Here is a 144179-nt window from a genome sequence, read left to right as displayed (position 1 = left end):
GACTTGAGAAGCCAGCCTTCTCTCATATCTTTTACTTACTTACCTCCAAACCCAGCTTTGGGTCCTATTTTCTCTCCTTATCCATCTGCCTCATGGTGGAGAGGTACATGCATCTGTTCTGAGTCGCCTGTCAATTTCTCGATGAGGCAGATGGTCTATTTCTGATTCCAGACTTTGCCAGACCCCCTGAGTTTTTCATCCTCTGTCCCTGGGGATTTATTGCCAGAGTGGCAACGGTTACCATGTGGCAGATGAGACTACAGAATAAGTCTCAGCAGATGAATTCTCCCGGGAACCATCCAGCACATTAGCTGCTGCCCTTTTCAAAAGGCATCACACTCTCGTAGATTGGCATGGTGAAGAAGGCCACTACAATTCAGACCTGCTCTGAGGTAAATTATGTTTGGCGCTTTTTCTTTGAGTTAGCCATCCTTGGTTTTCTTCTCCTGGGAAGATGTCTGTATGAGGTTCTTCATTGTGAATGGGCCAAAGCAAAAGAAAGTTAATGTTGTGACTGTCTATGAAATTGAATCTACTATAGTCTCCTTTAATTTTATACATAGCTGGATCAAATCATACACATCACCACCAAATGTTCTAGTACATGTTCCCAACAAGAACCAGGGAAGTCTAAGACTTCTTCTTTTATTTGATTCATCAAGATCCTTTGTCTTCTCTTGAATATATCTGCATTATTAACTCTCCAGACTGTGTTTTACTAAGACTATAAGTTTAATATCTAGACCATACTTTCTAATTCTGTAAGGCAGACATCAACAAAATATCTGTATCTGTAATTGATAAATTATGTAGTCATTAACCAAAGGACCCAACCAAAACTGGACAAATCCACATAAATTCATTGTTCCTCGGTGTGTAGAAATATGGAATGTCCAGGAGTATTCTAGGTACAAAAGACTAAGAGTTATAAGTATAATTTATTATACTACATATATTCTCCACCTGCAGGCAGAGACATGGTTTGATAACTATGCATAATATGAACTTTTACTATAGACTTCCACATCACCAGTCACTATATATCACTTAATTAGGATTGTTCAATCATGGTCTAATGCACTGAACTCCCCAGGATATGACTGGATATGTTTCTTTCCAGCTAGAGCTGGAGTCTTGCTGTGTCTACAGGAGTTTCAGGGCTTGTAGCCAAGTATTTTGAATAAATAATTCTCTATAATTTTAACTGACTACTCCAAACTTTGATTTTTTTCCTTGTTGTGGATTCAGGTGAACAATGGATATAAGAAAGGGGATGGGAAACAAAGAAAGGAGAACAAAGGGGAGGAATATTATATATAGACATAAAGTCTATTTAGAGTTGGGAACCAAGAATATAATCACTGGAAAAAGATGAGTTTTTCTTTCATTTTTAAAGCTTCATATTGTTCCTATTTTGAGGGTTCAATAAGACCACAGTTTTCTCAAGCTTTTGAGATGGATACTTCAAACATAGCACCAAGAACTATACATTCTTCTCAAATATAATAATTTTTTTAAATTCAAGATACATTTTTATTTGAAGATAATGCTCAAACATCAAAAAAATAAATGGGCCTAGAGCCTTTTCCATGACACTTCTTAATGTATATTCAATACCATATTTCACCTTTTCTCTTTATACTCTTTGTGATAGAACACATTCTGATTTTAATCTTTAAAATAAAAAAATTAAAATAGTGTTAGAGTTCTAGAATCTGCAAACACACATTCCCATTTGCACACATTCCTCTTTATGTTCATGACCTAGGGGAGTGTAACCTCAAGACTTAATCCCCTTTCAGAATATGAACTTCACTGAGAAAGACAAGGAGAGACAGAATGTACAGGAAGAGAATTGAAAGCAACAGTTGAAGACAGGAACTGTGAACACTCCAGCCAACACATACATGGGGATGGTGTCTTGCATGAAAATGCTATTCATGCCAATGCTCATTTTTTGGTCATCCAAATTTTTGGCAAAATGGTTTCATTGACATATTTCTAAATCTTCGATCATTTTTCAAGCATGTATGAATGCCCAGACAAGACCTCTCAAGAGAATGAAATGAGAACTTTGCTTTCCAGAATTGGAGAAATTTATCTCAGTTCTGCCAAACTCTACTGGTGTATATGACTTCAACTGGAGTGTCTGAGGCATGGGTTCTGGTAAAAATATATATATATAATTTAAGTCTTGTTTACAGGTTTTCTTTGTTTTATCTCTGAGTATGCATGAAAGCAGCTCATACTTTAAAGTCCCAGAAAAGATAAAATTGTGGGAGGAGGGTGAAGCTGATGCACATGATCATCTTTCATTAGATGCCAGTATGAAATTCTCAAGAAAAAATGAAAAAATTAAAAGCCATAAGTGCAGTCTAGGTTGAAACCAGAAAAACTACTTCCCCCCCTCCCCCCAAAAAAGGTACTTTTAATTTAACTTCAACAATCACTGGCAGAGGGCTTACAGGAAAAGAAGATAGGAAGAGCCACTGTTAGCTGAATTTTAAAACTTGGGGCCCTATGTGTCTTTCATTCTGCCATATGTAATAGACCACTTAGCCCTGTAGAGTAGTTGACTAACACACAAGTATTGAATTCTAGAATATTCTGCTACCAAAAAGTATCACAAACAGAGATCAGATGCCCTTGCTCTTGTTATAGTACATTTTTAGAACTAAGCAGCTGATTTTATTTTCTGATGAAATAAATCTGTAAGTTTTAATTGTACTGTGAGAGAGTGAAAAAAAAATCCCATTTGCAATTGAATCCAATTACGACTCATTTGTAATTAAGATTTGGTCTTTAATATTGATGGATTTGTATTGTTTTCTTGTTGTTCTCGATGGAGAATTCAATATGAGCAATATATTGAACAAAGAGTACACAAATGACCATTGTTTCTTTACACTATAAATATTGGACGGGATTCATATTGTAACTACAAAAAGAGTCGTTTGTTGAGTAGTTTAAATAAAAACATGAATATGCATAAATAAAGAGCACCAGAGCTTCTTCTGCCTAATGGAATTCCATAGAAAAGACATTACCCAGCATTTACATAGAGATTGCAAGTGAGAAACAGTTGCCTACCTTCTCCAGTTTCCAAACATTCTCTGGACAAAGCACATGGAGAGACAGTACTTCTTATGTGGTTTGTTGAAAGATTTACTCTTAATAGCTATTTGGTTTAAGATCTAAATAGTTTATAGCCATTCAACTTTATTATTAACAAATAAAATTTCTTTCTCCAATCCATCCTGCCTTATTTTATTCCAAGTTAATTAATTCACAAAATGGGAGAATGTAACTTTTATTTTAGAATTACCATTTAGTGTTTGTAAGAGAGAGAGAAAATAAAATATCGCGCGCGCACACACACACACACACACACACACACACAGTAAGCAACACAAGGAGGTAAAGAAATAATAGTCCAGAAACATAGATCATTAAATATATTCTGTATCCAAAGCACACTTTAAGGCAGGTGTTCTCAACCTTCCTAATGTTGTGATCTTTCACTACAATTCCTCATGTAAGGGTAAGCCTCAAACAGATAACTGTTTTCATTGATACTTCACAGCTATAATTTTGCTACTGTTATGAATTGTAATAGAAACATCTGTGTTTTCCAATGATGTTTGGCAGCCACTGTGACAGGATCATTCGACTCTGCACAGCGGGTCACAACCCACAGGTTTAGAACGACTGCTTTAAAGGCATGGAGGGGACATCTACATTACATTTCAAAGTGACAAGAAAGCTTGCTATGATCCTTAATAGCTTAGGAAACAAATAACTTAAGGAGGTATAGACAAAAATAAAAGAGAAATGACTAAAGGAAGTATATACCAAAATTAACAATGATTTTTCTAGCTTGAGAATTATAATTTTCTTCTTTATACTTTTGAAATTTCAATGTCTGTATAGTGAGTTGGCATTACTTTATGAACTGGGCATGTTCAGTGTTCTTCTGGTAACACAGTGTTTCTCCTGTATAAAGCAAGGTGATTCCCATCCCAAGGGGCAAAACATAGCTGCTGGGACTCATTTATTATAAACTGTTTCCCTGAAAATTGAGAAGCCAAAGACAGGGAATCAGGAATGGAGGTCATTTTAATTGCTTCAACAAAACTGGAGCTATCAGTACTGTTAGCCAAGGCGCATTCCTTAACAATTGCTTCACTGTACTTAAAAGTTCTCAGACAATCCCTAGTGTCATGATTCAGCTGATAGACATGGTCTTCCAATATTCCCATACTTTCTTCCCAGAAAAGTCAACCACTTAGGCTTTCAAATCAAATCTATCACCCATGGGAACAATCATCCCATAATATTTTGGCATTTTAAGACATACTCAAAGGAGTAGATTTTGTAAACCACATTTTTCTTGAACTCCTAACAATGAGCCTTGCTGAGTACATTGCTCAAAATAAGATGACAGATCTTCACACCTCATAAAACGTTTAACTCTGTTGACAAATGCTGGTGCAGCGATACTTTTGTGACTGTTTCTTAGACCAAGACTGGTAACTGAGTTCTCACCAAAGTGGTACAGAAGACATTAAATTGGGTGATAAAATACTATAGCCTTTTAAATGCAAGAGAAAAGCATATTCCTGAGGATTGTATGGAGAAACTAATTTTTTATATTGAACAACTTGAAAGAAGTATTAACAGAAATGAAGCTAGAAACTGAGCTGAAGGTGATACTTATATCATGGGAAAATATTTCCTGTAAAAGATGCTATACTAAAGACTCATTACTTGATCACAATTTCAAATAACATCTAGTATTTAGGATTTTATTTATGAATGAGCAACTATAGGGACAAAGAGTGGAATAGAGACTGCCCCATCTGGGGATACATCCCACATGCAGACCCTATTATGGATGTCAAGAAATGCTTGCTGACAAGAGCCTGATATAGCTGTCTCCTGAGAGGCTCTGCCAGATCCTGACCAATACAAATGCAGATAACCTTTGGACTGAGCACTGGGACACCAATAGAGGAGTTAGGGGAAGGACTGAAGGAGCTGAAGGGACCTTATCTGGCCATCAATGGGAGGGGAGGCCCTTGGTCCTGTGAAGACTTCATGCCCCAGTGTAGAGGAATTCTAGGGCAGTGAGGCAGGAGTTGGTAGGTGTGTGGAGGAGCACCCTCATAGAAGGAGGGTAAAGGGAGTGGGATAGGGGATTTGTAGAGGGGAAACCAGGAAAGGGAATAACATTTGAAATGTGAACAAATAAAATAGCCCATTAAAAAAAATAAATATTCACATTTTTATCTAGCCATTTTAGCACTACTTGAGTATCCTACCCATAATATTATGTCTCAAGAATGGCATCACAAGCATAAGGAGCTATTTTGCTTGATAAGCATTAACTCATTGCTTTCCATACCCTTTTGTAGTTCAGAGTCACCGAACTGCTACATAAGATGACTAATATTCATTTAAAACAAATAAAGCACTGTTTGCTTTTAATGCTGTTTACCTGAAATCCAAAAACCAACATTTTCAGTGAAACTAAAATTAATGGTCTCCTATTAATTTATTCAGTGTTAACTCATTTTTGAACCCTTTACAAGTATAACAGTATTAAGCAGAGCAAAGGGTTATAAATGAAAGCACGCATTTCCTTTCTTTTAAGGAACTTCAATATTTACACGGTAAGTATGTTATTAATGTTATTAGTATTGGTTAAATTAGTTCCTTTAGCTATAATACCCCCCATGATCCTATCATCGTTCCTTTCTTCCACGTTTCTGGATAAAGGATACCTCTTCATCTACATCAGCAAGGTACCTATGTATCATAGGAAACATATAGAAGACAGACAGGACATTCCTAGCTTCTGTGTCATTGTGGAACCCCCACTTGTTCCTTATAAAATACAAAGGAGAACTTTCTGACTCTTCTTAAGGTAAGATAAACCGCTTACCTCTGTTGAATATTTAATATATGCCCAACCCTGTGCTTGGTACTTGGTGTACACTGGAAAAGGTAATACCATGAGTTCTTACAATAGGACATTTTCATCTACAAGTTGCCAACAAACCAGGCTGCCATCTAAAGGTACTGTTTACAAGGTGTTTGGATCAGAAAGCCACTGTCTCAAGACTAAGGAATAAATCTTTGAATTCTCTCTGAGCCTAATGGAGAAACACCTTCTGGCTAGGAGCTAAATCTTTAGAAACAATTGAAAATAGATTCATTATCATTAGGATAAAACTAACCTGTGCACACATATTAAAGCATAAGAGCACCTTCCCAAGCACACACACACACACACACACACACACACACAAATATGAATAATTGGTCCCTAATTGATGAGACTGTTTGGTAAGGATTTGGAGATGTGGCCTTGTTAGAGGAAGGGTGCCTCTATGGAGGGATTTGAGGTTTCAAAAGTCCAGGCCATCTCTAGTTCTCATTCTTTCTCTCTCTGTCTCTCTGTCTCTCTGTCTCTCTGTCTCTCTGTCTCTCTGTCTCTCTGTCTCTCTCTGTCTCTCTCTGTCTCTCTCTCTCTCTCTCTCTCTCTCTCTCTCTCTCTCTCTCTCTCTCTCCTGCCTTCTATTTGCATATAAGTGTATTAGATTCCTGTCCTCTTTTTTGGTCTCTTTTCTTTCCATTTCTTGTTTGTTTGTTTATTTGTTTGCTCTTCTTCTATTCCTATGTGTTAGTTTTTGTTGTATCTTAATTTATATTTCCTATATTATATTATTTTTAATCTCTAAATCATATTTAGTTTCTAATCAGAAACAGAAATAGTGTCGATCCAGGTTTATGTGGAGGTATGGAGGAACTGGTAGGGGTAGAGAAAGGAAAAACTATAATCAGGATATATTATATTTTAAAAAATTCTATTTTCAACAAAAGGAAAATCCAAATAAATAAAACACTTAAACTTAGCTATTTCTTCAGCACCATGACTGCCTGCCATGCTGCCTGCCTGCCATGCTGCCTGCCTACCTGCCTGCCTGCCTGCCTGCCTGTCATGCTCCCTGACAGGATGGTCACGGACTCAACCTTTGAAACTGTTTAGACCAATAAACTTTATTTTATAAGTTGCTTTGGTCATGTGTTTTTGTCTTAGCAACTAAAAAAATAACTAAAGTGGTATCCATAACCCCAGTGATTCTAGAACTAACATTTCCTGATGCTCACTATGTTTCTTTGGATTAGTAAAAAGTGGTAATGACTATACTTAGCTCTTAGACCAATGTGACATATGAACCATGCTAAACAACTGTTTACAAAGTTTAAGTAGACATAAGAAAATAGCCTTCTGGACCTTGTAGAACATTCTCAGGAGACAGTTCCCTGTATTGACTCTAGACAGGGAATGTGATTCTCTTTGTCAATAGCCCCAACATTACCACAGCAGTTAATTTAAATTGCTTCTCTTTCATTTAAATTTCCTGAAGTTAAAATTCTAGGGCAGATTCTGACATCAAATTCAGTTTTTGAAAAAGGGAAATACCTTTAAAATTAAATGACATTGTACTTATAATATAGATGAGACAAAAATCACAAAATTAACATGCCAATAAATTAGTATTTAAAAATAAATAAATAAAGACTGGAATATTCCAATTCTTTGTTTGGCAAATAATGTGTTTTAGAGCCATTGTTCGCTGCTGTGAATAGATACATTGTGTTTTAATTCATTTGCTTTGTGAAATCATAAGACTCTGGGCATGTTTGAATTCACTATAAAACAGAGAGCCAATTCCCCAAGCCATTACATTTAGAGACTGTTATTTGATCTATTAAGCTCTATAGCTTTCATCCCTTCTACATTGATCTGTGTGGAAGAGCCCGAAGCTTTTGTCTTCCAAAGCAGATTGTAGTTTGCATTGTTTCCATTAGATGGCGCAGGAGATATTTTTAAGCACTCAACAAACAGGAACCTGTGAGATCTCTGTACTTGATCAACTATTATGTAAACACCAGCAATTCAAGCACCTTTGTAGAAGGAGTCTGATTCAAAGTGTTTCCAGGGAGTAGTTATTTTATGACTTGTGAACCATCCTTCTAAAATGCACCAATAAGGTGACGCCACATCGCTGGCAATTGAACTGAGTTGTCTCTTGGTTTACATCCTGATTTCTTTTCAAACCTGGAGAAAATAAACAGTTATAGTAAGTGTTCCAAAACATGTGGGAGGGGCACGTTTACAATGAGGAACCGGGCTCGAAGCTAAAGCCCAAACTATATTAATCACACAGTTCTAAAATCTTCCCAGCTGTGCGTAATCACCAGCACTTGTTTGCAGTCCATACGTAGCTAATTTTGGCATTGCTTTCCCAGTCTTTCTACTCACACCGACACTTTTTTCTTTGACTAATTGAGGGTAATATGTTTTTTAATACTTCGACACAATGTAAACCTTGTCATGTCTAACTGGCATTGTTCCAAGTGTCCATCCTTCTGATCATCACATGTATGCATGCTTGCTTTTAGGACTCCCTGCGAGAATTGAATAGCTTTGGGCCTGTTCTGCTATTGTTAACCTTAAGTGTCTAATTTCTGTTTTCCTCTTCTGTAGTAACCTAAACATTGATGACTTCAGTCCAAGCCCCACTTGAAAAACTGTACCTGAGGTAAGCATCAAGCCATGTGACTTTGCTCACAAGCAGATTTCTTCAAGTATTTCTCCAGCAAATGATGCCATAAGTGAAATGAAATAAGAGGGGCTGGATTGTGAGTCCTGTCTGTCTCCTTTAATGTAATCTATCAGTGATGAAGAGTGAGAGTGGAACTGTTATTTATATGCCACCCCATTACAACAAAAGCGGGATGTTTCTAGCATGAATCCAGAACTCGAGGTAAAACACCTTGAAGAACTGTCCTGTGAACAGAGTCATCCTTCAGAGAAGGTCATGGATACGGAACCGGGCAGAAGTGGTGAATACCTGTAATCCCAGCACTTGGGAGGCAGAGGCAGGCAGATTTCTGAGTTCGAGACCAGCCTGATCTACAAAGTGAGTTCCAGGACAGCCAGGGCTACACAGAGAAACCCTGTCTCGAAAAACAAAAACAAAAAAAAAAAGAAAGAAAGAAAGAAAAGAAAAGAAAGAAAAGGAAAGGAAAGGAAAGGAAAGGAAAGGAAAGAAAAGAAAAGAAAAGAAAAGAAAAGAAAAGAAAAGAAAAGAAAAGAAAAGAAAAGAAAAGAAAAGAAAAGAAAAGAAAAGAAAAGAAAAAAAGAAAAAAAAAAGAAATGAGAGTTTTGGTGGTTGTTTATGGATAGATCCCTGGGTGCAGCAGTCTCTGGATGGTCCTTCCTTCAGTCTCAGCTCCAAACTTTGTCTCTGTAACTCCCTACATGAGCATTTTGTTCCCTCTTCTAAGGAGGAACAAAGTATCCACACTTTGGTTTTCCTTCTTCTTGAGTTTCATGTGTTTTGCAAATTGTATCTTGGGTATTCTAAGTTTCTGGACTAATATCCACTTATCAGTGAGTGCAAATCATGTGAGTTCTTTTGTGATTGGGTTACCTCACTCAGGATGATATCCTCCAGATCCATTCATTTGCCTAAGAATTTCATAAATTTATTGTTTTTAATATCTGAGTAGTACTCCATTGTGTAATTATACCACATTTTCAGTATCCATTCCTCTGTTGAGGGACATCTGGGGTTTTTTCCAGCAGACATGTTGCATATGCCAGCAAGATTTTGCTGACAGGACCCTGATATAGATATCTCTTGTAAGGCTATGCCAGTGCCTGGCAAATACAGAAGTGGATGCTCACAGTAATCTATTGGATGGAACATAGGGCCCAAATAGAGGAGCTAGAGAAAGTACCCAAGGAGCTAAAGGGGTCTGCAATCCTATAGGAGGAACAAAACATGAACTAACCAGTACCCCCAGAGCTTGTGTCTCTAGCTGCATATGTAGCAGAGGATGGCCTAGTTGGCTATCATTGGGAAGATAGGCCCTTGGTCTTGTAAAGATTATATGCCCCAGTACAGGGGAATGCCATGGACAGGAAGAAGGAGTGGGTAGGTTGGGAAGCAACCTAGGAGTGGGTAGCAGGGAAGGGGGATTGTATAGGGGACTTTTGGGAACTTGAAAAAGTGGCCTTTTTCTCTTATTGACAGTGTCTTTTGCCTTACAGAAACTTTGCAGTTTCATGAGGTTCCATTTGTCAATTCTTGATCTTACAGCACAAGCCATTGCTATTCTATTCAGGAATTTTTCCCCTGTGCCAATATCTTTGAGGCTTTACCCACTTTCTCCTCTACAAGTTTCAGTGTCTCTGGTTTTATGTGGAGCTCCTTGATCCACTTAGATTTGACCTTAGTACAAGGAGATAGGAATGGATCAATTCGCATTCTTCTACACGATAACCACCAGTTGTGCCAGCACCATTTGTTGAAAATGCTGTCTTTTTTCCACTGGATGGTTTTAGCTCTCTTGTCAAAGATCAAGGGACCGACCATAGGTGAGTGGGTTCATTTCTGGGTCTTCATTCTATTCCATTGGTCTACTTTTCTGTCGTTATACCAGTACCATGCTGTTTTTATCACAATTGCTCTGTAGTACAGCTTTAGGTCAGGCATGGTGATTCCAACAGAGGTTCTTTTATCCTTTAGGAGAGTTTTTGCTATCCTAGGTTTTTTGTTGTTCCAGATGAATTTGCAGATTGCTCTTTCTAATTCATTGAAGAATTGAGTTGGAATTTTGATGGGGATTGCATTGAATCTGTAGATAACTTTTGGCAAGATAGCCATTTTTACAATGTTGATCCTGCCAATCCATGAGCATGGGAGATCTTCCCATCTTCTGAGATCTTCTTTAATTTCTTTATTCAGAGAATTGAAGTTCTCATCATACAGATCTTTCACTTCCTTAGTTAAAGTCACGCCAAGGTATTTTATAATATTTGGGACTATTGAGAAGGGTGTTGTTTCCCTAATTTCTTTCTCAGCTTGTTTATTCTTTGTGTAGAGAAAGGCCATTGACTTGTTTGAGTTAATTTTATATCCAGCTACTTCACCAAAGCTGTTTATCATGTTTAGGAGTTCTCTGGTGGAATTTTTAGGGTAATTTATATATACTATCATATCATCTGCAAAAAGTGATATTTTGACTTCTTCCTTTCCAATTTGTATCCCCTTGATCTCCTTTTTTTGCCGAATTGCTCTGGCTAGGACTTCTAGTACAATGTTGAATAGGTAGGGAGAAAGAGGGCAGCCTTGACTAGTCCCTGAATTTAGTGGGATTGCTTCCAGCTTCTCACCATTTACTTTGATGTTGGCTACTGGTTTGCTATAGATTGCTTTTATCATGTTTAGATATGGGCCTTGAATTCCTGATCTTTCCAAGACCTTTATCATGAATGGGTGTTGCATTTTGTCAAATGCTTTCTCGACATCTAACGAGATGATTATGTGGTTTTTGTCTTTGAGTTTGTTTATATAATGGATTACATTGTTGGATTTCCATATATTAAACCATCCCTGGAATAAAACCTATTTGGTCAGGATGTTTGATTGCTTTAACGTGTTCGTGGATTCGGTTAGCGAGAATTTTATTGAGTATTTTTGCATCGATATTCATAAGGGAAATTGGTCTGAAGTTCTCTATCTTTATTGAATCTTTCTGTGGTTTAGGTATCAGAGTAATTGTGGCTTCATAGAATGAGTTGGGTAGAGTACCTTCTACTTCTATTTTGTGGAATAGTTTGTGCAGAACTGGAATTAGATTTTCTTTGAAGGTCTGATAGAACTCTGCACTAAACCCATCTAGTCCTGGGCTTTTTTTGGTTGGGAGACCATTAATGATTGCTTCTATTTCTTTAGGGGACATGGGACTGTGTAGATCATTAACTTGATCCTGGTTTAACTTTGGTACCTGATAACGGTCTAGAAATTTGTCCATTTTGTCCAGGTTTTCCAGTTTTGTTGAGTATAGCCTTTTGTAGAAGGATCTGATGGTGTTTTGGATTTCTTCAGGGTCTGTTGTTATGTCTCCCTTTTCATTTCTGATTTTGTTAATTAGGATGTTGTCCCTGTGCCCTCTAGTGAGTCTGGCTAAGGGTTTATCTATCTTGTTGATTTTCTCAAAGAACCAGCTCCTCATTTGGTTGATTTTTTGAATAGTTCTTCTTGTTTCCACTTGGTTTATTTCGCCCCTGAGGTTGATTATTTCCTGCCTACTACTCCTCTTGGGTGAATTTGCTTCCTTTTTTCTAGAGATTTTAGGTGTGTTGTCAAGCTGCTAGTGTGTGCTCTCTCTAGTTTCTTTATGGAGGCACTCAGAGCTATGAGATTCCCTCTTAGAAATGCTTTCATTGTGTCCCATAGGTTTGGGTATGTTGTGGCTTCATTTTCATTAAACTCTAAAAAGTCTTTAATTTCTTTCTTTATTCCTTCCTTGACCAAGGTATCATTGAAGAGAGTGTTGTTCAGTTTCCACATGAATGTTGGCTTTTCATCATTTATGTTGTTGTTGAAGATCAGCCTTAGTCCATGGTGATCTGATAGGATGCATGGGACGATTTCAATATTTTTGTACATGTTGAGACCTGTTTTGTCACCAATTATATGGTCAATTTTGGAGAAGGTACCATGAGGTGCTGAGGACAAGGTATATCCTTTTGTTTTAGAATAAAATGCTCTGTAGATATCTGTTAAGTCCATTTGTTTCATCACTTCTGTTAGTTTCACTGTGTCCCTGTTTACTTTCTGTTTCCACGATCTGTCCATTGATGAATGTGGTGTGTTGAAGTCACCTACTATTATTATGTGAGGTGCAATATGTGCTTTGGGCTTTACTAAAGTTTCTTTAATGAATGTGGGTGTCCTTGCATTTAGAGCATAGATAGTCAGAATTGAGAGTTCCTCTTGGAGGATTTTACCTTGATGAGTATGAAGTGCCCCTCTTTGTCTTTTTTGATAACTTTGGGTTGCAAGTCGATTTTATTCGATATTAGAATGGCTACTCCAGCTTGTTTCTTCACACCATTTGCTTCAAAAATTGTTTTCCAGCCTTTCACTCTGAGGTAGTGTCTGTCTTTTTCCCTGAGATGATTTTCCTGCAAGCAGCAGAATTTTGGGTCATGTTTGTGTAGCCAGTCTGTTAGTCTATGTCTTTTTATTGGGGAATTTAGTCCATTGATATTAAGAGATATTAAGGAAAAGTAATTGTTGCTCCATATTATTTTTGTTTTTAGAGTTGGCATTCTGTTTTTGTGGCTGTCTTCTTCTTGGTTTGTTGAGGGATTACTTTCTTGCTTTTTCTAGGGCATGGTTTCAGTCCTTGTATTGTTTTTTTTTTTTTTTCTGTTATTATCCTTTGAAGGGTTGGATTCATGGAATGATAATGTGTTAATTTGGTTTTGTCATGGAAAACTTTTTTCTCTCTATCTATGGTAATTGAGAGTTTGGCTGGGTATAGTAGCCTGGGCTGGCATTTGTGTTCTCTTAGGGTCTGTATAACATCTGTCCAGGATCTTCTGGCTTTCCTGGTCTCTGGTGAAAAGTCTGGGGTAATTCTGATAGGCCCCCCTTTATATGTTACTTGTCCTTTTTCCCTTACTGCTTTTAATATTCTCTTTATTTAGTGCATTTGTTGTTCTGATTATTATGTGTCGGGAGGAATTTCTTTTCTGGACTAGTCTATTTGGAGTTCTGTAGGCTTCTTGTATGTTCATGGGCATGTCTTTCTTTAGGTTTGGGAAGTTTTCTTCTACAATTTTGTTGAAGATATTTGCTGGCCCTTTAAGTTGAAAATCTTCATCCTCATCAACTCCTATTATCTGTAGGTTTGGTCTTCTCATTGTGTCCTGGATTTCCTGGATGTTTTGAGTTAGGATCTTTTTGGATTTTGTATTTTCTTTGATTGGTGTGTTGATGTCCTCTATGGAATCTTCTGCACCTGAGATTCTCTCTTTCATCTCTTGTATTCTGTTGCTGATGCTTGCATCTATGGTTCCAGATTTCTTTCCTAGGGTTTCTATCTTTGGGTTTTCTTTATTGTGTCTACTTCCCTCTTTAGGTCTTGGATGGTTTTATTCAATTCCATAAGCTGTTTGGTCGTGTTTTCTTGCAATTCTTTAAGGGATTTTTGTGTTTCCTCTTTAAGATCTTCTACCTATTTAGCAGTGTTCTCCTGTATTTCTTTAAGTGAGTTATTAAAGTCCTTCTTGATGTCCTCTACCATCATCATGAAATATGCTTTTAAATCTCGGCCTAACTTTTCGGCTGTGTTGGGGTGCCCAGGACTGGGTGGGGTGGGAGTGCTGCTTTCTGATGATGGTGAGTGGTCTTGGTTTCTGTTAGTAAAATTCTTATGTTTGCCTTTCGCCATCTGGTATTCTCTGGAATTAGTTGTTGTATTTGTCTCTGGTTAGATCTTGTTCCTCAGGTGTTTATGTTAGCCTCTATCAGCAGACCTGGTAGGCTAGCTCTCTCCTGAGTTTCAGTGTTCAGAGTACTCTCTGCAGGTAAGCTCTCTTCTTGCCGGGAAGGTGCCCAGATATCTGGTGTTCGAACCTGCCTGCTGGCAGAAGTTGTGATCCACTCACAGAAGTCTTAAGATCCCGTGGAGGGTCCTGTGTATACCTTGCGGGTGTCAGCAGACTCCGCGCCCAAGCTATCCCAGTGCTGGCAGGACCGGAAGGGACTTGTGCCCCTAATTAGTCCGGGTTTTCTGCTTCCCTAATTAATGCAGTTTCAGACTCTGTGCCCAAACTACCCAGGTGCTGGTGGGGACCGGAAGGGTCTAGCATTTGAATTATAAATTAAGAAGATATCTAATAAAACAAAGAAAGAAACAAGGGGATTGAAAGGTCAACTTAGGTGGCTTGATAAACTTGCTAAGGAATTGGAAAAGCATGAGCAGTAAACTCCATGAGGTTTTTATTAAGTGTAAACCTGTGTCTATCAGAAGTCTTTCATGGTAATCCCAATGACAGATTTCAGTTCGCACAACTAACATGGCTTATCAGCTCGAAGAGAGCCAACTGCAACACAAAAAGAAGCAAAACTAGCATAAAGAAGGCATTGTAAAATGTGAGGTTGACTGTGCTGTGATGGTTTCATACAGGACTCATGATGGCTTTGGCATGGAACAGCTGAGTCATCATGTTTGAACTCACATGTAAACCATGGTAGAAATCAGGTACACTGCAAGAACAAAGTTAATTCTTCTATATATGACCCAAGGAACGAATCTGGGAGTCAATCACAATGCTGTGTTTTGCCTTTTATATTAAAGTATTTAATGAATACTTGTGTCATTTGAGTTGTAAATTGATGTTCTAGAAGAAAAAGAATGACTCTATGAGTTTAGGATCCCTGGATATCGTGTTTTAAAGCATGACAATGTATACCACATAGAAAAGGGAAAAACAGAAAACAAAACAACAACATTTACTCCAAAAGAATTCTGGTTTCAGAATTTTTCCAGTCTTTAATTGTCTGCAATGATACTTGAGCATGTTTGGGACTTGTTGGCTTAAAGGCCTGCAGGGCAAGAGGTTAAAATGGTTAGACTGAATGCTACTGATTTATACAAGGATTTCCAATCCAGAAACATAAACAGGTTCTGAGGAAAAGTCTCCTTTCTCTAGAAGACTTCTAATTCTACCTGATATAATCCCTGTGATAGCAAATAGCAGTTGTAATGAGTAGCCAGCCCATTGACCTGGTCTTCTTATGTCCCTGACAAGTGATTTCAATTGGAAAACATCTCACAGTTCCCATTCAAGACTATAGACTATAGGATGAGGAGAGGCATATTAGGGAAACAAAGATGTTTTTAATTTCTAAAGTAAGCATTTCCTTTTATTTTTGTATTTCTTTCTGTGAGTCAACAATAGTTTATACACATTATCAGGTCTATCAAAGACAAGCTTTAGTTGTCCTTGAACTTCATGGCAGAGTCGTCTTCTTTGAGTTACCTTACTCGTAGACATTTGTACATTACTGTTTCTACCAACTATTGAAAAGTAAGGAATCTCTGGGCTAAAGGACTTTTAGCCTAGCATTGAAAAGTAGAAGAATCATCAGATAGAAAATCCTAACATACACAACTGTACTATCAGTCAGAATGATTAACATAATGTTAGGCCACATCTTACTCCCTCCTAATAATTTATAATTTCAAAGAAATGAATGAGAGCTATGATCAGGGTGTACTTGAATGGACTGGGTACAATGTATATGTGTAAATATTTGCATTCTTATAAAATGAGTGAAAAAGATTTTGTATAAAAATGTGTCATTTAGTAAAAACAAAAAAGCAAACCTTGCTTTGAAATATGCATGTGCCCACATGCACTTTCATATAGTATCCACTATTGGTTCACAGTCTGTGTCACACAAGTATGACATAGATGGATTCTGTTTAGGGACGAAATGACATTTTTAGAGTCAAATCTTCCTACAAATGTGGACTCTGAACAGACTAACTTCTTACAGTTGTTATAAGCAGATTACCAAATCCTTGATACAATCCTCCCCCTTCATCTTGGAGCTGACATTAAAAAAAAATAACTTTGAAGGAACCTCGAGGGAACTTTGGATCAGTATGAAACTGTTTATCTTTGAAGCTTGCTATTTTGCCTAGGACCTGTAGACTTCAGAATGAGAAGGTCCCCTATATGTTCCAATGTTCAAATGCTTGGTCTCCATTTGGTGACAATGTTTGAGAAGTCTTAGGAGGTGTGTTCTTTTTGAAGAAGTGTGTCACTGGCAATAAGTCAGTTTGAGATTTAAAGACTCCCACTATTTGAGTTCCCTCTCTTTGCTTCCTGCTTGTGTTTGAGAGCGAGCTATGCCCTGCTGCCAGATTCCCTGCCATAATAGACTTTAAATTCTAAGACTGATAGAAGCTTCTATATGTTGCTTTGTTCATGATGTACAGCAATAGAAACTCAAAATTAATACCACACAAGTGGAAGGAACAAGGTGGGTGAATTTTACCACCATGTAAGTTTTACTTTGCCCACTCATGAAATCAACTGTGCAGTTCTTGAAAGTTCATATCCTGGTGAATAACATCCTAATACCTACCAATATATGTAAATACAATGCAAATTATGAAAAGATGAAAGATGCTGATAGTTTTCATTTGTTCTGATTTCAGTTCCTAAAACCTCTGTTCTGCAGACTAGGAATCAGTAATAAGGACAACTTTAAAGAGTCTGCCTGCATTTATCTTGTGTTTCTTTTTTGTCAGACAGTACAAAGAAAATTAAGGTTTTTTTCCCCCCTCACTATACATATAATACTCAGAAGTGAAAGCTTAATTAACTTGTCAGGATTATGCCAACTCCTTTCTTGAACTGCTGTATCCACCTTCCCAAATGGTTTGAAAAAAGAAGAATAAGCCTTCCCAGAACATTAACTATATAAACTGCACATCCATTGCAATCTTGCCCTCTAATATTTCCTCCTGTCATTGCTCATGGTTTTCATCCTTCTGAGTGAGCACATGCCTTAACCATTTGTCAAATTTCTAAAGTACAGAGCCTCAATTGTTCTGTAAGGTGTGGCCCATCAGGTTGCAAAGAGGAAGCAGTTCCAAGCAGCTAATTACCGTGTACCAAAATCATCTTTTTCAAGAAGACAAAAAAAAAAAAAAAAAAAAAAGAAAAGAAAAAACTTAAAAGTAAAGGAGTTGACAATTCCAGTGTTCCTGCCAGTTAATTTTCACTTTCTTGCTGTTCACTTTTTAGTATTCCACTGTCTCAGAAAGTGATGTTCCCAGAAGCATCTCAAATATTGGAGCAGATCCTCTCAATACATAAGCTTTCCCTTGGGTCTAAATTATTTACCTTTGAAAGCTGCATAAACTCCTTCCAGAAGCTAAGAGACTGAGTGTGCTTTGCAAATTGCTTCTTTAGCTTACAAAGTATAATTCTAGGGATTTAAGGTGCTTCTGTCTGCTAGAAAAGATTGACAACCACTTCTCAGTCTTCTGTATCCACTCATTTTAGCTTTTCCTGACTAAGTCTTATTCTCTGATATAATCTTTTACTTCCTTGATAACTCCAGAGCTCTGGGATCGCAGAGACTTTATTTCCAAGTATTAACATGTGAGTGCTACTAAAGTCTTTATAGTTTCCTTTATGTTACCCTGTGCTGGTGTATTTGTGTCTTTACAAAAGAACAACACTATACAAAAGAAGGCAATCGTGCTTATTTTTTCACTAGTTAGCTAGAATCAATTTATGTAATTGATTTGGTCATAATTTTATTATTTGTGAAAATAAAAGATACAATCAATTTATGAGTTCTGAGGTTCTCAAAAAAAAGTGGGATAACTAAAGAGAAATGCCATCCTTATTATGAATTCCTATCCTTGGGTGTCTTCTGATGTGAGATACTCCTCTGACCTTGCTTGCCTTCTTCTTTATCCACATAGACTACTGACCAACACTATTAAGCAATTTTTATCATTTATTTTGTGGACTTTTAAACCAATTCACAATCTGTCCCACAACCTAAATTCTCATGTAAAATGCCTTATTTGCTTGTCTGCCCTTGAACTACATGAAGCCTATGGTTTATCCAGTTTTAAAGATACCTCTTTGAAAAGAATAAATATTTCCTAATGTCTATGTTTTATTATCGATGTTTCTAGAGGCTAAAGCACTGATAGACAAAATGATGAGCAAAGATGCATGCCTCAGCAGAAATGAAATATTCCATAATTTACCATTGTTTTGCATGTATAATTCCACTATGAATAAAAAAAATCCATTACCTTTAAAAGAACTATAAATAGCTTAAGCTCTTGAAAGACTATCTATGAGTTCCTGTGCTGATAAGTCCAAAGAGTGATTATACACTGGGCATAGCATACCATCTGTTGGTAGAGTGTAGAGTTAACACTGTTTTTCTTTAGAATATTGCATTTCAATTTTCTTTGTATATTTTTAAGTGAAAGTTTCATAACAAGAGGAGTTTCTGTATCATGATTGAAAGTGTCAACATAAACATTTGCTAACTTCATCATTTCTCTTTGTCTCAAGGTTGGATGTGAGCAAACACAGACCTTACAACAGTAGCATCATTCAATATTGCTTGGGAAATCAGCTGTTTGAACTGAAATCTTCCTATGTGGTCAGAGCTTGAACATTGTAACCTCTGATATAACCTGTTGGCCAAAGTAAACCTCAGAGACCAGTTGCAGGCTTATATATTGAGAGCTGTATATAAAGAGCAAGGGAAAATGTTGTGGTCATTTGTCCAATCACTTTTCAATAATAACCATATGAATAGTAACCTCAAAGACATTTCCTTCAATACAGCAAGTGAGTAAATAATATTTAATTCTAAGTAACAATCTGTCATAACTACAATAAAAATGAAAACACAGCTGAGCAGTGGTGGTGCACACCTTTCTGAGTTCGAGGCCAGCCTGGTCTACAGAGTAAGTTCCAGGACAGCCAGGGCTATACAGAGAAACCCTGTCTCAAAAAACAAACAAACAAACAAACAAACAAAACAAAACAAAAAAGAAGAAGAAGAAAACACATCTTTGGTGCAAACCCTTATTCTGTTTTTTCTATTTGCCAAATATAAATAAATTTCAAGATTAATTCAATTTGACCAAATAAAATGCCATAGTTTTTATTCAAAATTAAGTCTTTCTGCACTTCATTTATTTATATCTTGATTGTTTTATGAGATTTTTTTATGCTAGGACCAAATCCTGATCCTCATACATGGTAGGTAGGCACTCCAACACTAAGCTAAATCTCCAACTCTCTCTCCATCTCTTATTGAGTTTTGAAACTAATATAGTACTATGTGAAATTAGACAAAATAAGAAAAATGTATTTTTATTAGAAATTTTCTTTATTCACATTTCAAATGTTATCCCCTTACCTAGTTTCCCCTCAGAAAATCCCCTATCCCCTCCCCCTCCCTCTGCTCCCCAACCCACCCACTCCTATTCCCAGTCCTGGCATTCCCCTATACTTGGGCATAGAACCGTCACAGGACCTAGGGCTTCTCCTCCCACTGATGACTGACTAGGCCATCCTCTGCTACATAGACTGCTAGAACCACAAGTTCCACCATGTGTTTTCTTTGACTGGTGGTTTAGTTCCAAGAAGTTCTGGGGGTTACTGGTTAGTTCATATTGATATTCCTCCTATGGGGCTTCAGACCCCTTCAGCTCCTTGGGTACTTTCTCTAGCTCCTTCATTGGGACCTTGTGCTCTGTCCAATGGATGATTGTGAGCATCCACTTCTGTATTTGCCAGGCACTGGCAGAGACCATCAGGAGACAGATATATCAGGCTCCTGTCAACAGGCTCTTGTTGGCATCTGCATAGTGTCTGGGTTTGGTGGTTGTTTATGGGATGGATCCCCAAGTGGTGTAGTCTCTGGGTGATCATTCCTTCAGTCTCTGCCCTGAACTTCGTCTCTATAACTCCTTCCATGGGTATTTTGTTCCCTTAAGTGATACTATATGCACCCACTCATGTGCATGCATATCAATTAGAGCACGCCAAGCATAGGGATAGCTAAAACTTAGCTTGGCTTTGATGAGCTCTGAGAAACTACATGGTCTATCTGCAAATAAATCCCAGGGAAACTATCTAACTGCAGATACACAGATCCAGAGTCCTTGTATCCTACTGGGGAATTCTTTCCTCCATTCTCATTATTAAAAGTGCTAAAAAATCTTAAATTACTGAGTTTCACATTTATTTCTACACATGTACCTAATTAGATTTAGCACATCATTTTTTAATGCATTAAACCAGATCAGTGTGTTGAATGTATTTTATTTCAGACCTGCTATTATTAAATGTGAATATTTGTGACCAAGATAGTTTTGAAAAGGCATCTTTTCAAATTAGATTAACAAAACTAATCTTTTGTTATTAGTAAACATGTTTACTCCAAAAAAGAAAACCTTTCAAAGGATGAAAAGTTGAGCACACTTCTTCATTATAATTGAGAAACATACCATCAGCGAGTCTCTTGGTAATATATGACAGAGTTACTTAAGAAAGAAGTGTTGCCATTAAAGTGTCCACGTGATGCCCCATGGGCTTCTATGGACCACTGCTCTTGTAAACAAGAATGAAATGTGAGCTATCCACACTGGGTGTGTTTCTTAAGAATAGTGTTTCATCCCAGGCTCCCAATAAAATGTTCCTTTAAAGAAATGATTGGTAACAGAAAATGCCTTTCATTACAATATAGCATAGTAAAGATAATCTTGCTTGTAGCAAGCCAATAGTTATACTGGCTAGACAATGAGTCTAACTGAGGGAGAATTTGGGGTTCCCTGGGTGGTCTTCTCCTTGGAGTCTCCTCATTTTTCACTCTTACGACATATATGTGAAAGAAAGGCATGTGAGAGATCCCCTACATTAGTAGAATCTAGTTAGGAAGGGTGATAAAGTTTCTCTAAACTCGCTAGAGTAAATGAAAATACCAGCAGTGACCAGAAGAGATGAAAAGTTTTCCCCTATTGCACTTATTACCATGGTGATGCATATCACAAGATAGACCATTGGCCTGTTAGAGGAAGCATAGACACAGGCCATGCCCTTCAATGACGGGCTTTGAGACTTTAGCAAATAATTTGACAACCTCTGTTTAGGAATCTCTGAAAAGACACAAGTAGGCCTCCGTACCTACATGAAAGACTACTGAACACATAGCAAAACGACTCAAGGTTGAGTGTACTAAAAGTGCTATAAAATTATAAAGTCACTACCTTCATTAGACAGAACAACGAGGTCATGATCAGCTTCTGAAGCTCCCTCCACAAACTCCAAAGGAGTTGCTGTTTTATTTGCATAGCTATCACATGGTAAGAACTAGTTTTCTACAACCAATAATGACCTTAAGTGTGCATGGATGTGTGGGATTCAGAAATGTGGGTAGGAGGACCGGCTCTTAGGAACCGCAAGGCAGTGTTCAGCATCCTTGTTCTTTGTAATGAATCAGCTCTTTGTACTCTTTACCTCCTTACATATTGACAAAAAAAATGCAGTCTCCGAAATCCTTAATATGTTTTCTTGTGCCAATCATCCCATCCTAACTAGCATTCTCATATTTTATTTTATTTTATTTTATTTTATTTTATTTTATTTTATTTTTTTGACTGGCCACTCTGAATGTATTTTTCATTGCATTTTACATAGTTGCATGATGCTCCAGATTTGTCCTGTGGTGCGAGATGTTGAAGAATTAGGGGACATTTCTACCCTTCAATAACTAGAAACGATTTTTTTCCTTTTCCTCTCTGTGTTTATTTTATTTTTTGAGACAGGGTCTCTCTACATATCTTTAGCTGTTTTAGAACTCACTATGCAGAACAGGCTGGCCTCATACTCACAGAAACCTGCCTGTCTCTGCCTCACACGTGCTAGCATTTATATTTTATATTCTACTTTAAATAAACATTCTCTCCTTTTGATTGTCTTTAAACATATTTTAAAGAGAACAATTTATGCTTTCATTTAAGATTTCACTACTTTTTATTCATTCCTCATTTTGTTCCAGCTACTGCATTGTGAACGCTGCTCTTGGTGATGTCATCATTTGTTTAAGTTTGGGTAGGATTTCTGGCCCAGTTTGACATGAAGAACAAGCCTGGAAATCCAAGGTGTTTATGAAGCTTGAATTCATGTATAATCATTCAGAACAAAAGACCAAACTCTACCCCTAGATAAAAACAACAAATTCCTTTACCAAAATTTTACCTTGGCTTCTGTATGTAGAAGTAAGGACAACTTTGATTTTCTCTAGATAAATATGTGATTTTCAAATATTTACCAAATAATATTTTTGTGTTTCTTTTCACAAAACTACAATCTAAAGAATAAAAAATTATTTTAAAACCATCTTTTAACAAAATGGTTTCACTTTGATCATAGTTTTCTCTCCTTCCTGATATAAATCCATCACAAATTTAAGAGTGTAGTAAAATTATTACACTCTTATAATAAAGACAAAGAAAATGGAGAGACAAAAGAAAGCAATGAAGTGTTCAAGAAAGAAAGGAGAAAGATACAGAAGTAGAAAAGAGGGAAATTGATTTTTAACTTTACCTGCAGAGACACTGCCTCCATTATTGACAGATGAATTGACAGACCCAGAAGCCTGCAGTGTGGAAAGGGGACTAGTTAGTCTTATGTTTGTGGCAATTTGTGTAATGATCATATTCTAAGTAGAGGCAAAATTTTAGAAAGTCTATAGTGTAATCCAGATGCTAACTAAAAGTCTAGGCTACTAAATGCAAAGCATAGAAAAATAACCATAGCTAGTACAGAGCAGCCAAGCCACAGCTGTTCAGATCCAGAATAGTTAAATTGTCATAGATAATACCTATACAAAGTTAGAAGTTCATGAGTAGTCAGGACAATAGAATAGAAACAGATGACACAGACAGAGGTAATGAGTCTAGAGAAAGTCTCAGGATTCATAGTGAGTAATTACATGACCTATCTTCTGAGAAGACAAGAAGGATGAGAAGAAAGGTCCTCAACTGATTCTCTTAGTTAGAGATTCATATTCTCAGCAGTCAATTAAATACTGATTAGCAAACAGAAATTGTGAGATACCCGGGCAGTGGGGTCACATGCTTTTAATCCCAGTATTTGGGAGACAGAGGCAGGCAGATTTCTGAGACTGAGGCCAGCCAGGGCTACACAGAGAAACCCTGACTCGAAAAAAACAAAAAGAAGGAACAAAAAGAAGAAGAAAAGAAAAGAAATTGCGAGGTAAAAGTTTCCAAGTCTACCTTCCCTCCTAATGATATGCCCATTCGTTTAATCTCCGTGTCCACTGAAAGGATCAACCTCCACAATCTATGTCGATGTCCCAGTGAGAAACTTTAATCATCCTTATACCTAGCCTTCTGGCATCACTGTGGTCTGTGTGTTGTGGGATACATTGCTGCATTGAATTGCAGACTGAAAAGCACTTAATGTAGTGTCAGGACAATGTAGGTATTTCAGTACATATTAGTTGTCTCTCTTCGGTCTCAACATCTTACCCTTTCACCTCCACATTCCTGCAATACTCTTTTATTCTTTTAGGAAATGTCCCCTGATTGAATTTTACACTTATACCAAAGAGACAACTCAACTGACATCATATCTTTTGCTAACTGTTCTAATATCTCACCATATATATCTAGTATAAAAGTTTTTTATTGATTCGCAGATGTGTGTGTGTGTGTGTGTGTGTGTGTGTTTCTATCCATTACACCATGCTAAACATGCTGTATAGCCATCTCCATCTTTGTGTAGAAGCTATTTCTTCAAGCAACTCTAGCCTGGTACTACATGTGAGAGTCAATAATTCACAAATTCAAATTTGTAGCTAGACTTCCCTGTGACTTTAAGCCTTCCCCAAAACCCCTTGTGTGTTTGTAATGTATATGGATAATCCCAGAAATAACATTCATCAGGCAACTTTAATCTTAATTCATCTCCTTGACCCATGTGACTCCTGAGGACTATCCAATTGTATATAGGGACATTGTGTCTACAGTGCACTGATTCAACCCAGAAATGCCATTTAGAGAAATACTGTGCTCCTTTCTGATTTGTTGAATTAGACATATGTTGTCTTTGTCCATAACTTTGGCTATTTGCAGGGCAGGAAGATAGAAGAAGCCCTTCTGTATCCCAGAAACAATTGCTTATAGTCACCCCAAATTAGTAATCAGACTTCTTTATTCTGCACTAATCAGAAATGTTTCAGGAATAAGTATACAACCAATAGCAAGTCAATCATAACTTACTATAAAGGTATTTTAAGATCAAAGGTAGTGTTTCTGGGCCTAGCCACAATCTAAATCACCACATGGGAACAATATGCTATTAAAGAAAAAATACACAGATCACCAGCTCTTGGAGAATGAACAAGAGCCCATAAAACTTGATGGGCAAGTTAATTAACTTCCCCCATGGTTTAACTTAAAATAAAATTCATATCACTTGTAGCTGCAAGAATCTTAATAACTTCTAGTACAATTTTAGAATAGGACCCAAACTTTTAAAAATTCTTCTCTCATAAGTTATAACCCAATCACAGTTTCTCCTCCCTCCTCTCTTCTCAGTGTCTCCCACTACCCACCTTCTCTCTCCTCCAGATCCAACCCGCTTCAATTTTCCCTCACAAAAGGTCAGGTTCCCCAGAGATATCAAACAAACACGCCATATCAAATTGCAAAAAGACTAGGCACATTTCCCCATTTATAGGCTGACCAAGGCAACCCAATAGGAGGAAACGTGTGTCAAAAGGATGCAAAAGAGTCAGAGATGGCTCTGCTCTCTGTGTTGGAAGTTCCACAAGAACACCAAGCTACAAAACCACAGTGTACATAACAAGGACCTAAGTCAGACCCATGCAGTCTTCCCGACTGTGGGTTCAGTCTCTGGGAGAGGCTGGAAATTCTGATGAGACCCTGAGACCCAGGTGGTTGATTCTGTGGTAGGTTTTTGGTGTATGTGTGTGTGTGTGTGTGTGTGTGTGTGTGTGTGTGTGTGTGTGTGTGTGTGTGTGTTGTCCTTGACCCATCCCTCTTCTGCAGGATTCTCAGAGCTATGCCTAATTTTGCCTGTGTGCCTTGAATCTGTTCCAATCAGTTGATGGATTCACCCTCTCTTATGATGATTATGCTAGTCTCCAATCTATAAAAAATATATCAGACTATTGCTAGGAATCATTTCATTGACATTTTCCCCTGGTCATTTGGTTTTATTCTAGGTCTAGCCTCTGGATCCTGTCTGTCCAGGCAGGGTTGGGGTGACCTTCTTCAAGTAGCATGGCTCTCCATCTCAACTGTCCAGACTGCTTTTCCTTGGGTAAATCCCATGTATGCATTATTAAAAGCTGACCCTCTTCACCTCACTCCTTTCACTGCAAGATCTAGTTGTTTCTTTCCCATTTGTTCTTTGCTAGAGAACCCCATTAACGGGTCTTTGAGCCCTACCTCACTGGCATGCACTACAGTCCTGTGCTCTAGAGTTGGATTTTGTCTTTCAGAACCTTCAAAATGAGTGAAAATTTCAACTTCCTTTCTCATTCTTCTTGCAGAAGAAAGAGGTTTAGAAAACATTCATATCAATGGCAATATAATAAATTCTTTATTATGTAGATCACAGCTCTCTGTGTTGCTCCTTAACTTCACTAGAATTGGTATTGACAGCAGCCAGGCATCCATCACTATGATACAAAATAATTTACTTACAAACAGAGAAATTTCAATTCTGTATGTTTCATGTACCACAAATTACTATTTCTTAAGACTTCTTTAACTCTAAAGTTCCAAAACGTTCTTAACTCACAGGCCTTGAATAAACTACAGGTTTTTTTTTCACAACTTGTTTTTACAAAACTATTTGTAGACTTTCTCTAGCTCACAGTCCCCAGTCCTCTTCCCCAAACATAGCCAACTTGCCCCATCAGAATTCAGAAAATAAACTGTAATTATGTATCTTAAATGTATCTCTCAAATTCATAACTCATGTTTCATCCATACAAACAGTCATACAAGGTTTTTTGAATAATTGAAAAATTAAACAGTGAAAAAAATGAAAACTACTAGAGAAAAAGAAAGAAGAGACCTGATTATTGAACAAAGCAATTTTACAGATTCCCAAATTCCCAAGGTGTGTTTATTCTTTGTTTTTAGTAAAAATTTTTTAGGGAAAGTCTTGGACTATTTCCTTTTGGGAGAAAACTCAAGCCTGCTATCTCCGTGAGGGTAGCCTTTCCCAGTCAACCAATATGAAGAACCAAAGGTGGATGCTAAATGAAAACACTGGACCTTTGAACTTAGAATGTGAATCCTGAGTTCTCACTCCAGTAAGTTCTAAGCTGGCAGCACATTCATGGTTGAATGAGATCAGACACAAGACCCAAAAATGACTAATTTATCATTTTCAATTAATCTAAATTTTCTGATAGGCAAACATTATCATAATTACCAAGTCAATTTCCCTATGGAGTTTAAGCATTCATGTAGGAAATGAAGTAATTTCTCATATTTAAGTTCAAATATCTTGTCTTACACGGTAATAAAGATAAAATGATAGTATTCTGTGGCCATGAAAGGGAAAAGACTTTACAGATTGTATCCCAAACTCTCAATCTCTATCTGTCCTTGTCAGTGTGATGCACTTATTAGAATTCCCATTACAGGGGCAAACATCTGTCTGTAGGTACAGGCAAAACTCAACTGATATTTGATTTGGTGAGCTATTATAGCTCTGAGAACCTGAGAAACCACATCTGGCACCCAAAAGTGATAATTTTGAACTGGCAATATTAACAAAGGAGGAAATTTTCTATTTTCGGTTTGTGTAAAGACTGTCAAAGGTTCCCATGCACATGGCCCCAAGCACTTTTTTATTCCGCCCCAAAGATGTTCCCTTTCATAACCTCCTTCTTTTGCTTTGTTCTTCCTTTTACATCTCCTGATGGTTTGCTTAGTCTCCCATCAAAGATTAAAACTTGCATGAACAGTGAGCATGTTTTCATGAACTCTGCTACTAAATATTACTCCTGTGAATATATTGAGTCACCAACAAAAGGAATTTGGCAGATGTATTTAAGATATTCAGTAAACCTCAAGTGGGGAAATTATATAGGATATACATGTTGACCCAGTGTAATCATCTAACTCTTAAAACCAAGAATTGAAGCAAAGTGGAAAGCAGGAATAATTCAAAATTTGAGAGGGATTTCAATACTGAAGGTTGGAAAATGGAGATATGTGAGAAGGAATGCAGATGGCCTTTATGTCTAGGATAATAGTACAAGGCATCTTGAAATATAGACATCATCCCCATAAATGCAATGAACTAATTTGTACAAGGTTTAGAATCTGGATACAGGTTCCTCCATGGATACTTCATATAAAAATCCAACATGGTCGAATGTGGTGCAATGGGCTATACACAAATGGCCTAGTCTCCAGTTGAACTGAGGTCTGAACCACGGTAGAACCTGGTGGTGATAATTCACCTACATGAGATGGTAGGCGTTCCCTCATGTCTCCTGGAACCCTGGCTCCTGTCGAAGTTACCGCCGCCACATCCCCCACAGGAGAAGCATGTGGCTTGTAGTCAATTAGACAATGTCCCAAGCTTCTTACCTTTAGGCTAGACTCCTCCCAGTTACCTAGAAACACCAAGATAACAGCTCACTATAAGAGGGGCTGTTTGGCTCCACCTCACTCTCTCCTCATTCTCTCTTACTCTCTCTCCTCTCTCTCTCTCTCTCTCTCTCTCTCTCTCTCTCTCTCTCTCTCTCTCTCTCTCTCTCTCTCTCTCTCTCTCTTACCTTTTCTCTTTCCCCCTGCCTTTTTTACAATAAAGCTCTAAAACCATAGACTGTCTCTGTTCATCAAGGTGTGCTGTGCATGGACGATGGGATAGGCTTTTCTCCTAATGAGCTGTTTCTAATCTCCCAATGGAAGGCCTTCCTGTGTTCCAGCCATGGACCAGACTAAGGTCTCTCACCTGCGTGGGAACCTCTCTCCCTCTGCCCTCTCTCCCATAACTCCAGGGCCAAGGGTGTCACCCAGGGGGGCCCTAGTATCAGGGGCTGCCCCTTGTCCACCCCCTATCAAGTGGCATCCAGTGGCTTAGATGCCCACCCAGGGCCAAGTGGAAAGTGTCTGGCAGCCCTCCTGTGCCTGCCTGCCCAGAACACAGGAACTCTGGCCAGACATGGGCTCTCTCCCTCCCCCTCTTTCCCCACTGCCCTGACAGCCCATAGTCAAACAGCAAAGTCCATCATGAAAATCAGCAGTGCTGTTCAGACATCTAATTCACAGATAGCTGTAAGCTCCTGTGTAGTGTGTTAAGTCACCACATTGTTGGCTAACTGTTACTCAGTGACAGAGAACTCTATACAGGAAACAGCAGAGAGTTACATGAAGCAAGAACTTTGCTGACAGGATGCTTATATTCTGTCAATAAAAATTGTTAGGAAACATTTTATTGGTAGAAAGCAGTATCACATGTTAAAATCTGGTATGAACTATTAAAGAAGAGGTGTACTGGAAAAGGCTAATGCAGTAAAATGTAAAGAATAGACCTGATATTAGGAAATGCAGGAGTCAGTGCATTATTTGATTGACAAGACAGAACTGCAATAAGTTAAAAAGGTACTCAGGACCTTGTTGAAAAAGTAGTGTTTGGGTGAAGAGCTTAAAAGAGACAAAAAATGCTAGCGCTAAGCAGTATTCGTGGGAAAAAACACACAGTAAACAACACAGGTAAGACATCATAGTCCAAGGTACTAATAGCTGGGTTCTTGGAAGAACAAGGGGGCAACTCTGTAGGGCATGCTAGTCATGGCAAGATCAGAAGGATAGATGACAGGAGGCCAGATCACAGGGACCTGAAGAACAGATATCACAGTTTTCAGTTGCAGAGAAAGGGTGAGGCATTGAGGATTATGAATGTACTGCTTGAAGAATACTCATAATAAAGATTATAAACTATTAGCAAGCTAATAAGAAAGTCTAGATTGTAGACTGGGATGATGACTCAGTTAGTAAAGGACTCTATAATAAGGACCCGAATTCTGATTCCCAAAACTCATAGAAAAGCCAGGTGTGAGTGTCATATATGATAATCCCATTGATATATAATGGGGATAGAGACAACTTGATCACAAGCTTCATTGTCTACCCACCCAAGCCCAGTAAATGTGCTCCAGGTCCAGGGAGAACAGGTACCCCCCACTCCCCACAAAACAAGGTGGAAAGCATTTGAGGAAGAAACTTGATGTTGACCTGCATGTATGTGCATATAAAAACATTGTACATATAAATCATATACACACATACACACACACACACACACACCTCACAAGTCCAGATGGGCAAAGATGGTGATGTGACATAGATGGCAAAAATCACATTGGTGAAAACTCTGTATGTTCATTAAATAGAGACTGAAAAAGATTTCACATCAGACCAATTGTATAGTTATGAAAGAACATATTTTGTTACTTCAGCACTTTTGGATTGAGTACCTCCAAGAATGACTTGCCATTAACCACATGATAAATGGAGAGGAGCATATGCAGAAAAAGAGAAGTTCAGATATAGGCATGCTAAAGCTAGTTTGCTATTGGGCCATCTGCAGCTCAGAAGCATCTACACCAAGGACCTAATTGGAGAGCCACAATATTCTTTTTGGCACATCTTTAAAGATAGCATGATCTTGAAGACACTGGCATTGATTCATCATGACTGGAGCTGATTTTAAAGAAACTCATGGAATGGAAGGATGATATATTAACATTAAGAGGTCTGTAAGCAGAAGAACAGTTTGCTACTGTACATAGACCGAACTATAATGAGGTCATCAGCCTCATGCCTACTCACAAAGTCCTGGCATAAATTCCTCCTTTTAGCCTCACTCCCCACTAACACACCCATTCCTACAGTGAACAGCAAAAGTCAGAAAGCCAGCCTAGCTGCTTGACAAAGACCGAATGATGAGCCGCAAAGCTGAGCCTCATGATGTAATCTCTGTTGTGATGCAATCACTGTCATAATACAATCACTGTCATGAGGTATTTCACTTTTGGTCTTAATCTCCAAGTGTTGAATGTGTTTTGGCGTGGGGGGATTTCAATAGTTGTCCAATTTGTGGATACTGGATTGATGGCAAATTTCTTATGAATCATTTGTGCCTTCTCCCAGGTGTACTGCTTCTATGTTTCACCAGGAAAATCCTGAGTATACTACCCATCCTGCTTTTAGGGACATAAACTTACCTGGCCTAGTGGAATGTCTTCCTTATGCCCTGGAGGTTGTGATTCACAAAAAGATGCCAGAGATCTCCTTGTGAGGCTCTGGTTCCAAGACACTCTTGGAACATCTGTCCCTATACTTACTCAGAAACAAGATAATCCGAACAAAGCAAACTGAAAAAGGTAAACAAGACTTGGTAGACTAGGTGATCAGATTAAAAGCCTCTTCCTACTATGCTTTCAGGCAATTATGTGGCCACATATAGTATGTTTGTCCCCTGAGGAAAAGATGCGTCCACAAAGATAGATTGGCAGGACTTACCACTACCCTACACAGAGGCTTATATTGATGGAAAAAGAATGTTGTGGGAAAAAATGTTAAGAGAGTGAAGAATTAAGATTTTTCTTAAAAGTTAGCTCATGCAGGGCTCCTGTGATATTGTATGACCAAGGGACAAAATAATATCAAAATGAGAGATGAAAATAAATTTCTACAAATACATTAAATATAAACAACATATTATGCCAGAAATTGAATAATAACTGCAGCAGTTTTGACTTGAATTTTTTTCTTGGACCTAATGACAATTAAAAATCTGACCATTAAAAGCTGATTATACACTGCTTGTACACATAACAAGTTGCCCAGGCTGGCTTGGAAATCCACCCCCCCCCTCTGTGTCTGTGTGTGTGTGTGTGTGTGTGTGTGAGAGAGAGAGAGAGAGAGAGAGAGAGAGAGAGAGAGAGAGAGAGAGAGCACTACTGATTTATAATCAGGGTTTGCATCTTATTTAGCACACTTTCCATTTTGTTAGAATGTTCAAACATTCAGAGAATAGTCACATAATCTTATATATCAGAAAAAATATCACAGTCATTCCAGCCAAATTATTAAATCTTTTGAATTAATTGTTTCTTAACACTTGGGATTAAACAAAGATTTCTTTCTAGTTTGTCTTGTTTTGCTTTCCTCTGGGAAGAAGGTATAACTGGAATTTAGTCTCCCTCAGGATCTGACCTTATAGCAAGAAATAAGTGTAAGGAACTGATCAGAGTTTATCCTAGAAAGAAGAGAGGGAAGTGTAAGGCAAAAGGGAGAAAGAAACAGATAGATGGTAGAGTATGGTAACTGGCATTCAATCCTACTAAGGAACTCTAGGAGACAGTGAAGAACATGTCCCCAAAATGACCAACAGAAGAAAGGCACTGTGTTGTTTATCCGCAAATATACCCCATCATTTGACAAAAGACATTGATTTACCCTCACATATCACTTGCTCTGTGTCTTGATTGAGGTAAAATCCTTTCTTGAAGGAAATAGCATATGCTATGAGATCTTACTAGAATGTTCTTGGAAGACAAGATGCTAGTCTGATTCCCAGGCACATCAGTTCCAGAGGAACTGTGCTCTTTTTAATCAATCATTACACAATCTTATCTGCCCAGCATTCTTTTCATCTGGAACAGATGGAGCTTGAAGTCCCTTCCTTTTGAACAAACCCTGTTCCAGTGTGGCCACCAAAGCAACAAGAGTGAGCTAACATATTGAATAAAACATGCTTCCATCATAGATGTACAACTCAGTGGAGACTAGTCAAAGTCTTTAGATATAAATGTACATGCTCATTTCTGGATATAAAGTTAGTACAACCATTACAAAATCAGTATAGGGTTTTGATGGTTTACAAAAAAATACCAGGAATTCTCTACCTTCTGTGTTGTGGGCTTCAAGTTCGATTTCATAGGAGTTTGTCATCTTCATAGGAGTCATGCACCAATGGACATCTGTTGATTTCCAGGTTGGATTGTAGTTCATAGGGTAATATCAATGCCTTATCTTTACCAGCAGCATAAGAAGCACTTTTTACTGTGCTTTAGGCATAGTTAAAATGAATCAGCCAAGAGGAAGCTTCCAGGTTAATTCCAACTTGACTTCTCTATATTTTGCAATGATAGTAGGTAGTGTTTTCAGCAATTGTGTCTTGTCATCTAACTCTGGTGGGCAACCAAAAAGAATGGCAAGAGCCTATTTGTTTTATCTCTGGTGCCTTCATCTTATAAGGAGGTTCTTCACATGTGACAACATGAATTTCTTTTGATAACCAGGATATCCTAGGAGTAGACTTATTCAGCCACGCAGGATATCTCCTTCTAACTAATTTTTTCTTACTTACAAATTCTGTTTGACTTATGAAGTTGTAGTTGTCTATACGACTTTCCTATTAAGGAACTAACTACTGTTCACTAGCTAAGTTGACAAGGCATCAAACTTCAGTTTAAGTGTTAGTGTTTACACCCACAGACAAATGCTACACTCATCCTTAAGCTTTCCTTTGCAGAAGCTTTCCTTTGCAGCTCAATGAAAGCATAAACTCATGACTTCTAAACATGCTTAAAATATGGGATGGTTGGGTATGGAGACCTAGCAGAACATGTATACTAACCCTTCTATAGCTTAGGCCAACAGCCCAAAAAATAGAAAGAGAAAGCCAGAGATAATGAGGGAGGAGCTGCAAAAGGTTGTATTGAGAGAGTGGTAAAGCCACTTCAAATATGATCCCAGAACAGCTGTGGTTGTATGCACTGAGTTTCCATAACATTGAACCTTAGAACAGCCAGTCACGGATCATAGAGACTCATAGGGTGTTACAACTTCCTGCTAAACTATTTGCTACTGATGGACTCTGAAGTTATGACAGTCATTGTTTCAGTTGTGTAACCAAGGGTGAACCTGCTAGGCTCCAGTAGATATTTCTAAGCTTGCAGAAAAGTAGATGGTCCTTGTTAAAAATCAGAAGAGCACACACACACACACACAACTCAAAAGGACATGAATGTGGTAAAAGAACTTTTAGAGAGACAGGAAGGTAATGACAGAGGAAGGAGGTAGAGAAGAGAAAGAATAGGGAACAAGAGCAAATACTATAAATACTATATACATGTATGTATAATTTATAAAAATTAAAAAAGCACAAAATTTCTCAAGAAACTAGTTAGAACCACCACATGACTTACTCTACCACTATTAAGTGTAGACCCTAAGGAATAAAAATTAGCACAAAATAGAGAAAACTATACATCTATGTTTATTGTTGTACAATTTATGATAGTCAAGTTCTGAAACTAGACTAGGTGACTGTCAAACAATGATATACAAAGAAGTATGGCCTATGTATACTCTGGAGTATTATCCAGCTATAATTAAAGCCAGCCCCAGAAAGACAAGTATTGCTTTTTTATTTTGCATATGAAATCTGGGATGAGGAAAAACCTGAATGTAGCAAGGGGAAGAGGTATATGAGGAAAGTGTATGGGGGACAAAGACACTGTATGGGAAATGGGCTGCTGGCCCATAATAAGAACAGATAGGAACCAAGTGCATCATAAGTATGTATTAACATGTCATGGGCTCTTTTTGTGTCATGGACTGTTTATGTTGTTGTTGTTGATTTTTGGAGGTTTTTTTGGTGGTTGTTATTGTTGTTGTTTTAACAATTAATGCACATTGAAAGAAAATGGATAGGGAAAGAAGATAAATTTAAGAAAATAGGGGGAAAATGGTCACCCTAAAGAAAAAAAAGGCTTCTACAATGATCATTTGCTGAAAGTGTTAGGTAAGAGTGGTGCTTCTTATGGCTTCTCTGTCATCATTTGATGAAAAAAAAAAAACAAAACTGCTTTACTATCAAGCCAAGAGTAAAGGAGGAGTTGGGGGGAGACAAACAAAGCCTTGGTGTACTTGATACATTTTTGTAGCCATGGTAAACTAAGATAGCCAATAAAGAAACTAAAACTATCTAAGTGAGGATATCTTTAGCTTCATGGTGAATAAAAAGGAAGAAACATGTTAATAAACATTGATGGGGTAGACACTCAATGGCATGTCTGCAAATGAATGAAGATTTTAAGAAGAAAAAAAATGGAAAAGATCTCACTAAATAGATACCAACTAAGTGGTTTTTAGCAAGAAATGTGGCAAGATGTGAAGTTATTGCTGGCACATAAGATTTCAATAAAATAAAATAGGAAACCTGTAAAAGGTCAACAGATTTGTCTAAGAACAATATTGACAGTGTTTTCTCAACTTGACTCTCTGGCATACCACATTTTGCACAACCACAGGATACCTGCACTGCCATCTAATTAATAATGCATTTCAAAAAAGCTATCATTCAGTTCACTTGCTTTTGTTAAATTAAGTGATGGTGTCTGTAAAATCATGACTAAACTTTTCAAGAAACCATTAACGATCACTTCAGCTTATCTCACATGCTAGTTATGTGAGTAAAATAGAGCCCTCAAAGCCAGTATTATCTGATCTTTGTTCTTTAATTCTGACCTTTAGGATCTGTGCCTGTCTGAAGATTCATTTTCTCATTTACAACATTAAGGGTGATTACTGGTGTTGCACATGTGACTCACACTAAAAACATTCCTTCTTTAAGCAACCACTCTGCTCTTCCAGCAGGATGCTGAAACAGACTTTGATTTTGAAGAACCAGAAAGGATGTGAAGAGAGCTCACCAAGGAAACCGGTGAGACGCTCTTCTTTAGAGAAGCAGAAAAGGATGCAGTGTCACAGAGAACGTTGGGAGAAATGCAAGATTTGAAGAGGACACATAGATACCAGCTGACTACAAGGATCAAGTGCAGCTCAGGTTCTTATTGAGCAAAGCTTCTGCGTAATCTACACCATCTCGTGACATTTCAGAATCCACTTATGCTGCAAAAGAGAAACATTGCCTGAATCTGACCTGAGAAAAAACAGATAGTAAAAGCTAATATTCTGCAGAGAAATTAGCAGGGGAAAAATGCAGTAGCAGCAATTCATAGTAAATTTAGGAACAACTACATGATGGGAGACAAAAAAAAAAAATGAAACCTCTCAGTACAGGCAGGGACAATAGTCTCTGGCAAAAATGGGATGGGGGAGGGGTGTGAAGTCAAACTTGGGGAAAAAAAGGAAAGGAAAAGAAAAAGAAAGCAAGAAAACAGGGAGGTTGTAAATGCTTTAATAAAATAATGAATTGTATTGATCTATCTACAACTTCAGTTGCTGATTTTTGAAGTTCTTTTTTTCTTCTATCTGTGCTTGAAGTGTTTATGGCAACCCCTTTAAGACATGCCATTTCTCTCACCTGAACTGTTATTGATCCGAAATCCCCACTGGTGATGGGCATGAGCTTTAGGGTCAAGTGAATGGGAGTGGAAATTATGTGCAACAGTTTTTGTCTCTTCCAACTGCACCCACATGTGTGCAGAAGTGAGAACTATCTGAAAAATATCCTTTCAAAGACAGTCATGTAGGAGTCTTGTAGATTCCTTTGTTTTTCTTACATTAATGACCAAGCTGAAGTTAATTATAAAAATAGAAGTCTTAAAAATAAAAATATGGGCAAACTTTGGAGAATTGCCCTATACTCTTTTATACTGGATGTTAGGGTCGGCCAGTTCTTTTGACACTATGTGTTCTACTATGTTTTAAGGTTATGTGGGCTACATTACTTTGCTACACCAAATGGATACATTTGAGTCAGGTTAAATTATTTTAAAGTAATAGGAGATCTGACCAACTCATCTGACTCACGTATAGTAATAGGTGAGAGGATAACCTCAGATTTGATTATAAAATGCATACTACTCCTTAATTTGAAGGTAGTGGTTGGCAGTTACCATGTATAATCTACAGTAGAAGAAGGCAAGTCAGCCATGAGATTGGGATTGTAAGAGTATTGAGCTGGAGTGAGGCATGCAGCTTGCTTACTTTCTCACCTGCATTCACATGGAAACATACTTGAGCATTCCTAACTGCTGGACTTCTGGAATTCAAAATTCTGGGTGTTTGTTTGTGTTTGCTTTTGCTTTTCTTTTGTTTTTAGATTCTATGTATTCAATTTTAATGGGCCAGAAAACGCATTAATCAATGCGCAGTGTTAGTGTGAGCTTTGGGAGAATTGCTTGAACTTAATTCTGTGGGTGCACATTCACATTCTCAAAGATAAAAGGACAAAATTCACGAAACAAAAATCTCATCTCATATTCTCTCAGATACAGCAATTCCTTACAGAAACTTCTGACCTAACATAAATGTCTCTGTACAATGCAGTTCAATTATTAGTAATGATCCCTCCAGTTGGTGGCATAGGATAGGTACACATGTATCCTTTCTCCCTCAACAAATTTCTAGATTTCACTAACAACCACATAGGATCCTAGAGAGCTAATGCCTTTGTTCTTATCAGTGGCTTTGCTAGTAACAGGCACTCTAGGTACCTATCCATGCTCTGAGATAGCTAGGTCCTCATGAGCTACTACTTCATTTTATGGTGCTATCAGAACGGATTCTTTTCACTGTTTTTCAAAAAGAAAAATTTAAGTTTGAAAATTAAATAGCTCCTAAGGCCCCATGGTGCCATCATTATCCTTAACAAGACAGCAATGTCTGTGGCTCAGTAAAGGGTGCAGAGATAAACCACTATGGAGAAACAGTTCCAGGGAACAGTGTCTGCTTTATTGTATGTCAGCAACAACCTATAGAGTAGAAGCCTTTCAACTGTGATTGGCTGGCACATTTCATCTCCTCATCTTGGAAACTGACTGCTCATATCACACAGGGTCCCTAGGCAGAAGAACCTCAATAAAGGAGACGTGGAGTTTGTACTCTTGTCGACACCAGCTGCCAGTGACTCATGCCATTTCAGAATTCAGTGTTCTATCTTCAGGAGGATGGTGTTCTATGCTTCTTATTTAGAAGCACAGTGTGCATATCAGGCCAGCCACCACATCATGCTTACATTTCCTCCTACAATGTGGCTTATGGCAATGCCGGGATTTAGGTTCACTTCATTTTTTAAAATTTATACTCATTATCAATAGCCCAGAAGGTTGAATAAAAGGGCAAATCTCATGATGAGCCAGCTTTGAATGCTTCCTTACCAAATACATTTTAATTACTTAAAATATCTTGCTGATATTTCTTCCAATAAGCATATTAAAACCACTCCATTATAAATATGCAGTTAATTATGCTAACCATCATGAGGCAAAGCATGCCCTTTTACAAATAAGTGTATCTCAAATAATCAATGTTTATGATGCTGCAAAATGACATATCCCATTCCATAATAGCTTTGTCTTCTATTTTGATTTTTCATACATGAAACTTAATTTTTCTTAACCTTAGATTGCAGTTAAAGGACAAATAGCCCTCACTAGTGTCCTTCTTCATGCTAAGCAACATTCATTGGCAATGTATGAGCACAAGAAATCGTGACAGAATGGTTATATGGAGAAAATGAATAACACTCCTCCTTCAGAAAAGGCAAGAGCTATCCCAGGTGGAGGCTGCATAAACAGTTATTACTGTGCTGAACTTCAAACCTGGTTTATTACGTACTTCAGAGGGTCAGAATCTAAAAGGCATGCAAGGTGAAGCTTTTTAAGTTCATTATTTACTGTGGCCTCTTAAAGAAGCATGCAGATTGTGAGGGGTTATTGGAGCTGGTTTCAGAATTCAGAACGAAGAGCCCTACCAACAGCTTTCTAATTGAATCTCAAAAGACTGTAATTGTGTTCCACTCTGTAGTCAGCCACCATTCCATGCGGCTACAGTCAGTTGTAGGTAATCAGATTACTTGTGGGTTACTGCCTGCAGCCTGCAGAAAAGTGCCAAGAGTAGAAGGCAAAGTGTTGTAGGGTTAATGAAGCTTAATATGGTGCCAATATCATACTGAGCCATCGCCTACAGAGTGAGAAAGGATTATATCCCATGTTAATATGCCGTTTGACCCGTGCCAGAGAAGCGGTCTAAATCACTGAATAAGTATGTAAGTCACCACAGAGGAGTGTTTGCCATGCCAGCTCTCATCACTGTGAAAACAAGTTGTTCCCTTGCTTGTGAATGGTAACTTTCATGCTCTTTAAAGTACAGTTTCAACATTGGCTCTGTACATCCCTGGAAAGGCCATAAAGCCATTGGAGTCTCTAAGTTGGAGCCAATGCAAAGAAACTGACATACATTTTGCCAAAATGATCTCAACTCCTCTGGAGAATACATCTTCCACTGAAGTACTGCAACTGCCCTACATTCATCAGTGACTGCAGTTCTTCAAGTTGGCCTGTAACTAAGTTGCTTAGGCCATTTGTGCCATAGGATTCTTACCACTAAGTCTCTGGCCAAGTAATGTCTCAAATTAAGGCTTAACGTACTGGAAGAGAAAAATAGCAAAACTCATGCTGTCTGTACTGCAAACACTCAGCCTCCTGGTGATTGGAGCACACAAGGAGATGAGGTACCATTTCCTTGAAGGATGGCACTACCAGAGCCTCCTCATCCTCTCATGTGCCTGGAGAGGAAGAAGGAGGAATTCTTAGTAGCTATATGTATAGTTGGAAGTCATCCTGTCAACAAATTTGATTATGCTCATAAACACATACATATTTACAATTAAAACCCTGCTCCAAGACTTTGGAACACTCCATGTTAAGTGTTCTATCACACTCCTCCCTCATGCATGGCTCAGGGATCTGTGCACAAAAGGAAGCAGAACGATTGTAAAAGCCAGTGGTGAGGGATGAATCCAAATAAAGAAGCAAGAACAATGCACATTTGGACTTACTGAGAATGTGACAATCTTCCCTAGATCTGCACAGGTTAAAACCAGGCAAAAGTCCCAACACTGAGACAGGAAATGAGACACAAATTTCCTGTCCTAACAAAGAGAAGTTATTTGTGATTGATAAGTACTGGGAGAGGGAAAATCAGTTTTGTTTAATGGAGAGTTACTAGATTTGTCAGTAACTCTCCAGAGCAGGGTTCATGCCAGGAATACTTGGAAACCACAAATGCACTCCTTTTTTGGTGAGTTTTTGGTATCATTTTTAAATTTTTATTCTTAGTTTTGTTTCTTTGTTTGTTTGTTTGTTTGTTTTCTTATTGGTTTCTGTTCGGTTTGATTTTTATGTTTTGTTATTGTTTGTTGTTTTGGTTTCTTGGAGAGAGAGAACATGAACTTGAGTGGTTTGGGGGTAGAGGGGACTTATGGGAAGAGTTGGAGGAAGAAACAATATGTTCAAAAGATATTAAATGAACACATTTTTATTTAATTAAAAAAAGCCTCCTGTAGACATCAGAAGTCTCTATACAATCCTCTGAATATAAAATTAGCTTATTTGAAGTATTCTCCACATTGGAAGTGTATAGATGGTTCAGCAGTTAAGAGCATGTGCTACTCTAATAGAAGCACAGGGTTTGATTCCCAGCATCCTCATAGTGTCCCACTACCATTTGTAACTCCAGTTCTAAGGGATCTGGATTTTCTGATTCTATGGCCACCACACACACATATGGCATACACATACATTCAGGCAAATCACAACCACATGCTCATGCACACACACACACACACACAGAGAGAGAGAGAGGGGGGGGGAGAGGGGGGGAGAAGAGCTGAGCAGGGAGAGGAGAGCAAATGAGGAAGAGAAAGAAAATTAAAAAACAAAAACAAAACAAATGTCCAAATTACTTTAACTTTGAGGTTATAGAAGAAAAAGAACCAGGCTCCAGGGTACAGTGTGCTAGTCTGTACATTCCTACCTTGGCACTCACTTTTATTCCTTATTTAAAATAGAAAGTACATGTTCAGTATACAAACTTCAAAAGATGCACTATTCCAGATGAATTTGAAAATTACCCTTTCTAACTCTGTGAAGAATTTAGTTGGGATTTAGATGGGGATTGCATTGAATCTGTAGATTGCTTTAGGCAAGATAGCCATCTTTACTATATTAATCATGCCAATCCATAAGCATGGGAGATCTTTTCATCTTCTGAGATCTTCTTCGATTTCTTTCTTCAAAGACTTGAAATTCTTATCATACAGATCTTTCACTTGCTTAGTTAGAATCACACCAAGGTATTTTATATTATTTGTGAAAATTTTGAAGGGTGTTGTTTCCCTAATTTCTTTCTTAGCCTGTTTATTTGCAAATTCATCTGGAAAAAAAAAAGACCTAGGTTAGCAAAAACTATTCTCAACAATAAAAGAACCTCTGGTGGAATCACCATGCCTGACCTCAAGCTGTACTACAAAGAGATTGTGATAAAAACTAAATGATACTGGTACAGTGATAGACAGGTAGATTAATGGAATAGAATTGAAGACCCAAATATGAAACCGCACACCTATGGTCACTTGATCTTTGACAAAGGAGCTAAAACCATCCAGTGGAAAGAAGATAGCTTCTTCAACAAAGGTGCTGGGTCAACTGGCAGTTAGCATGTAGAAGAATGTGAATTGATCCATTTTTATCTCCTTCTGCAAAGCTCAAGTCTAAGTGGATCAAAGAACTCCACATAAAACCAGAGACACTGAAACTTAAGGAGGAGAAAGTGGAGAAGAGCCTCGAAAATATGGGCACAGGGGAAAGATTCCTGAACAGAACACCAATAGCTAGTTCGTAAGATCAAGAATCAACAAATGGACCTCATAAAGTTGCAAAGCTTCTGTAAGGCAAAGGACACTGTCAATAAGACCAAAAGGCAACCAACAGATTGGGAAAAGATCTTTACTAACCCTAAATCTGATAGGGGGCTAATGTCGAATAAATATAAGGAATTCAAGAAGTTGGACTCCAGAAAACCAAATAACCCTATTTAAATGGGGTACAAAGCTAAACAAAGAATTCTCAACTGAGGAATACCAAATGACTGAGAAGCACCTAAAAAAATGTTCAACATCCTTAATCATCAGGGAAATGCAAATCTAAACAACCCTGAGATTCTACTTCACACCAGTCAGAATGACTAAGATCAAAAACTCAGGTGACAGCAGATGCTGGCAAGGCTGTGGAGAAAGAGGAACACTCCTCCATTGCTGGTAGGACTGCAAGCTGGTTTAACCACTCTGGAAATCAGTTTGACAGTTCCTCAGAAAATTGGACATAGTACTTCCAGAAGATCCAGCAATACCACTCCTGGGCATATACCCAGAAGATGCTCCAACATGCAATAAGGACACATGCTCCACTATGTTAATAGCAGCCTCATTTATAATAGCCAGAAGCTGGAAAGAACCCAAATGTCCCTCGACAGAGGAATGGATACAGAAAATGTGGTACATTTTCACAATGGAGTACTACTCAGCTGTTAAAAACAACGAGTTTATGAAATTCCTAGATAAATGGATGGATCTGGAAGATATCATCTTGTGTTAGGTAACCAAATCACAAAAGAACACATATGATATGCACTCATTGATAAGTGGATATATATGATAATATATATATTAGGTATTTTCCTCATTTACATTTCCAATGCTATACCAAAAGTCCCCCATACCCTCCCACCCACCCACTCCCACTTTTTGGCCCTGGTGTTCCCCTGTACTGGAGCATATAAAGTTTGCAAGTCCAATGGGCCTCTCTTTCCATTGATGGACGACTAGGCCATCTTTTGATACATACGCAGCTAGAGTCAATAGCTCCGGGGTACTGGTTAGTTCATAATGTTGTTCCACCTATAGGGTTGCAGATCCCTTTAGCTCCTTGGGTACTTTCTCTAGCTCCTCCAATGGGGGCCCTGCGATAAGTTGGTATTAGCCCAGAAGCTCAGAATACCCAAGACACAATTTGCAAAACATATGAAACTCAAGAAGAAGGAAGACCAAAGTGTAGATACTTCGATCCTTCTTAGAAGGAGTTCTAAGAAGTTCTAAAATACCCACTGAAGGAGTTACAGAGACAAAGTTCAGAGCAGAGTCTGAAGGACCAACCATACAGAGACTGCCTCACTTGGGGATCCCATAAACAACCGCCAAACCCAGACACTATGGCAGATGCCAACAAGAGCCTGCTGATGGGAGCCTGACATTGCTGTCTCCTGAGGACCTTTGCCAGTGCCTGGCAAATACAGAAATGGATGTTCACAATTATCCATTGGATGGAGCACAAAGTCCCAATGAAGGAACTAGAGAAAGTACCTAAGGAACTGAAGGGGTCTGAAGCCCCATAGGAGGAATATCAATATAAACTAACTAATATCCCCAGAGTTCCTTGGAACTAAATCACCAATCAAAGAAAACATATGGTGGAACTTGTGGTTCTAGCAGTATATGTAGCAGAGGATGGCCTAGTCAGTCATCAGTGGGAGGAGAAGCCCTAGGTCCTGTGAAGGTTCTATGCCCAAGTATAGAGGAATGCCAGGACTGGGAATAGGAGTGGGTGGGTTGGGGAGCAGGGGAAAGGGGAGAGGGGATAGGGGATTTTCAGAGGGGAAACTAGGAAAGGGGATAACATTTGAAATGGAAATAAAGAAAATATCTAATAAAAATATCTAGAAAAGAAGATGCACTAGTATAATATGAAGTGAAATTCCACTACTTACTATATTTAGTGACTGAACACTTTCGGCAATAAGCTATAAACACATCTGTATATATTGGCTTTTGTAGTTATGTGTGCATGTATGCCTAGACCCATGTTATGCTTGCACTTGAATTCATATTTGGGGGAACATTTAGTTTTACATGAATTTATATATGTATATTTTTAAATGAGTTATAATGGAAAGAATGTTTAAATGTGCAATATAATTTTTTGTTTACATGATACAAAGCCATAAAACTAGTTTATTTACATCTCATAAGCCTGGTATGAATTATTATAATCAATAGATTTTTGAATTTCAGATAAATGGAATGACATACTGTGTGCTTTTACATTTTCATTCCTTTCATTCAGTATTATGCCTGTGAAGTTTATCTTTGCCTATGTGTGAACAATCCCTCTCACTGTCAGAAAATTCCACTATGAGCTTATGATTAAGTTAATTAGGTTTTTTATTATTTCTAGATTACTACTATGATCAGTAAAACAACCATAAATAGCCTCTATATATTTCAAGGTAAAGATCACAACTCATTTCCCTTGATCAACACCCCCAAACTAAAATTCCTGATAGAAATTGACATCTGCCTTTCAAACCTGTACAACATCAACTAATCACTGAACATAGAGCCCACTTGTCCCACGTACCTTCCAGCATGTGGAACATCAGTCATCCGAGTCTTAGCATCTCAATAGGCAGCTTCCTACACTTTTAACTATTGTTTCTCTCAATAGTGTGATACTCATGCTTTTTGAGCTCAATGAAAAATTAAACGTTCAGCATCAGTAGAGTGCCTAGTCAAACAGTTATTCATTGAAAAGTTAACTGGGGAAAACAGAGCTGTCTCAGCAGTTAAAAGCACTTGTTACTTTTGCAGAGGACCTGCATTGAGTTTCCAGCATCCATATACACAATTTGTCTTAACTCTGCTCTAGAGGATACAGTGCCATCCTCCAACCTCTATAGGTACAAGTCATGCACACACTGTAAAAACATATGTACAGGCAAACACTGATAAACTAGAGAAAATAAATATTCTTCAAAATTTATCATTTGCATTGCTAATTTCTTTCCAGGAACTCGTTAAAAGCCCATGGCAAACTGTGAAAATACTTTCTTGTTAATTTTTTTCATTTGTAGACAAAGTTTAGTATTCATTTTTATTTATTAAGAAAAAAGTCTTTCTTTTTAAACAGTACAGTTTGATATACTTTGACTTGTATTAACCCCTAAAGATCTGTCACTGCAATCATGATATGAATATTAACCCATATTTGGTTCCCCAGAATATTTTGTAATTCATCCTTTCCTCTGAAAACCTACTTCCACTGGCAGCTACTGACTTGCTTTCTTTTACTAGAAGATAATGGCCTCTTCACATATTGTATATAATAATGATAGATTACAGATTCCTTTAATTTGCCTTCTTTCACTTGCAACAATTACTTTGAAAACCATCCAATAATTTCACCAGTAGTTTTATTTTTATTACTTAGTAATATTCCATAGACAGGCACTACCAAATTTTTAAATGAATTACCTGTTGAACAATCTGTGAATTAATTTTGGTCTTTGGCTATTATAAACAAAGGTGGTAAGCTCACTATTAATAAGTTTTGTATAGATATATACTTTCAATCATCATGAATGATATTGAGAAGTATAATATCTGGAGTGTCTGATAAGAGGCTGCTTAAACTTTTCTTAAAATGACAATCTGTTCTCCAAAGTGATTTTGCCTTTATTGTATCTGCAGACACAATTTAAGAATTTTGCTGTTATATAACCATAACATTAGTTAATGGCATATTTTAAATGTTTTAGCCATGGGGTAACTTAGTGAGGCTTAATTTGCATTCTCTAATGAATTGGCATTTATGTCTACCTGTCTGCCAAATATATATTTATGAAATGTCAGTTTATATATTTCGTTCACTTTCAAGTGGATTTGTCTTTTTGTTGACTTTTGGGGATTGTTTTGCATATTCTAGGCACAAATTCTTTGTCAGATATACAATATGCAGATATGTCATTCCTGTCGGTGCATGATACTTTACTTTCATAATAACTTTTAAAGACTATTTTTTAGTGTTAAGATAATTGCTTTAGTCTTGTTAAGTAATAGTTCATATTTTCTGCTTGTATTTAAGAATCCTTTGTCAAACCCTATAGATTACACATTTATTTATATTTGGCTTCTCTCATTTACAATTACCTTGAAACCTATTTGTGTTATTGTTTTCAACAATAATTTTATTTGAACTGGTTAGTAGTGTCTGGTTGAATGGATATCACATTTAAATGTTTCACCTCTGAAAAGGATTATGAGTTATTTATTTAAGATGGTTTCTAATATTCTGAAAATTATAAATCTAACTCTTACACATTAGTTATTAAATTATATTACTTGAGTCATCTCAAGTTAATAATGGTGCCCCTCATGTGTTAAGGCCAAGGGTGTTTCTTGTAGGCTGTGACTTTTGCCATGTCTACCAAGCCATTTCAAGTGCTCAAAATAATGATGATTTCCCTTAAATAAACAGCTTTGATACCTTTGTAAGAAGAGTAGTTGGGTGGGCTGGTGAACAGGGAGATGGGGGATTTCAGAGGGGAAACTAGGAAAGGGACTAACATTTGAAATATAAGTAAAGAGAATATCTAATAACAAGGGAGAAGAAGAAGAAGGAGAAGAAAGAGGAGGAGGTGGTGGAGGAGGAGGAGGAGGAGGAGGAGGAAGAGGAAGAGGAAGAGGAAGAAGAAGAAGAAGAAGAAGAAGAAGAAGAAGAAGAAGAAGAAGAAGAAGAAGAAGAAGAAGAAGAAGAAGAAGAAGAAGAAGACGACTATTTGTGAGGGCTAGTTGAGAACATGTTCAGTTCTAGTCACCTTCATTTGGACAATAGGAAACAAGATAGTAAAAACTATCCAACTTGGTTATTTCTTTTACCCGTATTTTGGCTGTGCTAAAACATGCTAAAATGGTCTTTACCTACAGATAACAATTGCCTGTGAATAAACTCTCATGGAGTGCATCAAAACAATGACGAAGTGATTAAAGCTAGCAGAGATTCAGTTGTGCTTTCCTATACGACACAGAAAACAGTTTATATCTATGAGAAATGTAACTATGTTTGATTGCAAATTTATTTAATCCACAGATCAATTCGGGTAAAACTTTCATGTTGATAAGACCAGTTCTTGCCAGCAGACAAGGCATGTCTGTTTAATGCAGATCCACCCTTATTTGTTTAGGAATATTCTAGTGCTTCAGTATAGAAGTTTTGTCTCTTTTACCAAATTTATAAATATCTCAATGCTTGATGAAATTAATATTTTATTTCAATACTTTAATATTGATTCCAAGTGTTTAGGGAAATAACCAGTTTTTCTTTGGCACCTCTCCTTCTATGTGCCTGTTAACCTCTCAGAACAGTGCCAAGGAGAAATGGTGTGGATGGATACTTTTCCTTTATCCCCAGTCTTGGGCAGCATGCATTTTCTAATTACTTAAAAAAAGTAAACTGTGGCTGTGCATAAGCTTGAGAGAATGCCTTCTTAATTGTTGTTTCTGATATTTTTTCATGAATAGATAATAAAGTTCTTGAGATATTTTTCTAATTTTTTTTTCTTTTCAGTCTGTTGTGAATAGGAAAGATAAAATCAACTCAGATTGATCTGGGGTTATTTTTATTAATTTTATTTATATTATCACAGCATACACATATACATACACAAACTTATACGAAAGACAAAGCTTTGTAAAAATGAATTGAAAAGGTCTTCTTCCCTTAATTTTCTGACTTTACATAGAATTTATTTCAATTGATATTCACTGTAAATCACTAGTGAAGCAATCTATACTTAAAATATTATTTGTGTAAATCCTCCTTCTTAACAACTGTATTCTTTAAGTGAGCATGGTGCTACATGCCTTTAACACCACCATGTGGGAGATAGAGATGGGAGAATCAGAAGTCAAAATCATCATGGGATCAAATTCAACCTGAGCTACATGAGCCCTGGTCTCAAACAAACAAACATGATTATTTCCTTTAGTAGCTCCAGGATTATGCAGGTTTCTTTTTGTCTGAACTTTTGTACCATGAATTCTTGTAGGCAGTATCCAAGTACTTCCTCAAAAGGATTAGAAGATTGGCTGATGGGTCCTCAGTTTCTATGTCTCTGGAACTTTAGAATCTTTTAGACCATTGAGTCATCTCTGACATCAACCATTCTTGGGAATTTCTTTTCAGTCAGATCTCACTAGACAATGTAATTGTTTTTTTTTTTTTGTTTTGTTTTTGTTTTTTTAAAGAACAACTTGTGATTTTTTGGTGGGGGAGGGCACTGCTCTGTTTTTATTCCATTGTTTGGGTTCTTATTTAAATTTTTTCTTGTACTAGTGTTCAGACTTCTTCCTTCCTTCCTTCCTTTCTTTCATTCATTCTTTTTCTGGCTTCCTGTGACAAAGCTTGGGAGTGCAAACTCTTTCCTCTCATCAATGCATTGTGCTGGTACAGTTTCCTCAAGGCAATGTTTAACGGCTTTGACCCATGTTAGAACAGTTTCTGATTTTCTTTTTGCTTTGCTTTCCTTTCTTTGGTGTGTTGAGTAGAATATTTTTGTGTTTACAATTATTTTGGGTATTTTTCAGATATCATTCCCTCATTAATATCTATTTTTATTCCACTATGATCAGAGATTTTTAAAAAATGTGCTACTTAATTGTTGCAGGATATTTGGTTATATTGTGAACCCTGAGACTGTGTTGTTTACTCAAAAAACCTGTTTCTCCTTGTGGTGTGGCTCAGCCTTAGCACATAACTTTAATGTCTTTGGCTTGAAAACAAACTGTTACTACACACTGTCAATCCCAAACTATGAAGGTAAAGTTACTTTACAGAAGAAAATATCTACATTTGAAAGTGATGTCCAATTGAGAGACAAAGTGACAAATCAGAGAAACGCTTAACAAAATAGGATAAGCCCAACTCTCATAAGAACACAGAAAGAAGAGGGACAACTTAAGAGAGCAGCACAGAGAGAAAAAAAATGAGAGAGGGCAGTTTTACCAGGACAGTTGTACAGACACAGGTTGCACAGAGAGAACAAGGTGACACAGGTGAAGACAAAATTAGCCAGAGAAAGAGAAGATTAGAACTTATTGCCAAAATAGTATGAAGCCAAGCATAGACATTTAGTCAGAAGCTGAAAGAAGCCAGTTTGAATCAGTCAGTGTGGAGAGGAGTTTGGAGCCAGAACAGCTGACTTGCCCATCCATCTAGAGCTTAGAAAGATTTATAAAGGGTAAGGCTATTCAGTAATGAGTCTCAGAGACTGAAAATGTTCTAGGTATATATATATGATTGTAAAGAGCTAGAAGCTTGCAGACCTAGGCTAGCAGGCAAAGGCAGTAAGCCTCTGAAATGACAGTTTCATCAGTCTAGTAAAAGATAATTTTTCACCTAAGAGTTACTTTTACATTAACTAAAGCTCTTTGTAGTAGACAAAAATATTGTCTGTGTAAAGGCATATCCATGTACTTTTGAAAAAGACTGTATCATTCTGCCATTGGATAGAGTATTGAAATAACGCCAATTATTACTTTTTAAAGTCAACACTAATTGTTCATATGTGTGGTGCTTTCAAATGTTAAAGAAAAAGTTTTAATATTTTGATTTATAATTTTAAGTTTGTTCACAGTGTGTTCTATCAAATTATCATTATGTGTTTTTAAACTCAGTTACTGCATACATGAACTAAAGGTTTCTTTTTTTGTTTGTTTTCTTGGTATGTTGACTGATAACCACTGTTAAATGACGTATTATCCATGGAGATATGTTTGTTTTAAAACACAATTTATATGATATTTATACATTATTTTAGAATTTTTCATTAATGCCAGCATGATATACTAATTTATTTTAGACAAAAGATCAACTATATTTATATAAGCATCGTGGATTTTTCTGATCTTTCTGATTCCCTGACTTTTCTGCATATCAGTGTTACTAATACAGAAAATCATTTGGTAATGTTTCAGTAGTTGAATACATATTTGGGGGTGGGGGGTGTGAGAGATTATACACAGAAAAATGAAATCTGAATTCTCTCACTTCTCCTTTACAAACTATCCCACAGCTCACCTCATGTGTCCTTACTTCACAAGTTTCCCTCTTCAGCAAATGGACATCTGTGACAATTGACATAGCTCAGCAAGATGTCTCTTCATGTGATCTGGGCTGTTCACTCACTCACTCAAATGTGGCTGAGGCTGGCTTCTCAGTGAATCTGAAGGTAATGTATGATCAGCTGAAACCCCAAATACTGTCATCCATGAAAGGCATGAATTTCCTCAGATCATGGCCACTGGACTTCAGATGCAAAGTTGTGATAGGACACTTATGACAAAGGCACATTTTCTGGCCTTAGGAACCATCACTGCCATACTCTGTGTATCACAGGTGAATCAGGGTACTCATAGTTAAGATTGAGAATTCAGTTCTGTTTCCTAAAGGTGTGACTCGGAGTCCACCTTCTAGACCCAAATTATTTACCTGATTTCTCTGAGTTAATTTTGTATCCAGCCACTTTGCTGAAGGTGTTTATCAGCTCTAGGAGTTCTCTGGTCAAATATTTGGAGTTGTTCATATATACTATCATATCAACTGCAAATAGTGATACTTTGACTTCTTCCTTTCCAATTTGTATCTCCTTTAGTTGCTTTGGCTAGAATTTCAAATACCATATTGAATAGATAGGAAGTGAGTAGTCTTGTCCCTGATTTTAGTGGAAACGCTTTAAGTTTCTCTCCATTTAGTTTGATGTTGGCTATTGGCTTGCTGTATATTACTTTGATTACATTCAGTTATGTGCCTTGTATCCAAATCTCTCTAAGACTTTAAACATGAGGGGGTGTTAGATTTTGTCAAAGGTCTTTTCAGCATCTAAAATGAGATAACTATGAGATTTTATTTTCTTTCAGCTTGTTTATGTAGTGGGTTATATTAATGGGTTTTCATATATTGAACCATCCCTATATCCTTTGAATGAAAATATGTAATTTCACTCATGATGGATGTTTTTGATATTTTCCTGGATTTGGCTTGTATTTTGTTGAGTATTTTTGCATCAATGTTCATAAGAGAAATTAGTCTGAAATTTGTTTCTTTGTTGAGTCTTCATGTGGTTTATATAACAGGGTGACTATGGCTTCATAAAATGAATTTGGCAGTGTTCCTTCAATTTCTGTTTCATGGAATAGTTTGAGGAGTATTGGTATTAGATCTTTTTTGAAAGTCTTGTAGAATTCTGCACTAAAACCATCTGGCCCCACTCTTTTTCTGGTTGAGAGACTATTAGTGACAGCTTCTCTAGGGGTTATAGAGCTGTTTAAATAGTTTACCTGATCTTGATTTAACTTTGGTAATGGTATCTGTCTAGAAAATTGTCCATTTCATTTTCTGATTTTGTGGAGCACAGGCTTTTGACCTAATGATTCTTTGAATTTCCTCAGTGTCTGTTGTTATCTCGCCATTTTCTGGTTTTGATTATTTGGATACTGTCTCTTTGTCTTTTGGTTAGTTTGACGAAGGGCTTGGCTATCTTGTTGATTTTCTCAAAGGCCAAGCTCTTGGTTTTGCTGATTCTTTGGCTTGTGTTCTTTGTTTCTTACTGATTGATTTCAGACCTGATTTTGGTCATTCCCTGCTTTCTTCTCCTCTTTGGTTTGCTTGCTTCTTTTTTTTTCTAGAGCTTTCAGGTATATTTTTAAATTTCTGCTATGAGAAACTTCTCAATTCTTTATGGATGGACTTAGTGTTTTGAACTTTCCTCTTAGGACTACTTTCATTGGGTCACCTGAATTTGAGCATATTATGCCTTCAGTTTCCTTGAAATCTAGAAAGTCTTTAATTTCTTCTCAGACCAAGATCATTGAGTAGAGAACTGTTTAATTACCATGAGTGTGTAGGCTTTCTGATGGTTCCATTGTTATTGAAGTCCAGCTTTAATCCATGGTGGTCTCATAAAATATGAAGAATTATTTTAATTTTCTGTGTCTATTGAGGCTTGCTTCATAAATTACTATATGATCAATTTTGGAGAAGGAATCACAAGGTGCCAAGAAGAAGATATATTCTCTTGTGTTGGGTAAAATATACTATAGATGTCTGTTAGGTTCATTTCATTCATAATGCTAGCTTTGTCTGGATAACCTGTCAGTTGGTTAGAGTCCGGTGTTGAAATATCCCACTATTAATGTGTGGGCTTTGATGTGTCATTCAGCTTTAGCAATCTTTCTTTTTCAAATGTTGGTGCCCTTGTGTTTGGGGTATAGGTGTTTAGGATTGATATATCATCTTGGTAGAATTTTTTTCTTAGATGAATATGAAGTGTCCTCTGTCTCTTTTAATTTTGGTTGAAAATCTGTTTTATTACATATTAGAATGGCTACTCTAGCTTGCTTCTTTGGTCCATTTGCTTAGAAAACTTTTTTCCAGTCCTTTACTCTGAGGTAATGTCTATCATTATTTCTGAAGTGTGTTTCTTGCATTCAGAAGAATGATGGATCCTGTTTTTACATCCTCTCTGTTAGTCTGTGTCTTTAGTACTTTGATGTTGAGAGATTCTAATGATCAATGATTGTTAATTCCTGTTATTTTGATGTTGGTGGTGTGTGTGTGTGTGTGTGTGTGTGTGTGTGTGTGTGTGTACACGTGTGTGTGTGCTCCCATTTCCAAGACCTTCTAGCCTTTAGAGTCTCTGTTGAGAAGTCAGGTGTTATTCTGATAGGTCTGCCTTCATACGTCACATGACCTTTTCCCTTGATGCTTTTAATATTCTTTCTTTGTTCTATAAATTTTGTATTTTGATTATTATGTGACAGGAAGATTTTCTTTTCTGGTTCAGTCTAATTGGTGCTCTATAAGCTTCTTGTATGTTTATAGGCATCTCTTTCTTTACATTGGAAATGTTTTCTTCTATAGTTTTGTTGAAAATATTTTCTGGGCCTTGTGTTTGGGACTCCTCACCTTCTTATATTTCTATCATTCTTAGGATAGGTATTTTCATGTTACCCCAGATTTGCTGAATATTTCATGTCTGAAATTTTTTATATTTAATATTTTCTTTCTTTTAGTTTCTTCTATTGTATCTTCTAGGTCTGAGATTCTCTTTTCCATTTTCTTTATTCTGTTGGTGATGCTTGCACTTTTTGTTTCTGTTCCTTTCCCTAGGTTTTCCATCTCCAGTATCCCCTTAGTTTGTGTTTCCTTTGTTGCTTTTATTTCCACTTTAAGGTCTTACATAGTTATTTACTTCCTTCACCTGTTTAATGGTATTTTCCTGCATGTATTTAAGGGATTTGTTTCTTCTTTAAAGATACTTAACCTGTTTAATTGTGTTTTCCTCTATTTCTTTAAGGGATTTATTCATTTCATTTGTGAAGGTCTCTATCATCTTTAATAAGGTTTGATTTAAGGTCATTTTCTTGTGCTTCAGTTCCAGGCTTGCTGTAGTAGGTTTGCTGTGCTCTAAAGTTGTCATATTGCCTTGGCTTTTGTTGATTTTGTTCTTTTGCGGACGTTTAGCCATCTGAATAGCTTTGGTTCCTGGATGTTCCTGTTTTAGTATGTATTGGTAGGGGGGTCTCACTGATGTGGCAGACCTCTGATAGGTATCCTTGGGCTGTGTAGTTCCAGATCAACAGGTCTAGAGTGTTTAGGATCTGCAGGTCTGTATGGTTCAGGAACTTCAGGTTTGATGAAGGTAAGCAGAGATGAAGATGGTAGGAAAATGGAGGTCTCCCTAGGATAGCAGGCTACTCAGAGCTGCCTGGCTTGCTTCAGAGGACTCGACAAACAGGGAAGATGAAAACCCCTCATATTAAACACTCAATATTTAGAATATTACTTAAACTAAGTCCAGATTACCTTGAGTACTGGCTTACATATCGTATCTTGAATTTACTTTACCTGACTCTAGATGTGTGAAATAAAGTAAGAAATTGTCTACCATCTATACATCCAAAATAAATAGAAAACATAAGGATCATCTCCCCTTTGCAAATTGCAACCACCTATGATTGTAGCTTAATATTCTTCCTACAGAATTTTGGGTATACTAAGATCTCTTCACATAATACAGCTATGCTCTTTTCTAACCCAAACTAGCAATAGTTTTGTCAATACCCTTACAGTAAAATTTCATGGATTTTCTATAAATCATATTTATAGCTCACTAAAAGCCACTTACTCAAATAGTTTCAAGATAACTTTTCTCTACCATCATGTCCAAACCATTTGTTTTGTTGAATGATACACAATTTATTAGAAGCCTTAATTTTCAGTGAGGACCATGTGTGTTCTATCTACATGTAGGTAGATGGCCTTTTTATCTTTTTGAACAGCTTTCCTTGACACAACTATAATATTTCTGAAAGAAAGCATTTTAATGTTATTTTTGAATCATGTATCTCTAATAATAACCTGGATTAGGTCTTTGCATGAATTCTGCTTCCTAATTTGAAGGTACTTTACCACCTGGAGTTGTTGTTAATAAGAAACTGTTTCTGATTCGGAGTCCTGCATCAGTTTATTCTAAGCTTCAATTTCTTCAGTTCGTTCATTTGGTTACAGGCAGCTAGAAGATGCAAGTAGTCTTTTGTATACTTTGCTTAGCAATCTCCTCTGGAAGCTTATGCAACTCTTTAGACATCTTTACTCTCCATGTTACAATAGACAGAAGGTCCACCAAAGCTCAAGGGCCCCCTTTTCACTTTTAGAACAGGGGTTCTAAAAGCAAGTGTATCAAAAAATGCCTTTTAGAACCTTGTCACAAAAGTCATCATTGTCTGTGCATTTATTTCTATCCCAAAGAAAAGGAACTAAACTCTCCCCATATTCTAAATAGTTCATCAAGCTAATTAATTGATTTATTTAATTCTTCTAAGACAAGCTTTCCATATCCTTCAGAGTTTGTAAGCAAACTTTAGTTCCTTCTAGATATATCTCATGTCATAGCCTGAAGGTCAATAGGATATGTTTTAGGGTTAGGGACAGCATTGCTCAGTGTTAATTCTAAAGTGTTTCTATTTCTTCATAGAAGCATGACAATCCACTTCACACTCAAGTCAATGACTATGGGGGCTTTCCTTCATAGTTCTGATTGCTAAAGTTTGCTTTTACTGGGATGAGAGGAGATTTCAAATTAAAATTATTTATTCCCTGATGTAATGTTTGATAAATACATACATAGTATAAATTTTAACCAGGTTAAGTGCATTTATCACACCTTTATGGTGAAAACATCTAAACTCCTTGTCCTAGAATAACTTTCATCATCATAATGAAATATTTGCCAAAACAACTTGGAGAGGAAAGGTTTATTTGGCATCTAGTTTATAGAGCATCATAGAGGGAATACAAGGCAGGAATTAAAGGCAGAAACCTTGAGGCACCAATTGAAGCAGAGACCATGGAGGAATCTCATTGCTTACTGCCTTGCTCCTAGGCTGAAGATCAGCTAGCTTTCTTACAGGCCAGGCCCATCTGCCCAGGGGTGGTACATCCAAAGTGGGCTGAGCCATCCTACATCAACTTATATGAAATAGATCAGTGATTTTAGGTTCTACATATGAGTATATTCTTTTTGGGTACTTTTCTGTGCTCAGTTTAACTTCACTTAAGAGACTCCAGTGTCACTAAAAGTAATATAAAGGATAGGATTTTGTTCTTCTCTGTGTAAAATGTCATTGTAAATATGCTCTGTATTTTACACATTGTCTTTAAAGAATATTTGGATTGTTCCTATTTCTTAGCTTTTGAAATAGTGCTGCAATAAACATGAGAATGTAGATGTCTCTTGCTATACCAATTTCATTTCTTGTGTGTGTGTGACTGTTTGTGTGTGCTTTACATATTGAATGAATTTTCATTCCTTGGAATGATAATGGAGAACATTATATAATTTTGATTTGCATTTCCCTGGAAATCAGTGATGTCCAACTTTAGTGCAATACCTGCTGATCATTTATTACTTTTTTTCAAGAAATGCCCAATTAATTATGTGGCCCATTTTATATTATATTACATTATATTATATTATATTACTTAGTTTATTGTTACTAAGTTCTTTTAGTTTTATGTTCTGAACATTACCTTCATCTCAGATGAATATTTTGAAAATATAGTGATCTTTTAGGTTAATGTGTAACCAAGGTCTACTCTTGAACTGTATAAAAAGTGTGTGCTTAGGAGATTTGGGGTTACCCCTGCCCCGATTGCAGGACAGCCCCGGTGCGCTGGGTCAATAAACCTCTTACTTGTTGCATCGATCTCCATCTCTGTGTTTCTGTAAGTGGAACATCCCTGACGTAAGGCTCTTTGGATCTTACATTGTCTATTCACTTTATTGTTTGCTTCTTTTTCTGTACTATCATAGTTAGAATTTTACTCCTCTGAACAGATACCATAACCAAAGAAAATCTTATGACTGTAGCAGTCCAGAAGCCATGGACAAACTGGGTTTATCAGAAAGGGTAGCTGGAAATGAAAAGGTGCTGGGGGTGGGGGATGGGAGGTGATAGAAGAATAAAGCGAAGACAAGGTTCTGATCAAGGCTTCAAGCTTAATATTCAGCACTGCATTCATATAGGGAGCGCCCACAAACCCATCCTTTGTTTCAGCTGGATTATGTTGCAAAGCAAGGTCAGCAGGCAGTCTATTCTTCCAAGTTCCTGGAGGAAGTTGCATTCCACCTATGTTGCTGCCAGCTGCTACATGAACTGGGTTCCTGAAAGGAAAGTTGGGTCTGTATGGGAGAGATAGCAAGAGAAGAATGAGACAAAGGCAAAGTTTCTGATCAAGGCCCAAATGTTTACTTTTTGAGTATGAACTTAAAAGGGGGGCAAATCCATCACCCACTACGCCAGGATCTCGTGACTTGTCAGGATCTCCTTGCTTTGTCAGGACCTTGTCAGGAAAACAAGCTCAGCCTCTCAGCTGGTAGTGGCAGTGGCTTCTTGGAGGAAGCTGCAGATGTGGTAGGACAATAGACTTTACCTAGGTTGGAAGACTCCACCCTAGGTTGGCTAGCTTGCTCTGGCATAAATCAGCCCACTCAAGTCTGGGGGAGGGCATACACCTAGGGCATTAAGGTCCAATGTGGCAAATGTTCAATGTCTATTCAGCCTGCTGAAGGCTGAAAAAACTAGCTCAAGGCTTGGAAGAGCACAAAGGACAACATTTAATTGGGGATGACTTACAGGTTCAGAGAGGTTCAGTCCATTATCATCAAGGTTGGAACACCGTGCAGATAGAACTGAGAGTTCTACTTCTTCATCTGAAGGCTGCTAGTGGAAGACTCACTTCTGGGCAGCTAGAATGAGGATCTTAAAGCTGTTGCCCACAGTGACACGCCTACTACAAAAAGGTCATACCTCCTAATAATGTCACTCCCTGGGCCAAGCATATACAAACTATCACATTCTACTCCCTAGTTCCCATAAGCTTGTTCAAACACTTGAGTCTATGGGGGCCATACCTAAACATCCCATAATGCAAAATACATTTAGTTCAAATTCCAAAGACAAGGTCTCTTCTGAGATTCATCCAATCACTTAACTGTAATTGCCAAAGCAAGACAGGAAATCAGCTGCACAAAGTCCAAACTCTGCATCTCCATGTGTGATGTCAAAGTGGACTTCAGATCTCCAACTCCTTTTGAATCTCTGTTGACTGCAACAAATTTCTTTCTCCTGGGCTGGTTCCACTCCCTGTTAGCAGCTTTCCTCAGCAGATAGCCTATGACTCTGGTATCTCAAAATTTTTGAGGTCTCTAAGGCAGCTTCAGTGTTACAGCTTGTTTTTGGGGATTCACACATTATCTTCTGGGCTGCTCTAATGAGCTGGTATCACTTCTCAAGGTCTGTCCTCTGTAGCACTCTATGTTCATATTGATCCACTCTACTGTCACTGCTGTTCTTGGGGATTATCCCATGGTACTGACATATCCAATACACTAAGGTCTTCCAATGAAACTAGGCCTCACCAAATAATCCTTGGCTGACAACTAAAACTGAGGCTGCACCTTCACTAGTAGCCTTTCATGGCTTCTCACAGTGCCAAACCTCAGCTGTCCTTTCATGCCTTCAAAACCAGTATCACCTGTGTGACTCTTACACATTACCAAGTCCAGCTGCAACACAAGGTACAACTATCTGTGAAACGTAGCTTCTTTGTTGTCTCACAAAACACTTCCCAGAAGATTTCACCTTAGTGATGGTAGTCCTTTCTTAATCACCATTAATTTCTTAGCTCGAGCTAACCAGCATCAATTGTCCCAGTACTCTCCTCCTCTTAACTATAAAGCCAGAGCCACAAGGCTGATGCTGCTGAGTTCTTCTGCTTGCAGGAGCTGGAACATGGTCCCTTTTGTTCTATTACATTATCACTAGCTTCCTCTTTTCCAACTCCTTCACTGCTGAAGCTTGGCTGTCCTGGATTTTGGTCCATAGATTGACCTTGAACTCAGAGATCTGCATGCCTCTTTCCTAAACACTGGGATTAAAGGTGTGATCCACCAAGCTTAGATTTAAGTTTTTCTTCACCTAGAACCTGCTTAGTCCTGGGATAGACTTGAATTTAAGAGATCTTCTAGGCTTTGTCTCCTGGGATTAAAGGTGTATACTACCATGCCTGGATCTAAACTTAGCTGGGTAGAATCTTGCCCCCAAACCCCTTAATCTGTTATCTCCTTAATCTGTTATCTCTAGAAGCTAGAATCTTCTAGATTAAGTTCCATTTCACTTCCTGGTGCCCCTTTAATACTTGAACCATATATTTTATATTTTTTCTTTCTAAGCTTGCTATACTTGTTCAAACCACTCTTCATGAGACTTAACCAGAGAACAATATCTCTGCTGAGCTTATTTTGAGACTTTGTCAATTCAATTAATATAAATCTCTTTACTTTAGACTCAGGTAAACTTTTCAGACAGGAGCAAAAACCAGCCACATTCTTAGCTAAAATAACATAAAAAACAGTCTCAAGGCCACATTCTGAAATTCTTCTCCACTGAAACCTCTTGGACTAGGTCTTCACAGTTCAAATCACTCTCAGTAATAAAGTCTCCCATATTCCTACTAGGATAGCACATTAAGCCTCACTTGAAGCATTCCACTGCTTTTCAAAGTCCCAAAATAGACATTTTTCCAAACAAAAGCATAGTCAGCAATACCTACTCCTGGTACCAACTTCTGTCTTCATTAGAATTTTACTGCTGTCAACAGACACCCTGACCAAGACAAGTCTTATAAAAGACAACATTTAATTGTGACTGGCTTATAGTTTCAGAGGTTCATTCCATGGTCATCAAGGCAGGAACATGGCAGACATGGTGCAGGCAGAGCTGAGAGATCTACATCTTCATCTGAAGGCTGCTAGTGGAAGACTTACTTCAAGGCAGATAGGAGGAGGATATTAAAGCCCATGACCAGAGTGACACACCTACTCCAACAAGGTCATACCTCCTAATAATGACACTCCCTGGGCCAAGCATTTCAAACCGTCACATGTACAAGTTTTATTGTTAGGAGGTCTTACACTAATTATTTATTCCACATAAACTTAAATGTTATAGCTAAAAAACATAGGGATACACTTTCAACCTTCTGACCATGGATACCAGTTTTCCTAGCACCATATAATGAAAAGCAAGTTCCTACTTCAGTATGTATTCTGAGAATCTGTGTCTGCACAAACACCTACATGGCACCTCTCCAAGAAGCCAAGCCAGCAGCTCTTTCTTCCAATTTGGGCTTAGATATTCTAACAGTAAAAATACCAAAAGAGAGTCTGACATAGTCCTGCATTTCATGGCCTTGTATCAAAATTTATGGATCATGAATATATTTTCATTTTTCCCAAAAGAAAAAGAATTTTAATCCACTGCTGATGGTTGTGTTGCTAAAGAATTTAAAGCCATACTTACATATATTTACAGTCTTTTACTCATTCTTCACTTTATGGATGTATGAAGACATTATACTTTTTTATTAAAAAAAAATCATACACTTCCTGTGGACATGCTTGGAGAGGGGGCAGAGATTTGTATTTGTGGATGCTTGTGTGTGAAGACCAAAGGACAAACTCAGGTACCATTTCCCAGGTGGTATGCATCTTCTTTTGAGACAAAGCTACTTGCTTGTGTAGAATTAGCTATGTAGGCTAAATTAGCTGGCCAGTGAGACTCATGATTCTTCTCTGTCTAATTTTTCCTCGGTGTTGTGATTACAAACGTGGACCAACATTCTTGGCTTCCTATAAAGGTAAGTTTCATAGCTTAAACTCAGCTTCCCATACTTATAAAGGAAGACATTTACAAACTAAGATAGCTTCTCAGCCCAAAAGTTTATAAATTAAAGTTAAATTGAAAAAAGGCAAATCAAAGAAGAAAATTAGAATTTTAACTTAAGTACTAATAACATACCACAGAAGCATAACTATATTCAGACAACTACATCAGAACACTAATTAAGAAATGGAATGTCAGTGAGGTAAAAATGTGAAAACACATGAAAATGTCAGTTAAATCAGTGTATATGTGAAATTATCTAAGCAGGGTGATGATATTTTACAAAATTTCTGAGACCGAAGAAAGGGGTACCACTTGGTTCATTGCCATCTTTACTGAGACCCATAATTTAGATATCCTAAGAAGGAAGTAAACATGTGCTCTTCTTTCTGTTTGACTTCAGACAGGGAAGTAAGGAATAATAATTATGAAGGGACGGTTTTAAGCTCTGACAAACATACTCTTTGTGTATTTTCCCATCATAAAATGTATTAATGGAACACTGAAAAAATCCATCTAGAGGCATTTATGTTCTCAAAAATTCTATTTATAGCTTAAAGTACTCAGCGATTATATAAGTATATAATGATGAAAGAAAGAATTAAAGCCATAACTGTTTATGGCAAAATTCTCTATAATCAGTTCTGTACAGTCCATCTCAAAAATATGTTCAGCAATGACTCAAAAGGGTCTAAGAATCTCTGTCCATCCAATGTCTTAGAAAATGCCAGAATCAACTTGATCACCTGATTAAATGGCAAGTAGTTCAGTGATTTTAGGTCATTTATTTTAACAACCCACTAACACAGATTTCTTTAATAATATGGCAAATAATTTTAGTAGGGAGGCACTATTGAAATACATTGTGTTGTAGAGGCATAGTTTTGTTGCAAATGCATTGTATGGTTTGAGAAAAAAATTGCAGAAAACAGGATATTCTAAAATCAAGTTCATCTCCTTTAATGTCACAAACAGGCTGTGTTATTAGCTATTTTTGTCATTTTTCAATACTTTTTTTTCACTAAGGACTTGGGAGATTCAAAGACGAATAAAACATTCATTTCTTTGAAAACCCAGAGGCTAATATGAAAACATGATATCGATATTAACAAAAACTATAATAAAGACAAAAGGCAGTAAGTGCCACCTGCCATTATTTAAGCAACTAGTTCTAACTGTAGTGCATTATAAACTGACATCATAACAAACACTACTTCCAATTTTCCAATTTTTAACAATAAATAGCTGCTCATATCACACTTTGAGTCCTAATGGGTGTTTTCTGTAACTGAAATCAGTATCCAAAGCCTGAAAAATGTTTTTTTTTCCTGTGTGTGTCAGAGGTATAAACATCTGGGAAATGTAGTTTAGATGTTGAAAAATGGATATTTTGTTGGCTTAGGGAAAAATGGGAATGAGTATTTGAAAATAGGAACAATTGAACACAATTGGGATGAAATGGTGCAGAAAATCGAGTATGCTGTGGTTTCTATAACCAACCAAAATGTACAAGAAAATGATAGAGTTCCTCACAGAAGGTGTTTATATTAAAGACACAAACATTACTGCGTGTCTGAAAGGTGCTAGGCACTACATTGTGTGTTTCTCATTGCATATTATAAATGAGCTTTCATAGTAACACTATATAGTGAGTATTGTCAAAAATCAGAGACAGAAATTGGGGAGGAGTGGTAGTCAAATAACTTCTGAGGACAAAATCTGGCAAACAATCTAGTGTGTAAATAGGCAGAGTCAGCTAATAACAGAACAAATATATGCATGGATTTAGAAATATGACATCTTGAATTGTTGGTTTATAAAAGCTAAATAAATAATAAATTACCAACTGCAAGAAGAATGAGCTACCACCAAACATGCAAATTGAAGATCCACATAGTATACTGTCAGACAGCACCCTTCCTAGGAGGGTGAGCAAAACTATAGTCACAGCACAATCTTAATAAGTCCATTCTGCATAGGGAAAGACCCAAGCATCATGGGAGAATTATCTTAAACAATGTATGCCACATACCTAGAAGGTTTCATGTAAGGTTTCAATAATTGTATCACATTTGTTCTCCTGCTTAAAGAAGACCATAATAATCCCAGAACACAATGTTCCTTATTGTTTTAATGTCTTATATTCTTATTCAAAGCAGAGAATTATTTAATTACTTCTAAAATAAAATTTCCCGAGAAGGTTAAATAAGAAAAAACCTTTCCAGTTCCAACTAGAGAAGAATGATTCCACTAACTTAAAAAAATCACTTGGTAATATAAACCTTGATGCTTTTATCCACATTCATTTTTCTTCAGTGAAAATGAAAAAAGTATTATCCACTTGTGAAGGCTTTGAACTACAATAGAAACTGTCCTGGAAAGACATGTCCACTGGTACAATAGCATAGAGAACACCATGGGAGTAACCAACCACTTTCTGATTGGATTGAAGTTTCTCTCAATACGACCAATACTGTACCCAAAACCATTATCAGGCTAAGAACAGATGGCTATACAGGTCATAGGCCCTAGGAGAGAAATTACTGCTGTTATTTTGCTAAATGAACACAGTACTACACTGACTCTTAATGACTTAGCATTATACCTATAAACATGTCTCAACCCTCATTTGAGAAGCTTCTGTTTGCAGTAGATGGTGATTAACACAAAGGTCCACAACTGGTGAAGGCGCAAAAAATAAGAGAAAGGAAGATGCTCAGCTTTAAAGACAGCATCTGTATTTCATTCTTTCTTCCCAAGATTCAAAGTGACATACAGAAGGTGGTAGATGACCACAAGGAAATAGTGCCTTCTGGACATAGCAGAGCAGTTGCATACATGATCTCATAGCAATTCCCATAGTATACACAATATGTTAACAAGCTCAAGCCATTCTAAATCCACTCATGGAGAGGGGAACAAAACCCCATCCCTAGCCACAGAGCTATTGAAATTAGTTACCTGCTGAAAGAGGGAAAGACAATTTTCTCTCAGAATATAGATCCTAGGAAATTTATCACTCCCCAGTGGAAGACCATATATTCAAGAATGTTTTGACAACATAAACTCTCCTTGATAGAAGAAAAGAAAAGTCATACACAAAGTTGGGTGGATACAGAAAGGGGGTTGATCTTGGAAAAACAATTGGGAGAGAAGTTAAGAATGATCAAAATACACTCTACAAAATTATTTAAAAACTAATGAAATTTATAAAGAAAAACAAATAAAGGCAAAACATAAACTAAAAAATAATCTTTAAACATTGATCTTCCTCCTTAAGTTCTTAAAATGCTCATGTAGAAGTGAAGGCACCATGAGAAGATTCATCTGACAATCTGGGGGGGGGGGAGAAGAAAAACAAAAAAGAATAGATATACCACACTCCCTCAGCTCCACTCAGAAAGAGTGTTTTCCCATTACATTGTTCTCCGCTGATACAGAGGGGGACAGCAGCCTGGCCACCCTCGCTCGGACACATGTGTTTTAAATGTGAGCAGCAAAAGAGCTGTTATTCCAACCACTACTATTCCAATAAAACATCAGCCTTCTGCATCACTGACTCCAGCTGTTTCCGTTGAGAGAAGCTGTAATCATTTAAGTAATTTTTGCATGAATTCATGAATCTGGTACATTTGTTATCCTTTTGCTCAATCTAATTGACTATGAACACGACCTTCAGATCTTATTTTTAAATCTTAAACTGAAATATATCTTTTCACGATCACTGCAACCTAAAATAAAAATTATGTGAGAAGCACCATAGGAAAAATAAGAGAGTGCAGGCAAACACCTATGTAGCCATATTATCATTCGTCAGTATATGCCACTGACTTTGAAAAGCAAGCAAGTTGCAATGCTATTATGACAGATATCCAGCACATGTAATCCATTTTAACCAAATATCTATTAAAAAAGCAAAGCATGATCACTACCTAAGAGAAATGCATTATGACATAGAGGTTCTAAATGAAAGTTGGCTTCTGGAATGCCTAAGCCAGTGACTCCCTTCTGTCTCTAGCCATGGCCTTCTGTTAATTGCCATCAGAATTTGAACAACCAGTAGAGTGATAATTCCATGCGTTCTGAAGGTTATGAGAAGAGCATAATTATTGACTAAGTCACAAAAGAAGAAGTGAGAGTCATAAGATCTTTTTGCAGTCATCTTCTGGAGAAAGTCTAGCTGTTCCTGTTCTTTTTGTTGTTTTGTTTGCTTGTTTGTTTGTTTGTTTGTTTGTTTTGAATGTGTCTTTAAATTTTTGACATTATAATTATAGAATTCCACCCTTCCCTTTCTTCCCACCAATCCTCCCATGTACCACCTTCTTGCTTTCTTCAAATTTACTGCCTTTTTCTTTAACTGCTACATGTGTGCCTCTGTCTCTCTCACATGTGTGCTCACTCTTTCTTCTCTCTCTCTCTCTCTGTGTGTGTGTGTGTGTGTGTGTAAACACATAAATGTAACCTGCTCATTCTGTATAGGGTTACATATATGTATTCAGAGCAGACGCTTTGGCATTGGAAACCCAACTGGTGTGTTTTCCCTGAGGAAGACTACTTTTCTCAGTATTAGTATTCCTTAGTTGTTTGTAGTTCTTCACTTAGAGTTAAAACCTTGTGAGCATCTTTTTTTCTCACTGAAAGACTATTTGTGTCATCCTTGTTTAGGTCCTGTTTAGGCAGCCATGTTGGTGAGACTTGCTGAATTTCTTTCTTTTTCCTTTTTCCCATTTTTTTTATTGGTTATTTTACTTATTTACATTTCAAATGTTATCCCCATTCACAGTTTCTCCTCCACAAACCCCCATCGCCTCCCTCTCCCCTGCCTCCTTTATGAGAATGATGCCCAACCCTCTAGCCCACTTCTGCCTCAGTGCTCTAGCATTTCCCTACCTTTGGTCATTGAGCATCTACAGGACCAATGAGCTCTCCTTCCAGTGACGCTCAATAAAGCATCCTCAGCTGTATATGCAGCTGGTGCCATGGGTCCCTCCAAGTGTACTCTTGGTTGTTGTTTCAGTCTTTGGTAGCTCAGGGGGGAGGGGGTGTCTGGTTGGTTGATATTATTATTCTTCCTATGGGGTTGCAAACCCCTTCGGCTCCCACAGTCCTTGTCATACTTTCTCCCATTGGGGTCCCAGCACTCAGTCTGAGGGTTGGCTATGAGCATTCGTATCCGTATTGGACAGGCTCTAGGTAGAGCCTCTCAGGGAACAGCTATACCAGGCTCCTGTCACATTGCTGACATTTCTAGAAGACACAATTTCATAGCAAATGCTATCATCTTATCATCTTCCTGCCCTGTCTTCTGCAATGATCCCCAAGCTTAAGGTACAGGAGTTGTATTATAGATATATTGTAATAGTCAGAAAATTGCTGCAGGAAGACCCCAGGCTCAGATAGTATGCAAAAACAAAGCATGTTTATTCTGCAGAAACAACCAGCACACGGGGGTCAACCATTCTCTAAAATGGCCACCTCAGATAAAGACATGCAGACCTTCTTATATGGAACAGGCGTAACTCTCTAGAAGGATTGGGCAATCTAAAAATTCATTGGTAGGTGCTAGGGGCGTCATAGGTGGCCAGTGGTCTGCATTCCTATATCATAAACATGTAACTATATGATGAAATAGGGCTGCTCAGCATAGATGGCCCATTCAGAGATATTTCCCAATTTTTGTAGTTACCCCAGGCTGTTCTTTGGGAAGGGATTTTATGATCTTGGTCTGGATTTTATTGTCTGTCCCTAGAGCTGGTATCTTATAGCTTAGTTTCTGGGACTTGTGGTCTATTCCTGAAGCTGGTGCCTTATGGTCTTTTTTGAAATCAGGCCTGGTCCTTAAGTGGAGATAAGTGTGGTCCTTAAATGGAGAAAATGGGGTTTATGTTGTTCTTTCAATATCAGTCAGGAATGGGATCCACGATTCTTCATTGTGATTGGTTGTGATTTTCTGTAATGTTCTCTATCATGAAGATAAGTTTCCTTAGTGGGATGCTGAGGAACTATACTTATTTGTGGGTATAAAGGTAAATATTTCTAATATAGTTAGGGATTATTTTGATTCAGTCAAATGTCAGTAGTAGATTCCCCTTTAGGATATGACTTCATTCATTCTGAGCAGTTGACTTGGTTTCCAGTACCAGCCAAAATTTCTTTCTAATTGAGTGGGTTGAATACAATTAGAGAGGTGTTTGTTACAGTCAAGGTATGTGTGCCTCTACCACACCCTTAGATCATCGCTGCTCTATTCAGAATAACTAGAGAATTGAAACAACTTAAATACCCTTCAACTAGTGAGTGACTAATAAAATGGGGTGCTTACACACTATAAAATACTATTCTTCTGTTAAGAAAAAAAGTGGATTGTAAAGACTATAGGTAAATTGATGAAACTTAAAACAAAAAAAGAAGGAAAGAGAGAGAGAAAGGAAGGAAGGAAGGAAGGAAGGAAGGAAGGAAGGAAGGAAGGAAGGAAGGAAGAAAGGAAGAAAGAAAGAAAGAAAGAAAGAAAGAAAGAAAGAAAGAAAGAAAGGAAGGAAGGAAGGAAGAAAGGCAGAAAGAAAGAAAGAAAGAAAGAAAGAAAGAAAGAAAGAAAGAAAGAAAGAAGGAAAGAAAGAAAGAAAGAAAGAAAGGAAGGAAGGAAGAAAGGAAGAAAGAAAGGAAGAAAGAAAGAAAGGAAGAAAGAAAGAAAGAAAGAAAGAAAGAAAGAAAGAAAGAAAGAAAGAAAGAAAGAAAGAAAGAGAGGAAGAAAGAAAGAAAGAAGTCACATTAAGGGAGGTAACCGAGACCTAGAATGACAGGTATCTTATGGTCTCTCTCATCTGTGGCTCCTAATCAGACATGCGTACATAACCTATCTGATGTCTTGATCTTTCCTTTTTAAATGACTGCTGCTGAACAAGGGAAGGCTTTTCTCTTCATGAGTTTTATCAACAGAAATTATAAAGACTATTCTCGTGATTAGATTGCTTACTTATTTCCCAATTTAGTAATATTTTAGTGCTTTTGTTACTTTGCTGACACACATTGATGAAAAGCACCTTGGGGAGTAAAGGATTTATTTCGTCTTACAACTTTCAGGTCGCACTCTACCACTGAAGAAAGTCAGAACAGGAACTTTAAGAAGGACTCTAGAGATAAGCAAATGGCATGGAGGAGATCTGATTACTGGCTAGCTCTTTAAGGCTTAATCAGCCCGATTTCTTATATATTCCAGGACCAACTGCCTAGGGACATGACAGCCCACAAGTGGCTGGGCCTTCCCGCATGAATCATTAATCAAGAAAATGCCACATAGACTTGCCCACATGCCAATCTGGAAGGGCATTTTCTCACTTGAAGTTCCTCTTCCCAGATAAGTTGAGCTTGTTTCACATTGGCAAAAATTTATCCAAGACAAGTAATTTCTTGTGAAAATGAGAATTAGGTTCCAATACTGAAAATCTTCCAAGATCTTACATGATGTTTGACAAAAAAAAAAAAGCCAAAAGATTGCTTATTAAAGTTTTCAAAGAAAAGCAAAAGACTACATACATAGTGATTGTTTAAACCTTGCTGATTTTTGGCAGATAGGATGGTACTCTACATTAAATTTGTTTCACATAATTTATTAGCCTGGGACTCAAAATCAATATTAACTACTTAGGTTTTAAATTTTGTTTCTTTTGCTTTCTCATCTGATCATCAGATTCCCACAGGCTTCTCTGTTAGTTTTTTAATACCAATAATTTTACCCGCCATGGTGCCGGTTACCCACAGTCAATCATAGCCTGAAAATGTTAAATGCAATTTTCCAGAAATATGCAATAAGTTTAAAATAATGTTAGTAAAGTATATAGTACCATGCATGTAGTAAGTTACATTGCAGATATATATGCTCTAAATTACAGTAAATGGTTTTATTAAAGTATATTTAGTAAAGCATATTGTAATTTTTCTATTTAATGGTTTGCAACTACTGTTAATCTCCTATTATGACTCATTTACAAATGAAACTTTATAAAAGTGGTTTCAGAGCCTTACAGAAGGGCTATTATATTACAAAATTTCCTCCAGCCCTTCTAAATAATGTTGGAAGGTACGTGGAGAAAAGACACCAAGTTCTTCTAACTACCTAGTGGCAACATTGGTAAATCCCATCAGCCTATGACCCCTGCTTCACTGCTGCACTGCTACAGAACAAGGACACAGTATGCTACAACAATGCTGTAGAATCTGCAAGAAGGTCCTTGAAAGTATTGCATGTAAGCACCTCTGAGGTTCCTCACCAAAGGCTAAAGATCAGACTTTCTGATCAAGAGGTAATGGGAGTTACAGGTGCATTCTGGCTGAGATGCAAGGCAGAGTTGCCTCTACTCCCTCTTGAGCACACTCAGATTTACACTGAGACCAGAGTAGCAACTGCTTCTCTCACAGTAAAGTCCTTTCTAAAATTTTGGCATAGTTTATCACCAACTAAACTCTGATTTGAGCTAGACAAATTGGTTTTCTTTACTTCTAACCTGACACCTAAGAAAAATTCTGAATTCATTATTGTAATTCCCAAGAATATACTCTAGATACCATGGAGTATGTGCACAGCCATCCATTGGACAGAGCACAGAGTCCCCAGTGAAGGAGCTAGAGAAAGTACCCAAGGAGTTTAAGGGGTTTGCAGCCCCATAGGAGGAACAACAATATGAACTAACCAGTACCCCCAGAGCTCCCTGGGACTAAACCACTAACCAAAGAAAACACATGGTGGGACTCATGGCTCTAGCTGCATATGTAGCAGAGAACGGCCTAGTTGGTCATCAATGTGAAGAGAGGCCTTGGTTCTGTGAAGGTTCTATGCTGAAGTATAGGGGAATGCCAGGACTGGGAATGGGAGTAGGTGGATTGGGGAGCGGGGGAGGGTAGAGGGGATAGGGGATTTTCAGAGAGGAAACCAAGAAAGGGGATAACATTTGAAATGTAAATAAAGAAAATATCTAACAAAAAGATTTATCAAAAACAGTGGGATATTCATGTTTAAGAAGAATCACTTGAATTTTCCCATAATGTGGGAGATAAATGCCAGGATTAGTTGTCATTTCCATTTTTTACAGATAAAGGGAGGTAAATACTAACTTAGGTCCTGTAGATCAAAGGACTATGGTAAGCATTTTAGCAGGCATATCAGCAGAATGCCAAAACTGTGAATTCTGTGTATTTGCCTAAAAGAGTGGTACATAAACAACAAATACAAAAAGAATTTATAAAAAAAATTATGGGGAAAATAGTCTCAAAGCAACCATTGAGTATAGAGCAGGTAGAATTGTTAGACAAGAAAACAATGTTCCTTGATCTTCTACAATTTCTGTTGTTCATTTTTCTATAACTTAGAAAACTGTCAGAGAACACTGAGATCTGTTGGAAAGACAGAGAAGGATGGCAGAGTGTGAAAAAAAAATTCAGAGATGCTTGTTCAATTCTGGAGTGAGTCACCATCATACAGTAACCCTTTAATAAGCTAGCTTTCCACTATGCAGTGTCACTTCCCCAACTCCAAAGACTGACACACATGAGTACCATTAGCCCTTAGAAAGGATTGGTGAGTAAGTGCCACGCCCTTTCTAACAACAGTGCACTGGGGGAATAGGTCCTCTGTTGCAGTCTGACTTTCCTCAGGTGTCTCCTCAAGCTGCTTGGTGTTTAAATGATGTCATTTTCCCTGAAAGCATTCGGTAAATGTTCTTCGAGTCTAGGAGGCTGCAATTTAACAAATGGCTTCTCACACAAACTAGAAGTATGATATAGAATGATTGACAACTGTGCCAACATTTGAAAAACAGTGACAACCTCTAAAATATCCAGGAGCTGAGAACAGGACCAGAGTTAATTATCAGCGCTGGATATTGTGGTATATTTTGGCAATATAAAATATCTCTCTTTTTGTTATACTCCTTATGAAGATTTTCTAACATGTCATTAAACAAAAGAATTGGTCCCAAAGAACCGTGTATTAAGATAACAATAGAATCAAAATAAATTATAGTCAGATAATAGTTTGCTACTGTTTGATAAAAGACTTGGATTCTAAAACTTCAAAAACACAAAGCCATGGTCAAGATGTTTATTTAGGAGTGAAGGCTTCTATTACAATAGTTTTGTTTCTGTTATAGTCAGAATATGCCAGGATTAAAATTATTCTGCCTAATTCCAGACATACCCAACTAAAGAAAACTCAGCCACAGTGCACCTTAGCATGCTTATCACCTGTTCACATACCTACTGAAGTCCTTTCCCACTGTTTCTCAAGTTCCATTCCCAGTACTCTCTAAAACAGGACTTCAGTTGCTGACATTGTAAGAAAATAACCTGAACTGGTCTTTGTCACTATTACATTTTAAAAAGTCTTCTTCCAAGTTGAAATCCTGTGCCTATCTCCTCGGGACTAACTTGCTTTCTTAGAAATGCCATTAAAGATGACTAAAGGCCACCTTCATTTCCATTGCTATGAATGTTTTTATGTCCTCCTATAGAGTCCCAGATGTGTCACTGTATGGAGGGGTGTAAATATACTATCTTGTTAAAGCTGGAGTAATGTTCTCACTGTACACTAGAATAGTCCCCTTGTTCTCTCATCTGTCTCTACTCTAGTCCATGTGCCAATGGAAATGTTACTGCTTGCTTTCAACAAACCCTCCAAGAGGATCTGCCCAGCTGTTCCTTTTCTGTCTCTTCAGTTCTTACAGTCTTAAGAGCAAGTCTCTATTGAAGGGCTCCTGGGTGAATGGACCTTCTCTCTTATTCCATTAATGCTGTACTTAGTCTCAGTATGTAAACAACCCAGGCTTCCAAACCATCCAATTTTCAATAGACCTCATATTATTATTAGGAGCTAAGTATCACATAAGATCAGAGTGATCTGAACATGAATGAGGCAGAGATTCAAACAAAAAGACACTTACCATCAAGTTGGCTCGACAGACAATCAGACAAATTAACACAACACAACTCTTCCAAGGGAGTACTGAATTAAATAGAAGCCAAATCCCTGGATTTGGCATTTAGATCCTGATAAAGACATCCTTAAAGAGAGCAGTTGAAAAAAAGAAGATGAAGCCACATTACATTTGTAATAATTCAGAGATTATTATAGGAGACCATGAACCACTTTGTTTAAAAAAAATCATGAAAATTGGTAAACATTGGCTGGTAGTTACTAGGATGTCAGGGGTCAAGAGAACGTTTATTTCTTCCCGTAAAAGATGAGTGAGTTTTGATCTATTTATGGGCTATACTGAAGGAAAGTTATGCCTTGACTTGCAGAGGTTTGATTTGTAAACTTTTTAAGTCAGCTTTTAAAATGAAAATACAACCAAGGAGAATAGGCTCTTAGTAAAATCTGTCAGTTGTCAGTTAACACCTTAGCAGGGCACAGGATGCTGCGAGATGCCAAGAACAGACAGGAGAACGCTGCTCCTGACGAGGTGGGAGAGCACCCAATATCCGCTGCTTCACAGTTGCGCCTGGGAGTCAGCCAGAGAATCCCAGCTGGTCCTGCTTCGACAATCTTCCTCTCCTCCAATCGCCTGGAAGAGAGAAACACAAACAGGTCTCTGCACATTACCCTTCGCTCACTGAAGATCAGTGTGCAAGTAAATAAGGATATAGATTGCAGAAGCAAACTGAGAGTTACATAAGTGTACATTTGATTATCCAACTAGTACCGAAAGAACACATCTTAGTGAAATGTGGTTTCAATAAAAGAGGAGGCCACCATCCATCGTTATTTCTACCCAATACATCTCCTCAACCTCCCTTTCACTCACCCCCTCAAACAAGCCTTCAGTGTTACTTATGAGTATAATGAGGAACTTTCCATATTTGTTCTACGTGTTTTAAACAAAAACACGTACATGTAATCCAGTCGTCTGCTTCCATAGACTAAGACACACTCCTGACCAGTAATCAGATTTGGGGGTTTGCCACAAATCCTTAATAATAGAAATAATAATGATGATGACTGCTGTTGCTATTAATAATAATAGCTAACATGTACTAAACATTTACTATGTTTGATATAGAACAGGAAGTACTTTATTATTAGTTTAGGTTTACAAGTAATAATTATTTAAATGCATTATTATAATTAGAAGAGAAAAGGCACAAATAAAAGATTTTGAAATGAATCCTTTTAATCTTCAAGCCCTTCTTTGACATGACCATTGCTCTCAGTAAGAGAGATACCCTTCTAGGCACATCCTCAATGTACCTATAACAACACGCAAAGCCCAAGTTTTCCGGTTAACTCCTGTCTCATGTTTTGTCATTCAGGTCTCTCCATTTCCTGCCTGAAAAACTCTTCAACCTTTCTAACATGTGCATAGAAGGCATGCTCATCCATCCTGTGGTCAGATCCATATCACAGGTCAGCCAGCAAGTTGTGTTGTTTCTTCTAATGACCACAGGAGACAGAACACTCAGTACTTCCTCTTTGACTGGGGCATGCTCTCTTCTCCTATGTCCTCACACTGTATTCCCCCACATGTATCTCTGGGCTTAGATTTTCTCTTTTATAGGTTTTTTTTTCCCAAAATGAAGATGGTACTCATATTGGAAAAATATTGAACTCTTAAAGACCTCACTTTGATTTACTTACCTCTTTGATCCTTACCTGTTAGGTATACTCTAACGTCCTGGGTACTAGGATTGCACATGGGAATAGGGGTAAAGATTCAGCTCAAGATGCCATCTGAGTTGCATAGTAGAAACCTTTTTTGACATGACCATTGCTCTCAGTAAGAGAGATACCCTTCTAGGCACATCCTCAATGTACCTATAACAACATGCAAAGCCCAAGTTTTCCGGTTAACTCCTGTCTCATGTTTTGTCATTCAGGTCTCTCCATTTCCAGAGGGACAGAGGGAGGAATGAGAATACCACAGTGACCATCACTGAAGGTAATATTCAACCTTGGAAGTTTAAGCAAGAGGAAACTAGACCAAATGTTTCAAGGAAATACCAATGAAATACATAACTGTGATTTGCTAATTTTAAGGGCATTAGGTAATTTTTTAAAACAAATAAATTTTAATGGATGGTTTAAAACTTAAGAAAATCTATTCATGCTATTTTCATTTAGAATGATGTTAATTAAATGTGTAAAAAGTTATGTTGGAGTGTGGATTGCTGGCATAAACCACTGAATTTAGTGATGGAATTTAATATCTCCATTAAAGTGAAACCAGCTCAGTGTACCCAGGTGACTTCTGTCTTGAGAAGGCACACCATCTTTGTGACAGCCTTCCAAGCAATGTTGGCCCAAACCAGTGACAGATAACCTCACACAGACCAGATTCTCCTGCAGAGCTTTATAGTCAATGACAAGGAAAACGGCTCAATCACAAACTGGAGAGACTAAGGAGACAGATGCCAGGGTGACACAGCATGGTGACCTGGAAGGAATCCTGGAAAAGGAACGTCGGGGGCCTAAAGAATCCTCCACATTGCAATTGTCTCTATGAAAGTTGATTATTCAGTTTTAGAAAATGCTTAACAGTTATGTTAGACATTAATTTAAGAAGACAGATGAAAAGGTCAATGGGAATCCTTTTAAACCTAAAGAATTTTGTGATACTCGGAGTGCTCTCCCTGCCCCTCTCCCTCAGCTCTTCTCGTCCAACAGCAGTGCTGGAAATGATGCAGAGGCCACACATAGGTCAAGCAAACTGTCTGTCATGAACTACACCATCAACCTTTTGCTATTTTCATTTTTTTCTTTAAACTTTTCATCGAGTTTGATCAATATATAATATTTAATACATTTATATAACTTTAATATATAACTTTAATATATAACTTATTAGAGTTCATTTTGTGCATTTTGTAGTTTGATAACTCTTTGAAGTTGTATTTTCAATGAGTTTCTTATTAGTGATTGCTCCATTACAGACAAGTTATTGTTTTTTTGGAAATCAATGTAATATTCATTCAGAAAATTAACTGAAGTCCCATATCAGTCAATGTTTTTTAATTATTTTGTCAAGATTTTCTAAACATAGTTATAAAATTGGAGGTATGTTTTCTAATACTTATAGTCCTTAAACTTATTTACTTAGATAACCCCTGAACAATAAGCTAGAATAATAAGAGTGATAGCCATTATTCTGATTTTGATATAGAGTTTCTATTGTGTAGTCAGGTGGTTTCATATTATTTTTATTTTCTTTATCATATGGATGATTTTCAGAATTCCCTTCTTTCTTCAGACACTAGCTTTTCCACATTTGAAAATTCTATGTACTTCCCATTATTGTGGAAATAATGCCATATTTAGTTTGAACTCCAAAACAAAATAAGTTTTTATCATGCTTTAATTTGATTTTCACCAATCCCAACATCATTTTTTTTCATTAAAAACATGAACTTTGTGATCCAAATTTTCTTACAATATCTTTTTAGCAATACAGGTAAAATTATTTTGATAGTGATGAATTCTGTAAATGTCTTCATATCGGTGCCTCTCTTTTTAACTTTACATAAAGAAAAATCAACCTTGACATTATATTACCTACCACTTAGTGTTTGGGAAAAAAATCTTTGTTTTACACCCTTTCCACATACAAAATGTGTGATGTCACCTCAGGTTTTTTGTTTTCATTGACTACAACTTTATTTTTAAGAATGTTAGGACTTTGTGTCATTTACATCTGAAATTTCACTAGGAAAAATCTTGATATTTTCTTTCCTTTTCATCACAAATATATCCTTATATGTATTAATGTTACTTCCCCTCTATCTCTTTTTGTCATTTACACCTGAAATTTCATCAGAGAGACATTGCAATGCATTAGCATTACATCTTAATACATCAGCTAGTTTCTTGAAGCTACCCTCCCCAGGTATCTTTTGAAACTCTTAGGTCATTGAACTTATTGTACAGTTTTCCATGTCTCCTACATTTCTTTTGTGTTTTAAATCTCATTGATCTTTGGCTTATATTCTGAAAGAATTCCTTACTTCTGTTTTTATTTAATAAATTGACATTTTTGTTATGTCCATTTAGTAATTGTCTTAGTAAAAACCTTTCTTCAGTGATAGTGTTTTAAAATTGTTTTATAAATTCTTAGCATTTCTGATATAGAGAAATTTTTGTTGTTGGGTTTGTGCACATTTTTTTAGCAGAATTGATACATTTTGCCATTGCTCCAAAAATGTACTGGGCCAACATAAATTTACCCATTTGTTCCTACAAATGACATTTGTTTGTTTGTTTGTTTGTTTGTTTGTTCATCACCTGAAGAGAACTTCTTTTATACTCTCTTCTTCTCTTGTAGTATTTTGTTGAAGAAATGTGCTCTGAAATTGGAGAGCATTATGAATGCCTTGATTGAGCTTAAAGATCTCTCTCTCTCTCTCTCTCTCTCTCTTTCTCTCTCTCACACACACACACACACACACAAATAAGTGGGTTTTTGCTGTGGCATTGAGTTTGCCATGCTTCTGTTGGATAGGGAAAGAGAAAACAAATTCAGAGGTTGTTAATCTAACAATTGTCAATCTGTCATCTACGGATCAGTTTCCTTTTCCTCTCAGCAATTTTAAGTGAATAGAAACTCTCTTGGTTGGATAGCCAGGATTTCCATTCTCAGAATATCTTACATCAGCACTCACAAATGCATATGGCACTGTAAACAGGACAGGTTACACCCAACAAATAATAGAAGCAGGGAATCTAAAGGGGAGGTCCTGGAAAACTGTACTCCAGCGTCTTCCTTTCCTGTGCCTTTAGAGGTCTAAAAAGAAATGATATATTTGGGAGTTGATTCCATTCATGTGTATATCAGAAATTACTCTGTTGCATTGGTTAGCACCCCACCTAGCTTTGTCATGATTATAAATAAATCTGTTTTTTAACATGGTTGCATGTTATTTTATTAAAAGATGAACAAAACTGCATATTCCTACACTTAAAATTATAAATATATTTTATTATTTTATAGAAGATAATATATTATACCTCAGTTCAATCGCCTTGGGGTCAGAAGACAGAACAAAGGTTATACAAAACAGACAAAGAGGGTACAAAATTAGAGAGCTACTTTGCTAAGTAATACAAAGATGATAAATACAGAAATAATAATAAATACATGTATGTATGATCTCAAATGCATAGAAAAAGAGTTTGAGGAAAGAATTAGAATAAAAGCAAGGCTTACACAGACAGCTGAAAGGCACCTTCAGACACAAGTAAGTATAAGATAAATGTACATGCACATATAACCGGGTGGAGATGCCATCCATGTAGATTAAATTGAGAGCTTATCAGTAACTTCCAGGACAAGAAAGTTTTTCATTTCTCACTCAGTTCAGGGGTGCTAGAAAGATCAGTACCAGTATTAATTTTGCTTTAATTCTACATAGTGAATTAAAGTGATCCCTTGGAACTTTTTTTTTTTTTAACATCAAGTTAGCAAAGTGAAAGAAAATGCAAAAGGAAGCAGAATTTGTTAAAATTAATGAAAATAACACACTAGTAGAAGTAAGGAATTGCTGAAGCAATTGCCCTGCGGTATTTCCAGATGTTCAACTGTGCATCCTACAGTGATCCATCTCATCCCCCATGTGCTGTGTGCTGTGATAGGCAGTTCCCTCAGGGTCTGGTACCTTTCCATCTGCAGTCAAGCCAAAGAATGAAGAGGATGTTGTGTCTCCAGTGGTTGGGGGAGTATCTATCACTGTCTCCTCTGTGAGAACAACTGTACAGCCCTAGTGCTTCTACAGCCCTGGTGGCATCATCCCACCAGGAAGAAAAAGAATGTATTTCTTTCCAGAAGAAAAGAATCTTTTTCTTCCCAGGAAGAAAAAGAATGTATTTATTTTATTAATGGTTAGTGACCCATCAACTGTCAAAAGTGAGAAACAAATAAATTACTGTTAGAAACTGTACTATTGGACAGCATTGTACATTAGAATTAAATAAGGAAAGTGGGAGACAAAAAAAAAGATACATGAGTTAAAACTTCAACTACAAAAGAAAGCTCCTTTTCTTCTTCTTTAGTGAAATATCAATAGTTAGTCTATCCAATAGACTGTCCCTTACAAATAGAGAGAAAACTGAGGAATTTCCTGGACGAAAATAAATACATTTTTACATTCTGGCACTTATAATTGGTTCTTAATTTATTTATCTATATCTATTTCTATATCTATAACTATATCTATATATCTATACATATATTAGATTTATTTCATTTTATGTGTCTGGGTGATTTGCCTGAATGTTTTTTTTAATTAGGTATTTTCCTCATTTACATTTCCAGTGCTATCCAAAAAGTCCCCAATACACTCCCCCCCCCACTCCTCTACGCACCCACTCCCACTTTTTGGGCCTGGCGTTCCCCTGTACTGGGGCATATAAAGTTTGCAAGTCCAATGGGCCTCTCTTTGCAGTGATGGCCATCTAGGCCATCTTTTGATACATATGCAGCTAGAGTCAAGAGCTCCAGGGTACTGGTTAGTTCATAATGTTGTTCCACCTATAGAGTTGCAGATCCCTTTAGCTCTTTGGGTATTTTCTCTAGCTCCTCCATTGGGGGCCCTGTGATCCATCTAATAGCTGACTGTGAGCATCCACTTATGTGTTTGCTAGGCTCTGGCATAGTCTCACAAGAGACAGCTGTATCAGGGTCCTTTCAGCAAACTCTTGCTAGTATATGCAATGGTGTCATCGTTTGGAGGCTGATTATGGGATGGGTCCCTGGATATGGCAGTCTCTAGATGGTCCATCCTTTTATCTCTGTAACTCCTTCCATGGGTATTTTGTTCCCAATTCTAAGAAGGGGCAAAGTGTGCATACGTTGGTCTTCCTTCTTCTTGGGTTTCATGTGTTTTGCAAATTGAAACTTATATCTTGGATATTCTAAGTTTCTGGGCTAATATCCACTTATCAGTGAGTACATATCATTTGAGTTCTTTTGTGATTGGGTTACCTCACTCAGGATAATGCCCTCCAGGTCCAATGATTTGCCTAGGAATTTCATAAATTCATTCTTCACCCATTAACCTACGGATAATAGTAGATGAGAATGAAGATTTTCAACTTAAAGGGCCAGCAAATATTTCAACAAAAAAATCAAATAAGGAGCTGGTTCTTTGAGAAAATCAACAGGATAGATAAACCCTTAGCCAGATTCACTAGAGTGCACAGGATAGATAAACTCTTAGCTAGACTCATTAGAGGGCACAGGGACAGCATCCTAATTAACAAAATTAGAAGTGAAAAGGGAGACCTAAAAACAGATCCTGAAGAAATCCAAAACACCATCAGATCCTTCTACAAAAGGCTATATTCAACAAACCTGGAAAACCTGGATGCAATGGACAAATTTCTAGAGAGATACCAGGTACCAAAGTTAAACCAGGATCAAGTTAAAGATCTAAACAGTCCTATATCCCCTAAAGAAATAGAAGCAGTCATTAATAGTCTCCCAACCAAAAAAAGCCCAGGACCAGATGAGTTTAGTGCAGAGTTCTATCAGACCTTCAAAGAAGATCTAATTTCAGTTCTGCAAAAATTATTCCACAAAATAGAAGTAGAAGGCACTCTACCCAACTCATTCTATGAAGTCACACTTACTCTGATACGTAAACCACAGAAAGATCCAACAAAGATAGAGAACTTCAGACCAATTTCCTTTATAAATATCAATGCAATAATACTCAATAAAATTCTCACTATCCGAATCCAAGAATGGATGGTTTTATTCAATTCCATCACCTGTTTGGTCGTGTTTTCTTGCAATTCTTTAAGGGATTTTTGTGCTTCCTCTTTAAGGTCTTCTATCTGTTTAGCAGTGTTCTCCTGTATTTCTTTAAGTGAGTTATTAAAGTCCTTCTTGATGTCCTCTACCATCATCATGAGATATGCTTTTAAATCCGGGTCTAGCATTTCGGGTGTGTTGGGGTGCCCAGGACTGGGTGGGGTGGGAGTGCTGCGTTCTGATGATGGTGAGTGGTCTTGGTTTCTGTTAGTAAGATTCTTACGTTTGCCTTTCGCCATGTGGTAATCTCTGGAGTTAGTTGTTGTATTTGTCTCTGGTTTAATCTTGTTCCTCAGGTATTTATGTTAGCCTCTATCAGCAGATCTGGGAGACTAGCTCTCTCCTGAGTTTCAGTGTTCAGAGTACTCTCTGCAGGTAAGCTCTCCTCTTCCAGGGAAGGTGCCCAGATATCTGGTGTTCAAACCTGCCTCTTCGCAGAAATTGAGATGCACTCACAGAGGTCTTAAGATCCCGTGGATGGTCCCTTGTATACCTTACTGGTGTCCTCATACTCCATGCCCAAGCTACCCCAGTGCTGGCAGGGATCGGAAGGGACTTGTGCCCTTGATCAGACCGGGTTTTCTGCTTCCCTAATTAATGCAGTCTCAGGTCTGCTCGATTGGATTGGAGTAGCAGCTGTGTTCCACACACCAGAGGTCCTAAGATCCTGTGGAGGGTCTTGTGGGTAGCTTGTGGGTGTCAACAGACTCTGCACCCAAGCTACCCTGGTGCTGGCGGGAACCAGAAGAGCTGCCTGAATGTTTTTTTATGTGTTCCATATATGTGCTTGTTGCCCACACAGGTCAGAAGAGGGTGTAGAATCTCTAGGAGTTAGAGTTATGGATAGATATAAGCCACATGTGAATGCTAAGAACTGAAACTGGACCCTCTGCAAGAACAATGAGTGCTCTTAACCACTGAGCCATCTCACGAGCTGCTAGGGTCTTTTTGTTTGTTGTAACTTAAACATGGCATTGTGCCATATATCAGCATGTTTGTAAGTTTGAAGTTGGAGGCCAGCAAGTTCAAGAACACCCTCAGCTACACAATGAGATCATGTCTCAAAAATCCAAAGGGTCCAGATCAACCGGTAGCATCCCAAGAATATTTTCTTAAGAAAGATGAAGAAAACTCAAGATGTTTTATCTAAAAGAAAATCTAAAAATAACATTACAGTGTATTAGTTGGATTCTTATTTACATGAAGATGTCTGGAACTAGACAGTACAGGGACCATTAACAGTTAAGTCAGGCTCAAAGAACTGGGTTCTCTGCTGTTCTATTCACCTGTCCTCATAAGGGACTCTCTGTGACAGTCTATGGAAACTGCCATACCATTCCACAGCACTGGTTGCAGAGAGTATGAATGTAAAAACTTCCCCTTGTTTACTATTCCTCTTTTAATGAGCTCACAGAAAGCTTTACCAAATAATTTTTTCATCTCAATGGTCATATGTAGGCACATAGATACCTGGTGGAGTGAATTTGTAACAAATCTAAAGTCCTCATTGTCATACCAAATGTTTTCCTTCTTAAAGATCAAAATAGTGATCCATAGGATTAATAAAATCAGATTCAAAATTAATCTTATTTTTTTTAATATTTTTATTACATATTTTCCTCAATTACATTTCCAATACTATCCCAAAAGTCCCCCATAGCGCCCCCCACTTCCCTACCCACCCATTCCCATTCTTTTGGCCCTGGCATTCCCCTATATTGGGGCATATAAAGTTAGCAAGTCCAATGGGCCTCTCTTTCCATTGATGGCCGACTAGGCCATCTTTCGATACATATGCAGCTAGAGACAAGAGCTCCGGGGTTCTGGTTAGTACATCATGTTGTTCCAACAATAGGGTTGCAGATCCCTTTAGCTCCTTGGGTACTTTCTCTAGCTTCTCCATTGGGAGCCCTGTGATACATCCAATAGCTGACTGTGAACATCCACTCCTGTGTTTGCTAGGCCCCGGCATCGTCTCACAAGAGACAGCTATATTTGGGTCCTTTCAGCAAAATCTTGCTAGTGTATGCAATGGTCAGCGTTTAGAAGCTGATTATGGGACGGATCCCTGGATACAGCAGTCTCTAAATGGTCCATCCTTTCATCACAGCTACGAACTTTGTCTCTGTAACTCCTTCCCTGGGTGTTTTGTTCCCAATTCTAAGAAGGTACACAGTGTCCACACTTTGGTCTTCATTCTTCTTGAGTTTCATGCGTTTATCAAATTGTATCTTATATCTTGGGTATCCTAAGTTTTGGGCTAATATCCACTTATCAATGAATACATATTGTGTGAGTTCTTTTGTGATTGTGTTACTTCACTCAAGATGATGCCCTCCAGGTCCATCCATTTGCCTAGGAATTTCATAAATTCATTCTTTTTAATAGCTGAGTAGTACTCCATTGTGTAAATGTACCATAATTTCTGTATCCATTCCTCTGTTGAGGGACATCTGGGTTCTTTCCAGCTTCTGGCTATTATAAATAGGTCTGCTATGAACATAGTGGAGCATGTGTCCTTTTTACCAGTTGGGACATCTTCTGGATATATGCCCAGGAGAGGTATTGCTGGATCCTCCGGTAGTACTATGTCCAATTTTCTGAGGAACCGCCAGACTGATTTCCAGAGTGGTTGTACAAGCTTGCAATCCCACCAACAATGGAGGAGTGTTCCTCTTTCTCCACATCCTCGCCAGCATCTGCTGTCACCTGAATTTTTGATCTTAGCCATTCTGACTGGTGTGAGGTGGAATCTCAGGGTTGTTTTGATTTGCATTTCCCTGATGATTAAGGATGTTGAACATTTTTTCAGGTGCTTCTCTGCCATTCGGTATTCCTCAGGTGAGAATTCTTTGTTCAGTTCTGAGCCCCATTTTTTAATGGGGTTATTTGACTTTCTGGAGTCCACCTTCTTGAGTTCTTTATATATATTGGATATTAGTCCCTTATCTGATTTAGGATAGGTGAAGATCCTTTCCCAATCTGTTGGTGGTTTTTTTGTATTATTGATGGTGTCTTTAGCCTTGCAGAAGCTTTGTAGTTTCATGAGGTCCCACTTGTCAATTCTCGATCTTACAGCACAAGCCATTACTGTTCTATTCAGGAATTTTTCCCCTGTGCCCATATCTTCAAGGCTTTTCCCCACTTTCTCCTCTATAAGTTTCAGTGTCTCTGGTTTTATGTGAAGTTCCTTGATCCACTTAGACTTGACCTTAGTACAAGGAGATAGGAATGGATCGATTCACATTCTTCTACATGTTAACAACCAGTTGTGCCAGCACCATTTGTTGAAAATGCTGTCTTTCTTCCACTGGATGTTTTTAGCTCCCTTGTCGAAGATCAAGTGACCATAGGTGTGTGGGTTCATTTCTGGGTCTTCAATTCTATTCCATTGGTCTATTTGTCTGTCACTATAGCAGTACCATGCAGTTTTTATCACAATTGCTCTGTAGTAGAGCTTTAGGTCCGGCATGGTGATTCCACCAGAGGTTCTTTTATCCTTGAGAAGAGTTTTTGCTATCCTAGGTTTTTTGTTATTCCAGATGAATTTGCAGATTGCACTTTCTAATTCGTTGAAGAATTGATTTGGAATTTTGATGGGGATTGCATTGAATCTGTAGATTGCTTTTGGCAAGATAGCCATTTTTACAATGTTGATCCTGCCAATCCATGAGCATGGGAGATCTTTCCATCTTCTGAGATCTTCTATAATTTCTTTCTTCAGAGACTTGAAGTTTTTATTATACAGATCTTTCACTTCCTTAGTTAGAGTCACGCCAAGATATTTTATATTATTTGTGACTATTGAGAAGGGTGTTGTTTCCCTAATTTCTTTCTCAGCCTGTTTATTCTTTGTGTAGAGAAAGGCCATTGATTTGTTTGAGTTAATTTTATATCCAGCTACTTCACCGAAGCTGTTTATCAGGCTTAGGAGTTCTCTGGTGGAATTTTTAGGGTCACTCATATATACTATCATATCATCTGCAAAAAGTGATATTTTGACTTCATCTTTTCCAATTTGTATCCCTTTGATCTCCTTTTGTTGTCGAATTGCTCTGGCTAGGACTTCAAGTACAATGTTGAATAGGTATGGAGAAAGTGGACAGCCTTGTCTAGTCCCTGATTTTAGAGGGATTGCTTCAAGCTTCTCACCATTTACTTTGATGTTGGCTACTGGTTTGCTGTAGATTGCTTTTATCATGTTTAGGTATGGGCCTTGAATTCCTGATCTTTCCAAGACTTTTATCATGAATGGGTGTTGGATCTTGTCAAATGCTTTTTCCCCATCTAACGAGATGACCATGTGGTTTTTGTCTTTGAGTTTGTTTATATACTGGATTACGTTGATGGATTTCCGTATATTGAACCATCCCTGCATCCCTGGGATGAAACCTACTTGGTCAGGATGGATGATTGTTTTGATGTGTTCTTGGATTCGGTTAGCAAGAACTTTATTGAGGATTTTTGCATCAATATTCATAAGGGATATTGGTCTGAAGTTTTCTATCTTTGTTGGGTCTTTTTGTGGTTTAGGTATCAGAGTAATTGTGGCTTCATAGAATGAGTTGGGTAGAGTACCTTCTGTTTCTATTTTGTGGAATAGTTTGTGAAGAACTGGGATTAGATCTTCTTTGAAGGTCTGATAGAACTCTGCACTAAACCCATCTGGTCCTGGGCTTTTTTTAGTTGGGAGACTATTAATGACTACTTCTATTTCTTTGGGGGATATAGGGCTGTTTAGATCATTAACCTGATCTTGATTCAACTTTGGTACCTGGTATCTGTCTAGGAACTTCTCCATTTCATCCAGGTTCTCCAGTTTTGTTGAGTATAGCCTTTGGTAGAAGGATCTGATGGTGTTTTGGATGTCTTCAGGATCTGTTGTTATGTCTCCTTTTTCATTTCTGATTTTGTTAATTAGGATGCTTTCCCTGTGCCCTCTAGTGAGTCTGGCTAAGGGTTTATCTATCTTGTTGATTTTCTCAAAGAACCAGCTCCTTGATTGGTTGATTCTTTGAATAGTTTTTCTTGTTTCCACTTGGTTGATTTCACCCCTGAGTTTGATTATTTCCTGCCGTCTACTCCTCTTGGGTGAATTTGCTTCCTTTTGTTCTAGTGCTTTTAGGTGTGTTGTCAAGCTGCTAATGTGTGCTCTCTCTAGTTTCCTTTTGGAGGCACTCAGAGCTATGAGTTTTCCTCTTAGAAATGCTTTCATTGCGTCCCATAAGTTTGGGTATGTTGTGGCTTCATTTTCATTGAACTCTAAAAAGTCCTTAATTTCTTTCTTTATTCCTTCCTTGACCAAGGTATCATTGAGAAGAGTGTTGTTCAGTTTCCACGTGAAGGTTGGCTTTCTATTATTTATTTTGTTATTGAAGATCAGCCTTAGTCCATGGTGATCTGATAGGATGCATGGGACAATTTCAATATTTTTATATCTGTTGAGGCCTGCTTTGTGACCAATTATGTGGTCAATTTTGGAGAAGGTACCATGAGGTGCTGAGAAGAAGGTATATCCTTTTGTTTTAGGATAGAATGTTCTGTAGATATCTGCCAGATCCATTTGATTCATAATTTCTCTTAGTTTCACTGTGTCCCTGTTTAGTTTCTGTTTCCATGATCTGTCCATTGGTGAAAGTGGTGTGTTGAAGTCTCCCACTATTATTGTATGAGGTGCAATGTGTGCTTTGAGCTTTACTAAAGTTTCTTTAATGAATGTGGCTGCCTTTGTATTTGGAGCATAGATATTCAGGATTGATAGTTCCTCTTGGAGGATTTTACCTTTGATGAGTATGAAGTGTCCCTCCCTGTCTTTTTTAATGACTTTGGGTTGGAAGTCAATCTTATCAGATATTAGAATGGCTACTCCAGCTTGTTTCTTCATGCCATTTGCTTGGAAAATTGTTTTCCAGCCTTTCATTCTGAGGTAGTGTCTATCCTTTGCTCTGAGATGAGTTTCCTGTAAGCAGCAAAATGTTGGGTCTTGTTTGTGTAGCCAGTTTGTTAGTCTATGTCTTTTTATCGGGGAGTTGAGTCCATTGATATTAAGAGATATTAAGGAAAAGTAATTGTTGTTTCCTGTTATTTTTGTTGTTAAAGTTGGCATTTTGTTCTTGTGGCTGTCTTCTTTTAGGTTTGTTGAGGGATTACCTTCTTGTTGTTTCTAGGGCCTGGTTCCTGTCCTTGTATTGGTTTTTTTCTGTTATTATCCTTTGAAGGGCTGGATTCGTGGAGAGATAATGTGTGAATTTGGTTTTGTCGTGGAATACTTTGGTTTCTCCATCTATGTTAATTGAGAGTTTGGCTGGGTATAGTAGCCTGGGCTGGAATTTGTGTTCTTTTAGTGTCTGTATAACATCCGTCCAGGATCTTCTGGCTTTCATAGTCTCTGGTGAAAAATCTGGTGTAATTCTGATAGGCTTGCCTTTATATGTTACTTGGCCTTTTTCTCTTACTGCTTTTAGTATTCTATCTTTATTTAGAGCATTTGTTGCTCTGATTATTATGTGTCGGGAGGTATTTCTTTTCTGGTCCAGTCTATTTGGAGTTCTGTAGGCTTCTTGTATGTTCATGGGCATCTCTTTCTTTAGATTTGGGAAGTTTTCTTCTATAATTTTGTTGAAGATGTTTGCTGGTCCTTTGAGTTGAAAATCTTCATTCTCATCCACTCCTATTATCCGTAGGTTTGGTCTTCTCATTGCGTCCTGTATTTCTTGGATGTTTTGAGTTAGGATCTTTTTGCATTTTACATTTTCCTTGATTGTTGTGCCGATGTTCTCTATGGAATCTTCTGCACCTGAGATTCTCTCTTCCATCTCTTGTATTCTGTTGCTGATGCTCGTATCTATGGTTCCAGATTTCTTTCCTAGGGTTTCTATCTCCAGTGTTGCCTCATTTTGGGTTTTCTTTATTGTGTCTACTTCCCTTTTTAGGTCTAGTATGGTTTTGTTCATTTCCATCATCTGTTTGGATGTGTTTTCCTGTTTTTCTGTAAGGACTTCTACCTGTTTGATTATGTTATCGTGTTTTTCTTTAAGGATTTGTAACTCTTTAGCAGTGTTCTCCTGCAATTCTTTAAGGGATTTTTGTGCTTCCTCTTTAGTGTCTTCTGCCTGTTTAGCAGTGTTCTCCTGCATTTCTTTAAGTGTGTTATTAAAGTCCTTCTTGAAGTCCTCTATCATCATCAGGAGATATGCTTTTAAATCCGTGTCTAGCTTTTCCGGTGTGTTGGGGTGCCCTGGACTGGGCGAAGTGGGGGTGCTGGGTTCTGATGATGGTGAGTGGTCTTGGTTTCTGTTAGTAAGATTATTACGTTTACCTTTCGCCATCTGGTAATCTCTGGGGTTAGTTGTTATCGTTGTCACTGTTTAAAGATTGGAGCAGAAGCTGTGTTCCACTCACCAGCAGTCTCTAAATCCTGCGGCGGGGGTCGTGGGTAGCTGATGGTACCCTGGTGCTGGTCCAGCCGGAAGAGGCCTGTGGTCCTACTCAGGCCGTTTTTCTGCTTCCCTAACTAATGCAGTCTCTGGTCCCGCGTGCAATTGGATTGGAGCAGAAGCTGTGTTCCCCTCACCAGCAGTCCCAAAATCCTGCGGTGGGGGTCGTGGGTAGCTGGCGGGTGTCAGGCAACCCTGTGCTCTCGCTACCCCGGGGCTGATCCAGCCGGATGAGGCCTGTGGTCCTACTCAGGCTGGTTTCTGCTTCCCTAACTAATGCAGTCTCGGGTCCTGCGCAATTGGATTGGAGCAGAAGCTGTGCTCCACTCACCAGAAGTCTTAAGATCCTGTGGCGGGTGTTGTGGGTAGCTGGCGAGTGTCAGCAGACCCTGCGCCCCAGCTGCCCTGGTGCTTTTCTGACCGGAAGAGGGTTGTGGCCCTATGTAGGCCGGATTTCTCTCTCCCCAACCAGAGCAGTCTCAGGTCCCGCGTGATTGGACTGGAGCAGAAGCTGTGTTCCACTCACCAGCAGTCCCAAAATCCTGCGGCGGGGGTCGTGGGTAGCTGGCGGGTGTCAGGCAACCCTGCGCTCCCACTACCCCGGCGCTGATCCAGCCGGATGAGGCCTGTGGTCCTACTCAGGCCGGTTTCTGCTTCCCTAACTAATGTAGTCTCAGGTCCTGCGCAATTGGATTGGAGCAGAAGCTGTGCTCCACTCACCAGAAGTCTTAAGATCCTGTGGCGGGTGTTGTGGGTAGCTGGCGAGTGTCAGCAGACCCTGCGCCCCAGCTGCCCCGGTGCTTTTCTCCAAAATTAATCTTATATGGAGCCAGACAATTTCCCTCAAGCATCAATTTTGCATGTGAGTTTTACCTCCAACAATAATTCACTATCCATAAGATAAACTCCTAAATTATTTAGCATGTATTTAGAAACGTAGGACAATACCAAAACAGATAAACAAACAAACAAAAATAAAACCAGACAACAAAAATGAATGTGGTACAACAATATTATATCTTTGGGGGATTGCATGAAGTATAGCAGAAAGGACTTAGTAATGAAACTGAATGTTCAAGACATTGTAAGGGTCACTTTATCCATTGCCCTTGTCAGGTCTTTAGTTTGCATATACTGTTCAGGACAAGCTTACACTGTCATACCTATTACTTCCACTTAAGAGAAGCTTCATAGTTTGCTAGGCTACATACTTAAGTGTTAGGGAAAGAAACTTCATCATCCAGGAATGTCTGATCCATTTCTCAGATTCTAACTTAAAATTGCATTCTGGCATTCCTATGATAAATGATCCATTTTTATTAGCTTTCATGGTCTTTCAGGTTAATACAAAGATAAGAATAGACACTTGTTATCATTCTTTTAAGAATTCTTGTCTAATCTCCGCATAAGCAACACAGATCAATAAGTGGTGGTATATCTGCTTCCTACAGTATGGTATTAATTTGATTTGTCCACATATGTTTCATTATGGGAAAAAACAGTCCTGCAACAACCAGTATAAGACAACAATGACCACTCTATCAGCTTTACAGTACGTCTGTTTACATTCGTGATTTAAAACATAAGTAGAGGATGACAAATGAAACTGGGATAGAGACATGAGAAAGAAATGAACATAAAGATACCAAAAAGATATATACTTATTTCAATGGCACCACTTTTGCTTCAAAAAGCAGCATATAAGAGCTCAGACCTCTTATTATGTTATAAGTGATTTTTCACAGGATTGCTCAGGATCAATGGTTTTGAACTTTCTTGAAATTGTTAAGATCAGAGAAGTCTCCAATTAGAACACTAACACAATAGGTATTCAATGGGACAACGAGTATGAAGAGAAAGAGAGAGGTATGTGGAATCAATTGATATTTGCTCTGATTATCCATTTACATAGCATTCTGCAAATCTTAGTTGTAATTCCTGCTTGGATAGTTGTGATATTGTTTATACAAGAGATTAGTCTGGGCTACCAAGAGCTACAAAGACATGCTAAGGCAAGAGGAACGGAAAGAACAGGATGCATTTGTAAGGCATATAGCAAAGGATTAATGACTATGAAACAAAGAAAACCTATGTATATAAAGGTTCATTTACAGTGTAGTTTACTATATCATGGTTTATGATTCAAAACCAAGAAACAATCTAACTATTTGTAAATAGAACATGGAATATTAAAATAGAAAGAGGACTACCACAAAAAGACAAACAAATATTAAAGATACAGGAGTTGTTTTTGAAACATTTCAATATCTATTGCCTATGTTAGTATATTATTAGTTTATTATTTATGATAGTTACTACAAATCTTCAAAATAACTATTATGAACTTGAGTTGTCTCATAAATACGAATTTACCATGATAAGTAACCAGCCAGGATCCTAAGACTGTAACCATTGCAATAAAATGAGGTGCATAAGACCCAGGAGTTTTTCATTCTCAGTGAGAAGGTTTCTCAGGTAGAGACTTGACAGGCAATGATTAATCTCTAAGGGGAAATTTTGAGAAATAATAAAATACTAAGCATTACCTGCGGCACTCCCTGATAGTTGTTAGGACAACAGCCAACTGAGGATTCCTGCCCAACCACTCCCAATTATCAGATTACCAGGCCTGTTGCCATAGGTTTGCAGGCACTGCCCCATGTCCTTTGCTTCACATATCAAGAGACTAATCAGACATGACAAAAGCATAGTATATTCAGAATATCTGAGTGAGCACACTATGAACGGATGAAAGGGAGAAAAGAATTATCGTACTCTGTGTCCCTGGTGATTTATAGCTCAGCAAAGGCCATGTTTGTACATAAAGCAATGATTTTAAACTTAAGATAGTCTTGTAAGTCAAGAATGGGTTTAATCCTGAAATTAGAATGCTGGTCTACCAATGGCTAAAAAAAAAAAAAAAGTATTAACAAAAGGAAAAGAAAGTCTAGTCCTCAGCTGCAGTAGTGACTCCTTCCCAGAGCAGTGATGGCTCCATCCCTACCATGTAGATAGCCCCTTGCACAAATCTTAGGGATTATAGTGAAGCCATAACTATGGTTGCTCCCCACCCCACCCCAGATTTCCCTTCTACTAAAGTACCCCAAGCTGTGGCAAGGTCTCATTCTCTTGGTCTTTAAGATTCTGCTGATTAAAAAGTCCTGCTCTTTAGTGGGAAAGAATTCCCAATTCTTTCAGATACCAGTGATGATCTTGCTCTCTGCAAAAGTAATTTTTCACTCTATAAGTGAGAGAAAATCAAGAGGTAGTTCTACAATCACACAAAACCTCCACCACTGTGATACAGCCTGTTTATGATGCAATCATTGAGTAGGATGATGGCATAATACCCAATTAAGAGGTGACTCCTTTGTGAATATTTAGAAGGGAGCAAATCTAAGTTATGAATGTCTCAAAATGTATGTCATAATACATACAACTATCTAGGGAATCAAAATAAGAATCCTGCTCTCCTGTATGTCTGATTTAGTTCCTATTGACACACATAACATACACAATTTAGTAAGGATGTCTTTGTCACACAAGCATACCTCTCCTCTCCTTACTCTAATCAGTTCATCATTCCTCTGAAAATTTATGCACATGTGCACACACTTTATTAAAATTTCCTTCCAAAACCATCAACACACTATAGTCAAACCTTGTGAGCAGCTTTCAGTCTTCACTGTTAGTATAATCATTCTTCTTTCTTCTTATTAAATGTACCCCATTCCTTGGCTTCCACAGACCCACAGTCTCCCTTTTTCAATTCCAGAATATTTCATTCCTTTTTAGCCTCCCCTTTTTGTCTCTAATTTCTAAACCTCATGGCTCATCATTCTAATTAGATGTTTGTTACTGATTTATCTCATTTTGATGTATGCCTCAGGATAATTTCTTGTAATCTTGTGTTTTTGCAAAACTATCTACATGTTTAAAAGTTCTAATATTTTAAACATCCACCCCAAATATCTGTGTTGCATTCATTGGACTGCTTAGTCTACACATCTAATTGAACATTTAATGTACATCTTAAATATAAAACATGTTTTTTATTTTACTAAATCTGTTCTACAGGTTTCCTCATTTTAGTTATAGCAATTTAATCTTATTTGCTCTGGCCAAAAAAGTTAGATTTATTCTTGATCTCTCCTTGTCTTATATTACCTCCATTCTGCCAGGAATGATAGTTTGTGATACCTTCAAAATGTATCCAAAAGTATCCACATTTCAACACTTCTTCAGCATTTCTACTGCTTCCCTCTTGATCTAAACCTTCATCAGCTGTCACCTAGATAGCTGATTCAGCCTGGCCTTCCAAACTGCCTTGCTGGTTTCACTCTTAGTTCTCCACTTCCTCTACTGTGATCTTTTAAACCTAATTCAGTTTGTGGTATCTTGATACAAATAACGTAACATCTCTGAACATATTATAATCGATAAGCTAATTTAATAATATCTAAAATTTACTTGCAGTATGGGATCAATGAGATAAAACAAACAGCACATAATATGCAGGTAACTACTGTAGCATCACCACGGACTATGTGCCAACTCTGAAATCTCTTCATATTTATGAATTGTTATCTCTCTACTGATTTCTAAATGTTGGAGAAATCAAGGCTCTGGAAATTTTGTCATCTAAAATTGTATGCTGAAATCCTGGCTCTCAAGGTGTGAGTATTAACCCAGGGCCTGTAGGAGTCAATTAGATCACATACGAAAATCCACATGACTAAGAATCTATGTCTTGTTCTTCAACCATTTATAAAACCAAAGATGACTGTTATGAGCCACAAAGCCTCTCCTCACCAAACACCCTGTAGCTGCATTGACTCTGGACTCTGTGGTCTCTAAAGCTGTCAGAGTAAGTTTCTGTTCTTTGTAACTTACTCAGTTGGTAGTGTTTTGTTAAAGCATGCCACGTGGACTTAACACAGATGATGGGATGCAAATTTCTCTAGGATGCCATTTGAAGAAATCATAGACCAACATGGGCTATGGGAATTCCAAGGAAACTGCTCTGAATCTCAAGAATACATGCAGCATGCCTTGGTGTTCCACCAAACAAAGGAATAGTAAGCCTAACTTAATGGTACTCAGCCTCTATTCCTTACAGTGCTGCTAGGACACTCACGACACATTAGAAATTCTATGAGACTTGGTTTCTGTACTTAAGTGTCATGTGCCCTGCGATTTTGTGTGTTACTCTTCTGTCACCTTCATTACTTATCTCACACCAGTCTTTTGTATCATGATGCATTTATTTTTGTGACTCTGACACCCATATGTTTTAGCCCTCCAATGACTTCTGTTTCATATATGGTGTTACCTTATACTCCACAAATCAACAGCCTTGAATATGAGATACTCCTCCTCTATTCTCAGCTCTGCAGTTGTTAGTCAATGTTTTTCTGTCCTGCTTAGTAGCAGAATGAAGCACCAGCCTACCCTACTTGTAATTAATACTACAAAGACAGTTACTACTGTTGCACTTCCCCAGGAAAACAAATAATCAGAACATATACTCTGCTTCAAAAAAGTAACAATGAATAGTTCTTTAGACCTTGTGATGTTTCAGGAACTTCTCATAATGTTTTCCCTGTGTGTAGTGTGTGTGTGTGTGTGCGTGTGTTTTCTATGTGATGTCTCAGGAAGTGGTCTGACACTCGACTATACCATACATTATTTCAAGTTGTTTAGTAAGATGCATCACTTCATAACTAAAACTTTTAAGTTGCATATTGGAAAAAATAGAAAGTGAAGGTTGGTAGCTTAGTTGAGCTTTAGAAATAGTTAGATTTGTTCTTAAAATTGGTCAATTGCATTTCACAATTTAGAAACAAAGATACAGTAGCCAGGACTTCACAGACCTGATGTCATGGCACCAAAGACAATAAACACTGAAAGCAACTTAAGACAACCTCAAATGTAGAGAAAGTTCTTTATAGTGGCACACAGGGCATGTAGCTACATGTTGTTCTAAGCATGACATACATTTGTGGGTGTAGCTGTTAAAGCATTCAAACAAATTTGAAGCAAGAAGAGTGGGCAACTACACATTTTCCAATGAGACACTGGCACCAGGCCTCATTGGGTTCAAACATGACACACCAATAAATCTTTCTAGCCCTTTAGATCACTCTCTAATGCTGGTGTTCAGTATTAGCTAGGGAGTAAACCCTAGCTCAGTGTTTTTCTGAAGGTTCCCACAAAACAAATGTTCCATAAAACCTTGGATGCTATTGAGAAAGAAGGCAACCAGTTGCCAAGTAAGTTGATATGCTCAACTGGAACTGTATCACAGACTCCTATGTACTGGCCACTCATCAGAATGATTTCTGTTGTCAGTGTTTTATTTTTGTGCAGCTAATCACCTCAAAAAAAAGTCAGGGCTATTTTACCATCTTTTTTATATGTTAGTGAATGCAGGTTCTTCAAGAACTAATTCAGCCAAGACCCCACAGCTAGTGAGTCTTGGATTCAAATACAATTTTTTTTATGACATTGAAACCGATTACACTTATCCACAAAGCTATTGAGAAATAAATAATAGTTGATATCAAGTTCAGTTCCTTTGCTTTATTGTTCTAGATTATTCAGGCATGGAGGTCTTGAATGTCTCTTTTAAAATATCAATGTCATTGTATCCACTCACAATGATTTGCCAGTAATTGCACGTAATCTATATAAAAAAAATCACCTCATTTTATTACTACCACATCTCACATGGGATAGAAAGACCCCAAAAGAAAACACAGCTATGCAGAATTGAAACCCTTCCTAAAAATGTCATTGCCTTAAACTGTGAGCTGCCTTTATGTGACTCTGACTAAAACAGATGTAGGCTCTGTGTCCAATCCTCCCATTGACACATTTCCAAATAGGCCAATGAAATAGCTCAGCACAACCCAGTCTTTGAGACAAAGGGGAGTCTGACCTTTGGGCAGTCAGGGACTTTATATTGACGTCATACCTCCCACTCAAATATGCCCTGAATAATATTTTCCCAGGATAGGTACCGTGGGAAAACTTTAATATTCATAGGTGGCAATTCAAAGAATCCTGAAAACTATGTAGAGAAAAAAATGCCCTCTAAGATGACTCCAGTGTCTCTAACACAGCAGTCAGTACAAGTATGAAAGCCTAAGGCAATGGCAAGCTTACTCTGCTGTTTGGAACAATGTCCTGCTTGTGTGGGTATCACCCCCTTAAGATTCATATCACAGGCAGGATATGAATGTGTCCCAAGCAGGGTTTGACAGCTGTTTCTGAGCTTTCTAGATCAGAGATAAAAATAGATACTATCAGCATAGCCTTCTTTATGCATTTCCAAATGGATGAGTTGTCATTCATATTATACAACTATTTCTAACCAGTTGCCTAGCCTTCTACCCCAGTAAGCTTTGCTCAGCCACACCTCAATAACCACCGGGATCCTTTCATAATCATTTTTCCAAGATTCCCACAAACATCTGAACAATACTTTAAAGACCTGTAAGCCCTGGAATTGCTTTGTCAAATCATGAATAAAACACCAGAGTCAGTTACCAAGCACTACCAGAAGGAATGTGAAGTCTTTTACCCAGAACAACATGGTTTTAACAAATCCTGAAAATACCCTTATTGTATAGGCCATCCATGTATTCAAGTGATGACAGCAGGAGGCCCCCCTATATATTAGGAAAACATACAAAGCAATCGCAATCTTGTTTTAAGTTCACAATCTAATGATGGAAAAAACTTATATACAGCTAACCTTGATAAACACAATGAATATTAATCAAAAAGCACCCTAGCTGAGAAATGGCCACAGTCTTGTAAATAATAAGTGAACATAGATACAGAAATATTATCTGCTTCAGGGCTAAGTCAGAGAAGAAAAGATTGATTTTGTCCAAAGCAAGAATTAGTCAATTTCCTCCCTTTCAGACCACATCAACATGACTTACAGTACAGGTCCACCATTTTAGAAATGACTTATTGTACTGGGACTCAGGGAGAGGGAACAATAGGTAATATCATAGCTTATCTAGAGTGGAAAATAGAATGATTTTAAGGTGTGACACTGTTGAGTCAAATTCAATTGTCTTTCCCAATTTACAAATATGACTAAGAAAAGTGTGTCTGTGTGTGTGTGTGTGTGTGTGTGTGTGTGTGTGTGTGTGCGCGCGCGCGTAGGGGGGAATTGTGATTATCTAGTAGGTCAAACATGGAAGGCTAGTTGTATGGAAATGGAAGGCTTCTAGAAATTGTGGCTGTGAGTTTTTCATATTGATTACTGCATGAAATTGCTGAAATCTCAAGTTCTTGAATTCTGTGGTGGTTTGCCCCAGGGATTGGCACTATGAGGAGGTTTGGCCTTGTTGAAGTAGGTATGGCCTTGTTGGAGGAAGTGTGTCTCTGTGGGGGTGGGCTTTTGGACCCTCCTCCTAGCTGCCTGGATGTCAGTCTTCTCCTGGATATAGTCGGATCAAGCTATAGAACACAGCTCCACAAGCACCGTGCCAAGCTTTCTGCCTTGATGGAAATGAACTGAATCTCTGAACATGGCAACCAGCTCCAGTTAAATACTGTCATGGTGTCTCTTCACATCAATAAAACACAAACTAAGAAAAATTTAAAGTCTCATCCTCAGGCTGAACTTAGGGTGCATGTCTGGTTAGCTGCTGGGCCTCATTGGACATCGTAGCTTCTTCATAATTATTCCTTTCAAGCCCCTTTGCCTGTGCTTACTGAGGTCTCAGTTCCCTTTAATAAAGGAGTAGAATGGATGAATCTACATGAAAATGATGTTTGCAAATGTAAAACTTAGTCACATTTCAAATTTTAAATTATTCTATAAAACCACATAAACAGGAATGGAGAAAATATCCAACTAAAAGGTTTTCCAATCTCAACATCCTTCCTTTCAGAAGCTAATATCAAATGTACTCTATACCTCTCTCTAAATTTGTATATTTGTCTTCACTTGCCAGGCCAGTGGCACATATTCATAATCTCAGTATTCAGGGTGCTGGCACATGAGAACTGCACATTTCAGACTAGCCTGGGCTATATAATGAGACTTAAAAAAAACCCACAACTTTATACACATATAAATTGTTTTGGGGGATTGTTTAGAGATAATACTTTTGAAATCACATGTACTCATATTACATTATGTGCAAGCTGCTTTAGAGACTATTCAGAGATGACTTAGAACTAGTCTCTAATTCCATTCTGCATCTCAGGTTCCCTATAGCCCTTTACAAGAATCAACTTACTCTTCTGAGTTGGGTCTTCAAATTCTTCATCAAAGAAGAGAAAATGTAGTGAAGTGCCCTGTGGTTGATATTATGCTCAGTAAATTTAAAAACTTGCATCCAAGTTCTACACTTAAAAATATACCATAAGAAAAAGCTAATAAATAACCTAAAAGTGATCAAGGTCAGACAAACAGGTGGCTTCTTGTGAATCAATTGCCTAATGAATAAAGGAGCCAATCACTGGGTGAATAGGCAGGAATTCCGGGATGGATGGAGGAAGAGAGGAAGCAGGAGAGAGTTAGGTCTTTTTAGAACAGAGACAGCATAAGGGTAAAATATAGTTGCTAGAGGTTCCCGGTATCATGGCAGATCCACAAGAATTAGCCACCGAGGAATCAGATTTTAATAAGTCTTACAAGATTAGGTTTTAGTTGTTGTGCCCAGAGACTGAGTTACTATTGTTTCTGAACTAAGTTTGTGTTGAGTTTTCCTTCACAGGGTGGCTCGTCTTGGTTCAAGAGAGAAGGGTACTGTGGCAAAGCTTGAGTTTGCCTGATGTGCACCACAAAGGCCATGTAGGATTTGAAGCATGGGGCTAGCATGGTAGCGACCTGCAAGTTGGAACTTAGTGAGCTGGATAAAGAGACTGTGGAGTTCTGAGTCAGAGCCTCCATGAGATAAAAACAGGTCTGCCATTGCCCAGCAGTGCATGGTCAGCCAAGCAGCAGGAGCAGAGAGTTGGAGGCACAGCTCAGGAACATGCCAGATTCATTTTTTTTTTAATATTTCCTGCAACAGTTCCAGTTTCCACTTTGATACAGTGTGTACATTTTACCTAGAAGGTTTTCTTTTGCCCACTGCTTTGAGCTTCATCTTTATTCTATCTCTGGATCCCACATGACACAGCAAGCAGATCTTCTGAAAATAAGTAAGATTTCATTGTGGAAGGTACAAGACCTTATGAATGACATAGTTCAGGTAAAAATTTTGAAGAGGATAATCTCCAGTTTGAATACTTCAACTGTGGTTATATAACATGCATGCACTAATACACACACACACACACACACACACACACACACACACACACACATACACATTCCAAATTCATCTATTTCCCTGATATAAGGCCCTGAACACTTTATTAATTTACCATTAACAAGAAGACAGGAACCATAGCCCCTTGTCCTAATAACCTACTAAGGTTAAATCAAAATCCAGACATGAAACCCCAAATTCTCAGCACACAGGGCATATTTCAATTTGATATGTAGCAGAGAATATAAAATTTCAAGCCATCCAATTCACCACCTTCATAAAAATATAAGACAATCACCACCAAGGTAAACTAGCTCTACGATATTTTCAGAGTTGAGGCAAAAGCACAGGAATGAGATAGTTCTATTTTTTTTTATTATTTCCTGCAACACAAAGATAATACTACTATATTAACAAATAGGAGCAGAAGACTTTTCCTGGTCCTTGCTGTGAGTCTGCATTCAAATTAAGCAAATTACCTAATATCTTGTCCTTTAGACAAGTCATTTATAACATTCAAGTCAAATAATTTGGGTAACTATATATTCCTCTGTGTTAGGTAGCAGACACTGAGATTAAAACTGAATTGCCAAAACGTCTGCCCTTAAGTATCCTGCAATCACAAAAAGTAAAGAGGAAGAAGAGAGTATAATGAACAATAAAACATAATACAATGCCCATGTGCTCTTAGAGCCATAGGAAAATGTGGTATGCTCAAAAAGAGAAACACCCTTTGCCTGGGCTCTTGCAAGTTGAGGAAACTTGGAGGCTATAATTTCTGTGAAACATAGCCTCGAGCTTGGATCTCACCAGAGAGAGAGAGAGAGAGAGAGAGAGAGAGAGAGAGAGAGAGAGAGAGAGAGAGAGAGAGAGAGAGAGAGAGAGAGAGAGATAGGCAAGCTTGTGAGAACTCTTCCTGCTATGAGCTTAAGAAGCAAAGGCACTTAATACATTAGCTTCTCTTCACTTTCACTGTGCACATAGAATTAGAACATAAAACATAAAGCAGATGACACTGGAGATCAAAATGCCATCCAGTTAGCAGAGCAAGCTTTGCAATCCCTCCCCAACATAATTCTATCCCTTCATCTACAAGGCAGATGCTGTGACGACCTGAAGCAACAGGTGAGGTTCCCCTTCACTTAGATTTCATGTAGCTTTTGCAGCACTTTATCCTCTTCCATACTAATGGCAATGAAGTGCTATTGAGCAACAGCCTGTCACTAAGAACACAGATGACACAGACAAGCTAGAATGCTGGGCTCATTATTTACCATCTACAAGACTTTAAGTAAATAAGATCACTTCTCTGAGAGTCAGTTAATTTTATTTTTATTATGAAAAACTGGGATAAAGTTCAAAGTAGAGTGCTCCTGAGTATTAAATTAAACAAATCATGAGAGATTTGGCATTTGAGGCATAAATAAGATACCAGTGAATGAAGAAGGGTCATAATGATGGTGGTGATGATGGCCAACCCAATTCTCATCCACTGTCTCATGATTCCCCAAGATCTGGAAAGAAACATAGCTAGATCTTAGTGTACACAGTTAATGCACCCTCCATTGTATGCATTTTATGTGACTCTCCAGCATTTGACTCCTAGTTTTACTGATACATAGCTTCTAGTCCTAAATTGAGACCTACTTTTAGTTAACTCTACTTTTCTTCTTTCTCTGACAGGAGCCTGGTATGACTGTCCTCTGAGAAACACTGCCAGAGCCTGACCAATACAGATGCAGATGAAAACAGCCAAACATCAGACTGAGTGTGAGGACCCCAATGGAGAAGTTAGGAAAAGGACTGATGGGGCTTGCAACTCCATAGGAAGAACAATATCAACCAACCAGAATTGCTGACCCCCAGAGATCCCAGGGACTAAAACACCAACCAAAGAGTACACATGGAGGGACCCATGTCTCCAGCTGCATTTGTAGCAGAAGACTGCCTTATGGAGCATCAATGGGAGGAGGTCCTGTGAAGGCTCAATGCCCCAGTTTAGGGAGTGCTAGGGCAGTGAGGCAAGAGTGACTGGGTAGGTGGGGGAGCTCCCTCATAGAAGCAGGGGAAGAGGTGATGGGATAGGGGGAGTGCAGAGGGGAGGGGAGAGGGGGATAACAGTTGAAATGTAAGTAAATAAAATAACCAACTAAAAGATCTTTCTCAAACCTCATCCTATTCTTTACCAGCATTGCATAGAGTTCATTTGACATACATTTCTGTTGATGGATTTATGCTATAATTGAATCCTCTCTTCTCAAGGCGCTCTAGTTTTACTCTGGCTGAGTTTTTCCTCTCTCCCACTTTCTTATCCAGCACCTTTCAGACACATGCTTTTATTCTGGCTGTTTGCCCACTGTTATCAGGCATAATGATCTTTAGACTCATCATACAGTAGCACTGAATGTGAAAGTCCAGCTCTCAACCTCTTTCGACTCTATAATTATCCTTCTAGATTCTAACTTCTTTCATTAGTTTCCTAGAAGGTCTGGATAATATATTAAAACATGAAAAATACAGACATTTGAGTAAATATTTGATCACAGTTGTGAACTAGCTCATAAAAACTCCATAGTGATTGTTCTTGCTTCATTGCTCTGAAATTAAATAAAATATCATACGATTGGATATATGATTTCCACATCAACACTATCCTATTATTCAAGTAAACACAATAATAATTTTAAAATTGATAGTTATCTCTTTAATACATAAATGCTATATAATTTTCAACTCCTGCTTTCCCTTTTCCTCATTGATCCTACCCCAGTTTCTTTCTGATCCATCATCATATATGCAGGGTCTTTCATCATATGTGCTTTTTTCATATAGTATTAATGTTAGATAGTTTAGTATACATGATCATCCATTTGTATAAGTAAAATAAAAGTCAAAATATTGTGTTATTTATATATTCATACCATATATGTGTATGAAATTTTCTATATAAAGAATAATACATTGATATCGGTATCTTAATGTAAATTGATCAATAACAAAAATTCATAGAGAATTTTGTACCATGTCTATATATTTTCATTGAATAGTAGACTCAAGAACTGGATAAAGCAAAAATTAAAACCTAAACATACACATATAGAAAAGTCACAGTACTAGTGCTGGGCATGATGGCGCATGCCTTTAATCACAGCACTCAGGAGGCAGAGACAGGGAGATTTCTGAGTTCAAGGCCAGCCTGGTCTGCAAAGTGAGTTTCAGGACAGCCAGGGATATACAGAGAAACCCTGTCTCAAAAAAAAAAAAAGTCACAGTATCCAGCCAGTGTCTAAACAACTTTCAAGCAGACTTCTACTTTTATGCTGCTGAAACAACTGCTGACTTTGCTTGAAAGTGGGTCATCAGGGAATGAAGTTGAAGAAGTGTGTAGACTGCTTGTCCTTTCAACTCCTGCTTTCTCTTTTCCTCACTGATCCTAACCCAGTTTCTTTCTGACTCAACATCATATATGCAGGGTCTTTCATCATATGTGCAGGGTCTTTTGCCAATATATTTTTTCCTCATTGGTAGCACAAAAGTTTTCAGACTTTGGCACACATAATCTTATAGTCTCAAGATGCTAATGAAATAAAAACTCTGAGGGCTAGGGGAGGAAGAGTGGAATCTCTGGGCAGCATGAACTTGGAAATTCTCCATATGCATCCTGACTCATAGCTATGGTCTCTCAGAAAGAGGTGTGTGAGAAATAGATACCAAGCAAGAGGTGGAGCTAGCTCAGTACTGCGATCCATCAAGATAAGTCTGTTCTCTGATTTTTGTGCTCAACAAGCCTTGCTCCAAACACATTCATAAGAGTTTACATTGTGTAATATACGTAGTCCTACTCGTTTATGCAATAGGAGACATCAGTGAAACACACCTAGGAGCAAAACAGGAAACTGGTTCAACACCTTATACAAGGGTTCTATTGAAAGTATAATCATTTTAATTATGATCACTTCCTTAATAGAAAATTAAACACTGTTTACTGAGTTATTATAATCATTCGCTTGCTTTAACAGACAAGATTTTCTTGTTTAAAAAAATAAGAGTGCAGGGCTCTTCAGCAGTGAAGAACATTTTCTAGTCCTACAAATGACCCAGATTTGGTTCCTACCTACATTGTAGCTCATATGATAAAATCTTATCCAATAAGCCTAAGAGAAACTGAGAAAGTCGTTGCTTTTCCAAATACAGAAGTTATTTATACTTTTATTAATTAAAAACTTTCCTACAGTAGAGTTTAATCACTTTCTCTTCTCCTAAGTCCTCCTAGGGCCTCCCTACCCCTTCAACCACCAAATTTTATATTCTTTCTCTCATTTTATTTTTTAAAAAAACACAAAAATTTACATCAAAACAAACAAATTAATAATACAAATTATGAAAACAAAACAACTACTAAAAATAAAAACAAAAATTATGATATTCAATATATATATGTGTGTGTGTGTCTGTGTCTGTGTGTGTGTGTAATAAGTACATATAAGAATGAAAATACTCTAAATGAAGTCAAGATAAAATGGGGAAGACAATGTCAACTAGATATCTTTGTCACCAAAAAACACCTCTGGTGTCAGTAATAAGTTAAATCTTGAGTCTTTAACCAAAGGATCCCCTAGAAACTTGCAAATATCACAGGCTATTTGTAAAGCTTCTTAGTTTCTCTTTGTTTCAACCTGGTGGCCAGGCCCTAATGTGGAAGACAAAAGTTACCTATATCATTTTATAAAAAGAAGTTGAAGTCTCAGAAAAAGAACTGGAAGTATTCATCACTACTGATTAGTGTGATTGGTCCTTAAAAGTGCTCTGTTCTGAAGGAAAAAAGTAATCGTGAATATGACCTAGTTACAAGCCTACAACAGGGACCTTTTTGCAAGATATACTGATCATGGCACAAATGTTATCAGAGGAATCAACATTTTTTGTTAAATTCAAGGTCCATTCTATGACATGGAAGCAATCCCTGACACTGCTAAAGTGGTCAAAAAACTGAGACTAGGTCATGCCTAAGGGAAAACCAAATACTACTATTCTGCTGAAGGAACACTGTAATAAATTGATTCATAATGACCTACTGCTGTACGCATAGATCAATGACTCAGCCTTCATCAGAGAAGCTTCTTCTTGCAGGAGAAAGGAATTAACACAGGCATTCACAACTGCACAGTATGCAGAGACAATATGCCCTTTGGAGTAGTCAGTCTCAAACACAGTGCCTTCATTAAACCCTTTCCTGCAAAACTCAAGCAACTCTGTGGACAAGGGGACAGAAAGGTTATAAGAGCCAGAGGTGATGAATGATTCCAAGGGCAAGATGAATAAGACAAAAAATAATAATAGTCACTCCTAAAGATTTAAAATAATGCTTATAAAGATGTTAAATAAACTCAAGGAGAAAATAACCCATGAAATATTGCCACATTGTAATTCCACTAAAACTATTTTATTTGTAGATAGTCCTATGAAACTATTTCATTATCCATATTTTAGAAGTTTAGGATCAATACTTCTCTAAATGGACATTCTGTCCTTTTCTCTCTTGTTTTAGTTTTGAAATTCTATATATTTGTATCACATGCAGTTTTATACATACACATATGTGTATATATGTGTATGTATACATGTACACATACTCAAACAGACACACACTCAATAGATAGATAGATCATTTTGATATATATATATATGTATATATATATATATCATATCTTTTTCTGTACTCTCTCAAATCAATTGTTTCAAATACATTGTTATATTTGACAGATACTTTTGATAACTTTACTCTGCTTTTGGAATTTTAATAAAATATTTAACTCAGTTATAATTTGATTCAATTCTAGAGTTTCTGTTTGATTCTCTCTCTTTGTTGATCCTCATTTTGTAACTGCCTCATTTTTCTGATTATTGTTTAGTTTTCTCATTAAGTCAATTTGATTTCTTTATGACCATTATTTTAAGTTTTCCCAATGGAAAACTTATATATCTGAGTTTATATGACAGTTCTTTTCTGTTTTAATTAATTATTTTATTCATTTACATCCCATATGTTGTCCCCTCTCTTGTTCCCCAGAGTTCTTCATTCTCTCTAGCTAACCCTTTGCCTCTGAAGGAGTACTCCCCCCAAACCCCCTGCATCCCTCTTCCCTACAGCATCAAGTCTCTACAGGATTAGGCACATCCTCTCCTACTAAGGCTAGACAAGGCAGTCAGTCCTATGCTACATATGTGCCTGGAGCCACAGTAGAGCTCATGTATGCTTTTTGGTTGGTGACTTAGTCTCTGTGAACTCCCAGGGTCCAGGTTAGTTGACATGGTTGGTCTTCCTATGGGGTTGCCATCCCCTTCAGCTCCTCCAATCCATCCCCTAACTCAACCTCAGTCCACAAAAGTCCTCAACCTCAGTCCAATTGTTGGCTGTAAGTATCTTTATCTGTCTCAGTCAGATGCTGGTAGAACCTCTCAGAGGACAGCCATTCTAGGCTCTTGTCTCCAAGCATAACATAGCATCCGTAATAATGTCAGGGTTTGATATTTGCCCATGGAATGGATTCAAAGTTGGGCCAATCTTAATGCTTTATTTTAGTCCTTTGATTAGGCCATACCTCATTGTGCTGCATAAATAAGAAAACTCATTCAAACTAGGATATTGAAGATGTATTTACTTGTGTAAAATCATCATAACATGATTTTTAATAGCCAATTACTAGAGATATGCAAATGTATATAATGGCACTGATACAAAAACAGATCTTCCCAATAAGCCATCTCTCAGGATAACAAGTGGCAATATTAATATAAGCAAAGAGGGAGAAAAGATTTTCTTTAAATAAGGAAACTTCATAAAGGAAGATGTAGCTGATTCTTTGTAAATATTTAATGACAACTTGCACATAATGTAGCAATCTGAGTATAAATATCCCATCACAAAAGGCAGAGGCTAACTGTAGACTATTTTTCTTGTTATATAAATAAATACAAATAGCACCTACCACACTTAACTAGAACTAAAGTCTTTACAACTTAATGAACTTCTTTGCAGTCATAATCTCTCTTTAGACTGGAAACTGTGGGGCTTTACATGAAGTTTGTCCTAAGGTGTGGGCAGTCAGAAGCCTCCATCCCCCTCCATTACCATGACAGAAGAGCTTCTCAGTGCTTCATAAAGATGCACCATGCAAGATGAAAAAGTTGTAACTAATGACAAACATGTGAACTTCTCCTCACCCCATCTATTCAAAGTATTCTACAGTCCTGCCAAGAATCCGTGATTAATCCTAAGAAACAATTTGGGTAAATTCTATGACTGCTCTGAGACAAGTGACAAAATGATTGTAACCACTGGATCCATAGTTGAGTTGTTCCTTTAATTTGAATACACAACAGCATATTTATTGAGCCTAATATTATAGGAGTGTAGACAATTGATTTTTTTAGGAAGGTCAATAATTTAGTATTACCTTATTCTGTGGTTTCAGATTTCCATTAGCAAATGATTTCCTTTGATAAATCTTTTATGATTAGAACTAGCTACTCTGATATCTTCATAATTGTTGACCTCACCATTGTTAATTTATATAAAACTCTTTTGTTCCTTCATCTTACTTACGTCCACTTCCTGCTCCTTCTCGAACGTCTGATTTCTCAATAAAATGCTAAGGTCTACGAAGTGTCGATGCAGTTTTATACATTTACGATTCAGAATGGTGCTGCGCCTATTGCATTCCCAGACCCTCACAATTGTCTGGATCACACTGAAGCTTCATTGGCTTGTATTTGCTCTTCTGCTATGTTTGTAAGAGCGTCCAGTTTGATCGTTGATGGAGTAAGATGAATTCTCAAAGTAGTTGTTATTTGGATTCCTCTTACAGTTATGAATATTGAATACTTTTGGGATAATTCTCAGCCAATCGAATTTCTTCATTTAAGAACTCTTTATTTCCATGTCCCAGTTTTTAATTGGATTGTTTGAATTCTTGGTGGTTAGCGTATTTGCTTTTAGTTGTGGTGGTGTTTTAGTTTCAGTGTTTAGAGTTTTGGTTTGTGTGTGTGTGTGTGTGTGTGTGTGTGTGTGTGTGTGTAATTTATATATTCTAGATATTAATCATCTCTATGGTGTTTATGTAGTAACTATTTTTTCCACTCTTTAAGCTATATCTTTGCTTGAACAATGGTGACATTTCATATATAGACACTTTTGGATTTCATAATGTCCCAAGTGTCCATTGTCAATTTTAGTGCCTATTCTGTCAGAGAAGTAATTCTCCTGTTCTTATAACTTGAATTATATTCCCTCCTTGAAGCTCTAACAGAATTGGGATATCAGGGCTTATGTTAAGGATCTTGATGCATTTGCCTTTATTATTTTTTAATGTATCTCCTGAACCTCTGGTATCCATATGACTTTTATAATGAAAGGATGTTGGATTTTGTCAAAGGCCTTTCCTGCATCTAATGAGATGATCAAGTGTTTTCTGACCTATGTCTAATTATGTGGTAGGTAGCATTTATTGATTTATCTTCATCAAAGAGACAGTCTATAGTTCTCTTAGTGAGTTTTTATCTGGTTTGGGGACCAAGGTAATACTGGACGAAGAATTTGGTAGGAATTTTTCCATCTCTATTATAGAGAATAATTTGAGGAATGTTAGTAATAGTTATATGGTCTGGAAGAATTCTAGGGTAAATCCACCTAGCCATGGACTTTTATTCATTTATTTGGGATTTTGGTTGGGAGATTTTTAATAATTGCTTTTAGATAATTAGTTTAGATTGTTTATTTCATCTTAGCTTAACTTTGGTAGATAATATTAATCTATAAATTGATCTATCTCTAAAGTTTCCAGTAAAATGGAATGAACCTTTTAAAAGTATGTCTTTATGAGTTTCTGAATTTCTTCAGTATCTGCTGCAATGTTCCCTTGGCATCTCTAATTTAATCATGCATGCTCTCATCTCGTTCTTTTAGTTAATTCTACTAAATGTTTATCCTTGTTGTTAATTTTTCAAAGAGCCAACTCTTTATTACATTAATTCTTTTTTAAATTTTTAATTGGTTGTTTTTCATTTTATTTTATTTTTGTTTTTGTTTTTCTTTTTTAATTTTTTTAATTAGATATTTTTTCATTTACATTAATTATTTGTAATTTTTGTTATTACTGTTTGACTTTATTCTGCTCACTTGAGCCCTGATTTTTCTGTTCCTGAAATTTTGATTCTAGATTTAATATTTTAATTATAATGTATCACAATTAGTTTCTTTTATAGTCTTGTGAATTTGTTGTTCAATAGATTTCTTTCACCTGGATAGAAATCTCCTTGCCAAGATTTTAGAAGTGAAAAAAATATATATATCTATTGTAAATACTCTATGCTTCTGCTATGGTTTCTCCTATGCCTATACTTCGAAGATTAGGCCTTTTCATGCTGTCCCAAACTCTCCCCTGCTAATAATTCTTAAAATTTCTCATTGAACATCACTGTGTGATCTAATATCTCTTTTTCTCTTCTGTTTGTCTTCTACATGACTCCGTTTTCCACATGATACATTCTGTTGATGATGTTTTCCTAAAGTTTGTATTGTATTTTTCTTATTGAGTTGTATTTTCAGCATCGTTTTTGGTTAACTTCTCTTCAGCAATCCTATTTTTTAATTCAATTGTCCTATCATTTATTGACTTCCCTATTTCACTTAATTCTTCGTTTTTATCTTGGTTGAGTTGTACATCCATAGTTATGACTATTCTTTTCACTTCTTTTTCTAGAAGATCTTCCAGGTCATTATCACTGGTATATCCACTACTATATAATTTGTAATTTGGAAAATAGGGTCATGTTGTGTTAGTTCCATTTTATTTTTGTTTCTGGGCTGGGTCTTGTACATCTGAAGTATGCTACACTCTACATGGCTTCAAGGATTTGATATGGCTGAACTGATGAAGAAATGACAGTCAGATGGACACAGCAAAGATGGTTGGGTGAACTGAGCTCTCAGAGAAGTCACAGAAATCCTGGAACAGGGAGGTGGAGCCATTGCCTACAGATGAAAAGATATTTTATTATATACAGAAAAACAACTGGACACCATAATTATATACAGCTGCAAAGAAATGGAGATTTAGTCAATCTTAATAGGGGTTGTCTCTATAACAGAAGAGTCTTCAGATTGTAAACTTCCCAGGATTTATAGCTTTGTCATCCTTCTGCATCTCATTCAGTGAACGCTTTGCCACTCCAGTGTGACTGAAGCATTGGAGTCTAAGGCATGCCCATGTCAAAAAACAAAAAACAAAAAACAAAAAACCCTACATATCCATGAACCTGGTATCATGGCAGATGTTTTCAATCCAAACACTTAGGAGGCAGAAGCAGATCTGTGAGTTTGAGACCAGCCTGATCTACAACAGCAAGCTCCAGTATAGCCAGGACTACAAAGAAAGACCATGTCTCAAAACAAAACAACAACAATACACATTCAACTCAGGACTTCCTTCACTCAAGGTTTCTTCTACTTCCTAAAGTAGTTTGTCTGTTATGTCTTTATTTTTGCTTAAATTACCTCACAACAGTCAGGACAAAATTAAGTTGTAAGAACATTGAGAACTTGTTTTCTTTTGTCAAAATTGCATTGAAGGTTATTAGTTTAATGAAAATTATTTGAAAGCCTACTGCCTAAATATACACAGAAGACCACTTGGTGCTCCTCTTCTTTCATGCCTTCCTATGTGGTATTTCAAGTCTAGTTACTCGACTTTGAATAGGTTCTGGTCAAGCTATATTTTGGAATAGCAATCTTAGATAGCTTGGTATGTAGTCAGGCTACTCATTAGATATGTGATGATCTGGTTATCCTTGGGTGGCAGCCTTTGGGTCTTTGAGGTGAGCGGTGTTACTTGTATGTGATGTTTTACTCCACCAGATCTCAGGTGGTGGCTGCTGGCTTGAGAGTTTGGTAATGATACCTGTCAATGAGAGTCCATGTAGTCCTCTCATGGTCAGGGCTAGGACCTTTAGATTCACAGGAATACTTTATGAGATGCTAGGTTGCAAGCAATCTTCAGTGTTAGTTCCTGAGGTCAGAATGAAAAATATCCACATTTCAATTGTATTTTACTTTCTTATTTTAAAAGCATGTCCAATCTGCCATTGTATTTGGCCAGATTGTAAGCAACATCACTATCCAAGCACCAGTTATCTAACTATGTCATTTTTTCAGCTTGCTAGTGTTGGTTATTTTGTATTATAAGAGAGCCTCAAATTTCTTTTAGTAGATTAATCTCTATCCTTGTGATTTAAGTACCAAGAAGATGACCATCCAAGTTTCCTAAGGACATACATGACCCAACTATATTTAATCAACATATCCTATCCCCCAGCTACAGGGATGCATTTCATAGATAACCTATATCAATAATAAAAGCAAAGCAGTTGAACTTATAAAGGATGGGAATATACATCAAACTTACTGTTCCAAAGCAGCCAATAGAGTAAGGACTGCTGTTGTCTTTTGTTGTAAGTGAGGGCATCACGGCACAAATAGAAGTTTCCTGGACCAGATCTCAGAGCTCCTTAGTAGTACTTAGGTATAACCCTAGCCAGTCCATAGCAGTCTGGGCTCTGACTCTGGTGCTTAGAGGTTGGTCATGTACTAGAACCACTACAAAGAAAGAGCTGAAGAGGTAAATTGATGTATGAGCTACTCAATACCAGAAGGACATTTGTAGAGGAAAACAGATTGCAAAACAGACTATCTTTCACACTGCTGAGGCCTTGGACCTAGAAGTTCCTAAAACCTGCAACCTGGCACTTGACAGTTTTGCTAATACATTTCCCTCTTCTCAACTTATTTTTCACTGGATTCCTTGCGCTTACAAGCACACTTACCAACACACCCTGACTATTAAAACTAGGGGATGGCAAGTTAAAAATAACCCAAGTTAAAAACTACACTTGAAATTTGCACAAGCAGCTGTCAATCACTCTAAAGCCTCAGCACAGAAGTAATAACTGCTCAAGCAACATACGCATTTTAAATCTGTCAATAATATTTTGGGTAAGGGAGAAAGATCCATGTTCTGTTTATACGATGGATAAGGCAAAACAAAGTTTACCTTGTTAAGCCTTGGCAACCAAGAAGCAGCGGAGGTATCCTAGCTACCATAAACAGGGTGGCTACCATCCCTCTTTAAAAAGGAACAAAAGAAAATTCCCCTGTGCTTCTACATGACGGAACTTCTCCAAAATTGACTGAAATGTTGGAGAGATTTCGTAAGACAGGGAAGCATCCCGGCTTTTATGTATACAGTGGATTCTATATCCCATTCTTTAACATGCAGGTAGAGTCCTATCTGCAAGGATCTTATAGTGTAGAAATGTGAGCTTAGAACTGCCTCAACAAAGATGATGTTCTCTGTCTACCTGTCAAGAGGGCAAATCAGTTACACCATTCAATAATAGAGGTGTCCAGAAACAATCTGAATAGTAGCAGGTAATTTGTTCTCCCATGCTGCCAACAAGACCCTGCTGGGCCTGCTACTTGAAAGTGCCCTCTAGTAATCAGCTTGTCTGATGTGCCTGTGCTGCCAAACAGTGTCCCTAAAGGCACTTGAGGGATTTGAAGGGTCTATGGTTAGAGGATCAGTTTCCTGTATGAAGAAGTTATATCTGCCAGTGTCCAGCGTTTGATGAGTGAAAAGGTACTCAATATACTTGCATTCCTGAAAAGTGCAGAAAGCCCCCACACACAGTTTAATGTATGCAGTATTAATGTCTGCAGCCACTCTCTGATTTGATCACTTTACTGTTTTTTTCTTTATGATTGGGCAATCTTATCCATAGTAGCTATAACAGCTAACACAGTGCCAGGGCCTCTAATTTATGTGTTAATGTGGTGTTCTGGAAGCTTGAGGTTAAAATGATGAATATCACCTGGGAAGAAGATTGGAGGAGCACAAAATAGCTGGCAAGTCGCCTTGTGGAAATAGCTTTCAACTTTATCAAACCATGGGGTAGCATGTCAGATTATATTATATACAATTAATTATTAATGCAGTCTGGGCCTTATTTTGAAAAACACAAACAAGCACTTCTAATAATTTTCTTCCCATGCAAAAAAAAATCTGTTGTACCCCTCAAATTGAGCAGCAAAATGTCCCTTACAAAATACCTTAAGGCTTCCATTTCTCCAGATTTAGCATGCATCTGAGACAAGAAAGCTTTCACAAGCCTCCTTGCCATGGACAAAACAGAGATGTGTTTTTGCTTAATTAAAATTCTTTTTTGGCAACAGATGTCCTTGCAAAAATAGCTCAGAGTGCGGTGAAGCATTTTTATGGGCTGGAGTTCAGCAACGAGAGGCCGTCATCTGCCTTCTCTGCTCAGAGAGCAACACAAGAGAACCAGGTGGCTGGTCACAGTTTGAAAAGTGAACAAATGTATTTATTCATTCTGAGCAATTTGCAACCTAGTGGGAGAGCAGGAGCCCTCTCCCAGCCCCTTGCTTCTGAGAGCAGGGACTGGGAGAAAAGGGAACTGCTTAATTGCTTTGCACAGTTTTTTTCTCACTAAAGCAATTAGCACCTAGAGGAAAGTCCAGGAGGACACAGTTAGGCCTCAAACACATATGGTGGCCGGAAACTGCCTTGCCTACTGGCTCAGGCACACAGGTGATTCAGTCAGCAATGTGGTCCCAGGCAGGACTGTAGAAAGGCTCTCTTCCTACTTCTCATCCACGGAAAAGCCAGTGTGCGGTGAGCAAGCAGGAGCTTCTGGTCCTCAGATGATACAGGTGAAAACTAGAAAAGACTCTCTTCAGAGGCTCCAGGGCGTAAACAACTTAGAGCCGCCCTTTGGACTAAAATGGCTACTGAATGGCAGGTGAGAAAACAGATAAGGCGACAGCAGTCATTTGGATGAGCCTCATATGAACCTAAGCTGGGCTCCATGAAGATGTGTTTTTTCTCTTTGCATGAGAGAATTGAGCCTAAATCTCTGCTTGCAGACGGAACGGGCCTTAGACTTTTGACTCTCCTACCTTCAGAGCGCTAGGATATGAGCAGACCACCATGCCAGCTGGGATATATACCTTTAAAAATAAAATGATGATTGCTAGAGGCCTGTTTGATAGAGCTCATGACTTTTATGTATGACAATAATCACTGAGAATATGTGAATCAATTCTCTGTCTCTCTCCATCTTTCTCTACCGTTCTATCTCTCCCTCTTCTCTCTCTCTCTCTCTCTCTCTCTCTCTCTCTCTCTCTCTGTGTGTGTGTGTGTGTGTGTGTGTGTGTTGTGTGTACATTTTTTTAAACCTAGCTACATGACAGGATTACAGAAAATACATTTATTTTTTTTAGCCTACTGTCAATGGCCGAATCAGATAATCCACTAATGCACGGCTCCTTAATTAACTCAGACAATCACAGAAAGCTCACAACTAGACCTTTCCAGTAATCAAAGTCTTAAAGAACCTCTGTAATATTTAGCCACTTCTGTTGGGAGGTATTGTAAAAAGTACTTTTTGAATGTCACTATTTTATCTCGACTAGTCACCCAAAAGCCACATCATACATGACCTACCTCTTCCTCTTGTGCAAGTTATAAGCAGTAAGATACTATTTGAGTACCTTAAACTGTCTGATATTTTTGTAGGTGGGTAGACACTTGAATAAAGGATTCAGCCAAAAGCCTGCAAATGGAGGAAGAGTATTGTGTGATATTATTTACATATTAATTTGATCATTATTTGCTGAGAGATAACATTTGCTGCTAGATAACAACCCTATAGGAGCAGGGGCTTTAGTAGAGTGCTACACAAAGTTCTGGACATCTGAAAGTTTGAGCTTTGACAGAGCAGGTAGCAGTTACAGCATTGAATTCATCCTTCATCCACTTGCTCATACATTATGCAATATAGTGTCATTTAGAGCTGAACCCTCCAGGAATGAGCCTTCATCATCCAGGCAAAAGGGACTACCTTAGATTTATGCACACTGGCAGGCAACTCCAGGGTTCAAGCTTGGGAACTGATTATCAAATAGACCTCATGAAGAAAAACTTCCTGCTACACTGGGTCAAAAAGATTTCTAACCTGATTCTGCTTTGAGCTGAAGTCTAGGTACTAGACGAACAACTTCTAAAATAAATTTCTAGCAACATTATTAAAAGTTTTCAGTACTGTGTGGGAAGAGGATTCTGAAAAGGCTGGCTAGGATTAAAATAAAATTTTAATTTATTCAAGTATTGTAACTTCTGTTTTGGCTATTTGTGTCATTATCCTCTATATGCTTTCGCTTGGAGATTATAAATGAACACATAAATGTCTATGCATAGACCACATCTTAAAGTGAGAAAGTCTGTACTCAGCCTGCAAGACTGAGCCAATTAGAAGGGCCTCAAACAGAACTGGAATAAGCAAAAGGTTGCTGTCTGTTAAGAGGGACCCCTTTAGGGGTAAGGTCTTATATTCATCTTTCTTTAAAGTGCCACTATATAATTTCTTTATGATTTAAGGTGAATATGTTGGGGTTCTTTCTGCCTACTGTATTCAACATTCACAGGAAGTAACCTCAAAGGTACTTCTAGTCACCGTTTAAACCTTTAGACAGATTCTAGAACCTCAAGCATATAAAATGGCACGTCTCAAGTCTTTTTGGAACTACAAATTTAAACTAGCATGCTCAAGAATGTACCGTATAAATGTGCATGCTCAGAAATGTGTCTACTCTTAAAAGGGCTTGCCTACACGAACATGTGTGTGCTTCCTAAATAAAACCCTGAGGCTACCATTGTTTCCAGAAAGCATTGCTTTGGAAATAATTCTAGCCCTCTCTTTACCTGATGCTGCAGAAAAAGCCATTCTCCAAGTCCTTCCTTGGCAATGTGGTTCTGGATTTGTCTTCCCCAGTAGGTAAATCAGTGAATTCAGCTATATAATTCAAGAAACAGAGACATGAAACAGAAAGGGATATGGCTCATAGAGGGAAAGACAACAAAAAGTGACTTGTCCATCTCTGCAAAGTCGATGTTGTCAAGGAGTCCTACATACTTCTAGCAAGGAGAAAGAAGTAGGTATTTATTTCGTTTGTAAACATTTGCACATGGTCTACAACCTACAGTAGATTATTTTGTGTGTGTATGTGTGTCGTTGTTGTTATCATTGATGTTGTTACTTTACTTTATGATAATTCCTTCTCATGCACATCCATTCACATTCTAAATCACAGGTCCCTGTGGCATATTTGAGGACCATATTGGTATCATTTCCTTCCTCCTTCTCTCACACCAATTTCTCCTTTGTCTCTATTTCTTTTTTAACTTCACAGCCTCTTGCTTTATGCATATATCCTGAGTTTACTTAGTATTCACTCTCTATGTATATGTGTTTAAGGCTGACTGCTTGGATTGTATAAACTCTCAGATGGCTCATCCCTCTTAGAAGATTGCTTCTTCCTCTTTCAGAATATTAGTATACAGGCTAATTTTATGTCAATTTGACAGAGGCTAGAGTCGTCTGAAAGGAGCGAATCCCAAATGAATAAATTCCCCCATAAGAATGAGCAAGCTAGTAAACAGTGCCCACCCCTCCATGTCCTCTGGATCAGCCCCTGCCTCTAAGATCCTGCCCTGCCTAAATTCCTGCCCTGACTTTCTTCACTGATGAACATTGATATGGAAGTGTGAGCCAAATAAACCCTTTGCTCCATAGTTTGCTTTTGAGTCATCATGTTTTGCTATGGCAATAGAAACCCTATAAGACAGTCGATAATGAAGGAAACACCCTCTACTCACAGAATAAGCTGACAGCAATTGCTAAGCTATGGTATTCTGAAGGAAGTATATCATGTACATCTTCTATTTGAATACATTCAACTTACATTGGGTTGATTGGAATGTAACTCCAGAGTAAGTTGAGAAAAGCCATGGCCTAGAGACTATGTGACGTCCAAAAACAAACAAAAAACAAAAGACAAATGTACATATATATATATATATATATATATATATATTAATATCAGTAAATGTAAACACTTGACCAATATTGACAAACAAAAGTTCCTTCACAAATTCATTATATTTAGCAGGAAGGGGGTTCAGAGAGATGTCTAGCAGGAGCATCCGTGTTCCATGGATGTGGCAATCCAGAGCTCTTTTCCAAAGCCCTTCCATTTTCCTGGTCTTTACTCTATTTTCCATTACTATTCAACCCATGGGTTGCACATTCAAGTGCTTCCCAAGACCTGGCATACCATAAGGAAATTCTGGCTCTACTGCAAGAGCTTCAAGTATGAGAGAATTATAAAAGTCATTGTAATTCAAGTCACTTCGAAGTGTTTTGAGCAAGCAAGCTGACACATGAAGACCTCTGCTGGACTGCAAGCCTAACTTCCTTTAGAATATCCATATGATGGGGCTGGAGAGATGGCTCAGTGATTAAGAGCACCGACTGCTCTTCCAAAGGTCCTGAGTTCAAATCCCAACAACCACATGGTGGCTCACAACCATCTGTAATGAGATCTGATGCCCTCTTCTGGTGCATCTGAAGACAGCTATAGTGTACTTAGATATAATAATAATAAATAAATCTTTAAACAAAGAATATCCATATGCAGCATATTCAGGAGTCATCCTCACCACATCCTTTCCCATTTTGCTGCTTCCATTGTACAGTCTCTGTGTGATATGGCTCTAGGCAAATGCTCTTTCTATACAAAGTTCAGGAGTAGAGAAAGGACAGTAGAATTTGATCACTACATACAGTATGCATGAACAGTAATAGGACATTGAACCATATCACTATGTACAATTAAAATATGGGTTTAAATGTAAGAGAATATGGGAGTTTTATACTATCTTTTTAATACTTAACTCACATTTACAATTGTATCCTAAGTGTTTAACTTACCAAATATTTGAATTCTAAATAAAAGATGAGACTGTGCCCAAATAATTATACAGATCAAACCATCCATAAATATATTATTTGTTGCTAACTATAATAAATATTTTATGAAATTTCAAGTATATATCATCATACATACACATGCATGTATTTAATATTCACTTGGCAAGCTACATATACTGACTAACATTAGAAAAAAGTTTTGTGTTATTATTTTATTAAGGGAAGAATGAAGCAAGATAGAATAAAAAGAGTGGGGGTTAAGAAAGAAGACGTTGCTTTAAGAGGGATGGGGTTTCTTTAGTTAAAATTATTCAAGTGATCATCATCACATCTCATCTACAAGACAGAACCTATGAAATGAAAGGCTCTGCAACAGAAGACCATGTGTTAAATGCAGCTGGCATGATTTGGCCTTGTTTTTCTCTTTTTGTTTTTGTTTGGAGGGGGAGGTATTTGTTCATTTGTTTGTTTTAGAAATATATAGCAATTATGTCTAAAAATTGAAATTTTTCATTTTAAGTTTCTTATGTTCTATATACTCTTCCAAAACAGCATGTGACCTCCAGTTATCTCTGTCACAATTGTACTGCCACAAACATTTACATGACCTGAATGGTCTCCTTAGACAGTTGAATTCAACTACATCCAGAGTAGCAAGCAGAGATCCATCTGCTTTTGTGCACTTAAGTGTTGTATGAAGTCTATAGAGAGATGCAGAGACAGAAAAACTAGAAGGTTTGGACTGGGTCTCTAAGGGCAGAAGGGTTAGAGGGGAACTCGCCTGTGCTTTTTAAAAATAGGACATCAAAAATTAAAAACAACATATATGAATATATAAAATATTCAGAGCACTGGAAGATACCGTCTCCCATCTCAAGGGCAGCGATTATTACTAAGTGAAAAAGAAATCATTGAAAGAATCAATGCTGGTCTAAGTCTAGACCATACAGCCAATCAAGGGGCTTCTGGGAAATTCTCTTAAGCTTACATGAGGCTGGTAAAGGAATGAAACTCTGCAAGCTATTAGAAGACACAAGGTTCTTCCTCCTTGTACTATGTGGTTTCTTTGTAATCCAAAAGGATCCCTGGCTAAAGAGTAGACTAGAACTGTAGGGGTTCCTTGAAAAATCAACTGCAGCTTTTAGTCATTAAATATCCTCTGAAGAAAAACATGTTGCAGGAGAGAAGCTAGATGGACAGCAACACTATGTCTTACATATTCCAATTCTGGTTTATGCGATTGAAAAATATATCTTGGAACATGATATTCAGGTCTAGGGTAACTTGGAAGCTGACATTGAAGTACATTCTATGCATTCATAGGCATACCTATTTTATTCCCGTTCTTAATTATTTCAATTAAATTACTTTAAAATGTCAAGGCTGTAAGAAATGTAAATACATAGTTATGTCCAAAGATGAAGGAGGAGTACATACAAGAGAAGAGAATGTTCATAAAAAATAATTTTCCAACTTAAGGAATATTAACAAAGAGGGTCAAATAAATAATTGCTTAATAAGGAGAAGACAGAATTGGAAGGAAATAATAAATCACATGGAGATATTTTAAAAGATTCATTCGACAGGAAACCGTTTACCAGTAGCTTAGTCCAACTCAGCTATAATAATATTTTAGCTATGTGATATATTTTGCAAGGCATAGAAAAGTCCCCAGATTATTTTTATGGAAAGCTTCAGTAGATTTTTTAAGCTATAGTTACACAAATCAGTTAAATTAATAGTAATAAAAACATGGGATAGCTACAGCCAAAGAAATTGAAAAACAAACAACAAAACAACAAAAGAATACCAATTTTGATTTTGCTTCAAATCATGTGACCTTGGATATGTTATACAATTCTCCCTCTCCCTCTCCCTCTCCCTCTCCCTCTCCCTCTCCCTCTCCCCTTCCCTCTCCCCTCTCCCTCTCTCCTCTCTCTCTCTCTCTCTCCTCCTCCTCTTCCTCCTTCTCCTCTTCTTCTTCTTTTCTTCTTCTTCCTCCTCCTACTCTTCCTCCTCCTTCTTCCTCTCTCTCTCTCTCTCTCTCTCTCTCTCTCTCTCTCTCTCTCTCTCTCTCTCTCTCTCTCCCTCTCTTTCCCCCTTCTCCTTCCCCTTCCCTCCCTCTCTATCTCTATCTAACTTTTTTTCTCTTTTCTTTTTTCTTTTTTTTTTTTCCTTTTATTCTTTTCAGACAGAGTTTCTCTGTATTGCTGTGGCTGTCCTGGATGTTATGTTATATATACATTCTATAGACTAGACTGGCCAGCCTTAAACCAAGAAATACTGAGTGCTGGGATTAAAGGTGTATATTACCACATCTGGCTTCCCTATCATTTCTAATGTGAGACTGAATTATGTGATCTCTTTGGATATTTAGAACTCCAAATTACATATATTTATTTTTCATATTTTTATTTTACATATATTTATTTTATTCTGGAGGAAGCAATCCATTATTTGATATCAAAACCCTTTCAAGGTACTAGCTAGCAAATTCTAAGAGGAGAACAAGTGTTTAGAAAAAAAATAGAATATAGAAAAAAATCAGTTTCTTTTCTAAAGCTTTTTTTTAGATTACAAAGAATTGGGATTCTGTGTGGCAATTTTCAAACAATATTTGTTTTGTTGTTTCTTTTTCTTTGTTCCAAGTCCCTCTCAGTTATAGAAATAAGTAAAGAGCACACATGGGCTGGTCCTAGGTCCCCAGCACATATGTAGAATATGTAGAGTTTTGTCTTCATGTGGGTCCCCCAACAAATGGAATGGAAGCTTACCCTGACTCTACCCTACCTGTGGATCCTGTTCCCTTAACTAGGCTGCTTTCTCTGGCTTCAGTGGGAGAGAATGTGCCTAGTTCTTCAGTGAGCAAGTTGATGTGCTAAGGTAAGTTGGTACCCAAGGAAGGACTCCACTTTCATTTTCAGAGAAGAGTGGGATGGGTGGCTATCAATGGGGGATTGGGAGGAGCCAGGGCTGTGAACAGGATGTAAAGTATAAAGTGAATAAATAAATAAAATTTAATAAATGAAGTAGAGCTAGTCTGCCTAAAGGCAGTCAGGCAGATAGGTATGTAAGTACAATGTAGAAGTGGCTCTCTGTAGATGCTCTTGCTAGATCATAAGAGAAGAGTGGTTTCAAAGAAAAATATCTAATATGGGTATTAGAGGAAGTCACCAATAATTACTTAATAGGCCTCATCAAAGTAAGATAATGAGTTAAGGTCCTTCTGGAAAAATATAAAAATAAAGTTTGCATGTCCTGAAAAGGTCATGACTCATTCAGGAACTTCTAGCTGGAATACTAGGCTAGTAGGTGGAATATAAAGAAGTGCTGAACATAGGATGAACTGGTGGGAGCACAGTGCTCCTATGGGAACTGCCTCCTGGTTAGGCATCCAACTGAGGTACAACACAGCACATGTGGCACATGCTTTATCTTGCCTGCATAAGCACAGTGTATCCTAGGTAGGTAAAATCAGCAAACTGGGGATTGTTTTGTGAAAAGAGAAAAATCAGGAAATCACAGAACTATAAAATGTTATAGCAAGAGGAGTTCTCCACAACTTCATTTCAGTGTGTGTGTGTGTGTGTGTGTGTGTGGGTGTGTGTGTGTGTGTGACAGAGAGGGAAAGAGTTATTTTTTTGATGAAGTTTCTCTGATAAAAGCCCTGAAGAAACCAGAATATATTTCAATGTAATAAATGTTATATACAACAAACTTATAGCCAATACTACACTGAATAAAGAGAAATTAGAACACTGTCTCTAAAACAAGAAATAAGGTCAGGGTATATACTTTCCCTGCTCTTTGTCAATATAGTGCTTGAAGGGTTAGAACAGCAAGACAAGAAATGAACAGGATAAAAACTAGAAAGGAAAAAGTTTAATGAAGCCTATTTGGTAATGACATGATTCTGTTCTTAAAAGACTTCATTGACTCCACCAGAAAAATCTTAGCCCTGATAAACACTTGAAGATTATAACAGAAAACAAAATCACTGTGCAGAAAAAAAATAGCTTTTCTATATATCAATAAGCAAATGGCTGAGAAAACAATAAAGAAAATACCATTCAAAATAGCTTCTCAAGAACTAACAACATATCTAGCAATAAACTTATCCAAGAAAATAAAAGGTCTCTTCAGTGCTTAATCATGTAACAAATTTGAAAAAGATGCTAGAAAATGGAAAGACGATCCATGTTTATAAACTGGTAGCACCAACACTTTAAAAGCACCACAAAGTCACCTTAACTCTCATCATAGTTATAATAGTATTCTTCAAAGAACCATTTTAAAATTGTAAAGTGAACATGGAAAATAAAGATGTGTAATCCTAAAAAAAAATAATAGCCAAAGCAATTCTAAACAGAAAGCAATGCTGAGAACATCTAAATACCTGATCTGAAAACATACTACAGAGCTATCTTAACAAAAATAGGTATTTAGGTCAAGGAATGGAATGGAGTGGAATGAGGACCCAGAAATAAACGTATACAGCTAGAACTATGTAATTCTTAACAAAGGTGTCAAAAAACATCGGAAAAGAGACAGTCATGTAAACAAATTGTGTTGGGAGACCTTGAAAGCAATCATAACTGGGTCTTTCTCTCATTTGTACAAGAATCAGTTCAAAATAGATCACAACTCAAGTTTTGAAACGTCTGGTGGAAAACAGGGAAAATGAATCAACATGCAGGCACAAGCAGGAGTTGTTTTGAAAAGATTTGAATAGATAAAAATTAATGCCAAGAATTGAAAAATGAGATTATATGAAAGAAATTTTTTTTCTGTACAGCTAAGGAAACAATACATAGAATGCATTTGTATCCTGAGAAATGGAGAAATATCTCTCCTAACTATAGATGAGACAGTATTAATATATAGCATATATAAAAGTCTCTGTAAATTAAAAATCAAAAAAAAATTTTAAATAAAGGTCTAATGAACTAAATAGTTCTAGAAAGAAAGAGAGAGAGGAAGGAAGGAAGGAAGGAAGGAAGGAAGGAAGGAAGGAAGGAAGGAAGGAAGGAAGGAAGGAAGGAAGGATAAAAGATACACAAATGACCAAAAAATTTTTGAAGACATATGCAACCTTAGCTATCAGGATAGTATGAAAACTGCTTTGAGTTTCTATCTTACCCTAATTAGAATGACTATGATAAAGAAAGCACGCGACAACAAATGCTAATGTAGATCCAGAGGAAAGTAACCCTTGTAAGCTACTGATGGAGATATACATATATAGAGAGAGCAACTACCAAAATTAGTATGAAGGTTTCATAGCAAAGTCGAAATAAGTATACCCTATGATCTAGTTGTACCACTTCTGTATAAATACCTGAATGTTTCTTAGTCAGCAGCCCAGGGATAATTCTTTATTCATGCTTAGATAAGAAATGGAACCATCTTTTATGTCCATCATCAGATGAATAAGTAAAGATAACATGGTACACAGTAAAATTTTATTCAGTCATAAAAAAGTGAAATCATGACTTGTGAAGGAAAAAAAGATGCAACTAGAGCTGATTATATTAAATAAAGCTTACATAACAAATACTACATATTTTCTCATATACATGCACTTTGTTAGATTTAAACATGTGAGGGTTGGTAGAAAATAGAACGAGGGCCATGAGAGGGAAGAAAGAGAGAAAGTGACCTCAGGGTAGGGAGGAGGGAGTAATGAAGAGAGAAGTGGACCAAGGAATACTCTGGGAGAAGTAAAAAAAGATAAGTGGAGTGTACAGAATAGTGTAAACATAAGCAGAGTTGAGTAAGAAGGAGTAAAATGCAGATATGTATGAAATGCCAGAATAAAACCTATTATTCTATATACTGTCTTACAAAGTATAAATATAATATTTAAGATGTTAGAGGGGTGATTAAAATATCCTGCTGTAGAAAGAAATAATATATAATTTTCATTGTTTATGGTTCTTATGGGTACCATTAAAACTTAGCACTTGTGACTTGTGTTGTACTGTTTGAAGAGTCCATAAGCAGACAGGTGTATATTTTATACTATAATGTCACAATGAATGGAAGAGTGAAAATTAAATGTGCTCTATTCAAACGAGTCCCACCTCTTATCCTCCAAAATAATAACTATTCAGGGCTTAATATGCTTTGAGACAGGCTATGGGTTTATTTGTATATGCATTCACTTACAGCGAAGATTTACAAATTACAAAAGACATCCTACATACAGGATTTGTGACTATCTTTTGGCCCTCCTATTTATGTGTGCCATATGTTATGTTTTCATGTCAACACACATAGTTGTACTTAGTTGCTTGAAAACACACACTGTATTCAACCTACTAGCAGACATGCTCTAATTTATTTTAAAAATTACTATTGATTCACAGTTAGGATATTAGTCTTTTCTAGCAGAAAATGTTTAAATAGTGTGTGTGTGTGTGTGTGTGTGTGTGTGTGTGTACAAAGCAATTATTTTCATTTTAGGTATTTATATATTTTATGTTTTTTTTTTTATTTTCACTGCAAATTTTATCCCCTTTCCTCATTTCCCCTATGAAAACCCCCCTAATCCATCCCCCATCACCCTGCTCACTAACCCACCAAATCCTGCTTCCTTGTCCTGGAATTCACCTACATTGGGGCATCAAACCTTCACAAGACCAAGGGCATCTCCATTCACTGATGTCCCACAAGGCCATCCTCTGCTACATATGTGGCAGGACATATGGGTCCCTCCATGTGTACCCTTTGTTTGGTCATTTACTCCCTGGGGACTCTGGGGGTACTGGTTGGTTCATATTGTTGTTCCTCCTATGGGGATGCAAACCCCTTTAGCTCCTTGTGTCATTTCTCTACCTCCTCCATTGGGAACCCTGTGCTCAGACCAATGGATGGCTGTGAGCATCCACTTCTATATTTGTCATGCACTGGCAGAGCCTCTCAGGAGACAGCTACATCAGGCACCTGTCAGTAAGCACTTGTTGGCATCCAAAATAGTGCCTGGGTTTGGTGACTGTATATGGGATGGATCCCCAGGTGGGACAGTCACTGGATGGCCTTTCCTTCAGTTTCTGCCCCAAACTTTGTCTCTGTATTTCCTCCCATGTGTATTTTGATGCCCCTTCTGAGAAGGATCAAAAAATCCATGCTGTGGTCTTCCTTCTTCTTGAGCTTCATGTGGTCTGTGAATTTTATCATGGGTATTCTGAACTTCTAGGCTAACATACACTGATCACTGAGCGCATACCATGTGTGTTCTTTTTTTGATTGAATTATCTCTCTCAGGATGACATTTTCTAGTTCTATCCATTTGCCTAAGAATTTCATGAATTCATCGTTTTTAATATCTGAATAGTACTCCATTGTGTAAATGTACTACATTTTCTGTATCCATTTCTCTGTTGAAGGACATCTGGGGTGAAGAACCGTGCATGCCGCGAGCAATCGCCATTATAAGATGGCACTGGCCTCCACTGTGCCTAACTAATAAACAAGCCTTGTACGCAGGTGCAAGAGTGAACTCACTCCTAGTCACTGCCCATTCTCAGGGAGTAATAGTGGGGTGATGGGCGAGCAACAAATCAGGAGCTGACACGCCATATCAGGTGCTGAAACGCCATGGCTGAGGGCTATATAAGCGACTCCATTTTCTGGGGTCGGGGTCTTCTCTCTTGAAGAAGCAATAAAGCTTTTGCTGCAGAAGATTCTGGTTGTCCCGAGTGTGTTCTTGCCGGTGGGAACAAAAGCTCGGGATAATCTGGGTTTTTTCCAGCTTTTGACTATTATATAAAAGGGTACAAAGAACATAGTGGTGCATGTGTCCTTATTACATGTTGAAGAATATTCTGGTTATATGCCCAGGAGTGGTAGAAGCTGGGTACTCAGGGAGTAAGTACAATGTCCAATTTTCTGAGGAACTGCCAAACTGATTTCCAGAGTGGTCGTTCCAGCTTGCAATCCCACCAGCAATAAATGAGTTTTCCTCTTTCTCTGCATCTTCACCAGCATCTGCTGTCATCTGAGGTTTTTATCTTAGCCCTTCCGACTGGCATGAGGTGGAATCTCAGGGTTCTTTTCATTTGCATTTCTTTGATGACTAAGGATAGTGAACATTTCTTTAGTTGCTTCTCAGCCATTCAATATTCCTTGGTTGAGAATTCTTTAACTCTGTACCCCATTTTAATAGGGTTATTTGATTCTCTGGAGTCTAACTTCTTGAGTTCTTTGTATATATTGGATATTAGCCCTCTATCGGATGCAGGGTTGGTAAAGATCTTTTCCCAATCTGTTGTTTGCCTCTTTGTCCTATTGACAGTGCCCTTTGCCTTACAAAAGCTCTGCAATTTTATGAAATCCCACTTGTCAATTCTTAGTCTTAGAGAAAAATCTATTGGTGTTTTGTTCAGGAAATTTTCCCCTGTGCCCATGTATTTGAGGCTCTTCCCCACATTCTTTTCTGTTAGTTACAGTATATCTGGTTTTATGTGGAGGTCCTTGATGCATTTGGGCTTGAGCTTTGTACAAGGAGATAAGAATGGTTAGATTTGCCTTATTATACATGCTAACTGACAGTTGAACCAGCACCATTTGTTGAAAATGCCGGAAATTTTAGCTCCTTTGTCAAAGATCAAGTGATCATAGGTGTGTCAGTTCATTTCTGGGTCTTCAATTCTATTCCATTGATCTACCTTCCTGTCACTGTATGAATACCATACAGTTGTAATCACTATTGCTCTGTAGTACAGCTTGAGGGAGGGATGGTGATTCCCCCAGTTCTTTTATTGTGGAGAATAGTTTTTGCTATCCCAGGATTTTTATTATTCCAGATGAATTTGGAAATTGCTCTTTCTAACTCTATGAAGAATTGGGTTGGAATTTTGATGGAGATTATATTGAATCTGTAAATTGCTTTTGGCAAGATGGCCATTTTTACTATATTAATCCTACCAATCCATGACCTTGGGAGATCTTTCCATCTTCTGAGATCTTCTTTGATTTCTTTCTTCAGAGACTTGAAGTTCTTGTCATACAAATCTTTCACTTGCTTAGTCAAATTCACACCAAGATATCTTATATTATTTGTGACTATTGTGAAAGGTGTTGTTTCCCTAATTTCTTTCTCAGCCTGTTTGTCCTTTGAGTACAGGAAGGCCACTGATTGGTTTGAGATAATTTGATATCTAGACACTTTGCTGAAGTTCCTTATCAGGTTTAGTTCTCTGGTAGAATTTTTGGGGTCACTTAAGTATACTATCATATCACCTGAAAATAGTGATATTTTGACTTCTTCCTTTCCAATTTGTATCCCTTTGACCTCCTTTTGTTGTCTAATTGCTCTGGCTAGGACTTTGAGTACTATATTGAATACATAGGAGAGAGTGGGCAGCTTTGTCTAGTCCCTGATTTTAGTGAGATTGCTTCAAGTTTCACTCAATTTAGTTTGATGTTGGCTACTGGTTTGCTGTATATTGCCTTTACTATGTTTAGGTATGGGCCTTGAATTCCTGATCTTTCCAAGACTTTTATCATGAGGGGGTTTTGGATTTTTTCAAATGCTTTCTCAGCATCTAATAAAATAATGATATGTTTTTTTTCTTTGAGTTTGTTTATGTAGTGAGTTTAAATCCTGGATTTCTATATATTGAACCATTCTTGCATGCTTGGGATAAAGCCTACTTGATTATGATGGATGATCATTTTGATGTGTTCTTAGATTCAGTTTGTGAAAATATAATTGAGTATTTTTGCATCAATATTCATAAGGGAAATTGTTCTGAAATTCTCTTTCTTTGTTGGATCTTTGCGTGGTTTAGGTATCAGAGTAATTGTGGTTTCATAGAATCAATTGGGTGTGTTCCATCTGTTTCTATTTTGTGGAACAGTTTGAAGAGAATTGGTATTAGATCTTCTTTGAAGATCTTAAAGAATTCTGCAGTAAACCCATCTGGTACTGGGATTTTTTTGGTTGGAACACTATGAATGACTCCTTCTATTTCTTTAGGGATTATGGGACTGTTTAGATCATTTATCTGATCCTGATTTAACTTTGGTATCTGGTATCTGTCTAGAAAATAGTCCATTTCATTCAGATTTTCCAGTTTTGTTGAGCATCGTCTTTTGTAGTAGGATCTAAAGGTTTTTGAATTTCTTCAGTTTCTGTTGTTAAGTCTCCCTTTTGATCATTTCTGATTTTGTTCATTTGGATACTGTCTCTGTGCCCTCTGGTTAGTTTGGCTAAGGGTTTATCTATCGTGTTGATTTTCTCAAAGAACCAGCTTTTGGTTTAGCTGATTTTTTGTATAGTTCTTTTTGTGTGTACTTGGTTGATTTCAGCACTGAGTTTGTTTATTTCCTGCTTTCTACTCCTCTTGGGTGAATTTGCTTCTTTTTCTTCTAGAGCTCTCAGTTGTGCTGACAAGCTGCTAGTGTATGCTCTCTCCAGTTTCTTTTTGGAGGCACTCAAAGTTTTTTGGAGGCACTCAAAGTTATGCTTTCATTGTGTCTGATAAGTTTGAGTATGTTGTGGCTTCATTTTCATTAAACTTTTTTTTTTTTTTTTTTTTGGTTTTTCGAGACAGGGTTTCTCTGTGAAGCCCTGGCTGTCCTGGAACTCACTCTGTAGACCAGGCTGGCCTCAAACTCAGAAATACTCCTGCCTCTGCCTCCCAAGTGCTGGGATTAAAGGCATGTGCCACCAGGCCTGGCTCATTAAACTCTTAAAAGGACATTCTTTCTTTATTTCTTCTTTGACTAAGTTATCACTGAATAGACTTGTTCAGCTTCCACGTGTATATGGGCTTCTATTGTTTATGTTGTTATTGAAGACTAGCCTTAGTCAATGGTGATCTGATAGGATGCTTGGGATAATTTCAACCTTCTTGTATCTGCTGAGGCCTGTTTTGTGACCAATTATATGGTCAGTTTTGGAAAAGGTACCATGAGGTACTGAGAAGAAGGTATATTCTTTTGTTTTAGGATAAAATATTCTATAGATATCTGTTAAATCCATTTGTTTCATAACTTCTGTTAGTTTCACTGTGTCTCTCTTTAGTTTCTGTTTCCATGATCTGTCCATTGCTAAAAGTAGGGGGTTGAAGTCTCCCACTATTTTTGTATGAGGCACAATGTGTGCTTTGAGCTTTAGCCAAGTTTCTTTTATGAATTATGGGTGCCCTTGCATTTGAAGAATACATGTTTAGAATTGAGAGTTCATCTTGGTAGAATTTAACTTTGATGAGCATGAAGTGTTCTTCTGTATCTTTTTTGATAACTTTAGGTTGAAAGTCGATTTTATTTGATATTATAATGGCTACTCCAGCTTGTTTCATGGGACCATTTGCTTGGATGATTGTTTAACAGCCTTTTTCTCTGAGGTAGTATCTGTCTCTGTCACTGAGGTGGGTTTCCTGTATGCAGCAAAATGTTGGGTCTTATTTATGTAACCAGTCTGGTAGTCTATGTTTTTTTTTTAAATTGGGACATTGAGTTCATTGATATTAAGAGATATTAAGGAAAATTAATTGTTGCTTCCAGTTATGTTTGTTGTTATAGTAGGAATTCTGTTCATGTGGATATCTTCTTTTAGTTTTGTTTAAAGATTACTTTCTTGCTTCTTTGAGGGAGTAGATTCCCTCCTTGTGTTAGAGTTTTCCCTTTATTATCCTTTGAAAGGCTGAATTTGGGGAAAGATATTGTGTAAATTTGGTTTTGTCATGGAATACCTTGGTTTCTCCATCTATGGTAATTGAGAGTTTTGCTAGGCTCGCATTTGTGTTCTCTTAGGGTCTGTATGACATCTGACCAGGATCTTCTGGCTTTCATAATCTCTTGTAAGAAATCTGGTGTAATTCTGATAGATCTGCCTCTATATGTTACTTGACTATTTTCTCTTACTGCTTTTAATTTTCTTTCTTTGTTTTGTGCATTTGGTGTTTTGATTATTATGGAACAGGAGGAATTTCTTTTCTGGATCAAAGTATTTGGAGTTCTGCAGGCTTCTTGTATGTTCATGGGCATCTTTTTCTTTAGGTTATGGAAGTTTTCTTCCATACTTTGATGACAATATTTACTGGAAATCTTCACTCTCTTCTATACCTATTATCCTTAGGTTTGGTCTTCTCATTGTGTCCTGAATTTCCTGGATGTTTTGTGTTAGGAGCCTTTTGCATTTTGCATATTCTTTGACTATTGTGTCAATATTTTCTACGGCATCTTCTGCATCTGAGATTCTCTCTTCTATCTCTTGTATTCTGTTGGTGATGCTTGCATCTATGACTCCTGACCTCTTTCCTGGGTTTTCTATCTCCAGAGTTATCTCCCTGTTTTATTTCTTTATTGGTTTTTTGTTGTTGTTGTTGTTGTTGTTGTTGTTGTTGTTGTTGTTGCTGTTGTTTTCAATTCCTTTACCTGTTTGGCTCATATGTATCTTTAGGCTTTTTTTTTTCAGCTCTGATTGACCACATTCCTGCTCATTCTCTTATGATCTGAGAGACAGGCTGGCAGAGACAGCTATTATACAGAAGACCCAGAGGCCTGAAGAGCAAAAGGTCAGGAAAACAATCATTGACATTGACTCTGTCTGAACAGGCCTGAAATGCTGTGCTCTATTGGGCTTTGAATTATGGTGATGTATGCCAGAGTTTCTATTTGTTCTTTGCCAGTACACCTTCAATGCAACACTTCCTGCAACAAATTCTATGGGATCCTAGTGTGTGTGTGCTTACCTCTTTCCACTCAAAAAATAAACAAACAAACAGCCTCTGATTCCTTAGTTTAGACAAGCTTTTTCCATTATACTAATTTAACTCTTGTGAAAAAAGTAGAAAAGGCATGAATCTGAACTTAAAGTTTGACTATATAAATGCACTATTTTGGATGAAGGGGATGTATAGACACATCCTAAAAAAATGTGAAAGGTCACATGCATTCATGTTTCACATTCCTGGATTATGTGCCCTCCCTCTTGGTAGCAGTACCAGGTAAGAAGTTTGTAGCCCATTGAAAGCTCCCTTTCCTTCCTAAAATCCCCTATGTGTCTTTTGTCGGGGTTTCTATTCCTGGAAAAAACATCATGACCAAGAAGCAAGTTGGGGAAGAAAAGGGTTTATTCAGCTTATACTTCCACATTGCTGTTCATCACCAAAGGAAGTCAGGACTGGTCAAGAAGCAGGAGCTGATGCAGAGGCCATGGAGGGATGTTCTTTACTGGCTTGCTTCCCCTGGCTTGCTCAGCCTGCTCTCTTATAGAACCAAGATTACCAGCCTAGAGATGGTCCCACCCACAAGGGGATCTCCCACCTTGATCAATAATTGAGAAAATGTCTTACACCTGTATCTCTTGGAGGCATTTCCCCAACTGAAGCTCCTTTCTCTGTGATAACTCCAGCCTGTGTCAAGTTGACACAAAACTAGCCAACACTAGGTTACCCCTAAAGACCCATTTCTAACCAAGTCTCTAGAAATCCAGTCTATTCTAATAGGGTACTTGACAACAAAAGCAAAAAAATATGTATTTTATTTATAAAGAGATCTATTATAGCAAATTATAAATTATAGATACAGTAACTATCATAACTATAGACTTACTAAATTATATGAAAATCCAGACAAATTATAGCAGGGAGCTCATTTAATTATAAATACTGAAAAATTCTAGAACCTACTACTGTTGGGTTGAGAAATCTGGGTGCTGCGAGTATATGTACAGCCTGAAAGCTAGCAGACTTAAGACAGAAGAACCACCAGCAATGGAGGGGTGTTCCTCTTTCTCTGCATCTTCACCAGCATCTGCTGTCAACTGGGTTTTTGATCTTACCCACTCTGACTGGTGTGAGGTGGAATCTCAGGGTTGTTTTGATTTGCATTTCCATGATGACTAAGGATATTGAACATTTCTTTAGGTGATTCTCAACCATTGAGTTTTCCTCAGCTGAGAATTCTTTGTTTATCTCTGTACCCCATTTTTAATACAGTTAATTGATTCTCTGGAATCTAAGTTCTAGAGGGTTTTTTTGGTTTTTGTATATATTGGATATTAACCCTTTATCAGATGTAGGATTGGTAAAAGTATTTTCCCAATAAGTTGGTTGCCATTTTGTCCTATAAAGAGTGTCCTTTGCCTTACAGAAGTTTTGCAACTTTATGAGGTTCCTTTTGTTGATGCTTGATCTTAGAGAATAAGCTATTGGTGTTCTGTTCAGAAAAATTTCCCCTGTGCCCATGTGTCTGAGGCTCCACCCCACTTTCTCTTCTAATAGTTTCAATGTATCTGGTTTAATGTATAGGTCCTTGATCCACTTGGACTTGAGCTTTGTACAAGGAGATAAGAATGAATCAATATATATTCTTCTACATGCTGACCACCAATTGAACCAGCACCATTTGTCTTTTCTCCACTGGATGGTTTTAGCTCCTTTGTCAAACATCAAGTGACCGTAGGTATGTGGGCTCATTTTTGGGTCTTCAATTCTATTTCATTGACCTTCATGTCCGTCTCTATACCAATAGCATACAGTTTTTATCACTAGTGCTCTGCCATACAGCTTGAAGTCAGGGATGATGATTCCCCTAGAATTTCTTCTATTCTTGAGAATAAATTTTGCTATGCTGGATTGTTTGTTACTCCAAATGAATTTGAAAACTGTTCTAACTCTATGAAGAATTGAGTGAGAATTTTGATGGTGATTGCATTGAATCTGTAGATTACTTTTGGCAAGATGGCCATTTTACTATATTAATCCTGCCAATCCACAGGCATGGGAGATCTTTCCATCTTCTGAAATGATCTCTGATTTCTTTTTTCAAAGACTTGAAGCTCTTGTCATATAGATCTTTCACTTGTTTGGTTAGAGTCACACCAAGGTATTTTAAATTATTTGTGACTATTGTAAAGGGTGTTGCTTCCCTAATTTCTTTTCCAGTCTGTTTATCCTTTGAGTAGAGGTAGGCTACTGATTTGTTTGAGTTAATTTTATATCCAGCCACTTTTCTGAAGTTGTTTTTATCAAGTTTAGGAGTTCTCTGGTGAATTTTTTGGGGTCATTTAAGTATATTATCATATCATCTGAAAATAATGATATTTTGACTTCTTCCTTTCCAATTTGTATTCATTCGACCTCCTTTTGTTGGGTAATTGCTCTAGCTAGGACTTCAAGTACTATACTGAATTGATAGAGAGAAAGTGGGCAACCTTGTCTGTCCCTGATTTTAGCAGAACTGTTTCAAGTTTCTCTCTGTTTAGTTTGATGCTGGCTACTGGTTTTCTGTATCCTGCCTTTACTATGTTTAGATATTGGCCTTGAATTCCTGATCTTTCCAAGACTTTTTACCATGAAGGTGTGGTGAATTTTGTTAAATGCTTTCTCAGTAACTAATTAGATGACTATGTGGTTTTTTTCTTTGAGTTTTTATATATATATTGGATTATACTGAAGCTGGTACAACCACTCTAGTAATCAGTCTGGTGGTTCCTCAGAAAATTGGACATAGTACTACCTGAGAATCCAGCTATACCACTCCCTGGCATATACCCAAAAGATGCTCCTACATATAACAAGTACACATGCTTCACTGTATTCATCACAGCCTTACTTACAATATCCAGGAGCTGGAAAGAACCCAGATGTCCTTCAATAGAAAAATTGATAAAGAAAATGTGATACATTTAGACAATGGAGTACTACTCATATATTAAAAATAATGAATTCATAAAATTCTTCAGCAAATGGATTTTACTAGAATATATCATCCTGAGTGAGGTAACCCATTCACAAAATAACACACGTGGTATGCACTCACTGATAAGTGGACATTAGCCCAAAAGTTCAGATATAATTTACAGACAACATGAAGCTCAAGAAGAAGGAAGACTAAAGTGTGGGTGCTTTGGTCTTTTTTAGAAGGAGGAACAAAATACTCACAGGAGCAAACACAGAGACAAAGTGTAGAGCAGAGACTAAAGGAAAGGTCATCCAGAGATTGCCCCACCTGGGCATCTATCCCACATACTATCGCCAAACACAGACACTATTGTGGATGCCAAGAAGTGCATGCTGAAAGGAGCCTGATATGGCTGTCTCCTGAGAGGCCCTTCGATAGCCTTACAAATACAGAGATGGATGCTTGCACCCAATCATTTAACTGAGTGAGGGGTCCCCAATAGAGAAGTTAGAGAAAGAACAGAAGGAGTTGAAGGGAATTGCAACCCCACAGGGAAAACATTATTAACCAACCAGAGCTTCCAGGGACTAAACCACCAAGCAAAGAGTACACATGGAGGGACCCATGGCTCCAGCTGCATATGTTGCAGAGGATGGCCTTGTTGGGCATCAATGGGAAAAGAGGTTCTTGGTCCTGTGAAGACTTGATGCCAAGTGAGGACTGGCAGGGAAGGGAGGTGGGAGTGAGTGTGTGGGTGAACACCCTCATAGAAGGGGGAAGGGGATGTGGTAGGGGTCTTTGGAGGGAGAGGAACCTGAGAAAAGTGATATCATTTGAAGTATAAATAAATAAAATATGAATAAAAAATAAAAAATAAACCGTACTGAAAAAAAGTCATAAGAGCCAACTTACTTTCAATTTGAATCTAAAGACAGGAAGATGTTTCAGATCAAGGCTCTAAGACTGAGGAATTCTCTCTACCTCATGAAGGTCCTATTTCTTGAACTACTATGGTCATCAACTTATTGGATGAGGACCACACCTATTAGGGAAGTGATACAATTTATACAATCTGCTGTCTCAATGTTTTTGTTATCAAAATTACTATCACACACACATGCACAATACTATTCATTTTAAAAAATAGTGGGGTACCTTGTATTTGGATCAAATTGATCCATAAGTCTACCATCACAGGTACTATGAGCTTTGATCCATCATGGATTACAGTTCCACAGATTTGACACTCACAACACTGACTATTCACTGGTCTAACTGTAAAGTAAATAATATGGTTGACCAAGAGACTTCCTCTCACTACAAGTATAGACTGAATATACAAAGAACTAATTAATTGCCCAGAATGTATTGATTTCATCATACACATTGGCATTTCCAAAATTTTGATTAAATCAGTGTGCCATATATACCACCAGAGGCCAGGACAACACCTCAGAACCAACTTGAATTGGCTCACTCTGTTCTCACATAGAGATATACAATGATACACAGTGACTATGGTACAAGTGTCTATGCAGAGGAAGCTTAAGCCACACAAAGCTCCCATGAATCATACTTTTTCCCAGTCCTCCTTCATCCTAAAAAATGCCAGTTATCACTCAATCACACATAGGTTTCCTTTTATTTTTCTTATTTGTGGAACAATTGCATCTGAGGGTGAACCCAAGCATACTAAGTTCATAATATAGATCTTTCATTAGGCTTCTCATTCATATGTCTTTCACATCCATTACAAAATGTGCCTAAGTTAAAGGCAATCGTGGTAACTACAGCAGTGCAAGACAGCTCCAAAGGACAGGAAAGATCATTTGCTAATATGTCATTGTTCTCTTCTTAGGTATCATACATAAAAGAGAAATGCTACAGAGTTACAGTGTTCCCAAGGATGACATGCTAATGAATCTCATCATCCATTACAATTAAGAATGCATGCATGCCATTGATGGTTTATTACAGCAACCCATTGGAATAAATTCAACATGTTGCTAATTGGATTGCATCTTCTATGATCAAGATGTAAGAGCCATCTTCCAAGTGTTCCCAGACTCTCATAGACCTGCCAGTAAATCTGTCTTCTTTCAGTCAATCCCAGCCTACTTCCATGTCTGCACAGCTGCTTCTGAAGACTTCAAACTGCTTTCTTATCTTAAAATTAAAATGTTAAATGGGTTGACAGGTTGCACTGATCTAATTTAATTAAACATACAAAAACAAAAGAACTGTTTATTTATGAAACTGTCATAAGCCATGAAATAGAGTATTTAATCATATTCTCTGGTACCTAACTGTCTACTGTAACCTAAAATTTTGCAGAGGAAGACTTGTAGTGAATAAAGAAGATAAAGGAATAAACTTCAAATCATACTTGAAGTTGAAACTTGAGTTCATTACTCATGTTGTATTGAACCCTAAATTCGAAATACAAATGAATTAGAAATCAAACAGGAAATCTTGTTCATTTCATTGTTTTTATGTTTGTAAAACCATTTAATTATCAAATCAACTTTCAGTTTTCTGCTCTTAATCCTTTGCTGTGCATTAAATCCTACGTTAATGTGAATAGCTATTTTGGCCTCCAGAATGAAGAGCTGATGATCAGCCGCCCTGATAGCTAAGGTTCAAGGCTCTTTTCTAATAGCTTAAGAGTATGCTTCCACCAGGTAACAATTAAGATTTTGAGCTTAGAAATTATAAAATGCATTTATGGGAGTTGTTGTTAAAAGTGAATCAAGTAAACCTCAAATATAACATACCCATGATAAAACTATAGATATCATAAGTACATACATTTCTGAAAACACTTAAAATAGTATGAAATATCTAGTTATCTATTGGTTTTTATGTTTATGCATATCCAAATATTACATACATGTGTATTCATATGCTAACATATATCTATTGATGCCTGTACTGTCTTGAAAAAAAATTCTTTTTTTACCTTTGAGAAATCAATGTTGAAGTGTAATGGAATAAACAAAAAACCTCTATTTTATATACCTCTTTGCATATCAACTTAGTTTTTTATTATTTTTTAAAATATCATACAGGTACTATAAATTACTCTATAGCTACTCACAATGTATCTTGGTCATATCCATTCCCCCTATCCATCTCTTCTGCTTTCCCATAAATCACCATATGCCTCCCATTTTCATGTCTTTAAAAAAAAAAAGTCCAGGGGCGCAGAGTCGGCTGACACCTGCCAGCTACCCATGATACCCGCCACAGGAGCTTAAGCCTTCTGGTGAGTGGAACACAGCTTCTGCTCCAATCCAATCCCACAGGAACTGAGACTGCATTAGTTAGGGAAGCAGAAAACCTGGCCTGAGTAGGGGCACAAGCCCCTTCCGGTCCGACCAGCCTCAGGGTAGCTAGAGCTCAGAGTCCGCTGACACCCACCAGCTACTCACAACACCAGCCACAGGATCTTAAGACTTCAGGTGATCCGGCCACCCTCCCAGGCAGAGGACAGGTCTCCACCCGGCTGGGAGCCCTTTGCCTCAGGATCAGCGGAAGCCATCTTGGTTCCAGGACTCGCTGAACTTAGTCTGCACAGGTGAGAGTGTGCACCACAGAAGCTGGCAGCTTCTGGGATAGGCGGGAACCACAGAGCCTCTGAGGCAGCACCCTTTTCGAGCTCCAGACATCCAGCCATCCTCCCGGCCAAAGGACAGGAGGCCTCCCGGCCCGAGAGCCCTTTGCCTCAGGAGCAGAGGTAGCCATCTTGGTTCCGGGACTCCACCGAACATAGTCTGCACAGGTGAGAGTGTGCACCACACAACCTGACAGCTTCTGTGACCCTCTAGGGCAAAACAGCTTCTGGGAAAGGTCCTGTTTTGGACCTTCATCTTCGGCCAGAAGGAGGTCCAAACACCAGATATCTGTGCACCTTCCCTGTAAGAGGAGAACTTGCCTGCAGAGAGTGCTCTGACCACTGAAACTCAGAGGAGAGAGCCTGTCTCCCAGGTCTGCTGATAGAGGCTAACAGAACCACCAGAAGAACAATCTCTAAACAGACAACTATAACAACTAACTCCAGAGATTACCAGATGGTGAAAGGTAAACGTAATAATCTTACTAACAGAAACCAAAACCACTAACCATCATCAGAAACCAGCACTCCCACTTCACCCAGTCCAGGGCACCCCAACACACCAGAAAAGCTAGACCCGGATCTAAAAGCATATCTCATGATGATGGTAGAGGTCATCAAGAAGGACTTTAATAACACACTTAAAGAAATACAGGAGAACACTGCTAAACAGGTAGAAGACATTAAAGTGGAAGCACAAAAATCCCTTAAAGAATTGTAGGAAAACCAGACCAAAGAGATGATGGAATTAAATAAAACCATCCAAGACCTAAAAAGAGAAGTAGACACAATAAAGAAAACCCAAATTGAGGGAACGCTGGAGATAGAAACCCTAGGAAAGAAATCTGGAACCATAGATTCGAGCATCAGCAACAAAATACAAGAGATGGAAGAGAGAATCTCAGGTGCAGAAGACTCCATAGAGAACATCGGCACGACAATCAAAGAAAATACAAAATCCAAAAAGATCCTAACTCAAAACATCCAGGATATCCAAGACACAATGAGAAGACCAAACCTATGGATAATAGTAGTAGATGAGAATGAAGATTTTCAACTCAAAGGACCGGCAAATATCTTCAACAAAATTATAGAAGAAAACTTCCCAAACCTAAAGAAAGAGATGCCCATGAACATACAAGAAGACTTCAGAATTCCAAATAGACTGGACCAGAAAAGAAATTCCTCCTGACACATAATAATCAGAACAAGAAATGCACTAAATAAAGATAGAATACTAAAAGCAGTAAGGGAAAAAGGTCAAGTAACATACAAAGGTAAGACTATCAGAATTACACCAGATTTTTAACCAGAGACTATGAAAGCCAGAAGGGCATGGACAGATGTTATACAGAAACTAAGAGAACACAAATTCCAGCCCAGGCTACTGTACCCAGCCAAACTCTCAATTACCATAGGTGGAGAAACCAAAGTATTCCACGACAAAACCAAATTCACACATTATCTTTCCACGAATCCAGCTCTTCAAAGGATTATAACAGAAAAAAACCGATACAAGGACAGAAACAACGTCCTAGAAAAAACAAGAAGGTAATCCCTCAACAAACCTAAAAGAAGACAGCCACAAGAACAGAATGCCAACTCTAACAACAAAAATAAAAGGAAACAATAATTACTTTTCCTTAATATCTCTTAATATCAATGGACTCAACTCCCCAATAAAAAGACATAGAGTAAGAGACTGGCTACACAAACAGGACCCAACATTTTGCTGCTTACAGCAAACTCATCTCAGAGAAAAAGATAGACACTACCTCAGAATGAAAGGCTGGAAAACAATTTGCCAAGCAAATGGTCCAAAGAAACAAGCTGGAGTAGCCATTCTAATATCAAATAAATCAACTTCTAACCCAAAGTTAAAAAAAGACAAGGAGGGAAACTTCATACGCATCAAAGGTAAAAATCCTCCAAGAGGAACTATCAATTCTGAATATCTATGCTCCAAATAAAATGGAAGCCACATTCATTAAAGATACTTTAGTAAAGCTCAAAGTACACATTGCACCTCACACAATAATAGTGGGAGACTTCAACACACCACTTTCAAAAATGGACAGATCATGGAAGCAGAAACTAAACAGGGACACAGTGAAACTAACAGAGGTTGTGAAACAAATGGATCTGACAGATATCTACAGAACATTTTATCCTAAAACAAAAGCATATACCTTCTTCTCAGCACCTCACGGTACCTTCTCCAAAATTGACCACATAATTGGTCACAAAACAAGCCTCAACATATACAAAAATATTGAAATTGTCCCATGCATCCGATCAGATCACCATGGACTAAGGCTGATCTTCAATAACAAAATAAATAATAGAAAGCCAACACACAAGTGGAAACTAAACAACACTCTTCTCAATGATACCTTGGTCAAGGAAGGAATAGAGAAAGAAATTAAGGACTTTTTGGAGTTTAGAGAAAATGAAGCCACAACATACCCAAACTTATGGGACACAATGAAAGCATTTCTAAGAGGAAAACTCATAGCTCTGAGTACCTCCAAAAAGAAACTAGAGAGCGCACACACTAGCAGATTGACAACACACCTAAAAGCTCTAGAACAAAAGGAAGAAAATTCACCCAAGAGGAGTAGACGGCAGGAAATAATCAAACTCAGGGGTGAAATCAACCAAGTGGAAACAAGAAGAACTATTCAAAGAATCAACCAAATGAGGAGCTGGTTCTTTGAGAAAATCAACAAGATAGATAAACCCTTAGCCAGACTCACTAGAGGGCATAGGGAAAGTATTCTAATTAACAAAATCAGAAATGAAAAAGGAGACATAACAACAGATCCTGAAGACATCTAAAACACCATCAGATCCTTCTACCAAAGGCTATACTCAACAAAACTGGAGAACCTGGATGAAATGGACAAGTTTCTAGACAGATACCAGGTACCAAAGTTAAATCAAGATCAGGTTCATGATCTAAATAGTCCCCCCATATCCCCTAAATAAATAGAAGCAGTCATTAATAGTCTCCCAACCAAAAAAAGCCCAGGACCAGATGGGTTTAGTGCAGAGTTCTATCAGACCTTCCAAGAAGATTTAATCCCAGTTCTTCACAAACTATTCCACAAAATAGAAACAGAATGTACTCTACCCAACTCATTCTATGAAGCCACAATTACTCTGATACCTAAACCACAAAAAGACCCAACAAAGATAGAGAACTTCAGACCAATTTCGCTTATGAATATCGATGCAAAAATCTTCAATAAGTTCTCACTTACCGAATCCAAGAAGACATCAAAACAATCATCCATCCTGACTTAGTAGGTTTCATCCCAGGGATGCAAGGATGGTTCAATATACAGAAATCCATCAACGTAATCCAGTATATAAACAAACTCAAAGACAAAAACCACATGGGTTTAGTGCAGAGTTCTACCAGACTTTCAAAGAAGATGTTCTGCATAAACTATTCCACAAAATAGAAGTAGAAGGAACTCTACCCAACTCATTCTATGAAGCCACAATTACTCTGATACCTAAACCACAGAAAGATCCAACAAAAATAGAGAACTTCAGAACAATTTCCCTTATGAATATTGATGCAAAAATACTCAATAAAATTCTCGCTAACCGAATCCAAGAACACATTAAAGCAATAATCCATCCTGACCAAGTAGGTTTTATTCCAGGGATGCAGGGATGGTTTAATATACGGAAATCCATCAATGTAATCCATTATATAAACAAACTCAAAGACAAAAACCACATGATCATCTCGTTAGATGGAGAAAAAGCATTCGACAAGATCCAACACCCATTCATGACAAAAGTCTTGGAAAGTTCAGGAATTCAAGGCCCAGACCTAAACATAATAAAAGCAATCTAAAGCAAACCAGTAGCCAACATCAAAATAAATGGTGAGAAGCTTGAAGCAATCCCACTAAAATCAGGGACTAGACAAGGCTGTCCACTCTCCCCATACCTATTCAACATTGTACTTGAAGTCCTATCCAGAGCAATTCGACAACAAAAGAAGATCAAGGGGATACAAATTGGAAAAGAAAAAGTAAAAATATCACTCTTTGCAGATGATATGATAGTATATATAAGTGACCCTAAAAATTCCACCAGAGAACTCCTAAGCCTGATAAACAGCTTCAATGAAATAGTTGGATATAAAATTAACTCAAGCAAGTCAATGTCCTTTCTGTACACAAAGGAAAAACAGGCTGAGAAAGAAAAGGGAAACAACACCCTTCTCAGTAGTCACAAACAATATAAAATACCTTGACGTGACTCTAACTAAGGAAGTGAAAGATCTGTATGACAAGAACTTCAAGTCTCTGAAGAAAGAAATTAAAGAAGATCTCAGAAGATGGAAAGATTTCCCATGCTCATGGATTGGCAGGATCAATATTGTAAAAATGGCTATCTTGCCAAAAGCAATCTACAGATTCAATGCAATCCCCATCAAAATTCCAACTCAATTCTTCAAGGAATTAGAAAGGGCAATCTGCAAATTCATCTGGAACAACAAAAAACCTAGGATAGCAAAAACTCTTCTCAAGGATAAAAGAACCTCTGGTGGAATCACCATGCCTGACCTAAAGCTGTACTACAGAGCAATTGTGATAAAAACTGCATGGTACTGGTATAACAACAGAAAAGTAGACCAATGGAATAGAATTGAAGACCCTGAGATGAACCCACACAGCTAGGGTCATTTGATCTTTGACAAGGGAGCAAAAACCATCCATGGAAAAAAGACAGCATTTTCAACAAATGGTGCTGGCACAACTGGCGGTTATCATGTAGAAGAATGCGAATTGATCCATTCCTATCTCCTTGTACTAAGGTCAAATCTAAGTGGATTAAGGAACTCCACATAAAACCAGAGACACTGAAACTTATAGAGGAGAAAGTAGGGAAAAGCCTCAAAGATATGGGTACAGGGGGAAAATTCCTGAATACAACAGCAAAGGCTTGTGCTGTAAGATCCGAGAATAGATAAATGGGACCTCATAAAGTTGCAACGCTTCTGCAAGGCAAAAGACACCGTCAATAAGACAAAAGGACCACCAACAGATTGGGAAAGGATCTTTACCTAGCCTAAATCAGATAGGGGACTAATATCCAATATATATAAAGAACTCAAGAAGGTGGACTCCAGAAAATCAAATAACCCCATTAAAAAATGGGGCTCAGAACTGAACAAAGAATTCTCACCTGAGGAATACCAAATGGCAGAGAAGCACCTGAAAAAATGTTCAACATCCTTAATCATCAGGGAAATGAAACTCAAAACAACCCTGAGATTCCACCTCACACCAGTCAGAATGGCTAAGATCAAAAATTCAGGTGACAGCAGATGCTGGTGAGGATGTGGAGAAAGAGGAACACTCCTTCATTGTTGGTGGGATTGCAAGCTTGTACAGCCACTCTGGAAATCAGTTTAGAGATTCCTCAGAAAATTGGACCTAATAGTACCAGAGGATCCAGCAATACCTCTCCTGGGCATATATCCAGAAGTTGTTCCAACCAGTAAGAAGGACACATGCTCCACTATATTCATTGCAGCCTTACTTATAATAGCCAGAAGCTGGAAAGAACCCAGATGCCCCTCAACAGAGGAATGGATACAGAAAATTTGGTACATTTACACAATGTAGTACTACTCAGCTATTAAAAGGAATGAATTTATGAAATTCCTAGGCAAATGGATGGACCTGGAGGGCATCATCCTGAGTGAGGTAATACAATCACCATGGAACTCACACAATATGTACTCACTGATAAGTGGATATTAGCCCCAAAACTTAGGATACCCAAGATATAATATACAATTTGTTAAATGCATGAAACTCAAGAAGAACAAAGACCACAGTGTGGACACTGTGTCCCTTCTTATAATTGGGAACAAAACACCCATGGAAAGAGTTACAGAGATAAAGTTTGGAGCTGTGACGAAAGGATGGACCATCTAGAGACTGCCATATCCAGGGATACATCCCATAATCACTTTCCAAACATTGACACCATTGCATACACTAGCAAGATTTTGCTTAAAGGACCCAGTTATAGCTGTCTCTTGTGAGACTATGCCGGGGCCTAACAAACACAGAAGTGGATGCTCACAGTCAGCTTTTGGATGGATCACAGGGCCCCCAATGGAGGAGCTAGAGAAAGTACCACAGGAGCTAAATGGTTTGCAACCCTATAGGTGGAACAACATTATGAACTAACCAGTACCCCAGAGCTCTTGACTCTAGCTGTATATGTATCAAAAGATGGCCTAGTCGGCCATCACTGGAAAAAGAGCCCCATTGGACTTGCAAACTTTATATGCCCCAGTACAGTGGAACGCCAGGGCCAAAAAGTGGGAGTGGGTGGGTAGGGTAGTGGGGACTTTTTGGATAGTATTGGAATTGTAAATGAGGAAAATACCTAATTAAAAAAAATAAAAACTAAAAATAAAAAAAAAAAACAAAGTTCAATCAGTACTGCCCATATGCACATGTAGGAACATCCACATGGGCTTGGGTAACCTGGCAATAATCATCCCATCCCTTTGGAAAAAAATAAAACTCTACCTGTCCTAGCAGCTACACATGCGACTAGCCCCTCAGCACCCCTTCTATCTCCATGATGGGATTTTTAATTCTTTACTCTGTAGAAGCCTAAGGTAGATAAGCACAGTTGGTATGAGTCCATGTATGAAACAGGCATGCCATGTCCAAATCCCAACTTTTCACAGTGCTCTTCCTCATTATTTGACTCTTATATTCCTTTCAACATACTATCATGCTTTCTTGGCTCTGTGTTTGTGTGTATGTGTGTGTGTGTGTGTGTGTGTGTGTGTGTGTGTGTGTGTGTGTATGTGTGTGTGTGTGTGTGTGTGTGTGTGTTATATGGTTCATCTATGGGTGAACACTACCAGACACTTATTCTTCTTTGAAGTTAGTCAAGTTGGACCTCACATCTTAAGTTAGAGAGGGAATGAAAAATTCATTCTTTCAGATATATTTCTTCAAGTCTCTAGTCAAACATAAAGAATGGTGTTGCAGGAAATTGCTCTGAGTTAGAGGCTAGCTGACTAGAGTGTGATACCCTATCTCAGAAAAGTTTCATACTTAAGAAATTCCAAACAATATATTTAATATCTACTAAACACCAAGTACTACCTGGATTCTAAGGCCTCTGTGTGAAAATTGTATTTCTAGACTGAAAACTGCAGAAGTTTAATAAAACTAGTTAACTGGTAAGAATCCGGGAAGAGGAAGAGAGTGGGGATATCATTCACTGAGAAAAACAGAGGCTGCACTGATATTTAGGATAAAAGAGATGTTTAAGATAGAACAGAGGCATGTGAAGTAAAGAGATTTCATTCCAGCCTTTATATTCCAAAGTATATATTTGTACAGTCTAAGGTTTCTGGGCATGAAAAATAGCCAAATATATGCAGATCTGAACTCAATTGGGATGACCTTAGCCAAAAAGCGCAACAGTGGGTAGAGAGAACCTGAAGACACCACCTCCAGTAGACAGATAGGGCCCCAAATGGAAGAACAGAGTTAACAACCAATTGTTATAATTTCTGACCCATAATTGTTCCTGTCCAAATTAAATGCATAGATGACAATGGAGCAGAGACTGAAGGAAAGGCTGTCCAGTAACCAGCACAACTTAGGATCCATCTCATGGGATGGGGTTGGAGGGTTGCACCAAAGTCTGACACTATTACTGATACTATTATGTGCTGATAGTCAAGAGAACGGCTGTCCTCTGAGAGGCCCTACCAGCAGCTGACTGAGACAGATGCAGTCAACCATTAGACTGAAGGTGGGGACCCCTATGGAAGAATTAAGGAAAGGATTAAAGGAGCTGAAGGGTATGGCAACCCCATAGGAAGATGAACAGTCTCAACTAACCCCGACCCCTGGGAACTTCCAGAGACTAAGCCACCAACCAAAGAGCATACATGCACTTGTCTGAAACTCCCAACACATATATAGCAGAGGACTACCTTGTCTGGTGTCAGTAGAAAAAGATGCACCCATTCCTGTAGAAACTTGATGCCTCAGGGAAAAGGGATGCTGGAGGTCTGTAGGAATACCCTCTTAGAAGCAAAGGAGACAGGGAATAGGATGGAGAACTGTGGCAGGGGGCACCAGGAAGGGAAGAAAACATTTGGAATGTAAATAATAAATAAAATAATTAATTTTAAAAATTCTTTTAAAAATTAAAAAAAGAGAGATTTTAATATCCACCTGTATATTTTATGTCAAGTAATACACAGAAACTTAAGCAGTAGTCTCTTAAGGTAACTGTCAAATTAAATAGTAATAATAATAATAACAATAACAATAATAATAAAAAAGGAAAACAGCAAAAAAGGAGGAAGGAGAAATTATGTTAAACAAGAAAAATTAAGTTGTAGACAGAAGTTTGACTTCTAAGTATCTTATGACAATTAGAATGACTACTGAGAAAGAGTGTTACCTCCTACATCCTGTTTCCCAGCATGGCAATTCTTCACTTCCTTTTCTGGACTTAGCCTGTCCAGGTAACCCCAGCCGTACATTGCCCCACGTCCTGGGTAGCTTTGGAAGTAAATCTCACTGCAGCTGCGCTGCAGTCACAGTGTGTCTGCTGACTACTCGAGAGGGAAAACAAATAGCAGCCATGTGCTGGCCACGCATTCCAATGGGGATCCTGCCATCTGTCTTTGTGTTCATACAGTCATTCAGATTTCCAGTTCATCCCAGCTCGATGCCACTTCCAAGCAGAACTTGGAACAGTCAGAAACAGAGAGAAGGTTCACGGACAGCATGGAGCTTTGCAGAGTTTAGCACATCCACATAGAAGAAGCAATGTCAAGCTAACCAAACTAATTTTTGAGATATTAATAATTTCCAAGGAGACAAGCAGAGTTGATGGCAGTGGTTACAGTGAATAGGACAGGCTGAGAGATTGACATTGTTACGTTTGATTTCATTATATAACTACCATACATACTCTACACTGGGAGACCAAATATGACACAAGTCAACTTTCAGTGGTCTTTGCATTACTAAACTATTCAATCCATAGAGTAAGATTAAATAAAGCATTTATTATCTGCTATTAGGGATCAAATTATGTCCTACCCCTGGTTTAAAATTTTTATACTCACTTGCTGTCTGTCTATAAATGTGAACTTATTTGTAAATCAGTTTCTTGGTAATGTAATCCAGGTAAGAGTAGGTAATTAGGTTTGGCATTAATCCATTATGACTAGTTTGGTCACAAAGAGGGAAATCTAGATAGACCTAGGGAGAATGCTGTGAGAAGACAGTGCTGGAGATTGCAGAGATACATATCCAATCAAGTGAGTGACATAAATGGATTATTATCATAACCAAGGGGGCAAATGTTAGATAGATTGTCCTGTGAACCTTCTAAAGGAACCAGCTCTGTAGCTTCCAGACTGCACAAGAGTGATGTAAGAAGAGTTCTTTTGTTTTACTTCCTCTATGTATGTGTCGTACTTGATTGTATCAGTCTTCAGAAACTAATAATCATTCATGTGCATCTATGGAAAGGATAACCAGATAGTCCAAGTTCTTTTTCTCACACTCATAGGTAATGAATGAGCACTGACACTGACTCACTTTAGGGTGCCTCAGTCTCCCACCCTATCTTCTTCCTAATATTTTCTTCTCATGGCATGTTGCTCATATAAAATTATCAGGACCTTCTTTAAACACTTATATTTTAATTTTATTTAACCATTAAATCTGGTATGGACTTGTAGATATTTCCTTAGTACAGTGTTTTGTTTTAATGACAGTTAAAAGAATTCTAAGAATATCCTCCTTTTCTTAAAATGAGGCAGAATATTCTTAATTTTTGTTATTTGTTACTTATTATTAACGCTTATTGCTACTTTTTATTTATTCTTCTCATATATTACATTCCTGCCAGAGTTTCTCTTTCCTACTCTTCTCCCAGTTCTTCCTCCATCTCTCTTCTCCCCCTACCCCAGCTCCAGTCCTTCTCTGTTTCCTTTCCAAAAATGGCAGGCCTCTCAGGAATATCAACCAAACATGGTGCGTCAAAGTTGCAACAAGACTAGACACATTCTTTCATATTAAGGCTGGATGAGGCAACCCAGTAAAACAAAAAGGATTCTAAACATAAGCAAAAGACTCAGAAACAGTGCTTGCTCCCACTGTTAAGAACCCCACAAGAACCCCAATCTACACAACAATAACATACTAATAAATTTCTTATTATAATAACTAAAAGAATAATGTTAATGTTAAATACACTCAGCATCATCACAAATAGTCACAATGACTCTGGTGTCAATTCTGCATAGTCGCAACTCAAGAGAACCCTTAGTATTGTGGCTGAAAAAATTCCTTTATTATCCATTGTGTTAAATTTCTCAATCCTCTTAATGGGCATCCATGAGAGTACAGCATCCTGAGTTTATCTATCTACTTGTCAATTTCTTTTTTTTTAATTTTTAATATTTTTTATTACATATTTTCCTCAATTACATTTCCAATGCTATCCCAAAAGTCCCCCATACCGCCCCCGGTGCCTTTCATGAAAATGTAACTCAAAGAAAACTGAGTCTTCGGTCCCCATTTCTGAGGGTTCAGATATTGTACTGCTTAGGTGTAGAATTCAGTACAGAAATTTCATTTACTCTCACAATCATTCCTTTAAGCTCTTAGGGGAAGAGATTAAAATGGCAGGTGGGGTTCTAAAGCCATAACAATACTGTTTGGAATTCTTGTTGTTCCTATTGCACACAAATTGAAATTTAATGAAGACATGTAAACATAAAATGTATACAAAAAGATGAACCTCAGGAAAAGGTTTTCCTTGAATAAAATGAAAAATACAGTAAAAAAAAAAATCAGAGACTCAGGATTCCTAGAATTTAACAAAACCCTGTATATAATTAAGATATATATGTCATAGCTCTATACTACCACCCAACCATCCTGAGTATTAATTTTTATTAAACAAAATATTTTTCTATTCTTGAAATAATGGACCTTACAAAGCTAGATATTT

This window comes from Mus caroli, unplaced genomic scaffold (assembly GCF_978045245.1).
Source record: "Mus caroli unplaced genomic scaffold, Mus_caroli_1 scaffold_2, whole genome shotgun sequence".
Taxonomy (NCBI): domain Eukaryota; kingdom Metazoa; phylum Chordata; class Mammalia; order Rodentia; family Muridae; genus Mus; species Mus caroli.
The sequence above is the reverse complement of the archived record's forward strand: the minus strand, read 5'-3'. Positions refer to the sequence as shown.